A 111,847-nucleotide genomic window follows, 5' to 3' on the forward strand; every position below is an offset into this window, starting at 1 on the left:
CCCTTCTCAGGGTGTTGTCGGGACTGAGTGACTGAGCATCAGCACAGTGCCCACCGCCTGGTAAACACTTCATATTATTAGACGCTTTTAGCATCGTTACTCCAAGGTGAAGACATGTGGTGGGCGCCAGTGGAAATAATCAAAAGACTACTCCAAACCCCGCTTTCAAAGGGAACTGTGATTTTTGAAGGCAGATCTGAAAGGTAAGATGAAATACTAAAGGCAGACTCCCTCTCTCAGGACAGAAGTTTCACATAAGAAAATAGAGAGTGAGGCTATAAATTTAATGAAATTTAATGAATGTGCAGAGAAGCTCAGGTATGAGGTCTGAGCTCACATCTTGTTATACACCACAAATTCCCACAGGAGAAAGGACCCAGTTAAGATTATACATATGGAAAAGGTTTCTATTAGAATTCAGAGACTCTCTACATGGAATAAAATCTCTAGGTATAATGAATGTGAAAAACACTTCACTCCCTGCTTCCCTTATCCCTCATCACAGAACCCACGCTGGAGAGGGTAGATGCACGGTGACCCTGGGAGCATCTTCAGCCACTTGCTGCGCAGAAACCTCACAAACGTAATGAGCGTATAACCCTTCAGACCCTACTGAACATCAGAGCTTACACGGGAAATATTGAGAGTCTAACTTCATCTCTCTCCTCCCCAACTACTCAGATACTCATTAGCTATGTGCCCATATATTTTTGGCTCTTGATTATATCCAAGTTAGGTCAAAGGGTCTGCCAACACTGATCAAATTCTCTTAGTATTATTAACTTCTAATAGTTCATCTGGGCATTTAGAATAAGTCGGAACTCTTCAAAATGTCTCTCTGTGCATTTTGAAGTTGTGGGCAGGAAGCTGAAGGACTTCGGGGCACAGGGTGTGTTTTTGTCTTTTCTTCCAGGAAAAGGCTGTGGCTTTGCAAGATAAAGAAGGATGTGAGAAGTGACCAGCCACCTCTCTTTATGGGTAGAGATGCTACCCATATAGCATAAAGCTACCCATAAATTTAAATTTCTGGGACAGTGGACTCCTGCAGAGGCTGGAGTGTTTTTGCATGGGCTAGAAGGAATACATTTGGCAGAAAAGCGCCAACCTGAAATTTTCAGGGAAGGAAAAATGCCCAGATAAAACTGTACACACATAAAGAACACCAGATATGACATTTGTCATGAACAATAACATCAGAGCAGACTGTGGAGTCTTGGCAGAAAACAAGGAGTTGGATTGGGAACAGTACCTCAAACTCACATGTCTATATATACATTAACAAAGCATAGGTTTTACATCAAGTTAACTTGAAATTTTAGCAAAAGGAGATGAATGCTGCGTCAGACAAAAGAAGACCTTGTGAAATGGGACAAACAGCTAGACTGCAGTGATGGAAAAGTGGACTTTGTCTAATAGAAACACTAGCTGACATTTATCGAGCACTTACTGTATGACACATATGGTCACATATGTTCAAGGTATTTTACAAAGATCATTATCTGTATCTTTCAGACGGTAGACTGAGGCACAGAGCAGTGATGGAACTAGGATTTAAATGCAACAGTCTGGCTCTGGTGTCTAAGTTCTTAAGCACAGCCTCTAACAGATTTGTGCTAGCCAACAGAGGCTGAGAGAAATCGATAAACTACAGAGTGGAATCATTGTGAGATCATTTCAGCTGGAAGTAAAATGAGAGAGAAAGAAAAGTGAAATTTTTATAAGATAGGCATCCTGGCCAGGCATCACATATAATAATGCAGTTTAATTCAGAGGAAAAACTGGCACAGACACAAATGTCATAGAGATTGGTGATTTCGGCTGTTGGGAAAGCTGTTGTCCAAATACCCTCTCTTCCCTTGCTTGAGTTCTGAGAAGCCAAGGCTGGCAGAGGTGGCTTCACACCAAGGCTACAAGGGACACAGAGGAATCATGGGGAATATAGTGGAAATCTTGAATTTGGAGGCAGGCAAATGGTCCTGTTTTCAAAAAGCAGGCAGAGCGGGAAGGGGTGAGGAGAGGAGTCTGGAAATTATGAAGAAAGGCTTAATGTCAATCCACATCAAAATTCTATATTTAAAAATATAGTTTGTGAGCATTTAGAAATGAAGCCATCTGAAAACTGCTGAATCATACTTCCTATTTTGCAGGAGTGGAGATAATATTCTAGATGTAGATCAATGGTTTCCAGTTCCTTCAACTCCAGCCTTTCCTGGCTAGAATCTACTATGCCCACCAGGTTAGAAAGTATACCACCACCTCAGCATGCTGGGTTGTGTTGGCAATGGGGGATCTGGAATCAGTCCTTCTTTCACCAACCAGACATCCAGTGAGCCTGAAGTAAAATTCTGATCCACAGCCTATTTCTACTGAGCACTGTGTTGGCCTAGACCTATGACTAGGCTTCTAACTCAGTTTCCTTGCTTTGCTCTCTAATTGTAGTGTGTCTTGGAGGTTTATCCTTTGCTCTAGTCCACTGGGCCCAGCTTCCTTTAGTTCCAGCTGCTGATCCATTGTAAATGAACTGATTGCCAGATGCACAATGACCTGTTGCATGTCTGTGTGTTTCTCTATAAGAAATAGGAAAGGTGGAGTTACTGTTTATTTGCAGCTTAAATGTGACTAGATACTGCCAAATGCTCTCAATGTACCTGTTCAGATTCACACTCCTCCTACCAGAGTGTATGAGAGGACTTGCTTACCCACCCTTACGCCAACAGCACTTTTTAAGTGCAATATTATCAAACTGGAAGGCTTCCAGAAGAGAACAAACAGAATGGTAGAGTATGGCATCCTCTGAAAGAAACTTCATATGTTTATCCTAGAAAAGAGAAATTTTAAAGAGCTCTCATGTGAAAGAAGAATTCAAATTATTCTTCATCTTCTCTAGTGTGGGTACAGCTCTGCTTTCTCACACATATTCTCAGGGCAAGTCAGTCTACTCACACCTGGTTCTAAATTCCGTGATATTACTTCTTCCTAAAGGTGCTAATGACTTAAATTATTTGTGTAATGACCATGGGGGAAAATATCAACTGAATAACCTCTCTTTTGGCATCATGTTTGCTAAGGAGCTGACTCCATCTCATAAAGTAATTGTAACAATGCAACAACTTCTTACTTATTTTTTGTTTGGACCCCAATATTAAGAAGACACGTATTAGGTAAAAATTGCTTGATAGCCAGTTAACTTGTGAAAAGATGTTCAATCTCATCAATAAGTTTAAACTACACATAAAGAGAGATTTGTTAATCTCTCAGATTGGAAAAGATATGAAAGGCTAACAAAAGCTTTTTGCGAAGATGTAAGGAAATTAACACTTTCAGGTACTGTTCGGTAGAGTATAAATAGGTATAACCTTTCTGGAAATAAATCTAATAATGACAGAGATACAAAATGTCACATGCTTTAACTCGACAATTCTATTTCTAGGAATTTATCCTAAGGAAATAATTATGGATATACACAATGACTTAGCTAATAAGGACTTCCAAAGTTATTTATTTATCCTAAAGAAAACTTGGAAACATTCTAAACATCCATCTATGCAGGGTTTGTTATGTAAATTGTTGTACTAGGTCTAATGGGAACACATGCAGCCACTAAAGTCTTGAAGTAGATCTGTGTGCTGGGTTATTTCCCATTGGACCCTCCAGATCTATTTTTCACCCTTGTCCACCCTGCCTTGTGCCCCAGGAGGGGCATCAACAGGCTCCCTTGTCTCTGGCTTCTGGCGGGGTGTGGCCACTCGGAGGAACTGGTGAAAAATGAATAGCTGGGAAGATTGTACAAACTGAGTATTTCTTCCCTCTGTTGCCTCCCTGCTGAGTCACCACAAGTTGGCAGTGTCCCTCTTCCAAAGACCTTGGCTTCTCCTAGTACCGCTCTCCTGGGCACCAGCAGCCACCCTTCCCTTCACCCTTTAGACCTGGAGTGGTAACAGCTCCAGCTCCCCACCGGTGCTATGCCTGGGGGGGCTTCACCAGCCTTTGTTAGTTCCCCCTTAATCTCACAGTGCTATAGTACAGGTCCTGTAGTACAGGTTTCCCTTCTGCCATCCATTATTGAAAGTTCAAAGACAAAGGAGTAAAGAAATGCAGAGGGTTCTACATTTTCATCCTAACCAGTCCGATGTCGTATATCAAAACATAGGCTGTTGTGTATGGGACATAACAAAATTTAGTTGCATGCAGAATTTAAAATGCACAAAAATTTGAACCGTTCTGTATTTGCTATTGTATCTTGTTTCAGAATGCCGTTTAAAAAGAAAAGTGTCAAGCTGAGACTTGAAGAAGAAAAAGTAATCTGTTACAAAACACTATTATAATCGAATGGGAACATGTCCTGAAGTCACAGGGTGATAGTAAGGACCCACAGACAACCATGGATTTAAATAAAGCAGTGAGAATCCCATTGAGAGGAGAAATGCCAACTACTTAAGGAATCGCATGATTACCCTCTCCGATATATGTTTCAAATAAAAATATATATGGTGACCAGCCCTAATTTTAAAACTTCAGGAGAACTTTTAAATAATAGCTTTTTTCTCAATGTCAGGACATATTTAGTATACATTATCTTACATTTCAAAAAACTTTTCTAAATATATAAGATCTTATCAAGGTTAGCTTTTCAACATTAACAATTTAGATTGTAGCTGCGATAGGAACTATCTCTAAGCAGCATTGGATTTTATTTTCATAGGTAATGGGGATTTCCTCAAGCTACAAGGCAGAAGTTACCTTCTAAGTCTATTTTATAAAATGCATATCAAGGCCCATGAGTGAGTCCTGAAATCAATTTAGTGGCTGGAGTAGGAGAGGCAAGTAGTATTTTTTAATGACATCAAACAGACTAGAATAGAAACAGAATGAAACAGGAAATAATACCAGAGTGCATTTCACATAAGTGAACCGTAAAATGAAACCTGTGTTTAATTCACAGACAGTCCCTGACTTAACAATGGTTTGAGTTAATGATTTTTTGACTTTACAATGGTGCGAAAGCAATCCAAATTCAAGAGAAACCGTACCTCAAATTTTGAATTTTGACCTTTTCCCGGGCTAGCGATATGCAGTAAGATGCTCCCTTGTGATGCTGGCCGCGGCAGCCACAGCTCCCAGTCAGGCCCCGAGATCAGGAGGATAAACAACCAATACACTTATAACCATCCGTACCCAGACAACCATTCTGTTTGTCACTTTCAGTACAGTATTCAATAAATTACATGAGACATGCAACACTTTATTATAAAATAGGCTTTGTGTTGGATGAGTTTGCTCAACTGTAGGCTAATGTAAGTTGTCTGAGCACATTTAAGGTAGGCTAGGCTAAGCTGTGATGTTCCATAGGTTATGTGTATTAAATACATTTTCAACTTAAATATTTTCAACTAACCATGAGTTTATTAGGAAATAACTCCATCATAAATCGAGGAAGATCTGCATTTTCATGTCTATGTCTGTGTCTTGGGTCACAAGGCAAAATACATTTCTTACTATGAGTCTTGGTCAAAACCGTTTGAAAGTCTCTCTTCTGGTCTATGGTAACCTCTGGTAATAATTTTACTGCCTTCAGTCAAAGCTATATAGTACGGCTAATAAAAGGAGCAGACAGAAGCAAAGGTGAAGATCAAAGCAGAACAAATTTATATCAAGTGTGTTAGAGTAGAAAACATTTTAGTGTTATTATCCTAAAAGGAATCTTCAGACGAATAAAAGCTGTGCTGTTTGACTGTTGTGGCTGTAATGGCATTAGCTATAACTTTTGAAGCAGAGTGAGAATAGGTAGAGAAATAGCTGTATTGGACAATTAGTAACTTACCCTTTCTGATACTTCTCCAAGATATGCTGTTCATTAAATTATTTTCAAGAAATGTCTGCTGTGATTACAAACAACATGGTTCCAATTAAAAAGTAATGTGGATAAAAACTGTCAAAAACATGTTGTTATATGAGAAAAGCAAGTAAGAAAAACAACATACAGAGTAGTTTCCAATTTATGATTCGGAAAATAACATACAAATGGCCAACAGATATATGAAAAGGTGCCAACATCACTGATCACCAGGGAAATACAAATCAAAAGCGTAATATCACCTCACAGGATGGCTATTATTAAAAAACGAAAGATAAATGTTGGTGAGGATGTGGAGAAAAGGGAACCTTATACACTGTTGGTAGGAATGTATATTGGTGTAGCCATAATGGAAAACAGTATCGAGGTTCCTTAAAACATTAAAAATAGAACTACCATATGATCCAGCAGTTCTACTTCCGGGTATTTATCCAAAGAAAATGAAAACAGGTTCTCAAAGAGACACCTGCATTCCCATGTTCATTGCAGCATTATTTACAATAGCAGAGATGTGGAAACAACCTAAATGTGTTTTGATGGATGAATAGATAAAGTGTGGTATATACATACAACAGAATATTATTCAGCCATTAAAAAAAAAGGGAAACCCTGCCTTTTGTGACAACATAGATGAACCTGGAGGGCATTACGTTAAGTGAAATAAGGCAGACACAGGAAGACAAATACTGTATGATCTCACTTAAATGAGAACAATCAAACTCACAGAAGCAGAGAGTAGAATGGTGGTCACCAGGAGCTGGGAGGAGGGGGAACTGAGGACGTCATGGTCAAAGGGAACAAAGTTTCAGTTACTCAAGATAGACAAGTTCTGGAGATCTATACAGCATAGGGCCTACAGCTAAGGACACTGTATTGCATATTTAAAATTTTCTAAGAGAGTAGATCTTGTATTTTAAAAAAATATGTGCTATTATGTGCATGAAAAAATATGAGGCAAATACAGTAATCTATTAAGGAGTATAGGATTATGGAGTATTTTTATGTAATGTTTGAACGTTTGTGCTGAGTATACATTATTTTATATTCAAAAAAAGAAATAAATATACGTTTCAAATATTTTTTGAAAAAGGAAGTGAAAAGTCATGAGGAAGACCCTCTATCTCAGGAGTTTCAGAGACCCAGGTTTTCCAGGAGAATGGGTCAGGCCAGTTCTGCCTTTGAGCATTACAGGTGGGCCAGGCTGGGAAGGCCTCATCCCACGAAGGCATGTCAGAGATCTGGATATTAAGCCCAAGTGTAACTTCATAATGTGATTTTCCTAAATTTTAATAAGTTTATTTTTAAATTATAAAGCAGTAAAGCAACTTTTCAAAGTAGAGAAAATAGATGTGGGAATCTCATATCCCACTATTACAATTATTTCTCATTTTTATATATTCTCCTATAGCATTTTTGTATGTATGTTTTATATGGTTACCATCATGGTAAATACAAAATTTTATGGTCAGACTTTTTTTGCATAATATTAGAACATTTTTCTTGTTTCTACATAGATTTCATATGTCTCATTTTTAAATGACTGTATATTATTGCATTTAGTAAATTTCACGATTTATGTAATCATTCCTCAATTACTGGAATGAATTTGTTATTACACATTATTGAATATTTGTATAATGCCTATAATCTGGATACAAGTACAGGGAGTACACAAAGACTTTATGAAGACCCTCTCCTTTTATTTTTTAACAAAACTGTATTAACACATGTTTCAAGCACTGGCTAGATATTTTCACATATTTTCTTTCATATTTTCCTCGCACTAACCCTGCATGGTCAGGCTAATCATCCTCATTTAAAAAAAACACTAGACTGATGATGTGCATAAAGTAACATGTAGCAAAATCTCAATCCAAATCTGACTCCAAAAGGGCAAGCCAACTTTCTAAGATGTACTTTTTAAATTCCTTTTATTACAAATAAAGGATAACTTAAACAACCTTGTGCTCCTCCGTCACTTTAGAGTCTGAGCATAAAGACTGTTTCCCGTGGCATTTTGTTTGGCCAGCATGGTAGTCTATAAATTTGTGAACAAGAACACCTAAAGGTAGAGCGGGGACCATCCAGCTAGCCATGGTCCTCACCTCTCACCTCATGTGCTTGAGCATGCACATGCGTGTGTGTGCACACACACACAACTACAAATACACACACACAACTACAAACACAACTGTACATACCATCCACAAATGCACACACACACAAACACACAACACACATACACACACAAACACACAACACACATACACACACACATATATATACACATAACCACAAACAAACACACACAGCTTTGTGCGTTTGAGCTACCCACCTGACCTTTGAAGGCATCTGAGTTTGTGTCCCCTTTGTTAGAATTCCAGCCAAACAGAGGGAACATCAAACAACTGTTAAGAAACTGAGAGACAGCTGAGGTAAATCTATGATCCACACAAAACTAATAAGATTAGGAGCTAATGCTGTCCACAGCAGTAAAGAGGCAATTACTGGAATTATTAAATTAACCCAAACAGATACGTATTTGGGATATGTAAAATCCCTATTTTTATTTGTTCTGCTTCAAAATTATGCCCTTTACGATGTTACCTCATTCAAAAAACTGACAAGATAATAATAGGGTCATGACATCAATAACTTACATATGTGAGGGCAATTTTAGCTTTTTAAGTGCTTTCACATGTGTGGTACAAGGCTCTAGGACAGACATAAGAGCAATTAAAATAATGTGTGAGGCTAACAAAAACTGAAATGGCCACATAATCAAACAATATCTTTTAAAGCTTGTATTGAAGTATCAAAAGAAAAACACTTTTAAAAGAAAATCTCATTATATTGCCCACATTGCATTCTCAGAAATTATACCTCTCCAATTATTGTCTAATCCCAAAGAAATTCTTAGGAAATCAGTGAAATTTCCTAATCTTTGTTCTCCTGGGATGACGTCCAGAGTTTTTACCCTTGAGGAACTGACACACTTCCCAGAAATTCAGCGACGTCGAGAATCCCTCAAGATGCCCCGCATCTTAATCATGTTTACTATGCAGCATTTGGAACTCAGTAAATATTATGACTAAGAAAACCATTTTAGGCTATTGTAATGTGATTTTAGACAATTCTTGTCAAATTTTATCACAGTTTTATGGATAATTATGAGTGGTTCATTAAAAAGCCCTATATGTACTTCACACCCTACATAAAAATTAGCACTGTGATAATCTAATATTAGCATAAATTCATATCCAATTACCATCCATGTTGATTGGAAATTCATCTTTTCCAAATCTTGATTAGAAGCATTCACAAACACCAATACAATAATAGTATGTTGGAGGAATAAATATATTGAGTCATTTAGGCATTTGTTACCTGAGAAACTTGAGGTGAACAGACTTTGTCCACATTAAATTATACATACAGAGATGGACATGAGAAGCACTCTTCGTACGTACATTTTATATGCACTCTATACATACCTGCCATTCTCAGCAAAGTCTTCCATCACAGTGATGGGCCAATGTCCCAAGGGCACTGCTGGAGCTGAGGCCATCACCACCACACCTCAGGCCATAGGAAGGAAGAGGTAGAAAGGCAATAGGGCATGCCCTAGCACTTTCTCCTTGTAAGGAGTCTTCCTGTCCAGCAACCTTAGTTTTCAATTCATTGGTAAGGGAGTCTCAGATGTACCACTCTGAATAAAATAAGGTTTCTTCCATAAAGGCCGAGGATACATGTATGTTGTAAGAGCCTGCCAGGTGATCCTAATACATCCTAACCCCTCAAAAATCACTGTCGAAGAAATAGCTTCTTGGAGAATTTCCTTAGTCAGTCATCCCAAAGACGTTAATTTGTCATTTGTCTCCCATCCTCCCTTCTGTCTTTTCTCAACAGCTGCCCTGATTTTCCTTTGGGTTTCTCGCCCTGTCCCACTCTTAGTCCACGTAGTTGAAGCGCAAGCCCATCCCTACTCCTAGGGATGGGACATAGGAGCTAGGCTTGTGCCAGATCAGCTCACTGTTTCCTGTTGGCCAAGTGATTGGTTCATGGGGTGAGCACGTGACCTAAACTGGTTCAGTCAGAGTGAATCTCAAGGCTTCTACTGGAATGTAAATTCAATAAAAGTAGCAACCTTACCTGTCTTATTTCCACTGTTTCCAGAGCATTTAAAACAGTGTCTGGAACAAAGTAGATACTTAATAAATATGATTGAATGTTAAATATCAAAAATGGAGCTAAGGTATGAAAGAAAAACTGGATTTTGATGACATTGTTTGACTCTCTGTACATCAACTGAATCTATCCCTCGGCCCTTTAGTTACTAAGTCAATAAATTTTCTTTGTTTGCTTATACCAACGCAAGTTTGGATTTCTCTCACTTGTAATCAAAAGATACTGGCAGGACCAGTAGTCTATGCCAGTAAGTGCTTCATAATTCATTAGGTTCAGAATATGTCAATCATTTCTATTAGGCAAAAGAGCTAAAAACAGACAGGACAATTTAATGAGCAGGACTTTGGAGTGTGAAGAGATGTGGATTCATCTTCTGATGACATATTTTATTTTGTTTTTAAAAATCAGTGAGTCTTTTCAACAAATGGTGCTGGAGTAACTAGACATCCATATGCAAAAAATAAATCTAACCACAGACCTTACACCTTTCATAAAATCAACTCAAAATGGATCATAGACCTAAATGTAAAATGCAAAACTATAAAACTCCTAGATGGTAACATAGGAGAAAATCTAGGTGTCCTGAGGTTTGGCAATGATTTGGAGATACAACACTAAAATCATGTTCCATGGAAGAAAATATCAATAAGTTGGACTTCATTAAAAGGAAAAACTTTCGCTCTGCAAAAGACATTGTCAAGAGAATAAAAAATCAAGCCATAGACTAGGAGAAAATATTTGCAAAAGACATATCTGATAAAGGACTGATACCCAAAGTATATAAAGAACTCTTAAAACTCAACAATAAGAAAACATATAACCTAATTTAAAAATGGGCAAAAGATCTGAACAGATACCTCATCAAAGATATTTCATCTTATCTGTAAATCCTCTTTGGCAATTTCTTACAAAACTAAACATACTCTTACCATATGATCCAGCAATTGCACTCCTTGGTATTTACCCAAATGGATTGAAAACTTATGTCCACACTAAAACCTGCATAGGAAAGTCTATAGCAGCTTTATTCATAATTACCAAAACTTGGAAGCAACCAAGATATCCTTAAAGAGGTAAATGGATAAACAAATTGTGGCACACTCATACAATGGAATATTATTCAGAACAAATAAAACTAAATATAATTTTAAAATAATCATGAGAATAAATTTTGAAGCAATATTCCCTCCACTTTTATATATGTTTCAAATTTCTATAATGAAAAATTTTACACAATGCACATACCCAGGAATTCCACATCTAGAATTTTATCCAATAGATATATGGACATATTGATCAAAAATTTATGTCAAAGGATTATGTTAGTTATAGCAGTATCGTATAGTATAGTATAGTATAGTATAGTATAGTATAGTATAGTATAGTATGCTTAGTGTTGTTAGTAATAGCAAAAACCTGGGAATAACTAACTATTCATTAAGAAAGAATTGGCTGATTCTAAATTAAGCTTCCTTTACATGTGGAATACTACAGGCCAGTTAACAAGAGGTAGCTCTATGTGTAGAATTAAGTAAGCTCCATGAGGAAAGGAATCATCTTTTTTTGTTCACTAACATATCTCAAATAACTAGGATTGTGCCTGGCATATGGAGGGTGCTCAATAAGTATTTGTTAAATAAATGAATAGGGAATATTATTACTTTTTTTAAAGAAATATGTATATAGTGTGACTTAATTTATGTAAATTAAAAAGATATAAATATATATGCATGAATATATATTTTGTATGTCTAGAAGGATACATAACAATCTGGTAACCATGAGGAAAAAATGGAGACTGGTGGTTAGGGAAGGGAGGTATATTATAAATAAAATAAAATTCTTCAAGGGAAGAAAAGTAAATATGAACAAAAATTCAATAAGAACTAAAGAATGCCCCAATAGAAAAGTGGGCAACATATGAATAGGCAACTCACAAAAGAAGAAAGAGAAATGATCAGTGCTCAAACTAATACTAAAATGAATGCCAATAAAAGCAACAAATGATCACTTTTTTACCTATCAAATTTGTGGATTAGAAAGATGCTCAAAACGCAGAATTGGCAAGGGTAGAGGGAAATGGGCACACTTATAACTGCTGAGGACAGTGTAAACTGGTATCTTTTCAGGAGGGCAATTCAGCCCTTAATTTGTAACAAAATGTGCAATAAAGTTAGATACCTCCCTTACCTTTAACACAAGCTATCCAACTGCCAAGAATCAAACAAATGTGAAAGTTATTTGCACAAAAAGATTCAAAGCAGTGTAGATTGGTCACCATGCGTAACCCTGCTGGTATTTGAAACACCAGTAGCATAGCTTTCAGCATCACAGCAACACGCAGTCGCACAGTATGACAACCGACAGACAGGTGTTGTGGATCCCCAACTGGAAACGAACCCGGGCTGTGGCAGTGAGAGTGCCGAATCTTAACCACTAGAGAATATGTATATATTTGTTTACCAATAGAAGACTGGGCAAGTAAATTTTAGTATGTATATTCAATGAAATATTATACAGACATTTAAAATTATTTATCTATGTACTTCTGGACTTGGAAAGCTGCTCACAACATATTGTTAAGTGAAAAAATAAAACAAGTCACAAAAGAAAAATACAAGCATTCTCATTAAACAATGAAGAGAAAATATACGAAACCTGCAGCAAATATCATACTTAAAGGTTAAACACTAGAAGTATAATCATTAAAATTAGGAATTAGATAAAAGACAAGAATGTCCGCTATCACCAGTAATACTTAACATTGTACTAACTGTCCCGTTCATTGTAATAAGAAAAGAAATGAAATAAAAATGCAGCTTGCAAAGAAACAGAACTCAGTATTTGCACAATATGATTGACCACTCAGAAAACCCAAGAAAATCACTGAAAAAATATTATTACAATAAATAGAAGAGTTTAATAAGGGGCCAAATATAAGATCAATGTACAAAAACCAATTGCTTTCTTTATAACTACTAAATATCAACATAAACTGTAAAATACTTAAGCATAATCTTAAACAGTAATATCCAAGATTGCCCATATAAGGTAAACAATTTAAGCCATCACTAAAGGATACAAAAGAAGATGTTAATTTTTCCCTAAAATTATGTATAAATTCAATGCAATCCCAACCAAAACCCAAAAGAGTTTTATTTAACAGAAATTGACAAATTGATTCTTAACTTTTTATGTAAAACACACCCCCCCCACAAGAATAGCCAAGAAAATTTTGAAAAATGAAGATAAAATGAGGGGGACAACTGTCCTACCACAGTATATAGTTATGGTGATTAAACAGTGTGTATACATAATTTTAAACTTCAGTATGATAAACACAAACTTAAAACACAGAAAACTGACCAGGAGAAAATGGTCAACTTTCAACTGACAAATTATTGATTGCATGTATATATGCATACACAGTTAGTGATTTTATATATATAGTCATTACATATGTATTCATTACATATATAGCCATTATTTATCTCTACTATATATAAATTACTTATAAAAAGATAAATAACCTATTAGAAAAATAGGTAAAGGGTATGAATAGTCACTTAGAGAAGAGGAAATTAAGAAGGAACTCCCTCATAAATTTTTCAAATCGAACCAATAAGGTTTTGTTGTGTTTTTGGTTCGGTATAATGGCAAAATTTTTAAAGACCTACAATGTCAAATATTGTGGGGATGTGGACGGATGTATACCAGCACAGTCATTTAGGACAGAGATTGTCAGTGTCTACCAACTCTTGAGATTTCTAAACCAGTTGACCCAGCAATCATACTTCTATGAGTACAGTCTGTAGAAAAATTGGCAACAAACTCTATGTCCTTCAATAGTATACACTCGTTAAATTGCTGAGGATTCCATACAACAATTTAAAATAATAAAGATGATTCTATTTTCATTAAAACTTTTTAAGACATATGCTCTGGTTACTATTGCTATAACTCTCCAAACTTAGTGACTTAAAACAACAACCAGGATTCAGACAGGGCACAGTGAGACTGGCTGGTCTCCTCTCCATGAAGTCAGGAGCCTCAGCTGGGAGGACTCGAAAGCTGGGAGTTATTCCTCAGCTGAGGCGCTAGACTACACCTACATGAGGCCTTTGCCTTGACTTCTTCAGAGAAAGATAATGGCCTTGGGATATTCCAATCTTACATGGTGACTCAGGGCTCCAAAAGTAGGTGTTCCGTCAAACAGTGGAGAAACTGCATTGCCTTTCTTGATCTAGCTTTGTAAGTCAGACGGTGTCACTTCTGCCCCTTTCTGTTGTCAGATCCTGCCCAGATTCAAGGGGAGGGGACATAGACCCCCTCTCTCAATGTCAAAGTCACATTGTAAGATCACGTGAGATGGGAGACACTGCTGTGGCCATCTTTTGGAAAATACAACCTGCTACAACACAATAGAGAAGAAAGCAAATTGGTAAATATTTATAGTCTGATGCCATCTATATTTAAAAAAAAAATCTTTTGTGTATGTGCATGCAAATGTGATTAAATGTGACTGGATAACTATGCATGGCAAATACACAGAAAACCATTTAAAAGATATATACCAAACTGTTAACAACAGCTAGCTCTGAGGAAGCGAGTGAGATTATAGCAGTGGGAGATGGAAAGGACCATTCACTTTTCCTCTAAGAGGTTGAGACTTTGCAATGAGTCCCAAGTTGAGATGTATAAAGGACAAGTAGTGTGTCTGGAAAACTGCATGTAAACTGCAAGTAAAAATGGGGCACGAGGGGCCGGCTCTGTGACGTAGCAGTTAAGTGTGCGTGCTCTGCTGCTGGCGGCCCGGGTTCGGATCCCGGGCGCGCACTGACCCACCGCTTGTCAGGCCATGCTGTGGCGGCGTCCCATATAAAGGGGAGGAAGGTGGGCACAGATGTTAGCCCAGGGCCAGTCTTCCTCAGCAAAAAGAGGAGGATTGGCATGGATGTTAGCTCAGGGCTGATCTTCCTCACCAAAAAAAAAAAAAAAAAATGGGGCATGAGACATGATCTGGTGGCGATCAAACCGCTCCAGATCAATTTCTAAAAAGCATGATCAGGTATCCAACTACTCAAATGTCAGACACCACTGAGATGAGGAGAAAACATCCAAATGGATGTCCTGACACTTGAGGCAGGCAGTCCAATCTGTGGCTAGACTTGTGTCGGTATGTTAGGGCCTCTAAGAACTCATGAGCTTCGGTGCTTCTGTTTTGTATCACTTTAACTTTCTAGTAAAAAGTCTCTTTTAAAAAACATAGTTTGCTCTCAACAGTAATCACAGAAAAAAGATATTTCCTACTTATCGGGATAGGTAGAAACATGAGGGCATCCTTTTCACCAAGGGCTACCCTGGATCTAGACTCAGATTGTGGGTGGAGCTAGGAGCAAGAATAAAGGAAGCATGGCATCAGGGAGGGGTTTTCTTATTGAATTTAATCATTTTCAACTGAAATTACTCAAGCCTCTTTTTGTGTCTAGACTCAGTCTCTGGTAGGAGTTTATTATAAAAGTTCAGATTCATAACATTTTGGAGTGAATACCATGACTTACTATAAAGCTACAGTAATCAAGTACAGTAATGGCATAAGGATGACCCTATGGAACGGAATGGAGAGCCCAGAAATAGTTCTATACGTCTATGGTCATTTGACTTTTGACAAAGATGCCTAAGCAATCCAATGGGGAAAGGAAAGTCTTCTGAACAAATGGAGGAAGAAAATGGTCATATATATGGGAGAAAAAAAAAAAGAACCTCAATCCTTACCTCATACCATTCACAAAAATTAAGAGATGGATAATAGATGTAGTGAAAGTTAAAACTACAAAGCTTCTAGGGGCCGGCCCGGTGGCGCAAGCGGTTAAGTGCGCGCGCTCCGCTGCGGCGGCCCGGGGTTCGCTGGTTCGGATCCCGGGCGCGCACCGACGCACTGCTTGGTAAGCCATGCTGTGGCGGCGTCCCATATAAAGTGGAGGAAGATGGGCACGGATGTTAGCCCAGGGCCGTCTTCCTCAGCAAAAAAAAAGAGGAGGATTGGTGGATGTTAGCTCAGGGCTGATCTCCTCACCAAAAAAAAAAAAAAAAAAAAAAAAAAACTATAAAGCTTCTAGTCTAGAAGGAAGCACAGGAGAATATTTTTGTGACCTAGAAGACAGGCAAAAGCCTCTTAGAGAGGACACAGAAAGCAATAAACATCAAAGAAAAACATGGATAAATTTAACTTCAAAATTACAAATACCTCTTTTAAAGATGTTGTTAAGAAAATCAATAGGCTAGCCACAAACTAGGAGAAAATTGTTGCAAAGCATATATCTGATATATCTAGGATATATCAAGAAGTCCTACAACTCAATAATAAAGTACAAGCAACCTCCAACAAGGCACTAAAACCAGATTCAAATGATGCTCAGTGTAGAAAAACAAGACACTTGAGAAAAGAATTAACCCAATACCATCATTACCCTCAGATTGTACCCAAACTCTGAATACGATGACAGAATCATTTAAAATTTTAAAAAGATAACATTAATTGGCATATAGACATGCCTATCAAAAAGGAAATCTGACATAAAAATAAATATTTCCTTCCATCCATTAATCTCATCCTAAGTAACTCTTCAAAAAGCATGGGTAATAATAATTCACGCACAAATTATATCACACATAAGTATTTTTTTATTTCACAGCCTTTTAAAAAATATAAACCACTAAGTATTTTGAAAAACATACATGGAATAATCATTTTAGCAGCCACAATGTTATAAAAATAAAGTAACACAGAATGAATTGCACAACAGAATAAAATAATCTCTGCTGACTCACCCTGACTAGGAACACATAATATTCACTAGGAATGTGAAGTGGACCAACACCACCATTTTGCCATTACCAACCATCACTAAATCAATCACAGGACCTATTCCCAGGAGACCATTCTGTTTATACAGGAACACGTGCAATGTGTAGATGTCAAGTTAATATCTTGAATTTAGTTCCAAAATACCATTTTTCTTTTTCCTCTGGGAGACAAGTTCAATGGCAAGGTGGAATAGTGAAGATCATGGAACACCAAGCACATGACTGGTTCAAACCTTCCCCAGCTTGTTCTAAAACACAAGAAAGAGAAAAATGTGTACTGTGCTCTACAGTACAATAGCCACTAGCCACATATGGCTACTTACATTTAAATCACTTAAAACTCAAAAAAAGTAAAATTTACTTCCTTGGTCACACTACCCACATCTCAAGCATTCACTAGCTGCATGTTGCTAGCGGCTACTGTCTTAGACAGTGCAGATATAGAACATTTCTGTCATCACAGAGAGTTCTTTTGGACAGCCGTGGATGTGGGAAGCATTTCTTCTCCCTTTGCTGAGCCGGGATGTAGGCTGCTGATGGAAGCAGCTTTGAGAAGCAATTCTTCTCCCAGGATATTCCTAGATTGGTGGTAGAGTCAGAGAAGGGAGTCAAGTAGCTTTTCTTTTCATAGATTACCCTCTGCTATGCATGAAAAGGATGATCCTTTTATAGGGATCAAATACACACACTAGATTCCACCAAAAATCTGTCAGGAAAATTAGAGAAGAGATAAATGAAACAAATGGAGAAGCAGCAAGGTAGAACATTCTTTATCCCATTCCAAACCTCCATAAAGAGATTATGTCCACTGAGAAAGCATGCAGGTTTTCAGGGTCCTCCTCTAGAAAATCCTGATGTGGGGCAAATATTTTGGCTGAGGGAGGAGGTCAGTCCTGGCAAGAGTTTCATGAGAAAACCCAGCATGTCTTCACTCTGCTCACTTTCTCAGAGCAGAGTAGGGATGTTTGGAGTTTTGCCAGATGTGAAGGAGCTACAGTTTTGATCTGTTTCAAACATTATGCTTTTCTACAACTGTATTTTGTAGCCAGGGCTAGTCATCTTCTTCCTTATCAAGAGAACTCAGATTTTTGTTGAAGGCAGTTATACGTCCAGCTACAAAAACTACATTTCTCTTGGATAGCAGTAGCCAATGACACAGTCTGGCCAATGAGATTTAAGTAGAAGTTGTTGGGCTGCTGAGAAAGCTCTTTAAAGGAAGCAGATTCACACTGGCACACCCTGTTTTCCCTCTGGGTTTCCTCCATCCTCTCTCGGGGAGCTGCAGCAACCATCTTGGAACCTGAAGGAAAAGCCAATGGAACCTCAGGGGCCACCTTGACCCTGACATCCGTGAGCTGCTGAACCAACACCAGCAATAGCCCACCTCTGACCTCCTCATTACGTGAGAACCAAACAAAACCCCTACTTTGTTTAAGCCACTGTTCAGTCCAGTAACTTCGAGATAGCAGTCCGTCTTGATTCCCAAAAGGAAAGCAAGATTTCCATCTGAAAGTAAAAAATATCTGGCCTGAAGAATCTGTATATTCAATAAGTTCAAGTAACTTCATAGAGGCATACTAAGAAAATGGTGGAGTATAATAAAAAGTTACATATAAAATTTTTGACTTGAACCCACCCACGTCTACACAGACCAAGAGAGGAGGAAATGATTAGGCTTATTATGTAAAAAATAGCTGCTAGTAAGGAAAATAAGAGGATTTTTAGCTCAATCCATCAGGAATTTTTTTTCAGAGTGCCTATTATGTTCTGATTACTGTTCTAAACACAGGTCTGATCTTCTGATGACCCAAATTCCTATATAGTCAGATGCTAACTATTCAGAAAATTAAGGAGATCATTATTTAATCTATAACTTTATTTCGTGTAGACAAAGTAAGAAATGGAGAATTGAAAATTTATTTCACTGATTCAGACCAAAAAAGAATCAACATCAAAGATCTACAAGTCAATTTTTAACTTTCCCTTGTATGTGACACAAGACACCTGACAGTGATTTCCTAATCCCTGAGTTTTAATTGTGGATTTACCTTAAATAAGCACAAGTACCTCAGAGTAGCTATAAAAATTAAAAACAAAATACAATACTCTGCAAATATTCTCTAGGTACTACATTAGTACCATTAGTATTCTAAAAGTCCCTAGATTAGTGGTATGAGTTAGAAAAAAGAAGCATTTCCCCCTATCCTACCTAAATGGTTTAACCATTTACAATGTTTAAAATTTTGGCCATTTAAAAAATATAACTCTATTGCACTTATTTTGAAACTATAGACAAAATTGGAAACGTAAAATGTCAAGCCAAAAATGGGATATTGCATATTTTTTTACTCACCTAGTTCCAAGTTTCCACCCCTGCAAGTGAACCAAAAACAAATCCTGGCACCATGTCATTCCCAGAAAAGCCAGTACATGGCACACTCTGGGTAAATTTTCTCTCTTATTCTGTGGAATTTCACCAGATGGCATCAATCCTGCATCTACAGCTGTGCCCTAAAATTGAAGTTCAGACATAGGAATCTACTTTATTAGACATTTTAGATTTTGCAGGTGTGAGTGTGATGTCATTCTCAATCAACTTAAAATGGTTATCTTTCCAAGTAGAACTGTAGATTCATTGCACTTACAAGTTTGGAAATCAGTAAAACTATTAAGATTATCTTAATAAAATTTGAAGTCACTTTAAACAGCTGAAATTTAGAAACAACAATGAAATAAGAACACTTGAAATAAAATACTAATATTACATAATAATCGAATTATGGCCCATTTCCTTATAATGTAAGAAATTCAACTCAGCTTTTAGCATTGCTGAAGAGTCACTAAAAACCTTTTATTGAAAATAAAACATAGGCATCTTCTATAATCAAGTTACACTCATATACTGAGCCGTTATTTTAAGTGTTCTTGACTTTTCAAATGTTTTCGTGTCTAGCTCATATGTACATTGTCTTCAAAAATAGACTCAGTGTAGTGATTGTCAGGACCAGGGTGTGGTCAGCGGATGGAGCAGCCAACACGTACAAGCCTGGAACCTAGTGCACTGCAGGTGTCAGAGTATCAGATCAGATTGTATACAGGTAGCAAAAAATGTCAGTTCAAAAGTGGTTCAAATTTGGGAGATCAGTCTATATTGGGTTTTGGAAACATGATTTTGAATAAATGAATAGAAAAAGGCAGCTCATATACAAAAGTCAAAGTTTCAAAAGCAGAGTCTCTGATAAAGCAAGGGCAAGGGGAGAGACCAACAGCAGCAAGTTCTGGGAGCAAATGTGAGGAACCTTAATTTCCAGAGTTTAGGGCCAAGTTCCAGGCAGAGACTGGGTAATAGGAATAAATATTTATTTTTTGCTTGAATAAATGGAACTTAGTAACTAAGGAATTTGATTATAAGGAGGTTATAAAATGGCACTGGACACAAGATAGAAAGGCAACCACTCCTTTCATAGGAAACAGAGTTAGTAGAACCTCAAAGAGATTGGCTTAGTACTGGGATAGTGGCAAACTACTCACCCTGAATTCTCTATAGTCTCCACTCTAGAAGAGTCAGGGCTGGTTTAAACCTCTGGACACCAGTGGCACTGCTAGGAAGATTAAAGGATTACAAAATCAAGAAGTCAGGTAGGTGGTTAAAATAATTTGCATTCCGGTTATTCATTTATATGAAGTGATTGTTCTCCATCCTTGTAAACAACTATAATTGCAAATTAATTACTCCCACACTCATCTTCAATGTCCACATTAACCATACAACTCTATAACTAAATGCCACTGCAGAGGTGTCAACCAATTAGAGAACTATTGTTCAAAGTACAATATAGAATCACTGCAGTTGATTCTGGGATTCAAACTGGGAATTCAAATCAAGTCTTACCATAGCTCTGATAAAGAGAGGTGTACATATATAAGTCAGAATTTGCTAATGACTTTATAGTTAAAATAAACCACTTACTTCATTAACAACAGGTCCATTCTAGCAAAGTGAAATAGAAAAATGTGGGAAATTATCTGAATGTCTCAGGCCAGAAACTTTGCCCATAATTATTCACCTGAGACTATTTTTTCCTTCCCTTGAATTATCAAAATAACTGTCTTCCACTTGACTTTCATATTATCAACTTATGCACTACTTAGTATTTTGCTGTTTTTAGTCTCTCTCCATGTGCCTAAATTAATAAATATTTTTAATATTACAGTCATGACACGGACAGCTTATCATACCCCAAAGTGACTGAACCCAAATCTTCCCTTATTGAAGACAAATTATATCTGCTTTACATATTTCCCCCCAAGAACCCCCGCACTGTTTTCCAAAAGAGGCGAATGATTATTAAAATTGCAAACACTCCTCGCATCCCATTCTACTTTCTATGATCCTCTTCCCAGGCACCCGATTCTCGCACTGAGTTAGGCCTCAGTTTTGCTCCTTGGTTCCAGTAGAAGCTCACCGGTTCTGAGTGGGAGAGAGCCCTTTATTTCCTTGCACCCATTTCCTCCATCCTAATCTCTCACTTTTTTAGGCCTCGGGTCTTCAGAAGTTTAGCCATAACCAGAGACAAAGTGAAATCAAGTGTGGTCCCCGCTTACCAGTTGCAGAAAACTTGCGTCTCCGGTCCTCTCCGGGGAGGATTTCCCCATCGCCCGGCGGAACGGCAGCTGCGGACCTCGGCGCACCAGTCCAGGGCAGCAGCTCGGCTCCAGAACTCGAGATGACATAACTCGAGGAAACAGCGTCTGGAACATGAAGTAGTTATTTCCCAAACTAACATTGCCCCGAGAGCGCTTAGGGCACACTGGCGAGTTTACTCCTGCCCATCGATCTCCCCGCAGATGCTCTCATCACGTAACTTGAAAGGACAGCCTCGTTCCTCAGGTCCTCCTTTTCCCATTGTCCCACAACGTGTAAACGGTACCTCTTTTCGCCAGCCCTCCAGGGCAACCCCGAGGCATCTCCCAAACGACTCTCACTCTAACGCTCACCTTCCCGCTGTTCCAGACTCGAAACCCACCCGGCGCGGCAACCTGGCCGCACCAACGGGGTCGGTGGCTAGAATAGGAGTAGGGACCAAAGGGAGGGAGGGATTCCCCATAAAAAATGGGCCGCTGAATCGTCTCTCCCCGTGACCGCCAGTCGAACCTCATTCGGCGTCCCCCGAAGCGCAGAGATATTTAAAGCAGTATTTAAAACATTTCAAGTGCGCCCCGTTTCCTCCCTCCTCCCGTCCCAAAGCCCACAATTTATCAGTAATTTGGATATCTAGGTTGACATCCGACTTTGGAAGTGGCTGGACTGGATTATCTGAATAATTTAGTTTCCCACCCCTTGGGTACAAGGTAAAATGGGGTTAGACCGGGAAGAAGAGGTTGCAGGTGCCTAAAGCCACTCCGGCTCCAAAGGCCGAACTTTTCTCTTTTCTCTCTCTCCCCCCGGCCCGGCAAAGCTCGGGGTCAGTCCCCAAGAGCACAGCGCCAGCCAGAGCCCATGCACCCGCGGTTCCTGGGTGCCGCGAGCCCCGAGCCCCCGAGCGCGCCGCGAGCCCCGAGCCTCCCGGAGGAAAGGAGAAACGCGCTCCTCTGCCGACCCCTTCCACGCCCGAACGGACCTGCCGGCGCTGCAGCCGAGCCTGGCCCTGGAGCCTGGGCGGCCGCGTGGACGGAGAGTCGAGGCCGAGACCCGGCCCGGCGCCCGCGCAGCTCCGTGCCCTCCCGCCAGTTCCCGCGCTCCTTGCTGCTCACACCGCCTGCTCGCAGGAGAAGCCCCAAGGCTCCCGGTGCAGCGAGAGGCGACCGGGCTGGAGTGCCCCGGCCGTGCTGGCCACCGAGTTCTTCAGCTGCTTGATGACCACGAAGAGCAGCAGGAAAAGTAAGAAGAGCAGGAAGAAGAAAAGCGCCAGGTAGAGCAGAAAGTTAAGCTCCCACTCCATGCTGGAGGCGCCGCGCTCGCTGGCCGTGCGCGCTCGGTGCGGGTTGCAGCTGGTCGGCGAGGCGCGCCGCCCGTGCTCCCACCTCCGAGGCTCCTCCGGCCAGCGCGAGGGCGCCCCACGTTGGGCGCCTACTCCGGGGTCCTTGCTCGGCCCCTCACGGTTCGGAGGAAACGCGCCAAGAAGCTGGTGTAAGCCCGGCTCCGACTCTCCCGGCAGGCACGAGAGCCTCCTGCTTCGCTGAGATCCTCGCCTGCGCTCTTGGGGACGTGAGCGGATTTTTTTAGGAGCGAACTTAAGCGGGCGGGGACACCAGGAGAAGAGGTCACGGGCCAGCCTCCCAGGAGGTGTTGGGGCTGGTGTTTTGCAAATGATCTTAAGATTTCCACCCCCAACATCCACTGAGGTCCCTAACCCCCTCCCTTCCTAATTAATTTCTTGCATTATTTTCCCCTGTCCCGGCTTTCCCAAAGGGCAGGCGATGCCATGGCCCGGAGACCCAAAAGAATTAAAGGTGACAGTGCAGGTGGGGTCTAAAAGGCTGTGAGATGACTTCGTGCTGTGAGATGACTTAAAGGTGCTGAGTGAATCCAGTTCAAGCTGCCTTGCTCTTCAGAGTTGCAAATGCGCTAAGCATAGAGTGCACTTTTCTATAAACAACAGGTCGTTTAGAAAAGCGTTAAGAATAAAATGGCTTTCAAAAGCTATATTGTACAAAGCTTTAGAATATTGACTGGAATTTCAGTTTCTTTGGTGAAAAGCAAAAACAAAACAACAACAAAATCAATTTACTCAAAGTTCTCCTTTAAGTCTCTACACCTCTCTATATTTGATTAGGATCACCCATAGCCCATGTGGTGCAGCTTTTACAGTCAGATGTCAGCCAGGGCCACAGTCATCTGAAGGCTTCTCTGGAGGTGGAGGATCCACTTCCAAGGTGGCTCACTTACATGGCTGGCAAGTAGTGCTGGCTGTTGGTGGGAGGCCTCAGTTCCTTCCCATGTGGGCTTCTCCACAGGGCTGCTTGGGTGTCCTCACAACACTCTGCTGGCTTCCCCCAGAGCAAGTGATCCAAGCGAAGAAGGCAGAAGCTGCCGCGCCCTGTGTGGCTAGCTTCAGAAGTCATATACCATCACTTCTGCAATAGCCTATTAGGCACACAGGTCAGCCCTATTCACCATAGGAGTCCAAGGACATGAACACTGGAGGGTAAGGACCATTGGGGGCCATCTTGGAGTCTGGCTATCAAACCTGTATTAGCATACAACAGGTTATCATTGCCCACTCTGTCGGTCTCCAACTGTATTTCATTCTTTACCTGTGAAGATATAAGTAAGCCCCCTGAACTGAATTCAGGGCATAAGGCCTGACATATACTTCCCGGATTACTTACTGGGCTGCCTGTAATAAATGGCTGTTCCAGTGATGTCGGGGGGGCTCAAAGAAACAGGATGGTTTGGGAAAATGCTGTGAACTGGAAGTCTCAAGAACCCAGTTCTAGTCTCGGCTCCACCTGTCACTTCAGGTCTGTGACTCTCTGTCCCCTCACCTGTAACACACCTTGCTTACCTTTTCCTTGGGTTTGTTGTAAGGATCAAAAAAGAGTAGGATGTTGAGTGAGAGAGTGTTTTGCTAGGTAAATCTCAGATACCATTATTACTCTGTTACTGAGGGTCCCAGATGTTATAGACTAATTTCCAGGTCCTAGGCCTCTCACCAAGCATCTTACTGTGTAAGGACTCTCTCTCTCTCTCAATAACATTACTGATCCACTTCATAGACAGCGGTGTGCTAGAGCAGGCTCATAAATGTTTTTTCAAAAGTTTTGCAAGCCATTTGTTAAAATACAGCTATTATTAAAAATTAAATCATAGAAACTTACAGTTAAATAAATTACATTAACAACAAAGGTAATAAATACTCAAAACTCATCATTTCCTAATTATTTTGCTACTTTTTATTTCACTATTTATTTCACAATTACCTATGCACTTGAGGTTATTTACATCTGTTGTAGCTGTCTGGCTGAAATATTATATAATGGTATGTTACTGTACATCTCTTCCGAACTGTGTTCAGATACTATGTGGGTAGCTTGAAATTGGCCACGGTGAGACTGTTTGCCCTGTGGAAATGTACAGATGCTACAAATCAGGGCCAGGGAGCCAGTTGTTAAAGATTTACCAGCACACCACTGCTAACAGGGCTATTGAGGAAAATTTGAAGTCTTATACAAGTAAAGCAGAGATTTGTGATTTTTTTGACTACCAAGAATCCACACACGTCCACTCTAAGCACTACATGTTCCTGCCGGTAGAATTGTACATTTTATGGAATCTTGGCAAGAGGACAGATCCCAGTGACTGCTTTCCATCGCCGCCCCCCGCTATGGAAAACAAGGAGGTCAGGTACATCTTTTACTCCCTCCAGAAACAGCGCAGGGACAAGGGCAGGAAGAGCCATGCGAGAAACTCAGCCAAATAGCCTTGATTCCAGGACTCCGAAGCTGGGGAACGGAGGGAACGGGAGGAAATGTTTGGAGGTCAGATGTTCCCAGTGGCAGAGGAGTTCCGAGGGCGGGAGCAGTCCCTGGAGTGACCTGGGTGTGGCTCTTGCTGCCTGCCTCCACAGCATCCTTGACTCTTGCCCTTTTCTCAAACTCCGCCCTCCTGCCTCTCTTCCATTCTCGGAGCTTCTGGTTTTCCAGGAAATCTCCCTGTCGCAGCAAGGCATAATGGTTAATGCCAGCTTGCAGATGAGAATACTGACTGATGAAAAAAGCATTACTCATATATTTTGCATATGTTAAGCACTCATAATCAGTAAAGTGTTTGGTAGAAAAGGCATGTGCCATTTGGCACATTGGCCTCCAGATATCCAAGCCATCGAAGGATGGAAATTGAAGCATAGAGAAGTTAAGTGACCTGTTCAAGGCCACATAGCTAGCAAGCGGCAGAACTGGGATGGGAACCCAGGGAGTTCGACTCCAGAGCCTGCACTCTCAACCCCTGTGATATACTGCCTCACAGAGAAAAGTACCCTTTTCTTGGGCATGACGATCAAATTACTAACCATATTTTTTTCTTTTGAGTGTCAAACTTAAAAGAGACAAATTTCAAGAGACACATACCTTCTGTGTACACACATCTCAGCTCCTGCCTTTGAAATCTTGAAGGTCAAAGCTTCAAATGTTCACCTGCAGAATGCTGGGGAAAGAAGCCAAGGGATGAAGTTTTTATGTCACCAAGCTCAAACCCATTTCAGCCTTCCTAACCATAACTATTTAGATTATCCATTTATCTGAGCAGCTTAAATGGAGTTATAAATATTAGCTAATAAATCCTCATATTCACTCTCAATAGAATTTGTATTTAAAATATTGTTGTTGCTACAAAAATAACTTATTACATTTGTTAGATGCTCCCAGTGCGTTTTAGCCTCTGGTCGTATTTATACACCTCATAAGATGGTCTGAATTTCAGTTCATATTATTGTAAATGACTCCATAGAAATAAGACACAATCTTTCTCTGCCTAAATATGCATATTAACAGAAATCCATTGAAAGAAAATCCAAGCATTTTAAAAGGCAGAAAGGACACTCACTATAGATAAGAGTTTCGCTGGTTCCAGCATCTAAAAAGAAAGTCCTTGTGGGGTAAAGTGAAGGGAGGTTGTGTCATTACAGTCCCATACCACTGCCCACAGAGCAGACCCCACATATGCTCCCACTTAACACAGCAAGCCTTGTCCACCACTCATAGGCAGACCTTATGCGTCTTTCAACTCCTCAGTCCCCTCCGCAGGAACCTCAAAAATACTGGATGTTGCTAAGGGTTGCTGCAGATCCTGGCCTCGGGACATAGATAGACAGTAGCAGGATACAGATCTCCATCCTTTCGCCTGCTCTGCTCCTCCCCACTCTCACTGCTGATAGGGAGGGGGCTTTTATCATAACCAGCATCAAAGGTATTTATGAGAAGTATTAATAGGAGCACTAGAAGAGTTTGTCTTGTAAATGTGCTTCTCTAAAGAGTCTAAAGACCTAAGAAGACACCCATGAAGGCCTATAAATATATACTGTCACCATTCCAGGATGGAACCTACCTGGACTTACCTGTTGGGGGCATCTGGAGGATGGACACACCTTCCCCAAGACAGGAACAGGATAAGAGTGAGAGAATGGAGGAAAAGAGATTTCTAGGTACCTTTCTAAGGCTGACTCAGTTTGGCCTGAAATGAACCCAAAAGAAATGGAAGAGATATTTTGCACCAGGCTCTGGCACCAAAATGTGTTGTTGACAATGATTAGTAACACTGTGTTCTTAAGTAACTGTACACCTTTCCAGGTGCTGTGGACCATAAAATTGGATCACAAGTACATGGTTTCTGCTTAGATGAGATGTCCTTTAAATCACCCATGGATGTGCTGGGGATGAGGTTCATACTCTATGGAAGTTTCTAGGCCCTAAGAAGCTCTGTCCTAGCTAGTCAATTTCCCACTGCATCCTCAAAAGAATTACTTCAGCAGTTATGCAATGCTTACAAAATGAAATACTTTTCAGGAAATAAGTAAAACATATGTGATAAGCTGCTTAAATCTCATGTAACCATTTAGGAATTACAGGGACTTGGAAGGAAGGAAAGGAAGAAAGGAAAGGAGGAGGGAAGGAAGGTTAATCTAAGGAATAAATTTATTTGAGGGGTATGTGGGAGATCATCCTACGTCGGAAGACTTTGAAATCCAGAATTCACCACTAAGAATAATTCTATGGAAAAAAACCCCCAAAACTCTGGACCCTGTCTTTGGTTTAGAATGTCTTAAACAAAACAGAAGATGCCCAAGTCTATCCCTGACCAATATCAAAAAATAAAAATATTAAATGACAGATTGTGGTAATGGCCAACACTGTATCTTTAATTTAGACTCCTTCCAATAAGTTAGCAGGAACATTGGAAAAAGTCGATGTGACTGTGGCTGACTCTATACTTGATCAATACCGTGTCATGTAGCAAAATAAAAAATCTGAGCATTATAGAGCAATACATCCTGTGTTCAGCACAACTCTAATAATGGCAGTGGTAAAACTGTCACCACTAATGGAAGGTCTGCAAGCTTTTATATGAGCTGACAATGAGCAGAGCTGTGGGCTTGCAGATACAGGTGCACACACACGAGGCTGAAATTGGACTGCCTCAAGGAAAAAAGGAATTGAAAAAAAGTAGAATTTCTCTGTAACCCATACAGCCTTAATGAAATGCCAGCTCATAAGATCTGGTGACTCCAACAACTAGGGCCTGCATTCCCAGATCCGGGGAACCGAGCTGCCCTCCAGACAGACACAGGCAGACACTGAGGTACAGACTGGCAATGAATAACCTCGGGTCCCAGTCTGAACCCTAGACACTCTACCCTGCGCTATACTGCACAGTGCTGTATTTCCAGTCCTATGCACTTGGACATGTATGCTGGTTTCATCTCTTGCTACCTGGGTGGCCTTGAACAAGGCTGCCTACCAAGCACCTCGTCCTTCTTTCTGCCTTATTAGTAGAATCCTGACTTTAGTCAGGGTTTTAGTCAGACTTTAGTCTATGTCTTTGCCCGTGCACCCCACGGGCAATTGTTCTTGGGAAGTGGCTCTCAGTTGGTATAAAAGTCGTTCAAGGAATATGATGGTTTTTTTTCTTTTGTCCAGGAGGGAGTATATGACCTAAATTGATCTAATATAATTGAAGAAAAGTGATATTTTGCACCAGGTCAGTGTCCCATAAAAAGGAAAAAAAATCACTGTAGGTATCTAAAGTGGGAAATTTAATACCAGGAATTGGTTACAAGGCTGTTGAATGGGTAGAAGAAGCAAAAAGGAGAGGGTAAGGTACCACAAAATTACAGCCCCCTGGGCTAGAGGAGCAAAAGGGAAAATGGAATTACCGAGTCCACAGTTCCTGCTACCCAGAGCCCAAGATCACTGTTACCTAGAGCCTGTGATCTCATGCAAGACTTCTGGAATCTGTGAGCCTTCAATAGACTTCAGAGTTCCAAATAATTCTATCAGACAGATTCAGCCAGTGCAATTGTTGTCTACGTGGGGAGACAGATTCCTACTGCTTGTTAATCCACCGTCTTCCCAGAATCCTCCTTCTCTTTTTATTTTTAATTGGGGTAAAATACACTTAAGATAAAATTTACCAACTTAACCATTTTTAAGTATACAGTTCAGTGGTATTAAACACAGTCATGGTGGGGCCAGCTGGTGGTGCAAGCAGTTAAGTGCGCACGCTCCGCTGCAGCGGCCCGGGGTTTGCCAGTTCGGATCCTGGGCGCGCACCGATGCACCTCTTGTCAAGCCAGGCTGTGGCGGCGTCCCATATAAAGTGGAGGAAGATGGGCATGGATGTTAGCCCAGGGCCAGTCTTGCTCAGCAAAAAGAGGAGGATTGGCAGATTTTAGCTCAGGGCCAGTCTTCCTCACAAACAAAACAAAACAAAACAAGACAAAACAAAAAAACAAAACACAGTCATCAGGCTAGCCCAGTTGCGTAGTGGTTGAGTTCGTGTGCTCTGTTTCAGCAGCCCAGGATTCTTGGGTTCGGATCTCGGGCATGGACCTGCACACCTCTTATCAAGCCATGCTGTGGGAGGCATCCCACATGTAAGGTGGAGGAAGATGGGCACGAATGTTGGCCTGGAGCCAGTCTTCCCCAGCAAAAGGAGGGGGATTGGCAACAGATGTTAGCTCAAGGCTAATCTTCCTCAGCAAAAAAAAAAGAAAAAACCCACAGTCATAATTTTGTACACTCATCACCACCATCCAACTCCAGAACTTTTTCATCTTGCAAAATGGAAACTCTGTACCCATGCAACAATAACTCCCATTTCCTCCTCCCCCACAGCCGTTGGCAGCCACCATTCTACTTTCTGTCTCTATGAATTGGACTACTCTAGGTACCTCAGATAACTGGACTCATAGAGTAATTGTCCTTTTGTGACTGGCTTATTTCACTTACCATCCCTAGTGTAGCAAGTGTCATAATTTCCTTGCTTTGTAAGCTGAATAGTATTCTGTAATGGTTAATTTTATTTGCCAACTTGACTGGGCCACAGGGTCAGACATTTCGTCAAATATTATTCTGGGTGTGTCATGCGGGTGTTTCTGGATGTGATTAACATTTGACTCAGTAGACTGATTGCCCTCCCTAATGTGGGTGGGAGCTATCCAATCAGTTGAAAGACTGAAAAAAGGCTGACTCTCCCACGAGTAAGAGGGAATTCCTCATGCCTGACTGCCTTCCAGCTGAGACATGGATTTTTTTCCAGCCTTGGGACTTGAACTGAAACATTGGCTCTTCTTGGTTCTTGAGCCACCAGTTTTTGGACTGGAACTACACCATCAGCTTTTCTGGGTCTCCAGCTTGCCAACTGCAGATCTTGGAACTTTTCAGCCTCCATCATTGTATGAGCCAATTCATTATAATAAATCTCTTTATATATACATATACCTATATGTGTATGTGTGCGTGTGTGTGTGTATTTCCCATTGGTTCCGTTTCTTTGAAGATCCTTAACTAATACATATTCCATTGTATGTATATACCACTCTTGTAGGTATATTTTATTTTGAATAAAATAGGAGCTTTACCACATGATCTAAAACATTAAAATAATCTACTTTGGTTATAGGTTATAGGAAGACATACATATATGTCTCCCGAAGAACTATTTCCTGTAGAGTTTAAATATGTTTAATGCAGAAATCCACAATGCTATTTAGCATATGTGAAAATATTTCTCCTCGGGGATTTCTGTATTTAGAGAGGCCAATTCCACAGTGGATAAGGTATAGGTTTGGTATCATTGCCTCTGTAATATGTCATATTAGAAGGCCCATTGTCATAAACACTGGTTGGAATCTACAACAGAAATTCTTGGTGAGATACTCTAAGGCCTCCACTTGGAAATATATCTCAATATTCCTTTTGTAATCCCCACCATAAACCAGGCAACAAATGACCGTTTACCCAAGCCTCCCTCTGGCTTTTGTATCAGCTGTCTGGAAGCCACTGTGAATCCACCCGAGGAACCTTCTCACCCTGCCCACTGAAATCATTGTTTCAGACTAGAGGCTGCTGGCTTGGGAGAGGCGAAGTCTCTTTTTATTGATTCACTCATATGTGCTTTCTCTTAGCTTAAGAGATCTGAGCATCTAAACACCAAGATGATCAGTACCATAAAGATAGCAACCATTAAAGCATTTTTCAAGAATTCAAAAGCTATGGATTATAAATTCAGCAATAAAGAGACTGTCTTATTTTCTATGACCTGTGAAACGTAAAAAGAGAATGTTCAGGATGCTTGTGAAACTATTGGCATTAGAACACTAATACTGTCTTGAGGTTTTCTTTTGCTCCGTTGTGGATACTGTTGGTTGAACTAAGCGATGTTATTACGATTAGTCAATGATGCAAACGAAGCTTTGTGACACCTGAAGAAAATGCATACTCCTTGTTGGCTGTTGCACACCTGGCTCTTCTGTGTGGCTCTTCATAATCATGATCTCTTCATGTGTTGTATGGCTGAGCTGGTGGGTTCTGATTGTCACTATACACCACCAAGAATTTTGTTTCTCCACCCACCCCAGCTGGTGGTTGTTGAACTGTTTCTCACCTATGAGAAGAGATGAACACACAACTCATTATACAAACTCAGCACCTGCTACCTACATATTTTTTGGTTCTTCATGTTTTCTTCTATCTTGTGTATTTTGTCAGATGAAAAATTAAAAAATGTCTGTTGCAAGAGGAAAACAACCATCCATCAGTTTCATCATTTTGCTGATGCCTTAGCTGTATTTATCAGTATGATTTTTCCTCCTTCTTCTCCAAATTTCTTCAGATTTTCTGGTGTTGTGAAAAGAACAGTAGTTGGAAACTTAAGAGGCCTGGGTTCTAACCATCCCTGCTAGCCTGAGGCATATAACATTGGGCATGTCTTTAACTTCTCTACACTCCTGTTCCCTAAATTAGGGGACTGAACATAATTACCTCCATGTCCCTTCTAGTTCCAAAATTCAAATGACCTATCATTTTTACTGCCAAAACCAGGGGTGATGGAAGAGTGAGATTACCTGGGTGAACTGCTCCCAGCTGCCATGATGACAGGGTAGGCTTGGAGCCCAGAGCGCCTTCTCTCAGGAAGGCAATTTGCTCCAGGAAGAGCCTCTGACACATGAACAGAAGAGGTTAGTTAACTACTGCTCACTGTTCACCCTCAGCCATCACATTTTTCCTTTTACTTTAAGAAAGCAGAGTTATTCATGTGTAACCTACATATCAGCTACTCCCCAAAGCAACCACTTTTTCACTATGTACAAACCATAAAGCAACATGGAATTTCCTGAAGGGAGACGGAAGGGAGAGTTTAGACCACAAAGCAAACAAATGTCCATTAGACATTTCTGTCGCTCCCAAAGGCCCTGGTTGGCTGTTTGGACAACTTCAGGCACTTTCTCCTTTTAACCCGTTCTTCCTCAACAAAATTATTTTCTCTCCTTTGCTTTCTTTGTTATGCAGGAAACCTGAGCAGCAACCTGAGTTAGCTTCTACCTGTAGGTTTATCAAATTCTCTTTTAAATAAAATGGACCCCACCCACAAAAACTTCTACCAGCAGCCAAGAAGATATTTTCCCTTGAACATTACACATACTCTTCAACTTCTCTGATCAAGCCCAAATCATTTCCAAGAAAGAAAGAGTATGAGAGAAAGACTGTTGTGTTACTAAGACCTCCCAGGTAGACTGGTGAGGACAGGACTTCAGGCACAGTGTAATTGCATGCACTGTTTTTATTCTCTTTCAGATTAGGGTAAATAAAACTCCATTGTACAGGCTTAAAAATGAAGCTTTCTACATCCCCACCACCCAAAGAAAAAGGCTTCATCAGTTTTCATCTAATTTTGAACAAAAATTGATCTCATCTTAAAGATTATTTAATACTAAAGAGTATTGAGGGGCCGGCCCCGTGGTTTATTAAGTGCGCGCACTCCGCTACTGGCGGCCCTGGTTCGGATCTCGGGCGCGCACCGATGCACCGATTCTCTGGCCATGCTGAGGCTGCGTCCCACATACAGCAACTAGAAGGATGTGCAACTATGACATACAACTATCTACTGGGGCTTTGGGGGGAAAAAAAGGAGGAAGATTGGCAATAGATGTTAGCTCAGAGCCGGTCTTCCTCAGCAAAAAGAGGAGGATTAGCATGGATATTAGCTGAGGGCTGAACTTCCTCACACAAAAAAAAGAGTATTGAGTACTTTTGTTATCAAGCAGTTGACAATCCATTATTTTATATCTTCAAATTCACAATAATCATTTCATGTCATTATTATAAAACTGGTATATTTGGTGTGCTATTTGGTATTTATGCTTTTTAATGATGTTTGCAGATTTACTCTGCCAAGGAAATAACATGGTATTTGCTCTCAACTTCAACACAAGCAGAATATTAATTTAAAGAACAACTGTTTGCCCATCATTCTGTGATGAACTATTGATAATCATGTTTGTAAAATAACTCATGCATAATGGCTCTGTGTTTCTAAAACTATTCTACACACTGTGATTTTTCTTAAATACCATGAAATTAACTTGTGAAATAAGCCTTGCAAAGATGTCAAAATTATCCTCTCCAGTTAGTGAAATATGTAAGGGATAAAATAATCCTGTTTTTTCAGTGAACTATTAAATGAAAAACAGTTTTTCTCTAAAGCTTTTCTAAAGGAAAGTAAATGCACAAATTGTTTAAACTTACCACTGTAGATACAACTTTGTCAAAATTTAATACTTACTAATTTGTATATCCAGCATTTTTAAAAAGCACATAGAATTAAGCTTTGCTTCATAGCAGAGTATGGTGATTAATTCCCTGGGCTCTGGAGCCAGGCTGCTTGAATTAATAAACCTTGGCATTCTTCCTAACCAAGCATGTGGTCTCAACTCTTTGTGATTCAACTGACTCATCTGTAAAATGGACTTAATAACACCCTCAACACTCAATATTGGGTTGTTGTGAAGATTAAATGGGTTAATACATGTAAGGAGCTTAGAACATTGCCCAGAACATCATAAATGCTCAATTAAAGTTAACTATTATTCTTGTTATTATTTCACAAGTCAGGATATTAACACACCAATGACAGTGCTGACCTGTGAGTCCTCTTGTGATTACACAAACAAGGTGTATGTTTCACTGTCTACCTCACTAATCACATTTATCACTCTCCAGATTGTGTTTCTGCTATTACATTTATAGTTTTTTATGTTTAAATTTTTGATACATCCAGAATTTAATTTTTGATGAGGCATAAGGTAGAGATCCATCCTTATTTTTTTTCCTTATGACTACCCTGTTTTCTCCAAACCATTTATTCAGGAATAACCCATCTTTCCTACTACATTTCTCTTGTCTATTCACTCTCCTATAACCTCAGATTAGGGTTTTCAAACTAGGTTTCAGACACACCTGAGGGTATACGAAGACTTTCTAAAGGGCACATGAGCATGGTTAGGTTTATGGTTATGTCCAGGTCTTCAACTTTTATGTACTTTGTCCTAAAATAACTTGCCTAAGAAGATAAGAGTCATCAAGAGTCTTGCTCTTTCTCTCTCTCTTTTTTTTTAATAGACCTTTATCTTTTAGAGCAGTTTTGGGTACACAGCAAAATTGAGTGGAAAGTACAGAGTTCCTGTACACTCTCTGCCTCTACACATGCACAGCTTCCCCTACTACCAACATCCTCCACTAGAGTGCTATATTTGTTACAATTGATGACTCTACATTGATACATCATTATCACCCAAAGTCCATAGTTTACATTAGGGTTCACTGTTGGTGTGGTACATTCTATGGGTTTGTACAAACGATAATGACATATTATAGCATCATACAGAATATTTTCACTGCCCTAAAAATCCTCTGTGTTCTGCTATTCATCCCTCCCTCCCTCACAACCCCTGGCGACCAATGATCTTTTAACTGTCTCCACAGTTTTGCCTTTTCCAGAATGTCAAATAGTTGGAATTATATAGTATATAGCCTTTTCAGATTGGCTTCTTTCACTTAGTAATATGTCAAGGATCTCTTTTGGTACTCTTCTTTCCAAATTTCCTCCCACTTTAACGAGAAAGACGTGTCTCTTACCTCTTCCTAATCTCAATATTGCACATTGCCAAATCAAGAAATAATCCTTTACACAATTCCTTTAATCAAGGTACCATAACACATCCTCCCTTGTCCATCTCATTAAGAGATAGATTTCCAATAAATTTTACTTTGTAGGTAAACCCTTTATCTGCTGAATGGCTTCAGTGGCCCTCTCTTCCTAGCCCACACGGCAGCCTGACAATGATCCAGCTCAAAAACGTGGTGATGAGGCTTCTAGCTGATATCAGCCTCGCTAAGCTCCAACTACTTCTCTTTTCTAAGAAAGTCATCCCAGCTCTGGGAAGCCCCTATTGTTACAGAGTCAAATAAGTTCTCCCCATCTCCTCTCAATGCCCTAGGTTTACAGAAGTGGGGTCCTAGGCCTACATACCTCTCACTGGGGGATGAGAGCTTGAGAGAGCCTGTCTACTCTTCTCCTGTCTCTTAGATGTAAGACTTCTCAATAAACCTTGCTCTTCTGTCTATCGTTTTGGGTATTTGTGCCAACTAATAGTCTTATAATAGTTGTTTATCAAAATTCATAATTTATGCAGTTCTAATCAAATGTATATTGCTAGTATTTATAATAAGTCAATACAAAAGAAATTGTTTTGCACATATGATCTTAGGATATATATTTGATGTGAAGAAGCATGATAAGATTGACAATAAAAGACTTGCAACATAAAAGCCTATCACATTAGGATAAAAATCTATGGGAGAAGTGGCATAGAAATGGAATTTGAAAGGGAAAAGGGAAAAACGTGAAATTTATGACTCAGAGAGGAGCTTGTTTATTAATGTTTATGGATGGTGATGGGTTCAAATCACTGTGGTACTTATATTTCCACTGAAGAGTGATGAAACAGCTTTATTTTAAAATATAGATATTTGCAATATGCCATAAACAATATCTTTTGCTACTATTTAAATTTATAATGAAAAATTTTATATGTCAATTTAAAATATTTTACAGAGAATACAGTTTTTCAAAAAGCTGTTAGGAGGATTGTGATAAAAAAAAATCCTAAAAAGCATCCTAAACTGCTTATTTTCTTATATCCCCACACTTGGTGGGAATTATTCAGGCACTTCTAAGGGGGTTTGTGTGTGTGTTTAGGGGTGCAAAGCACAAAGGTTATGTAATATGAGCCCAACTGTCCTAACAGGCGCTCAGCAAATGTTTCTTGAAATAAACTGAATTGAATTGAAAAATAAAATGTTTAAAATTTAAAACAAAGGCAAAATTGGGTATAAAGATAAGATCTTTCTCTATCTTTCTCTCTTTTTATAAGTTTGCTGTGACAGTGGATTAAGGGTGGTCTGCGCTCCAAAGAACATAGTCCTTGGCTTTATCCTGTTCTCTTTTTATTTTTTTTTTTCTAATCAGTAACTTTTATGAAAGTTTAGAACCTTGCTGCTCAAAGTGTTCTCTGTGGATCAGCAGTGTCGGCATCACCTGGAAGCTTGTTAGAAATTAAGACACTCCAGGCTTTTGAACCAGAAGCAGCAGTTTAACAATATCTCCACGTGATTCCTACGCACATTAAAGTTTGAGAAGCACTAGACTTGCGGCACCTAGTTGTCTAGTTATCTCGCGGGCGACAGCCACAGCCAGTGAGGTTCCAGTTCCTCACTACCTAAATATAGTCTTGGCTGTTCCACGACTACCATCGTTGTTAACAATACTAATGAAATACATTTATAGACCAATTAACAGGGCACTTTCACATACATTGTCTAATTTGATCCCCACTACAGTCTTCAATTTATAACAAAGCGCTTTCTGCAAAGTAGGCAAATTCAATTTCAACGATGTGAGGAGACACGAGTAGAGCTTCCTGAATTGTTTTCCAAGATGAGCGCACTCTAAGCGCAAAGAAACATTTGGAATTATTTTCATATTTAATAACGTCAATACTCTTCATTCAAATATATTTTGTTGTTATATTCCAGAAGACTTTAGAGAAAACATCATAAAGTAGTGATTTTGGGGTGGATTGGTTTTATTGTTATATCATAAAAATCTAGATCTGGAAAACATGTTAACAAAACTATGCTGAGAAAAGTCAAATACCTTGTCCAAGATAGATTCACAATCAGAGTCACAAACAGAGTCATCTAATAAATAAAAAGGTTTTTAAAAGTCTAATTGCCCATGTACCATCTCAGGAACCAAGCAAAGAAATAAAAACACTTGGAATTAACTCTATATCTGAATTGTCCACAGTTCACTCCTCATGCATTAGATAGAATACCGAATAATAAAAGATGCATCCCCATTTTTAAGGAATTTTTATTTCCTGCTTAAGAAGAGACTAAATTCAGAGACAAAGAAATAGGTAACAATTACAGGGCAGAATATGGAAAATAACTATATAATTTAATATTGTATGTATCAAAGTGATATAAACAAGCAGAATGAGGTGGGATTAGTAAGATAAAACTGAGATAAACATTTATTTCAAGGCTTTTGAGTTGGTTTCTTTTGGACCCACTGCTTGCTACTGGGCTGCCAACAAAGAAGGACTGTGGGTGAGTGGGTAGAACAAAAAGGCAAAAGGATCACACAATGCCCATTACTGAGGAGGCTTGGGAAATAAGCAATGGAGAAGATGCCCACAGAGGTGACACTTAGTGATAGTTCTACGTGGAGGGCCACAAGCTGTGTGAAGTGAACTACAGAAAAGGAGTCACTATACTAAATAGTAATATCTCATTCCTCCTATCAGGAGGTAGCTCATTCATATTTAGACATGTTATTTTCAAGGGATCACACCTGGTAAATTGCACTACTTAATCTGCTTTGGCAAGCCTGGTGAATCCCTGGGGTTCCCCCAACATGTCTCCCTGAAACTCAAGAAGCCCTCTTCTGGACCAGAAGTCACACAAGAGCCTTGCAGTTCTAATGGGTCGCTTCTTTGTGCCAAAACTGTCCTGTTGTAGAGATGGCAGGAGCCCTGTCTTGGTCTATAACCCTCCTGTGTGGAGTCAGAGTGAGCCCACCCACAAAGCCCACCTTGGCTTCATTGGAAGTTTATCACTGAGGGTCAAGTACGCAGCTCCTCACATGCCAACCTAACCTTATCTGTAATTCATTTGACATAGATTGTGACCCCTGCAAACACACACACGTAGAATAGCCACTAACGTGTCCCATCTCTGAGGGCATCTTCTCCATTGCTTGTTTCCCACTTCTCCCTGGAAATGGGCTTGAGTTGTCCGTTTGCTTCTTCCTTCTACTCACCCACCCACAGTTGTTCTCTCGCGGCAGCTCGAAAGGACCTGGCACTCCTGATGTAACTACCAACGGCGCTCTGCTTCGCCAAATTGAGTTCCGACACCATGCTCTGCTGCCAAGGGCCCTGCCTCGCTCCAGCTGTTCCCCTATTTCTTCCCCAACAGTGTGACGCCCACAGTGAGGGGTGGGGGAGAACTCAGCCCCAGGATCGCTGTTTCTATCCCCGGGCTCCGCTGGAAGCTCTTAAATATCCGACATGACTACGTGCTACCGAGCACAAGCTTTTACCGAGTTTGGGCTAATCGAATGAGCACAGTTTGCTTTGCGCTTTGGGACAGAATGAACCTTGTTAACTCGTGTCACAAGCCTGGGGCCAAAATAGACGTTATAGCTTGGGGGAGTGGCCACAGGGTGAAGCCACCACTCCCAGTCCACAGAGCAGCTTTCTCAGAGTTCAGGTGGACATAAGCCAGATGCTTGAGCATGCCCCCCGCACAAGTTGCCAGGCAGACCTTGTATTTCCCCCTGATTTTTATCTATGGCATATCCAGCATCTCCACAAAATTAAGGAGGAAAAAAATCTTACCACTCTAACACATTCACTGGTTTAAATTTTATATAATTCTTTCCAGTGCTTATTGCTGTGGATTTATTTTTAAACAAAGTTAATCAACTGGCTTGTAGTTCCTCCAGGATAAAGCTGCAAGTGTTGCCATTTAAAACCACTCCATCAACACTGATCACCTTCTTGATGAAAAGCAGAGTTTCAAACTGCCTTCTCAAAACCTGATCACCAAATATTGAGTAATCTCTTGTAGAAAAATAGAATGCACTGAGCAGCTCACGAAATAAATTTTGGATGGCTAAATATGTCGTGAGGTTTTTGAGATTCCATCAAGTTTCCCAATTCTGAACAAATTTCTTCATGCATCTTAAATCAATAGCCTGGCTCTATGCTACTGGGTGTTTTGCCTCACCTCAGCTGACTTTGGTATCCTTTCTATTATTGTAGGTGATGAAAACACCATCTGTCTTTGAGAAGGATTTGAAACTATTTTAAATAAAGGAGGGTAGTTTCATTGGAATTTTACATAATTTGTATAATGTCAAAGCTTCTGGAAAATAATTAATCTTGCTTGACAGTTTTCTCATAACAAGGATGTATGGTTATTTAAAATAAAATGACATTTTCTAATTTAAAGATTTAATATATTTGTTTGTTTCAGAGGACCTGAAGCCTCAAACTGGCAGTCTGTCTTAATCATGTTAGTGGTACTTTTATGTAAAATACAATTAGTAATCTATCTTGTTAGACATAGTGAACACTCACAGGTCCCCTACCAAAGAGGAGGAAGCATCAGATTAATAAATATCTGACCTTTGGCAGGTTACCTTGTTTATCTAAGCATCAAAGTCCCCATCTACTCAGGGTTGTTGGGAAAATTAAATGTATGGACTTTGCTTTGAACAGTGCCTGGAACACAGGAGGAATGCAAAAGTGACCGTGAAGACTACTTTCCTAGGCAGCACACAATATGGGCTTGTGGCTCCAGGTAAACATGCTCCCATCTTCATCCCATTCTTGCTCTTCTCTATTCAATATTTACTAAGTACCAGTGACCTCACAGCACAACGGTAGCGCATCTGACTCCAATATTTACTGAATACCTGCCGTGTTTCAGGGCTGGGAGCTGTGAATAGAAAAGTGAATAAAACAGATTCTCCTCACGGAACTTAGTGCGAGACACAGCCAGCAAACAGATCCCTTTAAATGTATTCCCTAAATGCTCCAGGAGCACAGAGCAGGGACTTGCCAGAGTCTGGGGTTTCAGGAAAGACTTCTTGCTTTCTCTGAGCTGAAATATGAAGAATGGTTAGGACCTGGCCAGACAGAAACTGTAGGGGAAAGTATTTCAGGCAGAGAGAACCCAATGCAAATGCCTAGAAGTGAGAAAGAATTTGGTGCCTTTGCGTAATTGAAAATAATCCAATAAAGCTGAAGATTAGATAAAGAGAGAAGTGTTCACGGATGGGACTGGGGAAATAAACAAGGACTAGATTATAAAAGGCATTGTAAACCATGGTGTAGGGATTAGAATTTATCTTAAAAGCAATGGGAAGTCACGGAAGGGTTGTATGTAAAACAGCATGGTTAGATTTGTGTTTTAGAAGCATCATACATAATGTGGAAAATGGGACTGGGAGGCTAAGTTGGTGGCCAACACAATAATTTAGGCAAAAGATGGCAGTGACCTGCATTATGGTCATGATGATAGGACTGGATAAAACAAATGGGTTAGGTGTTTAGTAGGTGGCCACAACTGGTGGTCAATTGGTGATTTATGAGAAGGGGTGGGTGTGGAGAGAAAGAATTTCAAGAATGTCCAGAATGATACCCTGGATCACTGGCTACTGGGGTGTTGCCATTCACCAGGGGGAATATAAGGAAGAACAAGTTTGTGAAGAAAGATAATGAGTTCAGCCGTAGACACAATGGATTTGAAATGTCCATAGAACATCTGGAGACATCCAGAGCCCAGAAGAGGTCTGGGCTGGTACAATACCTTTGGGTGTAACAAGCAGATAGCTGGTAACTGAAACCATGGAAGTGGAAACACAGGAAGAGTGTATAAAGGGAAAAACTTTCTGGGACAGAATCTCATGAAACGCTGACACTTAAGAGATAAACTGAGGAAGAGGAATCCCCAAAAGGGACTTAAAAGGAATGGCTAAACAGGTAGAAAAATCAGGTGAATTAGAAGTCACTAAAGTCAAGAGAAAAAAGTATTTCAAGAAGGTCACTAAAGTCATGGGAAAAAAGTATCTCAAGAAGGCAAATGATATCAAATGATACAGAAAAATCAAGTAAGAGACTCAATTTTCATTGGTTTTAACAACAAGGAGGTGTAAGTCAATCTAAATTCCACAAACAGGCACAGAGACACTTACATGCATACATACATACTCAAACAGACTTTAAATCCTCAAATAATAGCTTAGTGTTCCTCTAAGATCCACCGAGGTCTGCTCTGTTTTGTTTTTCTTCTCTAACCACCCATATCCTTTGTGGTTGCACTGTAACTCATCTGCAGCCCTCATCAGACCGAACGTTCAAGAGGAAAGACAACAGGGAGTGGGGTGCAAGGCTCCCCCAAGGCTAAATTCTGTGACCAAGGCTAAATGCATTTCAATGGTACCCTGATTCTAGCTGTTTTACTGAAAATTCCCAATGGAAGCATCTTATCATTTTTAGCATAAATTGCAAAGATGAATGCCAACTTGACCAAGTGAAGTTACGAAGTTTAATTCTCATCTCCTAACACAATTGACCTTTGTAAAATTTAAGAAGGGAGATCATGGACTACACATTTTAATATTTCAAAACTTTTACTACTAGCTTTTGCTTTAGACAATACCACCTATACAGAAAACAACAAAAAAAGTATGCTTAGCTTAATTTCTTTGCTATATTTAAATGATCAGAAGTTATTAAGGAAAAATGCAGTTGGAAATAAATTGACCTATTTTCAAAGTCCAACTAGAACTCAGAAATTCAAAGGTACAAAAGATCTAATTGCTCAAAGGTTTCAATGTATAAAAATTTTACATTTTCTTTTTTTTTTTTTTACTCCTTTAAAACATATGGTTTAGTTAAAAGAAATACGATTTATTTAGATAGCAGAAAAATGTCAGATTATATGACTCATATCCTACCTAAATTTTCCTGGTGGAAAATTTCCTCTAACAGATGAGTAATCTTATTTTATGCTGGATCAGCTCCACAATTTGATACACTTATAGGTTTGAAATAGGAGTGAGTTGCTAGTTGTATGATTCAAATGCTCTTCGAGTATAATGTAGTCATCCCATTACTTTAATAAAAAAGTGAAATTATGTAGAAAATTTCCAATGGTCTTCATCACTAATGAAGTATAACAGTAATGTAAACCAGATTTTCATCCTGAAGAGAACTAGAAGTTCCCCAAGTTCCAAAAATGCAAAGAAGGCAAATATATAATATGATGAGCTTGACACTGATTGCACGCAAAATTCTAAAATAGATTCTCAAACAGATGGTCTGTGAGCATTTAGAAATGTAAGAGGTGACCATCAAGGGCCAGCATGGGCTCAGTACAAACAAATTTTGCCAGATAATCCAATGTCCTATCAAAATAGGGTATGAGACTAATGGATTTGCAAAGCTGATGTAATATACACAAGGGAACCTAAAAAGGTGAAAAATAATTGAATTATCAGTCATAACGGATTATACAGGTATTCTACTTACTATGATCTAATTTATTATGACTTTGCATAGTCAATCATCCAACAAATATTTATTTATTTATTTATTTATTTATTTATTTATTTATTTATTTATTTATTTTTGTGAGGAAGATCACCCCTGGGCTAACATCCATGCTAATCCTCCTCTTTGCTGAGGAAGACTGGCTCTGAGCTAACATCCATTGCCAATCTTCCTCCCTTTTTTTTTTCCCCCCAAAGCCCCAGCAGATAGTTGTATGTCATAGCTGCACACCCTTCTAGTTGCTGTATGTGGGACACGGCCTCAGCATGGCGGGAGAAGCGGTGTGTCGGTGCACGCCCGGGATCCGAACCTGGGCCACCAGTAGCGGAGCGCACGCACTTAACCACTAAGCCACGGTACCGGCCCTCAACAGATATTTATTGAGCACTTCATTCGTGTCTTGCTTGCACTGTGCTGAGCACTCACACACCTCTTTCAACACAGTTCTACCTATGAGGTAGAAACTGGTACCATCAAGAGGTAGCAGAGCGTATGGCTTAAACACACAGACAGCATCCATTTGAATCTTGACTCTGTCACTTCAATGGCTGTGTGACCTTGAGAAAGTCACTTGATCTCTGCCTCACGTTGCTCATCTGTAAAGTGGGGATGATAATAATGGTAACTTCCTTGTAAAGGAGTTGTGAAGATTAGATGAGCTAATGTAAGTGAACATCTTAGAAAAGTATCTGGCACATAATATGAGTGTCAGCTAGAACAACTCCATTTCAGAGAGGTTCCAACACCATTGCTTCCCAAGCCAGGATCTAAACTCAAGGCTGTCTGATGCCAAAGCCCACATCCTGAACCACTGCAAAAATTACATTTTTTAAAATGTGTGACATTCTTAGATAATTTCAAAGAAGCTTGACACCCACTTCTTTATACCTTTGTTTTAACAATGTATGTTATACCTAATGTGTCTGGGAAGCTATTTCTGGGCTCCTGTGCTAAAACTTTCCTAGAAGCCAGGAAAGCTACTTAGGAAATTGGGTTTGCAAATTTGAAGGCTACGGCATTAAATGAATGTTGACTTCATTTAATAAAAAATAAATATTGTAATAGAGGAAACTTAGTAAGAACAGTAGCTAATGTTTATTATTGCTAAATATGGGCCAAGGTCTGTTCTAAATGCTTTCAGATATTATTTAATCCTCACAACCAGGTTATGAGGGTATTATTATTAGCCCTATTTTTTTTTCAGAGAAGTTGACAACTTGCCCCAAGTCACCCAGCTAGTAAGTTGCAGAGCTGGAATTTAAGCCAGGCCGTTGGCTCTGGAGCCCGGGCTCTTTATCCATTAAACTTTCTCTCATGGAACCATACCCAGATGTGCTAAGCACTTGCCCAAGAACCTCAAAATCATTTCCCCCTGCATTTTATATTGCCAGAGGTAGAAATTACAAGTCTAGTCCAGTAGTACTTAACTATAGCAAGATTCTTGAGATACAATCTATGCTTCCCATTCAGGCAACCTCTTAGAGATCGTTAAAAAACTTCCTGGTCACTAAAGAAAGCGCACTTAAGTGATACAGAGCTAGCATTTTATGGCTAGAAATTCCTTCACAAAATATTTTAGCATCATTTTGACGAACTCAGAGGTTGCAAAAAATGTCAAACGGGATTTTCTTTGCACTGTCAACAAGATGAGAATGGGCCAGTGATATAAGAAATCCAGAAGTAATGCTTACGTGAGAAGAGTTTGTAATAGAAATTGCATTAGCTCCCTATTGCTTCTTAGCAGCTTAAACAATACACATTTATTATCTCACAGTTTCTGTGAGTCAAGAATCCAGGCACAGCTCCGTTGGGTCTGCTCATGGGTCTCTCTGAAGGCTGCAATCAAGATGTCAGCCAGGGCTGGGGTCTCATCTGAAAGCTCAACTTGGGAAGGATCTGTTTCCAAGCTCACTTACATGATTGTTGGCAGTACTCAATTCCATTTGGGCTGCGGATTGTGGGCCTCAATATCTACATGGCTGTTGGCTGGAGGACACCCTTAGTTCCTTGCCACGTGGGACCTCCTAACATAGAAACTTGCTTCATCAAAGCCAACAAAAAGGAGAATCTGCAAGCAAGATGGAAGTTGTATTCTCTTGTAATCTAATCACAGAAGTGTCATCTAAATGTTGAGGTATTCTATTGGTTAGAGGCAAGTCACTCAAAGGAGGAGGATTAGGCCCTGAATATCAGCAGGTGGGGATCATTGGGGGCCGTCTTAGAGGCTGCCTACCACTGAAGTACTATTTCAGAATAATACTGTGTTGTATGATACTAACTTCTGGCTGTGGCTGTCTACTGTTACCTCACTGGACAGTCAGCATCATCTGGTATTCTCCTACTTCTGCTGAAGTGCTGCTTCTGAAACAACCTAAGCCTTCCTTCCTAGGCAACTTTAGGAAGAGGAAAACAGAGTGAAAGCAGGAAATAAAGTAGAACTTTTCCTCTTAAATCATTAATTTGAATAAAGTGTCAATCAGTGATATACGTGCAGCATCCCTCGGCTTTGGGGCTAAAGGAGAGTGGCTAAGGTTGTACAACTGACACATTCTGTAAGAATCTCTCAATCGAGACCAACAGCACTTCTGCACATACGACTTCTCCTTTTGCTTGTTAATAAAAGCTCAATGCCAATCTCACTCTTGCCTGTGTGCAAGCTTTGGGGTTATAGTCGGATCTCACCATGTCTCTTTGCATTAATGAGCCCTACCTCGTGGCTATACTTATAATTGTGTGTCAAGTCTAAGCATGAGAAATTGCTTAGAAACAGCAGCTTTCGTCTCTGTATAGATGTCAATGGCAAAGTAATCAAATGAGGAAAGTTAAGATCCTCGCAGAGAAAGGAAATAAACTGGTTCAGTGTTAAGAAGAAGATCATATAATTGGCATAGAAATGATTCCCATTTACAGGAAGCAGCACAGTGTGGTAGTTATGTATACAATGTCTTGAGACAGACTGCCTGGGTGTGAATCCTGGTTCTGTGATTTACTGTGTGACCCTGGACAAATTACTTAATCTCTCTGTGCCTTGGGTTTCTCCATCTGTAAAGCTAAGATAATAATTTTACCTACCTCGCAGGGTAATTATTAGGATTAATATTTATAAGTGCTTAAACCAGGGTCTGGCACATAGTAGTGTTATATGCATGTTTGTTAAAGAAAGAATCTGTTTAAGTTTTTACTTCATGCAACTTCTGGTTTCTGGTCCAGCACATGGTCAGCTTGGAAATGGTCACTCCTGTCCACACAACAAGAAAAAAGCTGAACAAACTAAAAATCAACCACTTTTCTTAGATTCATCACAGAAGTGAGGTCATAGGACAAACCACTGCCACAAAATTTGGAGAGGCAGACAGGCAGATACAGGAAACCACAACTTACCAGAACAGAAACTCACACACGGAAACCTCTACAGGAACCAGTCCGTGGTAGGAAACCTAAGTTGCAATGGACTCATTGCTGGAGGCTCAGTTTAGAAAGTCTGAGAGTTAAAAACTCCAGTTGGCGACCCACTCATAGGGTGGCTCCCATACCTTTGTGAGTTTTACCTCCAGAAGCCCTACGAGGCTCTCACAGTGAAGACTGGGGGGAAAAAAACCTTGTCCTGCTTCTGGCAAGGGGTGGGGAAAAGAAGCCATTTTGATATAGAGCCACAACCTTCTGTTCTTCTTAACAAGACCTGCCCTCAAGAGAAACTGTTTCACTAGAACCCAACAGACTGCAGTTTTACCAGAGCCTAAGTGACCTGGGGGAAGAGAAAGACCCAATTCCATCCCCTCCTACCCTTCCTGTCTCACCTAAGGAGGGTGGAGTGGGATACTGAGAACTATGTGAAGGTCACAGTGCAGGGGTCCAGGCTCACTAAGAGACTGAGACCAAGTCATAGGACTATAGAATGCTTCCCCTCCCCCACACCTTACCAACACATCGCTAGAGGCCTACGTCTGGCAGTTCCTATTATCCTGTACATAATGTCTGGTTTTCAAAAAAAAATTACAAGGTATACTATAAGACAAAAAATACAGTTTGAAGAGACAGAGCAAACACTAGAAGCAGTCTCAGATATGGTAAGGATGTTGGGATGATCAAACCAGGAACATAAAATAACTATAATTAATATGCTAAGGGCTCTAATGGAAAAAGTAGTCAACGTGCAAGAACATAGGAGACAATCTAGATGGCCTTGGGTTTGGAGATGACTTTAGATACAACACCAAAGACAGAATCCATGAAAGAAAAATTGATAAGTTGGACTTCATTAGAATTAAAAACTTCTGCTCTGTGAAAGACATTGTCAATAGGAGGAGAAGACAAACCACAGACTGGGAGAAAATATTGCAAAAGACATAGCTGATAAAGGACTATTATTCAAAATATACAAAGAACTCTAAAAATTCAACAATAGGAAAATGTAAAACTCAATTTAAAAATGGGCAAAAGGTCTAAACAGAAACCTCACCAAAGATTTACAGATGGCAAATAAGCATATGTATTTGTTCAACATATGTTCAACATCATATGTCATTAAGGAATTGCAAATTAAAATAACAAGGAGATGCCACTATACACCTTTTAGAATGGTCAAAATAGAAAACACTGACACCAAATGGTGGTGTAGATGCAGGGCAACAAGAACTCTCACTCATTGTTGGTGGGAGTGCAAAATGATGCAGCCACTTTGGAAAACAGTCTGGCAGGATTTTTACAAAGCTGAACACGCTCTTACCATATGATCCAGCAATTGTGCTCCTTGGTATTTACCCAAATGAAATGAAAACTTATGTCCATCCAAAGACCTGCATATGGATGTTTCTAGCAGCTTTATTCATAATTTCAAAACTTGGAAGCAACCAAGATGTCCTTCAATTTGTCCTTCTACACAAATTGTGGAACATCCATACAATGGGTTATTTAGTGATAAAAAGAAATGAGCTATCAAGCCACAGAAAGACAGGGAAGAAACTTAAATGCATATTAAGTGAAAGAAGCCAGTGTGAAAAGGCTACATAGTGTATAAATCCAACTATATGACATTCTAGAAAACGCAAAACTGTAGAGGCAGTAAAAAGATCAGTGGTTGCCAGGGGTGAGGAGAGGGAGGGATGACTAGATGGAGCACAGGTGATTTTCTAGGGCAGTGAAACTATTTTGTATGATACAGTAACAGTGGATACATGTCATTACACATTTGTCAAAACCCATATAACGTGCACCAAGAGTGAACCCTAATGTAAACTATGGACTCTGGGTGATAATGATGTGTCAGTGTTGGTTCATCAATTGCAACAAATGTAGCACACTGATGGAGGATGTTGATGGTGGAGGTGGCTGCACACACAGGGGCGGAGGGGTATATGGGAACTCTGTATTACCCACTCAATTTCACAATGCTCTTAAAAATGTCTATTAATTTAAAAAAAACACGCTGTTAAAATATAGCTCAGGTTTAGATTGTAACTGAAAGCCTTCCTTCTGCAAAATGAGTGAAGAGCAAATCGGAAATAACTGTATGGAAGCACGACTTCGCTGGCACCAACCACATTGCCTAGCATGTAGTAGGAGCTCCATAATTCCTATTCTGCCTCTGCCTCACGCTGGAAATTGCTGCTCCCAAACTCCTCCTCCCCTAATGTCTCCTGGGGAAGAGGAAGTGGGTGACCCCTGAAAGCACATTTTGCACAAAACAGACTGGGAATCCCAGAGCTATGAACAAGACCAGGGGTATCTCATTCTCCAAGAAATTCAGATTAGGGCTTCTCTAACTTTAGTGAGTATAAGAATCACCTGGATGGGTTGTTAAAACACAGATTGCAGGGCCCTTCCTGCAGCGTTTCTGATTCAGTAAGTCTGGGGTAGGACCTGAGAATTTGCATCAACTGACACCCTGCTGCTGCTGATGCTGCTGGTTAGTGGATCACATTCAAAAATTGCAAGAATTTTGATGGTTTTTAGAGATGAAGTCTGCTCAGTAGACATTTTGGAATTTATAAAGGAGGAGTTTGGGACCAGCAATCTGGATGAAAAGGGCTAAGGAACTTCTCGGAAGACCGTGTTTGCTTGGCAAGTATACTGTGAGCTTAGAAAGAGAGTTCATTTAGATGTTTTGGGGTGATGGAGACTATGAGAAGGGCCTAAGCAAACTAGCAGACTATATTTTGTCTTGTTTTCAGAGAGTTTTAACAATGTTTGGATCCCTTTAGACAGGGCATGTGCTGTGTGGGTCACCACAGTCCCCCTTATTTCCTATAGTCCTATAACTGACCAATTTCACTCATTTATAATCTGCCTAGACCCTGAAGTCATTTGACTTTGCAAGCACTGTACCAGTTGATCTTTCAGATCCCATATAGCTTTAAAATTATGAGATGTTATCTGTAGACTTCCCCTCTTGTGCCAGAGAGGAAGTTCCTACTAACACAGAAAAGAGCCATTGCCACCCAGTATATTCATCTTCATATCCTCATACTTTAATGAGGAATTTTCAGGTAAAGATCACTTCATCACTACTATAAGTTTCCACAAGAATATAATTTATGATGAACACAGACATCTTCCTTTAAGAAAACTTGATATATAAAACTAGAGATAGAAATTATACATAAGTGAATATATAGGCACATTATAATAGTTTAGGATTGCCAGATTTAGTAAAAACAAAAAAAATACAGGATGCCCAGTTACATTTAAATTTCAGATAAACAAATCATTTTTTTGTATAAGTATGTCCCATTCAACATTTGGGACAAATTGGACATAATTACACTAAAAAAATTATTTGTTGTTTATCTGAAATTCAGTTGTAACTTAGCATCCTGTATTTTATCTGGCAATCTGTATTAGTTTCCCATTGCTGCTGTAACAAATTACCACAAACTTAAATGGCTCAAAGCAACACAAATTTATTATCTTACAGTTCTGGAGGGCAGAAGTCTAAAACGTGTCCTCAACGCTACCTTCATTTTGGAAGCGCTAGGAGAGAATCCATTTCCTTGCCTTTTCCAGCTTGCAGAGGCTGCCTACATTCCTTAGCTCATGGCCCCTTCCTCTGTTTTCAAAGCCAGCAGTATAGCATCTTCTCTCCTCTCTGACTTCTGCTTCTGCTGTCTCATTCGTTCACCCCTCTCTCCCTTCTTCCCTGCCTCCCTCCCCCTCTCTCCTTCCTTCCTTCCCCACTTCCATCCCTCTGAACCTAACTCTACTGCCTTTGTATTATAAGCACCCTTGTGATTACACTGGGCCCACCTGGATAGTCTCGCCATCTCAAAATCCTTAATCATATCTGCAAAATAACTTTTGCTATACAAGGTAACATATCTACAGGCTCCTAGGACTGGGATGAGGACATCTCAGGGGAGGAGGCATTATTCTGCCTACACACACCCCATAATAGTTGAGTTACAAGTTTAACCCAGTTAACAAACTCTACTTTTATTATTTTATTGTTTCTAATTCTATTTATTTGTAGAAATCTCATTGGCATGGAAATTTTCTGGATCATATTTATTGTTTAGACATTAAACTATATAATTTCCTACAGATTTTTATCAATGAGCAGGAAACTTCTTTTTACAGATGAGAATAGATCAAAGGACTTCAGTCATGTGCCTGAGATAGAGCCATGTGCCTAATTTTCTGTGTCCAGGATTATTACCCACATGTAACAACAGTCCGAATGCAGTGGAAATCAAAATGTCACCTGACTCTCTTCCCCCCTCACTTTGTTGTACTTATGATAAGCTAAAGACTGATAATTTTTATTCCTCTAAATATATAGGAAAAGCTTAATAATGACATGAGAGATCATTATATAGATTTCTGAGCATAGGAAACGATAAGAATGAAAAGGGAAGCTCTTTTAACTATTCAGGAGAAACTAGAGATGAACTTGATAATCTAGGGTTTCTTATTTATAATACGAAGAAAACAATATGGAAGGGAAATATATACTACATCTAACTTGTTAGTGTTCCGTTGTTGTCTTAGTCCATTTGCGCTGCCAAAACCAAAAGAACACAGAATGGGTAGCTTATAAACAATATCAATTTATTTCTCAGTTCTGGAGGCTGAAAGCCCGAGATCGGGGTGTCGGCATGGTTGGGTGAGGGCTCTCCTCCAAGTCGCAGACTTCTTGTGGTATCTTCTTATAGTGGAAGGGGCCAGGGAGCTCTGTGGGGTCTCTTTTATAAGAGCACCAATCCCATTCATGAGGGCTCCACTCTCATGACCTAATCACCTCCCAAAGGCCCCACCTTCTAACACCATCACCTTTGGGGGTTTAGGATGTCAACATATGAATTTGGGGGGGACACAAACATTCAGACTATAGCAGTTGTCAACGCTTAAAATCTTTTCACTTATTAACTATGTGGTTTCCAGTTTGAGTCTTGAAAAACAACAAAACAAATGTCTTTGTTAAAAGGTAGCTGAGGGCCGGCCCCGTGGCTTAGTTGTTAAGTACGCGTGCCCCACTACTGGTGGCCTGGGTTCGGATCCCGGGCGTGCACCCACACACCGCTTCTCCGGCCATGCTGAGGCCGTGTCCCACATACAGCAACTAGAAGGATGTGCAACTATGACATACAACTATCTACTAGGGCTTTGGGGAAAAAAAAGGAGGAGGATTGGCAATAGATGTTAGCTCAGAGCCAGTCTTCCTCAGCAAAAAGAGGAGGATTAGCACGGATGTTAGCTCAGGGCTGATCTTCCTCACAAAAAAAAAAAGGTAGTTGAAAGCCAAAATTCCTTTAAATAAAAAAACAGTTAAATGTGTCAGAACAAGAAAAGGAAACTGTAACTATTTATTTATTTGAGATAACATTGGTTTATCACATATAAATTTCAGGTGTACATCATTATATTTCAATTTCTGTGTAGACTACATTGTGTTCACCACGCAAAGACTAATTATCATCCATCACCATCCACATGTACCCTTTTACTCCTTTTGCCCTCCCCCCTTCCCCTCTGGTAACCACCAATCTAATCTCTATATCTGTGTGTTTTTGTTGTTGTTGTTTTTATTTTCTCATTATGAGTGAAATCATACGGTATTTGATTTTCTCCATCTGACTTATTTCACTTAGCATATTAACCTCGAGGTCCATCCACATTGTCACAAATGGCAAGATTTCATCTATTTTTATGGCTGAGTAGTATTCCATTGTGTACACCTATGTATATACCTATATATACACACACATATATATACGCATACATATATATACACCTGTATATATGTATATACCACATCTTTATCCATTCATCCATTGATGGGCACTTATGTTGTTTCCAAGTGTTGGTTATTGCGAATAATGCTGCAATGACATAAGGGTGCAAATATCTTTTCAAATTAGTTTTTTTTTTCACTTTTCTGATGATAAAAGCTATTCATGTGCCTTACAGAAGATTTAAGAAATTCATAGAGAAAAAAAATTCAAAAAGAAAAAAAATTTTCCCACAATCCCATCACCCAGATATAACTATCTTAACATTTTGCACTATTTCTTTGCAGGATAATTTCTGGAAAATCAATTTCTATATAGACAAATTGTACAGCAGACATAGTACATGGTAACTAAAACGTAAGCTTCCATTTATTCATCCATCCATTAATTTCTTTCACCAGACATGTTGTAATAGTCCATTCATGCATTTATTCACAAGGTACACTACCAGTCTCAGTGGGTGCTATAAAGGTTAATAAGACATGGATCTTTATACTCTAGTAGAAGTGTATTTAGTCAGGATTCTTTTGGACACACTTAACAAAAGACCAACCCAAATGTATTGGCTCACCAACTGGGAAGTCCATGAGCTGTTGCAAACTATTTCTACTAAGGGGTCCACTTCTCTCTCTGATTTCTCAGTTCTGCTGGCCTCTGACTTCATCTTCAAACAGGTTCTCTCCATGTGGTGGCAAGATGGCCCCTGACAGTTCCAGACTTGCATGGTCCTTAGAGTTTATAATCCTAGAGAAGTAAAGACCTACTCTCTCCCAGAATTTACATGTCAAGACTGATGGAGAAACTCTGTTTGGCCCTGCCTGGATGAACAGTCAATGAGGAGAGAGGGATAGAGTTCCATGATCAGCAGGGCCTCGTCACACCTGTGCCTGCTATTAACATTAACACCAGAATCACGTGGGGTCAGGAAATGGCATTTCTCCAAGAAACAGAAGGGTGCTGGTCAGACAAAGTAATAGATGTCCAATAAAGAGGAGAGAAGACATATACTCAAATATTTTTTTAAAAACCAGGTTATATTTAGACAGATCATCCAGGGTAATAGGCTGACTCAAACTGATTCTTTTCTAAGAACAGAATGTACATTATCTGAATCTCTTCTCAAACTTCAAAACTTTTTTTTACCCTTGAAAGCATAAAACAAAGGTCCCTTGGGTGTTTCAAAAGTTTCTTAGTAAAAACAAGGTTGTGAAGTAAATTCATCTTATGTTGATACATAGATGTGAGTGGAGATGGGTTGTACACCTTTGGATGAACGCCAATGAAAGGCAAATGCAGCCGTGTTAAAATTACAATAGTATAACACATAAAGTAGCAAAGAACGGTGGAAATTCTACAAAAGCGGAAGGAAAGCAAAGGCAAGGGAATCAAGCAGCAATCTCAGAACAGCAATCTGACATGGCGAATTTGGGCAGTTTCACCGGAAGCCTTTGCCAAGCCAAAATAGGAAGGAAACTAACATTTGAACAGCTATCCTGTCCAAAATATGGTGTTAGATGCTTTCATTCAGACCACTTAACACTTATTATTCCCAACCTAAAGATACAGAAGCCGAAATTCAAAAGAATTATTTAACTCACCCAAAGTCCATTTAAGCTGAAATTTATCTGAAGCCAAAGTCCATTCTTTTTCCACTCCCAAGCTGCCGCCCAGGAAAGGACAGACTATTTCAATAAAGGCCTATTTAATTTCTGAAGGAAATGCCCACTAAGAGAACCCAAGGATTGAAACGACAAACTTAGCCAGGAGTTCTGTTGTGAAACTGTACTATAAACACGAACCCATGTTGTTAAAGGACTTACATGGCCTGGACCACGTAATCCCCTGGCCTATTTTGAAAATCAATCAACTGCAAAAGCACAGACATAATTTCTGTACACTCTCCTCCTTCACAACCCCTGTCTCCAGACCATGTCGAGCTCATCCTATCTCAGTCTTGGCTCATGTGGCTCCTTCTGCCTGAAAGTTTTCCTTTCTTCCAGATGGTATCACGGCACTCCTTCTCATCAGTAAGGATTTACTTAACTCAAATTTCACCTCTACCAAGCGACCTCTTCCTGCAACCACCCCTATTAAAATCGCATTCCCGTTCCCAGATAGGACTCAGTGTGTGAAACTTTTATTTATTTGTTTAGGTTTTTATTGTTTGTCTTCTCCAAAAAGAATATAAATTCCTTGAGGGACAGGATGTTGTTCACTCTCTGTTTCTCCAGCATTTGAATTATTCTTGGGACACAGGAGGCCCTCACAAATAATCTAAGTAATTTATTGAACGCATGGATTGCGAGCGGTACAAACTGAAACTACAATGTATCACTGGTAGGAAAAAAACCTGCGAGAAGAGACAAAAGAAGCGGAATGGAGCCTGTGCAGGAGTTACAGTGCCTATCACCTCTAAATCAAATGGAAACAAAATAATAATATGCAAACACTTTAAATAGCGCTTACTCCATGCCAGGCACCGTTTTAAGCATCTTACATGTATTAACTCGTTTTTATCCTCATAATAATAGGTTTATCACTCCTGTTTTGCAGATGAATAAAGTGAAGCACATAGGCTAACTTGGCCAAGGTCACAGAACTGGGAAGGGCAGTCAGAATTTGAACCCGGGTATTCGGAGTTCCTGCTTGTAACTACTCGATACCGCCTCTCCAAAAAAGCCCAGCGGTTGACAGCACTGACACACTAAGGTTCCTCTATGCCCATAAAAATAAGTCTATCGGCTTAAAACAACTGGAGAGACCGTAAGAAATAAAGAGCGAATTTTGTTTCAGCCAATGCCAGTTATATCATTAGTTACAAAGCGGGACTATTCTCAGTTCTTGGCAACTTCTCAGGTCTACCAGATTTCACCGTCAGCCCGCAACAACACCCCAGCTGACTCTCAACTGGCTTCTCCCCTCTCCTGTCCGCTCAAGCCGCTTCATTCCACCGTTTCCGCACTGAATCTGCTCCCAACTCCGCCTCCGCAGCTTTCTCGTGGCCTAACCTCAACTCCCGCACCTGGAAAAGAGCAGTAATGCCCGTCTAGCCTACCCCGCTAGGACTGCGGAGAGGGTGAAGTGTGAGCGCGCTACAGTGACATTAATTTCTATCACTGATGGTTATTTTGGGGTCTTTTTCTCCCCTACACTTTACGACAAGACATACAGATTTCCGTTCAGAAACTCGCCTCCCCACGCCGCTTTTTCCTCCCAGCCAGCTCACCCTCCTCCATCCTCTCTTTGAGCCTGCGCACTAGCGACGGCCCCCCACCTGTGCTTTCCCAGCTCAGCCGCCGCGCTTTGATGATGTAAATCTCCTGCGCCGCCAAGCGACTCGGGCGCGCGTGTACAGCCTCAGGTTCAGTTTTCCCACCGATTCCGGTGCCCGTGGGCCCCGTGACCCGACGGCATGAAGGAGACGCCACTTTCAAACTGCGAGCGCCGCTTCCTACTCCGCGCCATCGAAGAGAAGAAGGTAAACGGCCGCGGGGAACTTGGCGCTGCGTGGGCGCTCGGGTCGCGCGGCCGCCCGCAGCCTTCCGGCTGGGACGCACAGGCCGGGCCCGCGCAGGCCCGGGAGCCCCGGGGGAACCGGCAGTGCGTTTCCCCGATCCCCAAGGCTGTGTTTGGCTCCGGTGGGTTCTTTCAAGGCTCAGGTCACCCCAGCGACTGTCAGCGCCCGGGCACCTAGTTCCCACTTTCCTGTGGGGGGTGGTTGGGATCCCACTTTCCTCCAAGTGTGTAGCCCAGGGCACGAAGTGGCTGCTCAGTAAATATTTGCTAAAGGAGTAAATGAATGAACGTTGTGCTTGCAGCGGCTGGATGGCAGACAAACCTATGATTATAGGAACATCAAGATCTCGTTTGGAACAGATTATGGGTGCTGTATTGTGGAACTTGGGAAAACAAGGTAACAAAGGATTCAAATTAGATATAAGCTCAGTAGGGAGACGTTTAAAAGAACCTTATAGGCTCAGTTGTTTACCCAGCAGCTAAGAAGTCTGGGCAGTACTTTGTTTACCTGCCAAAAATAAGCATATTTTCTTTAATGCAAGATTTTTTTTTGTTTTATAGTCACTTTAAATTTCTAATCATAAATATGTTTTCTGTCACATGAGTAGGGCATAGTTCTTTCTGATCTCTATAAATCATATATACACCCAGCAGTGATTGCACTGAATTTGTTTCCTACACTTCTTGTCATTAGATAGCTCCTGCTTTCCTCTTTTTCCTGAGTGACATGAGATTTAGGTTTTTAATATTCATTTGGAATTTGTGAGGATATTGCTTAGATAATGTTCGAGAACCATGCCATATGAAAACTCTTCAGAAGTCTGAAGTTTTCATGCCATCTATTATCAGTAAATATTTGTTTTAAAAAAGAGAAGTAAATGCTATTGGTTTTTTTAGAACAATCTGTGGAATAGTCAATACTGTAATAAGAGATGTTTTTTCCCGTCATCCCTTTGGGTATGCCAGTGTGAGTTTTATTTCTGTATATATTCTATGACGATACTTTATATGTAATTTCAATCTCTAATGATATATCATGCTGAGTATGTTATTACTCAGAGTAAGATTGAATCTTAATTGGTATCTGATTTAGATTTTTTTTTTTTTAATTGGAAAGGAAATATATGTAGTTAACAGATTTGTACTTTATCTTTGCAGAGTCCTTGGACAGGTTTCCTGTGAACTTGTTTCTCCAAAACTCAATAGGGCGACCGAAGGTATTCTTTTTTTTAACCTTGAACTCTCTCAGATGGCTGCCCCAGCTTTTGAACCTGGCAGGTATTTAAGTCTTTTTCTTAAGCTGCTTTAGCCAGAAGAGAACCTAACAGCAGTGAGCTAGTGTTTTAATGCCAGGTGTTATATTTCATGACATTAGCCCATTCCTATTTTCATAGGCAGTCAGATCTCTTGGTGAAGTTGAATCGACTCTTGGAAAGATGTCTACGAAATTCGAAGTGTATAGACACTGAATCACTCTGTGTTGTTGCTGGTGAAAAGGTGAGGAACATGCCCAGAATGCTTTTTTTTGTGTGTGTGAGGAAGATCAGCCCTGAGCTAACATCCATGCTAATCCTCCTCTTTTTGCTGAGGAAGACTGGCCCTGAGCTAACATCTATTGCCAATCTTCCTCCTTTTTTTCCCCCCTTTTCTCCCCAAAGCCCCAGTAGATAGTTGTATGTCATAGTTGCACATCCTTCTAGCTGCTGTATGTGGGACGCCGCCTCAGCATGGCTGGACAAGCGGTGCGTCGGTGCGCGCCCGGGATCCGAACCCGGGCCACCAGTGGCGGAGCGCACGCACTTAACCGCTAAGCCACGGGGCCAGACCCCAGAATTCTTAATCTTAGGATGAGCATTGTTGATTCATGGATCCCTCTATGTATGCCTTCATTCTCAGAGCTTCAGTTAATTCTGTTTTATACTGGTCCATTTCACTTCAGATGTTCCTCACTGCTGCCCGTAGAACTTTGTATTGTCTCTCTCTGAAGGGACAAAAAACATTGGTGAAAATAGTAACTTGGATTTGTGTAAAAATGTCTTATTCCAAGCACTTGTGGTTTTTCATATATTCTCATTTATTTTCTTATATTATTTAAGTGAGTTGTTAGAAGTGAGTAATGTTTTCCTTCTTTATGGACAACAAACTGAAGAACAGATTAAATCCTTCATTTGGATATTGACTTATATAGGTCCACACAGTGAGTCAATGGTCGTCGGAATAGGAAATATTACTCTCCATAAATTGTGCTGCATGATGATATTAGAACTTTATTCTGGAATAGGGTATTTGACCGTCTTTTTGACTCCAGAAAAGCTACTTACTTAACCTTTCCACATTCTGTACTTGAATATGTTACTTCCTATTTGCATTACTTGTAAGGTTAGCATAAATACTGTCAAGTAAAACCTAAGAGTTTGAGTTTTTTAAGTTAGGAAACAATAAAAATATAATTAGGCTTGGAATTAGGGAAATCTTAGTATTAAATGTAGAGTGGTTCTGTTTATTTAGAGTATATATTTTACTGTTGTCAAATGACTCATAGAAAGGTGAACTATTGGTAATTCAGATGTTGGTCTTGCTTAACATTTTTCTAAATACATTTTTAATTTTACGATAGAAGGAGTAACTGCATATTTTAACAGCAAGAGAAAAATTTGCACACAGTGTTACTTTTCCTTGTAAATAGCCACTGGTTATGATAAGTAAGGATTTATTTTTGTTTTAAATTCACAATCAGGTTTGGCAAATACGTGTGGACCTACATTTATTAAATCATGACGGAAATATTATTGATGCTGCCAGCATTGCTGCGATTGTAGCCTTGTGTCACTTCCGAAGACCTGATGTCTCCGTCCAAGGAGATGAAGTCACACTGGTAAGCTCCCATGTTGTGAGCCGGGCTCATTCCTGTGATGAAGCCTGGCAAGCAACGTGTTATTAGTGAGGTCTTGTAGATGGCAATTAGGTATGTTCTAAGATTTGTTCATAAGGCAGAAACTGCATGTGGTCGAAATTGCCCTTGGAATCTCTTAAATCTCCTGAATGGAAGTGTCTGTCAATGAAAGCACTCCTTAGCCTGGTTTTCTAGAATAGAACTAGATGACTTCTTCTTTGGATTGAGCACTTAGATGAAGTACTTGTCTTATATTTAGGGGCCACTTTGTGAAAAATACATTGATTCTAAGCACAGTGAGATGCTTATTCTTACTCTGTGGCAAAAGTCCATCAGAAACACCTGGAAGGCTTGTTGAACCATATGGCTAGGCTCCACCCTCAGAGTATAGGGATAGGACCTACGAATTTGTACTTCTAACAGAGTTCCCTGGTGATACTGATGATGCTGGTGCAAGGAGCGCATTTTGAAAACTATTGACCTATACTGTTTACATCGTCTTTCTCTTTTGTGCTGAGTATGTCAGTTTATATAAATTACACGCTAGAATAATGAAAGTGCACCGTGGTGATAGTTTGAGACCTGAAGTTGCAAAAGGAAACATCAGATGCCCAAATTCTCTAAGCAGTCATTCATGATGCTGCTTTTAGGCATTAGACTGGAACAGACTCTTTAAAGACTTTCAGACAGAGACAGAGGTTTATTAACAATAGAGACATCTTCCTTTAGAGAAGGGAGTTGGTATAAGGAAGTAAAAAAGTAGAGAGCAATTAATAGACAAAAAAAGATATCAATTAAAAAATACTGTTGAGTTATTACTGGCAGTAATGTAAAATGGTACAGCCACATTGGAAAATTTTGGCAGTTTCTTAAAAAGTTAAGTCTTAACTTATACAGCCCAGCATTCCGTGCCTGGGAATCTGCTCAGGAAGAATGAAAGTGTATGTTCACTCAAAGACTTATGTGAATGTTCATAGCAGAATTATTTGTAATAGCCCAAAACCAGAAACAGTTCAAAGGTGCATCAACTGGGGAATGGAAAAACAAAATGTGGTATATCCTTACCATGGAAGACTATTCAACAGTAAAAAGAACCAAACTACTGATATATACTGCAAGATGGATGACACCTGTGAAGTTGAAAGGAGACAGACGCAAAAGACTACAAATTGTTAGATTCTACTTATGTGCGATGCCCAGAAAAGGCAGGTTTATAGAAGCAGAAGTAAGATCAGTGATTGCTTGGGGCTGGGAGCGCAAGTGAGAATTGACTACGAACAGGCTCAAGGGCATTTTGGGGGGGAATGGAAATGTTAAAAAACTGGATTGTGGTGATAGTTACATGACTATAAATTTATTAAAAAGTGAATCATATACTTACAATGAGTGGGTTTTATGGTATATAAATTATACCTCAATAAAGCTTTTTGACCAATGCTAAAGTTTTAAGGAACCTGAGTGGCAAAGTGAAACAGATGATTATAAAAGAAGTTATTTAGGTGCTTACTGAGGAGTAAAGGAATTTCATGTTTTTAATATTTGATGTGCAAGATGACTTTTTGTACGTTCATAACATAGTGACTGATTATTGAAACATTTATTTTCAAACAGTATACACCTGAAGAGCGTGATGCTGTACCATTGAGCGTCCACCACATGCCCATTTGTGTCAGTTTTGCCTTCTTCCAGCAAGGGTAAGTCTCTTCCTGGTCATGGGCTGGAATTGTAAATGCAACTAGGAACTTGTTTATTCTACTCAAATGTGCCATGGACAAATGAACAAACCCCTCCTTTAATATTAAAGCACCTTATAGTTCTTTTCTTGCTTTGTAAGGGCATTAGTTGACAAAGAGTTGTTTCGATAGAAGTGACCAACTTTTCTGTAATGAAGAGACTTCACGGTGTTTTTCTTTTCATGGCATACTTACAAATTTATGAATTCACTGCAGCATCGTAGTGTCTTATCTTTCCTAGAGATGTACAGGTGTTAAGAGAATTGTATGCTAGGCTCTTATTTGGGAATATGGGGTGAGAATTACTGTGGATTAATGGAAGACAGAGTACTTGGGAGCATATTAGGGGAGCATATTAGATGGTGTTGAAATAGGAGCAGGTTGAAAGGGAATGGTTCACACGTGGGAAAAAATCTAGTTTCCATCAGCTCTCCAGCAGTTTCTTCACAGCTCACTGTTAATTCCTGCTACAACAAAAACCTGGAGTCTTAGGTCCCTGTAATGGTGTCTTTAAATGAAAATTTGAGCCTTAAATCTCTTTAGAAATAAAGGGAGGGCTGGCCCCGTGGCTTAGCAGTTAAGTGTGCGCGCTCTGCTACTGGCGGCCTGGGTTTGGATCCCGGGTGCGCACTGACACACCGCTTCTTTGGCCATGCTGAGGCCACGTCCCACATAACAGCAACTAGAAGGATGTGCAACTATGACGTACAACTATCTACTGGGGCTTTGAGGAAAAAAAAAAGGAGGAGGATTGGCAATAGATGTTAGCTCAGAGCCAGTCTTCCTCAGCAAAAAGAGGAGGATTAGCATGGATGTTAGCTCAGGGCTGATCTTCCTCACAAAAAAAAAAAGGGGGGAGGTATAAATAAGATATTTTAACAATTTTATAAATAAGAATTAGAGAAAATCTTTCAACTTTTAGTCATTGTGGTATAGAATTTCATTAGAGTTATATAGACCAGCACTGTCCAGTAAAAATGCAATGTGAGCCATATATGTAATTTTAAATTTTCTATTAGCCACATTAAAAAGGTAAAAAGAGGGCCTGGCCCTGTGGCGTAGTGGTTAAGTGCGCGCACTCCGCTGCTGGCGGCCCGGGTTCAGATCCCGTGCGCGCACCGATGCACCACTTGTCAAGCCATGCTGTGGTGGTGTCCCATATAAAGTGGAAGAGGATAGGGACGGATGTTAGCCCAGGGCCAGTCTTCCTCAGCAAAAAGAGGATTCGCATGGATGTTAGCTCAGGGCTGAACTTTCTCACAAAAAAAAGAAAAAAGTAAAAAGAAACAGGTAAAATTAATTTTGATATATTTTTACATAATATATCTAAAGTAATTATTTTAATATGTAATCAATATCTTAAAAATTATTCATGAGATATTTTACATTCTTTTATTTCTACTAAGTCTTTTAAATCCAGTCTTTTACACTCATAGTACATCTCAGTTTGGATTAGCCACATTTCAAAGGCTCAGTAACCCCATGTGACTAGAGGGTAACATTGGACAGTGTAGAAATAGACAGTATTTTTTTAATGAGCCATTAGCAGAATCTAGAAGAACTTCAGAGTACAGGACATCAGGAAAACTGTAAGATTAACCAAATTAATGTTATGTAAGTTTTTATTAATGAGTCATAAGTCTTTTAATCAGAGTGATAACATTAGGTTTAGATGATTATTTAAATAAAACCAATATGAACTTAGTGTGATTTTACTGTAATAGTTAGCGATATCTACTTACATTCATTTGTGTCCATAAAAAGAATAATTCTCTTGTCTCTTCCCATTAAAGTGACTCAAATTCACAGGCTCAGAGCTTTACTGGTTGACTTTATTAATGCCATCTTTTAAAAAATACCCATTGTCTTAAAATTGACAAGCATTCAGCCTCAGATTTCTTCAGCTTCATGTAACTTTCATTTCAGAACATACTTATTGGTGGATCCCAATGAACGGGAAGAACGTGTAATGGATGGCTTGCTGGTGATTGCCATGAACAAGCATCGAGAGATTTGTACCATCCAATCCAGTGGTGGGATAATGCTGCTGAAAGATCAAGTCAGTGCTTTGATTAATGTTCCATTAAGAGAGGGCTCTTCTTTTTAGAGAGTTTTTCTTGTTTTGTAACTAAAATCCAACACGGATATTTTCAGTGATTGATGCTAGGATGTGTTAGAATCTGGTTTCAATGCTATCATTATGTTCCGTTAACTGGTGGCTACAAAGTATCCTTCATCCTCCGTTGTGCCTCCCGTGTATGGCCCTCCAGAGTCTAACCCCTCTAGATAGAGGAACACTTTTTTCCTTTGTGAGGAAAGAGATTTCATAACTCTATCAAAAAAAGAAGTGTCAAAAAGTAGAAGTTAGGTAAAAAGATAGTTTTACTCTTAGAATTAGAATACTACAATAAGCAGTAGTTCTCAAATCCAGCTACATATCAGATTCACATGGGGGCTTTTAGAAAATAGATTGCTGTATAATATACAGTGTAGGTGCTTAAGAGAACAGAAGCTGCTTTAGTTGGAATTCCAGCTCCTTATACTAACTGACCAGTTTATCTGTAAAATAAAGAATAATGGTACTATCGACACCTTGTTAGAAGGATATAAGGATAAATAGACATGGATATATTGCGTTGTATAGCATATATTAAGTGTGCATTAAATGTTAGTTTCTATTATTGTCATCATTGTCATTATCATCAGCATTACAACCAGTACCAGATCTCCATTTCTAGAGGTTCTGATCCATTAGGTCCCTGAGGCCTGGGAATCTTTGCTTTATAAAAGCTTCCCAGGGGACACTGCAGCATGTCTTGAACTAGTGCTGTGGATCCCTCACACAGAAAGGAAGTTAGTGCACCCCTGAGCATATAACGTATGTCTGTGGCCTCTTCAATAGTATCTTTTACACTGTCACAGAAAAGTTTTTACGTGTGTTCCCTTAACGTGATAGTCCTTCAGATATTTTAAAACTACCCTCAAATCCTATTTGTGTTTACTTTGCATTATTTTCATATTTGAAAAAAAGTCAGGCTTAAATTATACAGATAGAAAAACTAATCTTGTGTTTTTAGTTTTGTTGAGAAAGCTATTTGGTTTCTTGTCTTTAAATAACAGAATTCACTTTTATAAATAGGTTTTGAGATGTAGTAAAATAGCTGGTGTGAAAGTAGCGGAAATTACAGAGCTAATACAGAAGGCTTTAGAGAATGACCAGAAAGTTAGGTAAGTTTAATTTTTCTAGAACTAAATGGCTTTTTTATAGATTTTTCTGTTAAGGACCTTTCTTGCACAAGAGTAACCATATAATTTTCACACTCAATCTTTCCTTATCTATTAATTTCAGTTGAATATATTACTTAAGGTTTTTTGAAAGTTGATTGAACTCTGTTATATTGTATTCCAATTTAAACATAATCTGTATTGAAAAACCACATAATATTTTTCTTTAAAAAAATTAACACTTAGGAAAAAAGAATCTAACAACTTAAATTAACGGAAAGAACACAAACTGGAGTTGATTCCCATCTCTGCTGCTTGCTGTGTGACATTAAGCGAGATCTAATCCAGCACTTCAGTGTCTTCTGTAATGTGGGAAGTTAGTGCCTACCTGGTAGGGCTGGTTGGAGGATTAGAGAATAATATACTTTAAGCACTTAGCATACGCCTGGCACATGGTTTAATAAATGGTAATTATAGTAACTTTCTATTATTTCTCTTGATAGATGTAATAAATTGGTGAGGTTAAGTTAGTCAAATAACTCTATTCCATATTTCTCATCCATCAAAATGATAAAATAGTTAACTATTTTTTTCCTTCCTGTCTTCTCTCCTATATAATTATCATCCCCTTCCCTCCCCCAAAAAAAACCCACACAGGAAAGAAGGTGGAAAGTTTGGCTTTGCAGAGTCTATAGCAAATCAAAGGATCACAGCATTTAAAATGGAAAAGGCCCCTGTTGATACCTCTGATGTAGAGGAGAAGGTAGAAGAAATCATTGCTGAAGCTGAACCTCCTTCAGAAGTGTATCTTTATTGGGTGCTTTTTTCAGAAACAAGAAGATTCATAACACTTTTGGATTGTTAGGGCTTTGTGAAGGGTGTGCATCCTGAAATTTGTTTTCTGAAACACTGTACTCTATTAGAGAAAACATTTAAGATACAAGACAAGGTAGTCATGAGTCATATTAAGTCGATGGTATAACATCTACCCTTCTATTCAGCTATCCTACAAAACCCAGAAAATTCTCTATTTTAACAACGAATTTACAGCATTTCATTTTTCTTTGGAATATTGTTCTGTAATTTCAGTGGCATGGTCAAGCACACTTTATACGCTATTACATTGTCCTTGAAATTATTCATCCATTCACCAAATTTATTACTACAACTAAAATGTTAAGAGCCAGTGTGTCTCTTGATATTTCTCACCATTGTGTCCATAAAATCTTACCTGAGTTATAAATTTTATTTTTCTTCCTCTTTGTTCAGCCATCCATAGTATGTATAGCTATTAGTAAGTTTTTTTTTCCCCAAGAAGTTGTGGCACACTTCAGTCGGTCTTAAAACTCTCATTCTCATCTTTTTCAACACTGCATCAAATAGCAGTGTTTTTGTTATTTAGTTTTCTTAACGTGTTAAGTGTTTCTCAACCTGTGCTATGGACTCCTGGAACTGCTCAAATTGGACAGGGAGTAGAAAACTCCTGGGGTGACCTTGAAGACTCTGAGAAGGAAGATGAGGATGAAGGTGGCAGTGATGAAGCTGTCATTCTCGATAGTATAAAAATGGACACTGGAGTAGAAGGCTCTAATGTTGGAAGCCAAGGTAGGTGATACTTTATGGCGTGTGTGTGTGTGTGTGTGTGTGTAGGTATCTATAAAATATATACCCGTATTTTAGGGATCTTATATTTAGCAGTTCCTTTTTTAGAGGGGCTAAATATTTTGTGATTTAAATTTCAACTAAACTGTTGATGCTAACTGCAATATTAACTCTAATTCTTTTCTAACGGAATATGCTTATCTCTATGTAGTGGTTCTCTTTGGTATGTAAATGTAATGTCAATTTTTGATTAAAAAATATTTTGTGGGGCTGGCCTGGTGACATAGTCATTAGGTTTGCACATTCCACTTTGGTGGCCCAGGGTCTGTGAGTTCGTATCCCAGGCGCAGACGTACACTGCTCATCAGGCCATGCTGTGGTGGTGTCCCACATACAAAATAGAGGAGGATTGGCACAGATGTTAGCTCAGGGCCAATCTTCCTCACCAAAAAAAAAATGTTTTGTTCTTTTTTTCGTTTTGTATATATAGCTGGGCCAGTTTTAAGGATGAGTTTCTTTTCTTTCTTTTTTTCTTTGGGAAAATTCGCCCTGAGCTAACATCTGTTGCCAATCTTCCTCTTTTTGTGTGTGAGCTGCTGCCACAGCATGGCCATTGACAGATGAGTGGTGTAGGTCCACGCCCGGGAACTGAACCCCAGGCCACCACAGCAGAGCATGCCAAACTTAACCACTAGGACACTGGGGCTGGCCTGGGATGTGTTTCTTAAAGATCTTATTCCTGCATGCTATTTTTTTTCTTTGTATAGTTTCTAGACTTAAACTTAAAAAGCCCATATCATAACATGTACTGGAGTAGTGTTTTCCAAATAGAACTTTCTGCAGTGTTAGAAATGTTCCATATCTACTCTGTCCAATATAGTAGCCACTAGCCATGTGTAGCTATTGAGCACTTGAAATGTAGCTTGTATGACTGAAGAATTAAATTCTAAGTTTTATTTAATTTTAGTTAATATAACATGAAATAGCTACATGTGGCTACCATATTAGACAGAGCAGTATTAGAACATACAAAACTCTAGAAGTACCTGAAATACTGGGAGTCTTAAGATGTTCCTTGCATCCTGAAACCTGCAGAACTGGAGAAATTGTTTTTACCTGTGAGTATTTTTATTTTTAAGAAAACCAAATTCTTGCGTGGCGCATACTAGAAAATAATCATGAAATTTTTTTTATTTTAATGTAGTAAAAACAGAAATCATGCAAGGGTGGATTTAGGAACTAGGCTGGAAGAGAACTAAAGGAAGCACTTACTAAATCTGGCTGAGAAAATAGTGAAGGTGATGCTGTTTAGGTGTGTAATGCACATACTTGCCTGCCTTCAAGGAAGGAAATTCTTGCCTGTAAACATTACTGAAAGCCTGCTGGGGTTTTTTGTAAGGAAAAAAATCCCCACTGATTAGGACCTCTGAGATTAATAAGGTTAATAGTTAGACATTCAGTTGCTGGCTTGAAGAGTAATATTTTCAACTGAGTAATGAAGGTGGACCTAAGATAATTGACAAGCCTTTCTAAAGCATATAAACAAAGGGAGAAACTAATTGAAAACTCAAAATATAAAGAATTGATACACCACCAACCAAAGAAAAGGGTTAATTCACTTTTTATACATATATCATTAACTAAGACTCAGGAGAAAAATGGGCAAAAGATACAAAGTAATCCTCAAATACAGATGGCCAGTAACATATTTTATGGCCAACCCTGATAGTAATAAAGGAAATAAATTCAAAGCAAAAAATGAGATTGCATTTTTTGACTGCTATATTGGGCAATATTAAAAATACCAGCATTGGCAAGGGTGTAGAGGAAAATGGGTTCCTTCACATACTGTTTCTTGGAATGTAAATTGGAACAATATTGCTGGAGGGATTTGGCAAAATTATCTTTTAGAATGTATATGTGTTTTGCTGCAATAATTCTGCTTGTAGATATTTTCCTTCCAGTTTTGTTTATAATGGAAATTAAAAATTTAGATCTCTAAAACTAGCAAATTCTAAGGTAAATTGTGGTACCTTAAAAGATTTTTTTCCTGTAACTTTTTAATTATGTATCAGATGGTTATGTAATTAAAGAATATTTAGTAAATAAAGTACACATTGCTTTTCAGAGCTCTAAGGAAAGAACCAAGTAGATCTGTAAGCCTCCATCCAAAGAGTAACTTGGGCTCTCTGTATAGAAATGGCGTTTTAGAACTGCTGATATAAATCCACGTGGAAATTTTCCAAGATATTACTTATATTGCTTTCTTAACATTTTCTTAAAGATGCCCCTATAATACTCTCAGACAGTGAAGAAGAAGAAATGATCATTTTAGAACCAGACAAGAATCCGAAGAAAATAAGGTAACAAATTTCTGGTTTATTTCAAATGTATATACATACTCAAGACTTAGAGGCTTGTTCTCTGGTTTATTCTCACCTTACCCTCCTATAAACAAAGACATCCCTTTTTCATTAGAAATCCAGCTGTTCTTTGTGTGGTTTCTTCAACCTGAGATTATAAACATTAGGACCTAATTCTGTAAATAAAGTTGGATGCCTTTCAAAGTTACTGTATTTTACTCTCATAGTTGGCAAATGTTATAAAAAAGTCAGTCAGTCCTCCTATTTTGGTGATTCAAAATTTAACAAGCAAAATGGTGTGAGGCTGGTAAATCATCTGTGGAATCAGCTTCTGTACTAACACTGTTAGTAAATTGTTAATTTACTTTATTCACAGAACACAGACCATCAGTGCAAAACAAGAAACAGCACCAAGTAAAAAGCCAGTGAAAAAGAGAAGAAAGAAGAGAGCTGCTAATTAAAGCTCACATAGTTGTATATTTGTGCATATAACTATTAAAAGGATATTTATTCAGTGCTAACAACCTTGGGTATTTTTTTATTCACAAATCCATTATAACATCTAGTCATTTTTTTATAAAGTCATGCATTGCTTAAAGATGGGGCTGTCTTCTGAGAAATGCATCCTTAGACAATTTCGTCATTGTGTGAAAACCAGAGAGTATACTTACACAAACCTAGGTGGTATAGCCTATTACACATCTAGGTTATGTGATACTAAACTGATGGGGCCACCGTCATATATGCGGTCCGTCGTTGACTGAAACATTGTTATGCAGCGCATGACTGTATAGTTTTTTACATTATGCTTTAAAATAAACCTCTGGAGAATTTTACATTATGCTTTAAAATAAACCTTCTGGAGAACTTCTTAACATATTTTAGATAATTGTCACTTTGGTTAAGTATAAAAGTTGATGAGGAATGAAAAAGCATTTTCATAGTGTATACAAAGGGCTGAAAGAGTCTTACGATCATCACCACTGATAAGTAAGCGCAGATTTATTATGTCCACGTCAGCACATTGGTTCAGTTGCTTAGGAAAATGAATGTCAGAACTGTTGTCTGTTTTCCTAAAACTACTTGTTAATTTTAAGAGAAGCCTTCCCAGTCCCCATTCTGTAGCAAATCAAATTAATTTTTCTGAGTGACATCTCCAAGTCAAATTTTTACCTCAAATTAAATTTGACTTACAAACCAAGTTTTCCAAATCAATTTATTAATTCTTATTATGCTGACAGGTGGCATCATTAATACTTTTAACAAAATGACTTAAAATTAGCCAAATATCTAAGAGAGTTACATGTACAAAAGATATACAAATTAAAACCTTTAAAAAGTAATTGATACCATAATTTGTACTTGACCATAACTTCTGCATTGAGAAATGATTGATTGTAAAATTAAAACCTAAGATAAAAACTGTACATCATATACTTTGAGTGATTTACATCTTAAGGCAGTTTTTCACTGTTACACATTTAGTGTCTCTGGTGGGTTGAGGAGAGAAACACCATGATACCTGTAAGTAGGAAAAAATCCATTTTTAGTAAACATTCATTGGGTGAAGATCATGGAATGATATCAAGACTAGGAACTCAAAAATGCTATTTCTATCTGATTGAGTTAATGGTTATAAAATCATTATCTGGTCCCCAAAACATGCACGCATGCCCCATTCCTCTTCTCCCCCAAATGCAAGACAGAAAGCTACAACCTATTCAAAACACATGGCCTGCTAAGAGAATAGCTTCGTAAGGAGGCTGTGCCTGCTTTGTGAATCCTGTGATAAAGTTAAAATGTCAAGGATCTCTGAACCATATAATAGCCTGGAAAAGCAAGCTTCTTTAATATCCATGTTAATTCTTACTTTGAATTTTTGTACTTTTCTCTTATTGACTGTTGTGCATGCTGTGGTGCTCTGAGGTAGGTCTGGTGAAGGTCCATGAGACAAGGCTTAAGACTTTCCAGGGTATATCCAGTCTTTTGTACTAATGATTCAGGCTACAGAGGAGGGAGTAGAGAACCATTGAGTCTTGTTTTAGTAACGCATTAAACACGATTTAGTAGTTGGCATTAAGCTTGAGTTTTGTTAAATTTCATTACTAACACCTCCACCTAACATAGCTTCCAGTTTTCTCAAGCCGTTATTCCATCTCTTTTATGCTGACATTGATCAATTTTTACTACTTTCCCTGCCAGCAGCAGGTCTTAGGGCCTGAATTCTTTAAGCACACCTTTCAAATCCAAGTAATAACTAAGCTTTCTACCTAACAAACATGCTATTCAACAAGTCAGGTGCTTTAAACAGTGCAGATGGTTGAATGGTTTTTCCAGGTCAGTACATCTAGACAACCATCGGTTGTATAGGACAGTTATTTAACATATCTGGCACAAGCATTTAAGTCATAAGGTAGATGTGTGAAGACATGGTAATACATACCCAGCTCTGTCCTGTGACTGTGTAGAGTGCTAAATGAAAGGCCGCTCCAGCAATAACTGATGGCAAATACTTTAGGTAGGGGTCAGCATCTATCAAACTTAACTCTCCCAAAAACTGGAATGAAAAAGTAAATAGACTTGATGATCACGAGAGTGCTAGGATTCAAACCTCAAATCTTTGCCTTCTGACCGAATTTTGTCCTGTCTTTCTAACTGGCTCTATAACAACCGTAGAGAAAAATTTCCATAGCCTCATCTCTGAATATATCCACTATTTTAGTGGTTTGCTCCATTCTCATCCTGTACTGTTTTCCTCTTAATAACTTTTAAAACAATTCTTCTGGCAACCATTTCCCTAGACTTCCTCCTCATACCACTACTCTTAGTGCTTTCCCAATTTATATTATCTTTTGCCAATGGTAGGCTTTCTTCTGAAAGCATTTATCTGTCCTCAAAATACTAAATCCCTTGACCAAAGCTGTATAATGAAACTAGGGCTTGTCCCTAATGAAGACCTAAGAATCTTCATTCAAAAAAATGAAAAGAACTTACCATTGCTAAACTTTCAACTTTGCAGTTTGCAGACTGCTGGTGCAGAAAGTATTGGGTAAGAAACTGATTTACTGTTGGTGCAGCTAAGTCAAAAGCAAGGACTTTCAAAACTAAGTGCTCCATTCTCAGAACTTGTTTCTTGGTATAGGTATCATCTGTAATGTACACAAACTCTGCTACTTCTGGGGGGTATATTTCTTCAAACTTTCTACAATGAGAAAAGTTTTAGGTAATCAGTCCTTCTAAAAGAGAAGCAAGCTTGTTTATCCCAATTCTGAAATCTCTTTAGCAGAATACATAGAATGAATCCAAAACCTACACTTTCCACCAACTGCCTGTTTCCACTGATACTTGATCATTTCTAGCAGAGACTGGGTAAATGTAAATTAAAAGACCCAAATCAATAACAGACTTTTGAGATATTTCTCCCAGTGCAGTCAAAGGAAATAAACGAGAGGCTAGAGACTTCCCAAAGTGAGAACAATGCCAGAGTTCACCAAGTAACTGAAAATTTAGGAAATTATCTTAGAAAAATAAACGTTTTGTGTTTTAGTTTTTAAATTTAGTTTTCATGTCTTAATGATGAAAAGGTAAGATTTTGATTATATGCCAAAAAGCACTTTTTAGTGGAAGGAACCACATTTTTAAACTTTGTAATCTAGGACTAGTGTATTAAAATGTACCCTGTCTCCATGTTCATTCAAGAAGGTACCCTGAAATCCAGATCTGGGAAAACTAATGTTCTAAATTAGAAAACACTTTCACCCACACTGCTGCCCATAAAGTAGCCACTGACTCTCTCTGCCTTGTGTAGTACATTAAAATGTCACACTGGTAAAAATCAGTTTCTTCCCTACACAGAAAGGTAGTGATCACTTTTAATCCAACAAACCAAGCTGGACTTACGAGGCTAACAGCATAGCAGCAGTGCCCACAAGCTGAAGTTTTCCTCTCAACACAGACATCGATGAAAGGAACCTGTCAATGTAGTTCACAGCTAAATGCAGGGTCTCATTCTGTAGTTTATATTCTTCTCCTACTTCAACTAACCAGTCCACGAGGATAGCCCTCATACTATTAGTGATGTCTGGCTGTTTCTTCATGTAACCCACTTTAGGCTTACATTTAACCTGTTGAGAAAGTTACTTAGTATAGTGTTAAAATTGCAATAGATTCTTCCATTAACAAAGATGCTATGGGCTAGAAACACAAGTATGGCATTAGAGTAATTTACTAACCGTAAAAAACTTAAAAACATTATCCTCTCAATTTCATTTCTCCAAATTGAATAAATAACATTATAAAAAGTGGATTCAGAGAGCCTTTACCTCCATTTCCCTAAGGTATGTGTGAATATCCTCATGGTAGTCTGGTACTTCATTAACACTTACTGGCTTTTCATCTTCCAATACAATTGACATGTCCATAGCATGTGGGGACTCTAGGAGAATCCAAAAGTGTGATTAAGTTCACTGTTTAATTTTCTATTTAATTTAATGCTAAAAGTGATTGCCCTTGTAAGGATTCCCATACTATGAAGCATTTACTTCATCCAACTAAAAAGGGCTCCTCAGGACAAAGTACATAGAATATTTCCCTCTGGTTTTAGTACATCTGTCCACTTAGCTTTGGAATGATTTTAGTTAACAAGAAAAAATACCGTTAGGCCACTAACAGGAAAATGAGTTTGAGGATCAGGCATTATGTTCAAGTAGCATTCATCTTCCAGGAGAGAGAGGAGTAGAGGGCACGGTAGTTCTGTTAGGACAAACTTAAAATCGAAGTTTTGAGATAATATCCAGGATTTGCCCCATGAGTTTGCAGACCCCAAATATTCAAAGCACAATCTAGGCAATAACTAGAAGCAAGGCTAACAAGTGTGTTGATGAGAAAATTAGGTTTGTTACTGACAGTTCAAATTAATACTACAATCAACAAGTGATTTATTTTTTGTAATTTTAAATTATCTCTGGAAGCAAAGAATATCATCCATTATTCTTTTTACTTCAAGGTTCACTGACTTAAAATTTGTCGCAAGTTTTAAATAAAAATACACACATTATTTCCAAAGGGACTTGCCTGCTATTCCCAGACCACCTCTCATCAATAGAAGTAAAACTAAAACAAGATTGGATTTAGTGAGCTGACCAGGCACTCCACAGCCCTATGGTGAAGAGGCAGCACAAACTGGGGACACAGCTGTCTACAGCAGCTGCTTTGCTTAATATGTGGTTCAGCGCCAACAGCCACGGTTCAACTGCTGACTCACAGGAGGACAGTGTCCCTCTCTGATATCAGACAATCACGCAGACCAGTTTTACAGAAACAAAATTTTAAAGCTGAAATAGATGTTAGACATCACAATATTTAAAGCTGCATCCTCAAAGAGCATTCTCTGCAGTGGTATGTACAAAGTAAGTCTTATGACTACAACTGAAATCTATTCTCCCAATCAAGCAAACATTTCCAGGGTCAGATTAAAATAAGTGAGATTCAATTAAATTGATGTGATTGGCAGTGTACCAAAAGGAGCACCTGATCAGGCTCTGGGTCCTTTCGTAGGTCATTAGGTCATGTATTAGAAATGAGGCCTAAGTCACACCCTTTCTAAACTTGTTACATTAAACTTAACTCATTATCTAGTAAGGATCAGGTAAGATAATGTCTTAAAATGCAAATTATTGTTAATCCAATCTATTTAATAATTATAATTACATTGATCTGACACAGATGTTCTTTAAAACTTACCAAAACTACCATCCATTGGATAATCAAGAGGTGCCAGTGGTTTTCTTGGTCCAGGCAAAGCAATAGCTGAATTAAAAGCCAGGGCATCTTCACATTCTGTTTTTTTAGATTCACTTGACCTCTTGTGAGTCTCTTCTTCTGCTTCATCCACATGAATGGTAAATGCAGGCTGTTTACTGTTTGCTTTCCAGGGAGGAACAGTGACATGCTCATCATTTATAGGAAGATCTTTAAGAGGTGCAACCTAAAAAGAAATGAATAACTGGCTTTGAGGCTATTTAAATGGAGTTTTGCTTTCTTTTATGGGTCTCAGCCTCCGGTTTTACTCCCAAATACTCTATCAGGAAAATTAAACTTTTTGGGGCAAAGGCAAGGATTTGAGGGATTGAAAAAAGAAGGGATGTTCCAATTTGTCACACGCATTCCCAGGAAGGTTATAGAAAGAGTCATACTAAGTGGAATTATGCAAAACTAATCAAGGCCACAAGATGGGTGGAGCGGCAGGCCGAAAGATGACAAGTTTAGGAGAGAGATGGCAAAAGTGTCGGTTCACCACTTTCGCCCCAGGGTGGAGCAACAGAGCAAATCCGGTAAAATGGCGGAATTTACCAAAAGCAAAGTATTATTATACCCTTTCGTAAAGCAGAGTAATCTCTTAACCATATGGGGAGGAGAAAGGGGGTCTGGGTCCTAGAGCAGCGCCTGGGGTTTAAAAGCAGAGAGGAAGCCGCAGAGTCGTGCAAAGACCACACTCATGTTGTAGGGCTTGGTGTGACCCCATTATCTATAGAAACATACCTCAATAGAGATCAGACAGGCAACATAACGCACAGTGCTAGCAAGGAGAGGAATGGGAGAAACTACCATAGTGGCATCCCACATGCCAGGAAACCAGGGATCAAGGGGACTCCAGACCGAGGCCTCCCTAAAAAAGCCCAGAGGATGCTTTCTCGCCACTCCTCCGCCTGCTAAACCCACGCAGAACTCCTGCTCGGCCCACCCTCCCGCAGATAGATCTCTTTACCCGTCGCGTCTTGGGCCTCTGCTGCGGCGCTGGACCCCGCGCGTTCCCGGCCTTCAGCACCGCCAGCCGGGCCCGGGTCCGGGGCTGCTGGGCGGGCGCCGCCTTCTCGGGGTTGATGTTCTCCTGGTCCTCCAGCAGCGCCGTCTGCTGCAATGTTAGCAGCGCAGAACCCGCCTCGCGGGCCGCAGGCCCGGGCGCGGAGCTGCCCAGCATCACTGCTCCCGGGGGCGCGGCGGGATCAGCCTGCGGCGCCAAGCAGCGTGCACTCCGTCCCGCCGACCGGCCGCGCAGAGGAAGGCTTCAGCCGTGGCCGCCCGCCGCAGCCCGGGCCCGCCTGCGCGCGCGCCCGCTCGGGATCGCGCAGGACCGGAGAAGTTGCGAAAGGCGCAGACAGGCACTGCCGGGCGTGGAAGGCGACAGACGCCCCCGAAAAGAAGCGAGCAGCCCGCCGGAGCGGCGGCTGTTCATGCAGTTCAAGTATCCCGCGACTATTGAAATGGACCAATGAACAGGGCCGCGGCCGGTGACGTCACTAGAGGCGACGCGGTCGCAGGCGAGTGAAGGCGGCCGCGAAGGCTACCGCGTAGGGGCGGGGCGGAGAAACGTCGAACGGCGGCGGGAGGAAGGACGCCTGCGCCGGCCGGGGAGGCGGGGCCTGAGTTTAGGGTGACTTTAAACGGAGCCACTAGGCAGGCTCAGGGCAAGGGCTGGCTCAAGGATAAACTGAATTAACCTGGAGCGATTACTAGTGGGCCGCCCAGCCTTTAGCCCCGGGACCTCCAGTTAGCTTGACGGACTTGCTTCCCATGGTCTAAAATCGGGCCCGGCCACTCGCGGGCCTCGTAGTCTTCAGTGTCTGCGTTCGCAGTCCTCTTATGTCATTGGGAGGAATGCTATCCACACGTCATACGGTTGTCGTTAGGATTAAATAATGTGCAGAAATCACTTAACACGCGGCTCACGTGGTAACAGGTACTCAAGTGGCAGACTATAAGGTCATCTTAGTATTTAGGGGTTTCTTTAGTCTTATGCTTGTTATTTTTCCTAATGAAGATGCAATTAATTTAAGGTGCCACCTTGAACTACTTTTGATATATATCACAAATAGGAATGTACTACAAGAAATTCAACTAGACAGCCATTAATTTTTATCTATTTTTCCCCAAGCTGTGGCAGCCAACACAAAGCACCCAGTGAAATTCTGGTGACCTAGATATAATTATGTGTTCCATTTAGAAATGAAGGTTGTTTAAATACAGTAAAAACAATAAGACCTTATTAAAATAAAACTCTTAGCAATATGTGCCTTCAACAAATTTTCACATTTAATATACAACAAAGCTTGCAGATAACTAATAAATATAATGGTATATAATTAATAAGCATTATTGTTTTCTGACAAATTCATGCGTGTGCCCTTCTTGAAAACAGAAAGAATAGCTTATTTTCCATTATAATCTTTATGGCATTTTAAAACAACCTTTAAATACAATATTCCCCTGAATGTGAATAAAGATGAAGATTAATGAACAAAAGTCCCATACTCTTAAAGTCATATTTCCCTCCATATATGATAAAAAGGAAATTAGTGGATACCAGTGCAGGAAAATCTAAGAAGCCATCACTATTATTCACATGTAGTAGACTTATATAGCTCTACTGGGTACACGACATCAAGTTAAGATCCCCCCAATCTGTGCAAACTCTGCTTATTTCCCTGGGCACAATTTATAGCACTGAGCCAACTCAAGCATTTCATACACTGAGTATGAGTCAAAAAATATTACCAAGCAAGATCGAAATCAGTTCTAAATCAATCTCAACTCCTAGAAAAAATAATTGGTAGGTTACTTCTACTGGATGACAACATACATAGTAAGCAGGCACAAACCAGGCACCAGAACTTAGGTTCTGGTCCCAGCTTTACAAAATAATAGCATGTCCTCTTAATCACTTAAACTCACTGAGAATCAGTTTTCCTATATGATTTGACAAAATAATAATAATAAATATACGTTGTGAAGATCAAATGAGGTAACATATGCAAATACATTTTGAAACCTTTACAGTTTATATATGTGTGTAGCCTGTTAAATATTTGAATATATTTTTATTTTCCAAATATTATTTCTCAATTTAAAAGTTAAAACATCCACTTGCAAAATATCCACTAAAATCTCTTATAATCATTCCGGTTTTTTTTTTAAATTCTCTTTATTTTTAAAAAGCTCCATTTGTCAAAAGAAATAGATGCATTACTAAATATCTCAAATATTTTTAGATGATATTACACAGCATCTGAAATAAAAGTGGGTACAGTTAGCTTGTAATTCTGTTTTAACATTTTTCATTTAAACAGACTTCTTTGAAACTTTACCTTGTTTACATTTCATGCAGCATCAAAGATACATTTCATGCAGCATCAAAGAAAGCAATTAAGGCATTTTGGTCATAACTGTCCAGAATCTCCAGTAAAAGAGGTACTTTGGTTTTTACATTGGTGCCTTTGAATTTGAACTTATCTATGAAAAGATCAGTGATCATGCCTACAAAGAAAAACATTAGTTCTAATTAAGACACAGTGTTTAATGAAAGTAATTGCTTGAGAATCGATTTCTAAGCACCTGTAATTCCATTATTTAATATACACAAACCCCAAAAGACTGATGCTTAAAAAATATTTATTTTGGGGCGATTTTAAGACAAGTTTCAAAATATAAATCATTTGGCTAATAATCCTCTTAACAACTGGTTACAAGCTATTAATTTAGACAATCAACTGCTGACCAGTTTTGAACTGCTACTGGTATATATAACATCACAACAAGCAGTTTATTTTTCCTACCAAGCTGACCATTTTGACATAGTGTAGACAGATTCTATCCCTAACAGCTTTATTTGAATTAAAGTATTACATTACATAGTGACCATTCTTGGGATTTGACTTGAAGGCAAATATTCCTAGGTTCCTCTTGCTCTCACTCTTTTTTCAATACAATTTGTGAAACACCTAACTTCTCACCACCAAAGCAAAATGAGTTTTGAACTGTAAACTGACACAGCCCATACACATATCCCTTATTAAATTTTGCCTAAAAAATATTAAATGCTGCAATTTGATATTTCACAATAGCAACAAAACCTGAAAATTATTTGTGTGAAATATAGCCTAAATTTTAATGCTTCATAGGTAATATTCATTTCACACCCGGTTTCTTCATATATATAGATTAATTATTGCATTACACTTATTTCACTTCTTAATTTTTACTTGCATTTTATCAAGAATATTAAATATTAAAACTAACTTGACAAAATAAATATTTGGTGCAATAAATTGGTTGTCACTGGTTCATGACTGCTATAATCTCTGCCTGTCTCCTTCTGCCCAGCTTCTCTCACATGATCCTTCGCAAATAGCCAGTAGAAAAGAAATATGGCAAGGTATTCTAGAATGTCCACTAACCATAGAGTCTTTCAAGATGTGCAGGTTGCTTTTTGTATTCTTCCTGGAGATGATCTGCCTCTTCTAGAATACAGCGATATTCTGGTATCAGAAAGTTTGTATTTCCCTCATGAACCTGCAATTCCTTATTTAAATTTAAAACAGAAGCACCTTAATGTTCAAAATTCAATCCAGTGTAGCTTTAAAGTCTTTACAATTTTAGAAATCTCATTACAATAAAATAATGATCATGAGTCCATGACACATTTACTTACTTTTAAAGCATCAATTAACTGCACTTTCTTAGCCAAAAGCAGCTGGTACTCCAGCTTTGGGTGGATTAGCTTTAAAGTGTGCTTGACTGAGACTTCATTTATTTCTAGAAGGAGTTGAGCCAAGCACAATTAGGTAAGTCACTTTGATCAGAAACACTCTTATTGTAACGACAACAACCAAAAAAACCCCAGAAAGAATGATTCATTTTTCTTTCTTTCTTTTTTTTTTTTACCGTATGATATGTTGAGGTTAATTTTCCTTTTTGTAGCTTCTTTAGACAGCACATCTTTTAGGATGGATATAGCAGAAATGTTGTCAGATTTAAAAACTCCTTCTCCTTTTCTATAAAATTAATATATTTTTTAAAAGAAAAGCTTTAGAAGAAAATACATCAGTAAATATGTCCAGTAAATACATATTTTGTGACTAGAACCTAGTGTTTAGATTTCATTTGATTTTAGATTTCTTTATATACATATCTTATTAATATAAAGAATATTTAAATACTGTTATATTACCGTTATATTAATTCGAGTTCTGAACATACTTGTAAAACTAAACAAAACTTGTCAGATATACGTCTCCTAAAGATATGACAATTTATAAGTCTTTCATTTAAAACAACTTTTTTTCATTTTCTCTAATAAAACTTCCAATAGCTAACCCCTTATGTATATAAAATGCATTCAGAATTGCTTACTTACATATATGTTTTTCTTTGATATAATCACATAAATTACAGCGTGACTATGTGTTTCATCCTTAAAAGAAAGCTGATATCAAACCTAAGAGTAACATCATCTGTTCTTCCATTGCCACTTCTTCTGGTCACAGGACCCTTCCTTCTCTTCAGGGAACCACTCCTCTCTCTCACCCTTCTCAATCCATATGGTTTTACTGGCATTGGCCTCAGTCCCGTCTCTGGGACCTCAGGAGGAACCATTTAGCAGTGTATTCCATACCCCTGACCACAGCAGTCCATGGCTTGACAATGATACTCAATCCTGGACTTTTACTGGAACTAGTGAGAGAGAGGCTCTATGGTAGCTGAAGAATAAGTAGAGTTTCGACTGTTAAGAAAAGAATATTTAAGGACACAGAAGGGGAAAGTGTAAAAGTGTGCTATTATAAAAATATATAATATGTCAGAGGCATATCAAAATTGTCTGCTATAATTAAAGTGTGAGGTTCACTGTGGTACTTCAAAACAGGGGTCATTACTACAGGTTTAGACACAGATAAGATCCCCTGAAGGGTACAGGGAAGCACCACCACAGAACTGAAGCTAAAACCATTTAGCTTGGTCCCAAAGGCTGCATTCTGAGGTAAAATTATGTGTTCACTGCTGTTTTCAGAACTTAGCATGGTGAAGTCTCAGCTAGGAAGCAGGAAGTTAAATACCTCAATACTCTGCTTAGGGAAAGAATCCTTAAGAGACAGAGACAGAGAGAGGATAATAAGCCCCTTCCTCTCCAAACATAACGAAACTGAAAAACAAAAGATCAAACAAAAACAACCTACAGATGTGAGAGAGAATAAAGACCCTTAAGAAGTGTGAGGGTACAGGCTCAAAGAGGAGATGTAGAGAAATGAGTCTACCCATGAAGTAGGCCATTTCACATTCAGAAAGAGGAACAAAGGAGAAAAAAAAAATCAGCCTCTACTGTATTCAGAAGTAGAAATTATGGGAGCCTATGAGAGGTGAGTGTGAAGTGACAGTGAAGGGGGCAGGAATGCAACCAGGAGCTTGAGAAGAGTGTAAACGAACAGAACGACCTCACCTCATAACATGACAGCCTCAGAAGCCTGCATGTTCTAAGCTCTGAAGTTCTAAGCCATTTCCTATTTTTGCAAAAAGAAATTCAATTGGAATTTTTATTGGAATTAGGATAAATGTTCCAATCAATTTGGGAAGGACTGCCATGTTTACAACTGCCATGTCTTCATACTGATGACTACAGAATATATTACTCCATTTAATCACATCTTTTATGTCAATAAAATTCTCAAGTTTTCTTCTTGTAAGTTACGCATATTTCTAATAAAGAACATTCCTGTAGACTTCACATGGATATTCTGTTATTGTTATTGCTACTCTGGAAGGGTCTTTCTAAACAATTTCTTTTCTAACTGGTTATTGTTGGGAATGGGGAAGGCATTGATCTTGCATATTCGCCCGTATTCAATCATTTTTTAAAACTCATTAATTCCACTTGTTTTTCCATAGATTCTCTTGAAAGTATAGGTTTTCAATCATATTATTTGCAAATTATTCCTGCGTTAAATGAAAATTTAGAAGCTCCATTTATATAAAAACACATTTGAACCAGTAGTAAGTTTTATTTACCTGTAGGTGCTTTCAAGTTGTGTATCCAGGAAGGTGTTCTGAAAGTAGAATGTCACACATTCTCCTGCTGGAGGTTTTTCGGGAACCTCAGGCAGGCAAAAAACCACCCAGGAGTGAACTTCAGCAAAACTGAAATGGCCTGTTAAAGTCAGTGTATTCATGGGTCTGTAATTTAATAGCAGAGGTACACATTTGTGCGTGGGAATACATGGAGGCAGAACAGGTACACAACACATTAACAAACAGAATTTTGCAATAGTAGCTAAACAAATATAAAAAGTCTCCATTTAATTTTTCTCAGACTAATCTTACCCATTAGATAAATGAACATTCTGATTTCATGAAAAAAAAAATGAATGCTTATCTATACCTGTGCTTTTAATATTCAGTTAAGTGACATAAATAGCTTGTTTTCATTATAACATGCTTTACAAATAAAATTCAGTTTACTCAGGTAGATTTCACTTTTTAAAAGTTCATCTAGTGTTTCTACTATATAAACTACAAAACATACTTACACAAGAATCTCCTTAGGGAAAGAATCAGTATAATGTGAAGGCAAAGAATTGGGCCTTTAGGTAAGATAGACATGCATTTGAAACCTTGCTCCATTATTTACTAGCTGTGTGCCATTGGGCAAGTTAGGAAATAAAACCTTCTATCTTGCAGGGATATAAAATAATACTTTCTATCTTGCAAAATCACACACACACACATGCACAAACAAAAGGTTGTAAAATAAATCAAACGGATAATTATAAAGAGTTAAGAAAATGCGAAGTTTATGGAATCAAAGACTCAGAAGAAATTTTAAGAGGATCCAGAATTAAGAAACCTAAGAACTAGAAGGGACTTTTGACCCTTTTGACCCATTCAGACCAACTCTCTCATTTGCAGATGAGAAAACTAAAGCCCTGAGAGATTAAATTACTTTCCTAAAGTCACATAGGAACAGACATAAGATTACAATCTGAGTCTCTTGATTCCCAGTTTGCTGTTCTTTCCAGCACACCATGATACCTCCATTAACAACAACTTGGACTTTTAAGCAGGAAGACACCGCAAAAAGAATCTGTTCTCTTTAATGTTTTCCAAAAATCTTCCTTAGGAATATTTCTCCTTACATCTTACTTAAATTACATATCTGTAAAATTACAAGCTGCAATAGAAAAAACATGGGCTTTGGCTTCAAATCACAGCTCTGTTTCTTATAGCATCAAGTTACTTTTCCAAGCCTCCATTTCTCATTAGTAAATTACCACCTGTCTTGCTATAAGACTTAAATTATAATCTCTAAGCACCTAGCACAATGCATGAAAAAGGAAAAGTATTCAATAATTGTTCATTTCTTTCCCTTCTCCTTCATTTAAACCCAGGTCTCTCATCTTCAGAGAAGAAAGCAAAACTACAAACAGGAGGATGCTTAAGTTAGAATGTAAGTCAGAAACAACAGGGACTATCACAACCAATTGCTCTAGCAGTATTCCCTGAGGTGAAACAGAAAGGAAATACAATGTTTGAGACTAATATAGTGAGATCCTGTTCACAGAGAACTCAAATGCTAAACAGTATTTGCTCACGATAGGAGTTTGAGAGAGAGAACTGTTACTCTACTGATCTCAGAATGGTAATATATGAGAAAGATAGGAAAGTCCAACTCAAACCAGCCTCCCTAAGCAGACAAAGAATCTTATATCTATTAGAAATACTAATCCATAGCATTTAAATATTTATTGAATTTTTAAAATATACAAATGGCTACCAGAATTTACACTACAAAAATAAAAAGTAAGTTTATCTGCATCATGTAATATCCTAAAAATAAACTGCTCTCTCCTTTGTCCTACCTGTCATGATCAATAAAGTGAGTTCTTTGATGGAGTGAAAGGGGTTTGATAAGGTACTGGCGGACCTGACAGGTTTTGGGTTGAATTCTTGGAGTCACATATGCTTGAAGTGTGCCATACTGGCCTTCGATTGAGCGAATCTGATTCAACACAAAAGAGGACGGAAAATAAGAATAATCTAGCAATATAAACATTATCTTTAAAATGTCGAACACAAATAATCAAGTACTTATGCTTTAATCTCCTCTGTAGTATTTTAAAGGAAATAATGACATTCTATTAAACAACTACTTTTTTACCACTAGAATAAAGGAAAATTTAAAAAATTTTGGCAGTCAAAAGTAAAATTAATCCACCTATAAAAGTTATCCCCACCACATATTTTTAGGTGATTTGTCTATACTTAGCAATGTTATGCCATTCCAAAAGACACACATTCTCACATACTACCCTATCACATCTAAAAATACAGGTGTATAATATATTTTATAAGATTCACATCAAAAATGGTTAAAATTTAGACACTTTTGTTGAAGGGATAAGTAAGTTTTCCAAATAACTAAAACTTATACGGATTACTTCATTTTCTCAGAAATGGGGGTATTATAGACTATAGCTGTTATTATAAAAATCTATTTACAGAAAAAAATGTTTCCAAGAACTTAATTCTTGACTTTCTATGAAAATAAATGTATCAAAAGTAAAATTAAAAAAAAACTCTCACTTCAAATTAAATAACTAAAATAGATTTGTGTGCTACAATCAGTATTTAATTATAAAAGTTATTATGTTACTAAGTTGCTAGAGAAAATTATAAAAGATTTTCTCTAGAACAGGTAGTAATAACTGACAGCACTGGAATGCAATCAGAAAAATCCAGATAGTAGGAAACTATAGGGCAAATGCTCAGATACTTCAATAACCAATTTACCTTATTTGGACCATGACTAGATCGAACAAACTGTAAAAACAAAAATCAGTGAAATCTGAACACTAAATACTTGATGATATTAAGGAATTACTGTTAGCTTTTCTTAGGTGTAATAATAGTATTGTGATTATGTTTAAAAAAAAGAGTTCTTATCTTTTAGACATATGTATTGAAATATTTACAAATGAAATTATAAAATATCTTGTATTTGCTTTGAAATAATTTGGAATGCAGAGTGACAGTATAAACAAGACTGCCATGAGTTGATCATTGCTGAAGCTGCAGTCATTACTTTTACATATGTTTGAAACTTTCCATAATAGAAAATTAGAAAAAAATTTCCAGTTAGAGAAAATTTAGGATCGGTAATTTTAGAGAAGGTGACTGGTTGGGTGCTAAAAGCAGAGAAAGTCGTTTGGGCTGAATTAAAACCTAACAGGTCATTCAGAAGTCATTACTCCAAAAGGACTCATTTCAGGGAGAAATTTAATGCAAAGAAATGATATGATATGTTGCATGATATACCAAGGAAAAAAAGAAAGTTCAAACTTTCAAGTAAAGGTAATTTCAAACATTTTTACCTTGAGTTCCAGCCTTGTGGTATTTGCCTGGCACCGATAAGTGGCGAGAAGAAAGTTGTCATTTGACTGGGAAGAATTCAAAGTTGAGGAAAAGGATGAATCCATGTTTTTAACAATAAAAACAGCATCGATAATAATAATGGTTACTATTCACCGAGCACACATCACTTGGGTCGCACTGTGCTAAACGCTCTTTGCTTATTCCTACAAACAACCCTATGGTAAGTTTTACTAAGTAAGTTTTAACAGATGAAGAAACTGAGGCATGAGGGGTTAGGTAAATTTCCCAAAAGCTTGTTAGTGATGAAACTGGAATTCAAATTCATATCTTTAAGACTCTAAAGCTCATGCTCTTTCCATCTTCAGTCTCTACAATAACATTTTAAAATATTAACTGTTATTCTAAAAATTTAACTGATGGTGCAAACTCCTAATGCTTATATGATAAAGACAAAAACACCAATGTTTGGCGTTGAATGTCTTTGATCGTCACACATACTTATACAGGACCGATAAATATCTATCTCCGTATTCCCAGCAAATAGCACAGTGCCCGGCATTCTGCAGGCATTCAATACATGTCTGTTGAATTAAATTGGAGAGGTTACTTCAAGTATTATAACTTCTTGAAACTGAATATTAAATTACTAAAAATAGAAAAATATATCTGGGTGCACGAATTACAAAAATAGACAAAGCAACATGAAATATTTGATATGAAATTTTCACGTACTGCTATTTCCCTATTTTTAACAAATAACCTAATAAATGAAAAGGATGCTAATATCAAAAAGAAGATTTTAACCTTTTGATTTAAAATAATATAAACTTAATAAACACAGAGGATCAATCAACCTAAAAATAAACATACTTTTGCGTGATTAAAAACAAATGTTATGTACTTAAGTATTTATCGATAAAATGACATAGATTAAAAGAAATAAAGTGTCTGGGATTAGGTTTGTGATGGGGGAGGAAGAGAGCGAAGAGCATAAAACAAGACTGGCCATATGGTGAAGTCAGTAATGAGTACACAGAGGTTATCATACTATTCTTTCTACTTTAGTATATACTTGAAATCTCCACAAGATTTTTTAAAAGCCATCATTCTAGAAAATAGGTTTTAAATTAGTATAAAATACTAATTTCAAAGAATCCTGTAGTGATGCAAATAAAACAGGTTAATCTTTCATAGTAACTTAGGAATTAAAGATTTTAAGTTTATATTAACTTGATTTTTTAAATGATCATAAAAATGTAGGTCCTAATCTTTTATGTTTTATTCTCAAACAGGGATGACAAACCCTATATGATAACGTAAAACAACTGTTATAGAATTTCTTACTAAAAAAGAGCTTTACTATGAAATTACATTGAAAATTATTCCCTAATATAGCTATCAACTTTGTTCTTTATCTAATCCTTTTATTCCTCCCTTTTTTATATGGATAACTACTTGCCAACTCCAGTCATCTCCTGCTCTGGCTTGCCTTCTCCAGTGCAACTACTCCACACCTTATCTTGCCCCTGACTTCCCTTCAGGAGCCACACCTAGCTCTGAGACAGCTAGTTTGTAGTTCGTACTAAGCAGAAAGATGAGACACAGTGAGCATGCCCCAAAGCTCTGACTCAATCTCTTCCCAGGGTCTTTGCACATTGTCAGTGCTCAATAAATGTCTGCTGTATGACGGGTAAGCAAGATTCAACAAGCCCAGAGAAAGTGAGGAAGGGCAGGCAGAAGGAACAGATCATGTTCAAGTGTAGAAATGTGTGAAACTGTACAGTATTTTCAAGAAATTTTAAGAACCTCAGTTTGGCAGAAATAACGTGCATGGGAGGGAAGGTGGCAGCTGGTGAGAGAGGTTGGAGATGTAATCAAGAGCTGAATCACGGAAAGTTTTTTATGCCACAATGAGGAATCTAGACTTACATGCAGCAGGAAAAAAGGAATCTTTAAAGGGTTTGAGAAAGAAATGACACAGTGATGTTTGTGTTTTAGGACGACCTCTCTGGTGGCAGTGTACAGCACAGCCTGGAGGTGAGAGGCAATACTGGAGGCAGAGAAACTGGTAAACGAGCAGTCCAAGCAAGACATGATGAGGGCCTGGAAAGTTAACAGAAGTGGAAATGAAGCAGACTAGAGGTACAACAGCCAGGGAGGCAGAACTGCCAGAAACTCATGACTAACTGGATTTAACAGATCAGAGGAAGGAATCAGGAACAATAGCCCAGTTTCTGGATTATCTGAGGATAGGGAGAGAGAGCAGAAGCAGATTTTGAGGGAAAGGCTATGAAAGGAAAGACTGAAGAAGAAACATCAAACCTTAGGAGCATTTATAGGCGTTATTCAAAATGGCATAATAGAAATGAAAGGGTCTTAAGAATTCTTTATATTTTTTACTTACCTCAGAATCACAGCTGCTAAAGCTGACAACAGCAGAATTTTTATCCACATCAAGTAAATCTATTGGAACATCACTCTGCAGTCAATATTTAAAAAAAAAAAGGTTCAGATGGAAAACTAAAAATTTTCACAAAACATATTTTCTCTAAGAAAGGGTTCTCCTTAGTTTTAGTTTATGTTCATCTTTAAATTTAACAGTATAAGTTCTCTTAATTTATATTTGATAATACGTATTCCTAGAAAATAAATATAATAAAGAATAAATTTTATATTACAATGACCTACTTTTTTCTAATTTAGATTATCAGAGATCATAGAATACCATCTCTCACTACCCCCCTTAAAAGCATAATCTTCCTATTTTTGTCAGTGCTAAAAATGTTACCCATGGGCTGCAAATAATCATATGGCCATTCTGATTATATCAGTTCATTTTGATCAATTTTAATTTCACCTACGACACAGAAAGGAGAGAATTTTTGGTATCCTCTGGAAAGAGAGAGTTTCTAGGACAATGCTGTTGCACTGCGTTCTATGTGAACGGTGCTCCTACAGTTGTTCAGTGCAGCAGCCTTCGGGCTAGTATTACTTAAGAGAGACTTCTGCCTTTAAGTTTTAATTAATAATCTCATCTTTCCCCTACATCTTTTTAAACCTTCTCTTCTTCCTCCTGTTTCTTTCTTTCTCATTTTCTGATGGGTTTTCCATCTTTTGCTTGTTTTCCATTCATCCTACTATCACCCTTTTCCATTCCCTGAATATCGTCCAATTTGAAGAAAAAATAATTAAATATATTGATGGATTTGCGTATTATTATCCTAAATCCTAAATTTCACCCTTTGGGATTATCTACTTGGCCTATTGATCTACCTAGAAACTGGTTGTTAACGAGCTAGCTGTGCTGTAAGCTATCATGTTATTATTTGGAGCTTTAAAAAAGGTTCTAATACAGGCATTAAATACTGGAGTTTTTTAATTTGCATCTCTGTTAAGATTCTTCTAAAGGTTAGCCAAAGAACAAAATCCTTAGTGTTCTTTCTGACTTCCTGAAACTTACGTCCATCAGTCTTTTGTTTAATATGTATAGGATAAATAAACAGTAAAGATATAATTTAGATATGAGCGAACTGATTATTTAATGGAAGATTAAGATAAACCTTTAAAATTACTATCTAAACTAAATATAACACTTAACAGATAAACATTTTAAATTACTGTCTAAAACTAAAAGTGTTCAATAATTAGTGCATATGACTGGTTTGCAAAATAGATCCAGTCGTAAAACGAAGAAATGAAACACTTTGCTTACCTGTATTAAGACATTATCTATTGCTGTCTGCACCTCTAAGATAAGGCTGTAGCTGGCATCATCTTTATTTAAGGTAAATTTGTCATTTACACTAAATGAAGGTACTGCTGATTTCGCTTTGCTCGACTGAGAAGACTGCTGATATTTCTCTCTTTCCTGTAGTACCTTAAACTGCAGATGTTCCAACTCACTCCTAGAGGAAAATATACACAACCTTGTCACCTATAAGTATAAACATTTGAGGTCCTTAGACTATTTACAAATTTGAGACATTTACTTCTGCAAAATGGATTTTTATTGGTTGAGCTGGAACTATAACACTAATAGGAACAAAATTTTTGCTTCTATGATGGACCAAATGATTCCACATTATTTATCTCTGATCTAAAAATTAACACATCTACTCAGTCCCATATCATCAATATTAATAAAGAGTTGTAAGTACCAGGGCAGCTAAATAATCAATTCTATACACAACAATGAATTCTAACAAATCTGGTTACAGTCACATACAGTACGAATCAGAAGAGAAACTGATTATACTGGGGCAGAGGAACATATTAGATTTAATGAGAAGAAACAAAACGTGTGAAACCAGTAAACATGTGCCTTTCAGTAAGACGTTAGGGGAGACAGACAACACAAGGAGGCGGCTGCAGAGTGCTAACATTCTGGGGGACCACAAGGACGATCAGGAGCCAGTGGCACAGCTGAAGTTCTACCAAGGGCTGGAGAGGATTCTGCTGAGACTGAAATTAAGAGTCTCTCCAGTTAAGGGGAAAGGCCATATGCAAACGAAGCAAATAGTAATTGGGATAGGACAACATGAAGCTCAGCTAGCTCCAACTTAGGAGGAAAAGCCTGGGGAGGAGCTTGGAAGGGATATGTGCAATGAACAAAGAAAAAGACTCATTCATCCAAGAAACATTTACTGAGTGCCTCCTACGTACCCATGTTCCAGGTGCCGAATGAACAGAACAGACATAAGCTTCTCATGAGCTTACATTCCAGTGGTATCAGGAGGGGGTAGACTTGGTTACAAACGTAAGGTACTGGGCTGAGGATGTGCCAGAGTAGTCATTAATTTTACTTGGTAGCCCTGTTGCATGAACATTAAAGCTTGCTTTCCTGGTGGCTTTGGTGAACTGACTTGTGGTGAACTTGCGGTATGGCTTTAGTGAACTAGTACTTGTGGCGTTTTGCTGCCTTAACTTCTGCAGCCCTCAACTACCACCAAAAAAAAACCACAGCCCTCCCTCCTCCAAGAGGCTGGCAAGGGTGGAAGCAGAGACAGCAGTCATTAAAAGTTTCAGCAAATCTCACTTCATTGTATGAGGCAATTTTACTTGAGGCTAGGGTCCTTGTCAAGGACTTGTCAAACTGAAAAGGCCACGAAAGCAATCCTTGAGTCTAGGGGAGTCAGCATTATTCACTTCCAGTATGAAAACTTATAAGCCAAAGTTACAGACTCAGAAGGGTCCACAGGAGCAGTGAATGTTAGAATTAGTGAAGAATAGAGCTATCTGTGTTGGTTTCTTTCTAATGTCTGAAAACTAAACATTACAACTATCTATAATCAAACAAATGAAAAAATACAATTCTTGACCTAAGAAAAAGTCAATATAGAATAAAGCATACAAAAAGTATATTTCTAACTCTACAATATTAATCAGCACTTACTAATGGTCTCACACTAATAAACTTTCATTAAAATAGGTGATAAACTAATTAATTGCATAATTCCTTCCAATAAAATGACTGCATCTATAACTAACAAAAGACAACAACCACATACTTCACGAAATGAAAAAAAAAGGCAAACAAAAATTACCGTAAAGAAGAAATTTTATTCTGCATCTCCTGATTAATTTTCAGTTCTTCTCCTGGTCCACTTTCCTTATGAACAGGCTCTGTTGTCAGACCTGTGACCCAGCCTGGAGAGATGAATTACAATCGTGCACCACTAAGTGCTGCTGGTGTCAAAAGAAACCCCAATATACACTCCCCTTTGTCCAGCAACATCAACCTCACTTAGTGTTAGGACTTATCCCTCTTTAAAACACGAAACAAAACACAGAAGAAATCAAGCTGGAAAATAGTCAAACCAAAAAGAAATTACTTCAGCATTTTTTGATACTATTTTTGTTCTGCCTGAAATAGTATACTACTATGATTAAGGAAACCTTTAACTCCTTAATTTACAGTTTTAGTTTTCAAGTATGGAATAAGTCAACATATTCTAGCAAATACAAAAATAGCTGACAAATAAGAATTGTCTTTCAAAAATTATTTTCATGGAAAGTTAAATTCTCATATGACCATTATGAGAATGTAAAAATGACCCACTCAAAAAGCAAGTTTTAATAAGAAATGTACACAGTAACAAAACAGAAAGTTCAGCAAATACTTCTTTTAAACGAAAGAATATCATTTAATTTTCAAAGATACTCGAGACATGCTAATGAGTACCCTTAAAAAGTATTCAAATGTTAACGATTTTATAAATTAACACACCCACTCCTTCTCTCATTTTTTTTTTTTTTTGTGGGGAAGATCAGCCCTGAGCTAACATCCATGCTAATCCTCCTCTTTTTTGCCGAGGAAGACCAGCTCTGAGCTAACATCTATTGCCAATCCTCCTCCTTTTTTTCCCCAAAGCCCCAGTAGATAGTTGTATGTCATAGTTGCACATCCTTCTAGTTGCTGTATGTGGGATGCGGCCTCAGCATAGCCAGAGAAGCGGTGCATCGGTGCATGCCTAGGATCCGAACCCCGGGCCGCCAGTAGCGGAGCATGCGCACTTAACCGCTAAGCCACGGGGCCTCTCCTTATTTTTTAACCAATAAAGCTTTTAATGCTGTAGGTAAGAGTGACTTACTAATAACACTTTTTAAGAAAGTAGTCATCAAAAGCAATTTATTAAATTTATATTTTTATTATTGATTCTTTCTTCAGCTACCGATCACCATTTACCTTACCTGAATATGTGGATACCACGATTTCATCATAGCCATCTTTCCCTACACAACCACCCTGGATAGATGTGACACTTTCAGACAAAGCCTAAAATAAATTTAAGATCAAGTACTTTGTTAATAACTACGAATTTCACAGATATGTTAAAATAAGCCATAAAACTTACCTTCCTGTCCCCAGACACTTGACATATATACTGAATACTTATGATGTGCAGACACTGATTGGAAAGGCAAAAATCCCGCACAAATGGCAGAAAATTCCAGAGGTTTTGAATTTTGGGAAACAAGACTGAAAATGAGTCATCTATTTGTGTGCACCACTCAGCTACAGTAGTCATCTAACGAGCAAAAACTGATTATTCAAGAAAGAAAAAATTACATAAGCAAAACTCTCAGTACGTTTAGTATATTATCTGTATTCCACAGACCACCTCTTGAGTGTTTTCTCCAAATAGTTTTTTAGATGGATAAAGAAGATGACAGCCTATATGGAACCTTTAGGAAATTTGTTACTATTGACAGAAACCAAGTTTCTCAGATAGTTCAGGATTTATCTGTCTTTTAAGCAATACTTCAACTGGTCAACTAGGAATCTGTATTTTAACAAGTACTCTAGGTCAGTGGCTTTCAAGCTATTTGGAAAGCAAGCAATAAATTTTATATTGCAATCTGGTATACATTCACACATGAACATATACTCATAACCTAAACACTTTGCGTTGTACTCTGATATATTCTAATCTAATCTATCTCATTAAAAAAAAAAATGTGTTGTCAACCCACTAATGGGTTTTGACCAGTAGTCTGAAAAACTCTGCTAGGTAATTCTTATCAGGCAATGACAAGAACCACTGTTTTAAAGGAGAAGGTGAAGAGAATGGACACTAGCAGTAAAAATGCTAGTTCTCTTAACCTTCCCTGTAGGAGACAAACCTCTGAGCTCTTCTGCAAATCAGGCTATCTTAGCTGTTCCTGAGGTTAATTACCCGAGAAACTCAAGTACCAAAGGTCTGATTATAAGTTTGCATAAAGTTAGGTTCACAGGTACATTTTTAATAAATGTCCCAGTGGATCGCACATATACGAGAAGTCTTGAAACTTTTTTGTACATGTTCCCGCTAACGTAATCCTGAAAAAAACCTATGCATCCCCCTCTATACTTTTAACCTGACCTTTAGATTTTTCATCACAACTGTAAATAGTTACAAAGAATGTAACTTCTGGAAGTTTTAGATATTATCATTTTAAAACAAAACTGTCACATCCTTTAATCATACCCAATAAGTCTAAATACCAGGACAAATTTATACACACAATCATTTGACTTAAAAAATGGAGAAACAAATCCTTATTTAACGGTTGGAAATTTTACCTTGTTCTTTTTTCTCCTTGAACTTTTACTTTCATTCTACTCGCCCCACATACATTCTTCTTAACATAATATACTCATATGCTTGAAATTTTTATACTTCTCTGCAACCCCCCAAAAAAATAAATTGAAATTTTTATCTTCTGTGATCATAAAGCTCTCAACATTAGAAATTTCTATCTTTATAATTATTAGTATACACAATTGATAAGACAAATATACAAGTTTGACAAAAGCAAAATTCTATACGAAATGTATCTTGTGAGATGAATGGGACTTTTTTCTTCCAAATTATTCATGTATCACAAATAAATATTATTTGGATATTGCTAGAGTGAGACTGGGTTCAACATCAGTTCTATTCCTATTTTTCATTTTCACAGATAAAAGTACTGATCAACCTTAGTCACATAAAGATGTTGACGAGAATTAAAGAAATTTTGTTGTAGCAAGTTCATTCAATTGTTTAAACATCTTTCAAGCTATATATCTAAAATCACCAACCAATCTACCACCAAAATGTTTTGTAATGACACATCATCTCACAACTCGATTAGGTCCTCCTTCAATTTATCGAAAGCAAAACATCAGAAACCATTTGATTTACAGAAGGACGTTTTACCTAGTCAACAGAGTCATACATGTGCTCACTTTCGAAGTGGTGTATCGAGTAACTATTAATCATAACTTTTACACTTTCATTCACTTAGAATTATCTTATTTAACCCAATTTATTCAGAAAAAGTTAAAATATCAAAAAACTGTTAATTTCTACATGTTTTTTGCCAGTGCATTTTAATGAAATTCATTTATCTTACGTACTTCAAACACAATTTTGTAAAAGTCTTAGAATGGCAGATTTAGCTAATTCAACTTATATTTAAAAAAACAGTCATATAACCATAAAACAAGAGATACTAGACAATATAGTATAGACACGGTTTATGTGAGTAACAACATGGAATGCCAATCAGGGGACCTAAACTCACAAAAGACGACCTTGGGTCATTCTTCAAAACATTGGCAAATGAATATATATTTATAAGTTTAAGTTAAAATATGATGTCTACAGTGTGTGTATATATATACATATATTCTCTTTTTATGATTTGCTCCTTAACTTTTTTGAGTAACCGACCACCCACCTGACTGTGTCAGACAAGAGGTCTTCTCCTGATTAGGAAAACAATAAAGAGTGACGGCATGAACCCAAGATGAGGCAGTACATATTTGCAGCCTTAGCATAATCTGAGAGCGGTACCTCTGTCATTAGAAGAAAGAGTTGGAAGGCAGAATCTCTTAGTGCCATATCTGGCAGAAGAGGGAAATGCTACATTATCACTGGGGTTTGGAATAGAAATCAAAGAGGAGACTTGGGGTCTGAGGAAAGTTTCTCAGGGGCTGATGAGAAAAAAACAGGAAATCATCAACAAAGAATTATTATACACTTTTAAGCCTAAACTATTATTTGCATCATTAGCAAGATGACTTTTTACACCAAAATAAGATGAACAAATATGAAATAAATCCAGAAACTAAGTTGCATGGTGTTTTTATCCTCATATTATCTGTATAATATACTTTATCTATGCACCGAAACATCTGCATTTGATGATCTTCAGTTAAAGTTGGGCCTGGGAGGGACTACTATTAAAGAAAATAGACAAAGAAAGAAAAGTTGATAATGAGTTGTGGTTTTTTTAAAAAAAAAACCAGCCTTAAAGCATCCTGCATGAGGCAGGATAGGGAAACTCTGGACTGGAGAACACCACTTCATGAAAATGAAAGATTCAATTTATACGAGAACGCTTCTCCATGTGACTGCCTATCTTGGGATAAACAAGCTTAATTACATTTAAAATATGTGAACTAAAAATTACTCTTATCTAGTATTTCTTCTTACACGGTTGATTTCTGGGTGGCTAGAACTGAAGTTGCTATTTTTCCCTCTCTGCTTGAAGATATTTTTGATATTGTCCTAACAATATGAAGTTTACTCCTAAAATCTTACTACTTTAAAACAACACGGTCTCATTTATGTTACCCAAACACACACATGTAACTCCTGTAATCTATTATACATTATAGAAACTAAGGCAAAATATTTAATACTTTAGATATACAATATTTAGAAACCAAATGAAGAAGTAATTTATTATTCAGCTTGAAGGCAATAGTCTATTATTTAAACACAAGAGTAGCCTAGAGAAGATTTTGATAACATCAAAGCAGCAATATTTTAAGCCAAATGTAAGATTTTAATATATTTCATTTACTAAAACTCAAACCATCATAGTCATCTCTATAATTATTTGATGACTAATCAGCACATATAGTCTTTTTAAAAATAAACTTACCTGGTCAAATCGTAGAACAGGTTCATTTGCATTATCAAAACTATACACTTCCACCATTCCATCATCTCTCCCAACAAGTAAATCTTTAACCCCATCACCCACAATGTCAAAGCTGTCAACACACAAAATACCTTTAAAAAAGATGATACATGTGATAAGTTATTAATAAAACTAATATAGTCAAATATATACCAAGTAAAGATGAAGAAAACATATATACCAAATCAGAATGGAAAAAAACCCAAAAAACTTGGAGCATCATCAGGTGTCCTTCTCTTTCCCATCCACATTCATCCATTTCCAAGGCTTTAAATATAATCTATATGGCAATGGCTCCTGAGTTTACATCTCTAGTTCTGGCCTCTCCCCAGAGCTCAAGATTCATATATCCAAGTTCCTATTCAGCATCTTCTCTTAGACATCCATTTGCATCTCAAACTTTCCACGCCCCAAACAAAATTCTTTATTCTCCTCTTTATCACATCCCATCAATAGTGCTCCTTCCCCAGTCTCCCCTCATCTCAGGTATGATACCACCCAGTTGCTCAGGCCAAAAATCTAGACTGCATCTCTGATTTTTCTTTTCTTCTCACTTCCTATATCAAACCCATTAGCAAATTCTATCAGCTTTATCTCCAAAATATATACTGAAATTTTCTCCTTCTTTCCATTTCCAACTACCATTAGCCTAATCCAGGCTTCTGGTATCTCTAGCCTAGACCAGGATAAATTATAACAACTGTAACTTCCTAACTGATCTCCATGTTTCCAATTTTGACCTGCTTCTGTCAAAATCCATTCTCCATGGAGTGTTTTTGTTTGTTTTGTTTTGGTAAATTAGATCATCTCATAACCCTATTTATAGTTCTCCAACGACTTCCCACTGCACTTAGATTAAAATTCAAACCCTTTTCCAAGCCTCACAAAGACCTACATAATTTGGCCCTACCCTACCTCTCTAACTTCATCTCATGCCATGCTAATACATCTAGCCACATTGGTCTTCCTACTGCTCCTCAAATGCATCAAGCTTACCTCTGCCTCAAGTCCTTTGCCCCTATTTTTCCCTCTTCCTGGAACATTCTTTTCCCCCAAATCTTTACATTATTAACTCCTTTTCTTATCAATCAGATCTCAGCTCAAATATCACCTCTTATAAGAGGCCTTCCATGACCACCCAGTCTAAAAGTCGTCCTTTACTCTGCCATCTATCACTCTATTACCCTGTTATGTTTTCTGCAGGTGACTAGCTGAGGCTATCTTATTCATTTGTTTATCCTCTGTCTCTCCTTGCAAGTATTTGTTGAAGGAATAAATGAATATATGAATAAATATGCTGTACCTATAAATAGCCATTTCACTACCTACCAAGTCAGATATAAATCCCCCTTAGAATGTATATAAGTTTCTTAGAAAACAAGAATATTCCCTGACCTATTGCACTTCTTCCTTGCCTAATACCAAGTACTCCCAAATTCCAATTAATTCCCTACACCAAACAAAGAAAAATGGATTTGAGCATAGAACGACGTTATAGATGGACATTAGCCCACAAAAGCGTATCTAACTCAAACTACTATTAGCATTTCTTACTTAAAAAAATTACACCAAAAGTATGATACACCTGCTAAATAAACAAATAGTAAATAAATCTGAGGTGGCCCTATGAATTGCTAAGCTAAGTCTGCCGTGTATTATGAATAAATAAAACAGAATGAACTATATAATCTAGGATATTTTATTTAATAATCATTGAAATTTCAGAATCTGAACTACAGCAAAAACATACCTCCCCTCGTCTTCTCATTTCGAATTTCCCATTTATGTATTGGTTTGGATGTAGTGATCTGAATAAGCCCAAGTCTTCCATCTGATGTTCCAAACAAAAGGTCTTCTCCAGAATCACCTAGTTGTAATTAAAGTCAACATATTATATTGATGCCACAACTCATAATATCTCTTTAAAATTAAAATATTTCCATATATATTGACTTTCATGTAAAAATCTCATTTAAAAATATTAAAAAAGACAGAAACTTAATTTGGGAGGATGCTTATATATTTACAGAATTTTATAACCATAAGAGATAAGACTTCTTCTCATCATCTGATTTTAAGATGAGAAAACTGAAAATTAAATCCAATAACTCATTAGTGTTAGTTACTGGCAAGTTATGAGAAGACAACTGTCTCAATTCCAGTTCATGTTGTTTCTACAATTTCCCATTTTATTCCTATTTTAACTTAATACACAGTTAAATTATTAAAAACCTGAAATATCTAGACTTAACTAAAATAATGCACTCCCTTATTTGACTGTGAAAAATGAAATCCTGATTACCGCCATTTCCATTGTGCAGTGCTAAAACAGTAGGAGGGCCAGGCACTTCAACTTCATACATCACATCAGACCCCTGAAGGAGAATAAGCATTTTAAAACTGAAACAAAACACACATTTAAAATAATATAGGCACTCATAGATAACATCAGTATTCATATGAAGTACTCTAGAATAAAACTGTTGAAAAAAATTAGGTCGTGAATATTAACTTGCATTTGTTACCAATTTTGCATGTTAACCCATTTTAAAATAAAATATATATAAAATGTAAAGATCAAGGAAAGAAATATTTAAAATATTCTCCACTTTCAATACTTTTCATTTTAAATACTTTGTTGGCTTGAAAACTTGACACTGGTAAATTTTCCTATCAAAACTTGCGAGAAACACGTCGCTTCTTCTGTCCTAACTTGAGAGCTTTAACTTACAGTACATTCAAACATTTAAACAGACCCAAAGGTACTTCCTAAGGAAAATTTTGGCTTTGCCTTTGGGTTTTTCCAAAACCCACTCCAGTGAGAGGCAGAATGACCTGCTATTTAGGTAAGAAAACAAGCTGGATCCTTTTATTCGTCGTCGTTTCAATTTTGCCACTTACAACGCTTTCATTTAGTGTATAGTATTTGCGAAGCTGTTCAAGAATGAGGCAGAAGTACTTATACTCACACGGAAAAAAAACAATGATAAATTATTCAATGAAAAAAAAATTTGCAGAATTATAGTAAATATGGTATCATACCATTTTTGTCTAAAAAATTTAAATATATATAGAACATATAAGAGAGCCATATGCTTTATCTTTTATTTAAAATAACACTTTAAAATTCACAGATACCTACATATAACTATATGAACACAAAAGAATACATACAAAACTGTTTAAAAAAGGCTACCTCTGGGGCAATGAATTGCCTAAAAAGGCAGACAGGAAGAAGTATAGAAGTGTGCAGGACAGAAGAAAGGTGTCAACTTTTTACTTTCCATAAATCCTTAGTGATTTTTTTTTTTTTTTAAAATAAGCATATGGTTCTCTTGTTAAACAAAGTAGAATCCTAGAACTCAGCCAGATCAATTTCTAATTGAATGCTAGCCAGCTCCTGTTAAAAACCTTATTCAAACAACTCATATTTGGGTATAGAGACTAGGGGAGAAATTAATCGTTTACGCCTCTAGAATGAACCTTGAACAATACTTTACTTCCCCATAGGCAAAAAAAAAAAAGCTCAAAGAACCACTGGATTTTTCCTTCTGTAAAAGGGATGATGCTAAGAAATGGCCCTCTGGCTATGAAATTCCAAGGAGCCTGTGGTGGCACAGAATAAACAGCTAGACTTTTTGTTCACTACACTGTCATCATCAGCCTAAGTTTCTGATACAATTACTCGTTATATGTTATTTAAATTTAAACGTTTTTTATGGGTCCTGATGTGTGTATGTGTATTTTATTGAAAGTCACTTTGAAGAAGACATAGCTGTAACTATTATTACTAACAACAATGGCCTTAAGCAGTTGTTTTAGCCAATCACAGTTTTTAATAGACATAAGGACAATAAAATGACTTTTTCCTCTATCACTCATTTACTTATCCAATAAAAACTTACTGAGTGCTTATTCTGTTCCACATACTGTCATAAACACTGGAAAAACTCAAATGATACATCCCTGATCTCAACTATCCCTTGTTAAAGCCTAACACCTGCTCCCCAACCCAATTTCCTCCTTCAATTTGATTTTTTGGCAGAGGGTAGAGTGATGGAGAAAGAAAACAATGGAAAAAGAAACACCGGCACAGGTTCTCTGTAGCAAAGGTACTCTATTCTGATTGTGTCAGCTCAGAAATTATGCATGGGGGTGGGGGGAAGTATCTTTTCTCCATATATGCCTCTCTAAAAACTTGCCAAAGATCTCAACACATTTGCCTCAAGTAAAAAAAAAATTAGTTGATCAATTAAAATATTAAAAACTTTTTTCCAGATATAATTTTAAGTAGTACATTCAAAGTGGTAGTAATAAAGTAATTTATCTCAAGTACACATTGTTCATCAATATTCATTTACCTAAATGATGAAAAATTATAAAAATGCAAAAAACAGCAACCTGTAAAACTCTGAGAACTCTGTCCTGGCAGGCCAAGACCGGTGTCATGCGAGGCAATCTTTCCACTGGCAGGCAGATGACATCATTGATTTTGTCCCCAGAAAGGTAATAATGTTGGTCTTTGCAGTCACAATAATGGTTATAGATGTAACTCGCACTGAGAAAGAGGTCTGAGCCAGATATGTGCCTGAGAACATTAAAAGTAATTTAAGATATACATATTTTAAAAATAAGCATAGGAAACTCCTGAATTTTTTCAGAGATAAAATAAAAGTTTATTTATACAGTTTGCTATCATTTGATCACAGACTTAGAGAATATAGCTTCCCTTCACCCTCAACTTAATTTTTAACCCTTTGGTATAACACTTGATTTTGAAAGCTGAAAATGAGGATCTTAAGGTGTCAGACTTCTCAAAAACTGAGCTCAAAAAAACTGAAAACAGACAAGACAATGATAATTGTCTATATCTGAAGACAATTAATATGTCAAAAAGTAATTTTTTTTGAATGTGTACTATGCGCCAAGCACTGTCCTAAGTGCTTTACATGTATTAGCTCAATCCTCATAACTCTATATAAACTAGAAAACATTATTATTCCTTTTTACAGGTGAATAATAAAATGTAATAACTCACCCAATGGCACACAACTAGTAGATAATGGAGTGGACTGCTGCTCAGGTAGTTTTTAACTCTAGAGTTTAGCTTTCTTACTACCACACTAAGGTGCCTGGAAAAGGCTATTTGAAGCGAATCTACTTTAAACTAAATGATAAACAGTGGAAAAATGATTTCATTAGAATTTTATCTTGAAAAAAGAAAAGTTAATTTCAAATTATATCTAACGAAATTTAGGCAATAACCACAACTATGTTCTAATTCTTAGACTGAATCAAGTTTTCACTTCGGGAGAAGAAATTTTTTGACAAAACTCATATACTAGTGTATTATCTTTCACTTCTGGATTGCTATCGCCATGTGATCATAAAGAGGGTAATTTTATTTGAAGCTTTCACCTATTTCTCCACCTCTAAGGTCTACTTAAAAATTTTTTGCTACTAAAATTATTCCTTATCCTACAATGATCCTCACTGATTTTATCTTCTTCAATTATTGCTTAGGCGGCCTCACTCTGTGGCTCTGCATACGATTTCAGTAGTCTTCTTAATATCATTTTTATCAACCTAATGAAATTCTATAGCTTTTCCAAGATTTGAAATTTCATTTTGAAATCCATCTGCATTATATTTGCATTATACTGTCCAAAGCACTACTTGCCAATCACTATTCTTGACAAGAGTGGGGAGAGATGGAAGTATTAAGCAGGGAAGGATGTGTGAATGGTAACCAGTTTTGTAAGTGGTTAGTTTCCTTATTGAATATATTCAGGTTACAACCTCGTTTTCCTATGGAACCTTATAAATGTGGAGATTCAGATAATAAATTTTCAAAAATTGAGTAAAGAACCTTTCCATCCCACCTCTGCCACTCCAGTAAAAACATTTAAGAAACTAAGCTAAAGAGGCTATGGGCTAGGAAACTCCTTACCTTCCCACCTCTGTCCACATACTTTTCTGAATGTGGAAGTATGCTAATAATTAATTACTTTGATTTTAGTATTTCACAATTATCATTGGCCACGTCTATCTACAAAAGCATTTCAAAAGTATTACATTCTTGTTAAACCACTGAAATTACTGCCACTTACCATTGTGTAATTCTTATCTAATCTCACCAAGCCAAAGCTTTACAGCCTAGACATCAGGACACATGCTGTGCATTATACAGAATTATCCAAGACAGCTGTGCATTATACAGCACTCTGGACTGAATCAGTAGTTTCCCAACCAAGGTCTGGCTGCTTATACAATCTGGCTGCATCAGATTCAAATGAAGAACTTTTTTCTTTTAACCCCTGCCTAATAATTCTGATCCTGCAGACATGAGGTAGGACAAGGAATCTATTGTTTTAAGCTTCCAAGGGATTCTCCTCAGTAGCAGGTTTGAGGAACAGTGGATTAAATGAACTTTTAAAACACTTTCTAGCCCCCCATGATTCAAAAACTAAAATTTTAATTGCAAAATTTCACATAACAGGAAGCCATTAAGGAGCTATTTTTCACTTAAAGTCTTACCTGACTCATCTGAAATTATACTCTATTGGTAGTCACCAATTTGGACGGCTAGCCTTTTAGCAAAATGATGCTACTTTCAAAACCAGAACTACCAGAGACAGCAAAGAAACAGGAAGATAAATACCTGGAAATTTCTTTCACTTTTTTCTTTTATACCTTGATTGTGAATCATAACTGAACCAACAAGTCAAAAATAAATGTATCAATACTATACAAGTCTTAAAAAGAAAACATTTCAACAACCAATTGATTTTGTATTGATTCTAGTTCAAATTTAATTTCTGACTGAAGTACCTTTAATCAACTTTATTTCCCAGAAAACCTATTGACGTATGCTACTTAATCAAATGTTTGTCACTATCCAAAATACTGTAAATGCATACATAAAAATTAAAAAGAATAAACATACATAGCTTTAATGCTTTCAGTGAGGTTTGTTTCAAAAGAGAGGAACTGTTTTCCTCTCTTTGTGAAACCTCTAATCTCAGATCCTGCAGCAATAAAAATTTTCTCCTGGGGTGTGTTAAGAACCCCTCCTAGTTCCAGTCTTGCAATCTTCTGCCCCGGTAAAGTCTTGAACACTGTCTGCAAAGATCATTGGGGAAAAAATTAAGTACACAAGTTTACTGTAAGCGTTGTCCTTTACCATAAAAAATGCTGTGATTTTAAACTTATAAAATATTATAGTTCTACTATATAGACACACCTTTAGATACAAATGTACTTACTTTGGTGGGTCTTCTGGTTTTTTTTACTAAATATCTTCAAACTTTGGAATATTTATTCCCACACATATTTCAATGACATCATTAAAATCTAAACTCTTACAACTCAAAGTAGGGCTCACTAAGCAGCGGTATTAGCATCACTAACATTAACAATGCAGAATCTCAGCCCCATCCCCACATCTACTGAACGAGAATCTGCACTTTAACAAGATTATCAGCTGGTTCCAATGGACATGTTTTTACAGTTTAATCATCTTTTTAAAACTAATCTCTCCTGGTTTCTTTATAATTTTTATAAATTTTAGTGTATAAATAAAGGACTATAGAATTTACTGAGAATCTGAATATATAAGTTAATATTTCCCTATTTAATTAGAAACAACATTTGTATCATTAATTTATTCCTGGTTATTTTCCATTTTATTATTGACATTAGTCTCTTAACTTCCTCCTCAATGACTTTATACACAGAGGATAAAATATCTGGGAGGATATATGAATAATGGAATAACGTTACATTATGTTATATAAGACTCCATCTTAGCAGACTGGACAGATTTTCCTGCTGGCCTGAAGAAGTAGGTCACCATCTTATGAGAGGGCCTGTCAGAGGATCACACAGCAAGGAATTATGGAGGTCTCAAGACCCTGAGAGCAGGCCCCAGCTTACAGACAGCAATAAGGTGGGGACTTCAGGCCTACAACAGCGAGGAACTGAATTCTGCCAACAACCATGCGAGTGTGGAATAGGACCTCGAGCTCCAGAAAGGAAGAGCCTGCCTGACATCTACACCACAGCCAGGTGAGACCTTGAGCCTGGACTCTTGACCCACAGACACTGTGAGATAATAAGTGTGCGTTGTTTTAAGCCCCTAAATTTGAGGTTATTTGTTACACAGCAAAGAAAACTCCCTAGGCTGTCAAAGGTGTTTTACAATCAGCTAGCAAATGACTCTTGTGCTGCCTGCAGCCTCATACTTCACACAACTACTTCCCTCACAACCCATTTTTCATTGTATTTTAGAAAATTTTTAATCTAGGTTTATTCATTAAGTAGGGTGTTTCTCTTTTAGAAAATCCTTTCCCCCCGAATAAAAAAGCGATACATACCACTGCTTCTCCTTTCTTCATGCCAAAGCACAGAACTACCCCATCGTGATCTCCAATAACCACCTGGAACAGATTGAAGAGAATCTCAAATTACCAGTTTTACGCCCTATTAACTGTATATGCGGAAAACAAGATTTTCAATATATAAATTATGATTTTAAAAGTAGAGATCATAAAATCTAGGAAAGAGAACCCCACAAAAAATAATCCTCCAAAGAATTATAGGAAAGGGCCAAAGAGAAGGCTATAGAGAATCGTTATGGAAGTAGTTGGCCATATATTCTGTTCCCACAATGTAAAGAGAACAAGACAATAGGGACAGAAATGGCATGGAGATAATTTTATTTTCTTAACTGGAGCATAAGAACATTTTTTTGTGTGTGTGAGGAAGATTGGCCCTGAGCTAACATCTGCCAATCCTCCTCTTTTTGCTGAGGAAGATGGCCCTGGGCTAACATCCATGCCCATCTTCCTCCACTTTATATGGGACGCCACCACAGCACGGCTTAACAAGCAGTGCGTCACTACGCGCCTGGGATCCGAACCGGCAAAGCCCAGGCCACCACAGCAGAGCGTGAGCACTTAACTGCTTGTGCCACCGGGCCGGCCCCATAAGAACATTTTAAGATTAACTTTCAAAACAGATTATCAAATAAGATTGTGACTGACCTATCTGATATTTTAAACCTTTTTAATGGAAAAATTTTAATATATGCAAAAGTAGACAGAATATTATAATGAATTTCCATGTATCCACCACCCAGCTTCAACAATTACGAGCATGTGGCCAATGGATTATTTTGAAATAAATACAGAAGGAGATCTTAACACTTCTCTCTCAGAAATTGATAATCAAGAAGACAAAAGATAAAAATACAGATTAGAAAAACAATTACTTTTGGTATAATACACAGTCATACGTCACTTAACGATGGGAATACGTTCTGAGAAATGCGTCATTAGGTGATTCTGTCATTGTGCAAACAGCATAGAGTGTATTTACACAAACCTAGATGGTATAGACTACTATACACCTAGGTTATATGGTACTCAGGAACCTAGATGGTATAGCCTACTACACACCTAGGCTATACGGTGCTAATCTTATGGGATCACCTTTGTACGTATATGTGGTCCATCATTAATGGAAACGTCGTTATTCAGTGCATGACTGTATCTGCACATATGCATATACGCGTACATGTACACATATGTAGGGGTGAGTGTGTATAAATAAATAAATAAGTCACTCATCCCAAGAATTAAAGTATAAATGTTCTTTTCAAGCACACAAGAACATTAGATAACTGGCCAAGTATTAGGATATAAAACAAGTCTCAAATATCAAAAAGTTGATATCGTGCAGACCATGTTCTTAGGCCACTGATTCTTAACTTTTCTGGAGGGATTACAAACCCCTTTGTGCAGCTGATTAAAGCTGTGAACTTTCTCCCCAGACCAATGAACATTCACGAATAATTATGCACACATTTTCAGGAGATTTATGGATCTTTGGTATTGACAGAGACTTTTCTGATGAAAAAAATACATGATGAAGAGTTAAGGTTTTTATTTTTTGACAATACACGACTCCAATAATTTGTAAAACAATAATCTATTACAAGAATACCCAAAGTGTGGTTCCTGGACTCTTCAGGGGTCAACGAGAACCTTTTGGGAAATCTCCCAGGTCAAAATTATTTTTCTAAGTAAGTCTTTATTTTCTTTTTTCACTAGGTTGATATTTGCAATGATGGTACAGAAGTAATGCTGGGTAAAATTACCAGTGTCTGACAAGAATCAAAACAATGACACCAAACTAAACTATACCAGTAATCAGTAATCTTCATCCCCATTTGAGAGTAAAAAAAAAATCCAGTTTCATGTAAGAATGTCCTTGATGAAGCAATATAAATTATTAATCTTATTAAACCTCGACACTTGAGTACATGTCTTTTTAATATTTGGTGTGAGAAAACAGGAAGAATGCATAAAGCACTTTCGCTGCGCAGTGAAATAGTATTGAGGAAAAGCGCTTGTATAAATTGTTTGAGTTATGAGCTGAACTATCCACTCTTTTCAAGAAATGCCATTTTTAAGAATGAAAGAACAACCAACAACTATTGTTATTAACACTTGAGTATTTCGTGGATGTTTGTTAAAAACTGAAGGAAGTGAGCTTGTCATTTCAAAAGAAAACAACTGACAGTATCTGCTACCAATGACAAAGTTTGAGCTTTCAAGTGAAAATCAGTAGTTTGAAAGACCTGTATCTGCCACTGTGAGCTTGACAGCTTCGAAATACTTAACGTTTCTGATGGGTCAGCAGTGATATTAACAAATGTGATCTGTTAGATATTCTATTATAAAATGTATCAACGTTTGGAACATCTCTATAACTCAAATGAACCAATAATCTCAAACGACCATCACAGGATGCTATAAACTCATGCGTGGGTAAAAGATGCATTCAAAGTATAAGAGATCAATGGATTTTAATGTACCAAAGTATGAAAAGCTAATCAGTACAGTTTCAGATTGCAGACTGCACCTAATGTTTTAGGAACTACCACTTGTCAAGTATAGGTATAGCATCAAATATGAAAAGCAATAATTATCCGGAAAAGCTATCTAAATACTCCTCGCTGTTTTCAACTACGGATCATGCAAGCTAGGTTTTCCTCATATACTTCAACCCAAACAACATATCTCAGCAGACTGCATGCAGAAAACAGACATGAGAATCCAGGTACCCTTGCTTATGCCAGACTAAAGAATTTGCAAAAATGTAACACAATGCCACTACTCTCAAAAATTGTTTTGTTTTTGAAAATACTTATTTTTCATAAAAATGTTATTTATGTAAACACGTAATTTTTTTATTTTAAAAAGTAGAATAATAAATATTTTAAACATTTCTTAGTTTGAATTTTAATACAGTACGTATTGATAGATATAACTTACATAAGCAAAAGTTCTTTGGGATCTTCAATAATTTAAGAGTGTAAAAGGGTCCTGAGACTGAAAAGTTTCAGAAGTGCTGATCTAATGGACTGAATACTACACAGGACAATTAGAAATCTGTTTATTTATCCTGACAAAATGTTAATATATCAGGATACTGTATCTATTCTGCAGCTACTAAAATATCCTACTAGTCTTCTAAGAAATTATAATTGTCTTATGCAAATTATAATTGTCCTATCTCACAGGATCAATATTTCTATAAAATTAACCAATATTGTTAATATAAAGTTCAACATCAAAATAGTTACTCTTAAAAATATGATAAAGTTTTCAAAAAAGCATTTTCTCTTTATCCTATTGTGTTTTATATATTTTTTCTTATTCATAATCTAGAATACACAAGTACACACAAAGTAAAATTATCACCAATAAAATGGAATATGTTTTTTAACAAGTTTGCTTATACTCTTTACTAACTGTACCAATAATTATAATGTCCAAAAAAATTACTGTTTGTAAATGTCCCTTAGTGTCCCAACCTCTGTTCATATTAAAAGAAATTCATTTCCATTTTAACACTAGCATTTTAAAAAGAACAACTTACCCACAAAGAAGGAAATATAAACCCCTCCTCTCACAGAGCTAAGGAGATGTGGAGAAATCAGCACCTCTACAGTACCTTTTGTGTAGCTCTATGTCTTGAGGCAGGAAGTAGCTTCATAGTCTTCTGAGAGGTCACTCCCACCTAAGGAAACACACCAGCCACCAGTGAATGTACTCTAATATACCGTAATTTGAATTATTACATCAGAGATTAAAAGGACCAGCAATTTCAGATCACAGTGAGTCTTACCTTTTTATTGCAAAAATTAGTGATATGAAATAACTATCAGTGATGAACTTTTATCTAATGAAATATGCCACAAAAGTCAAGAGTATAGGAAACAACAAAAACAGTAAAAATTTGTCTGTCAAAATTTATGTTGTCAAGTCAGACGTAATTGTGACATTTGTAACATACTTCACAAAAAAAAATTTCTAGAAGCCTTCTTTTACAACTTCATACAATTGTTAAAGAGTTTCTGTAAAGTGATTAAAAATCTTTGGAAACAGATTGCAGTTATCATTAAAAATGCAATATAGAAAACTTTTGCTAAAATACCAAACATGCTGATGGCAATGACATCTAATCCAACTGACAGGAAGATTATTTTACAAAAGGTACAGACGATGAAAAGAGCATGGCTTGTTCAGCAGGGAACTGTCATTAGTGGTGCACAGTTATGGGAGGAGAATAGGAGAGAAGTTGGAGAAAACAGATCATTAAAGAATTTACATATAGTATAAATCTATAATTTTATTCTATATTCCAGGGACTAGTACTAAATTTAAAATAATCTATTTAGATTTGCATTTTGTTTTTTTATAGTAATATTTACTCATTTTTTTAAAATATAATTTTATTTATTTATTTATTTTTTCCCCCAAAGCCCCAGTAGATAGTTGTATGTCATAGCTGCACATCCTTCTAGTTGCTGTATGTGGGACTCAGCCTCAGCATGGCGGGAGAAGTGGTGCGTCGGTGCCCCACCGAACCCTGGGCCTCCAGCAGCCGAGCGCGCGCACTTAACTGCTAAAAGCCTCGGGCGGGCCCTAGATTTGTATTTTGAAACATCAATCTAGCAAGTGATGTGAAGGATGGCTTGGAGAGAGGTGAAGCTGGAGGCTAGGAGCCCAAGTAGGAGGCCATTTCAATCATCCAAGCCAGAGAAGACGAGAATCTGAGTTGGGGGTTACGGAGATAAAGAAAATGGGACAGGGGCCTCTCTGTGGCCTAGTGTTTAAGTTTGGTGTGCTCTGCTTCCAAGGCCAGGTTTGGTTCCCAGGCATGGACCTACACCACTCGACAGGGGCCACGCTGCAGCAGAGACCCACATACAAAATAGAGGAAGACAGGCACAGATGTTAGCTCAGGGCGAATCTTCCTCATTAAAAAAAAAAGAAGAAAATGAACAGATTCAAGAGATATTTAGGAGATAAGACCAGCAAGATGTGGTGACCAGTTGGCCATGGAAAATATTAAGGTGGGAAGTACCTACCATAACTCCCAGGGAAACTGACTGCGCAAACGGTTCGTGCCATCAGCAAAAATAGGCTTAGCAAAAAAGGAGATGGAGAGGAGAGAGAGAAAGACGACGGCTGAACTACGGAGGGGCAGGGTGCTGTAACAGAGAGAACATCAGCCCTGCAGTCAGAGCCTTTGCTTTAAACAGGAACTCCGTCCTTTTTCGCTTCAAAGCAAATGACCTTCTCGGAGCCCCTGGATCCTCATCTACATTACCTACTTTGAGAATTTTTAAGAAGATTAAATATTTCTGGATGTTAAGCTCTTAGAATAAACTAGATGCTCAGTAAACGGTTTTCGTTGCTTTTATTATGATCTGGCTGCTGGCGTTGGGAGCTCCGGAGAAGGGACTGGATAGGGAAGATTCAGGAGGTGGAGACCCCCAGGCAGCTGCAGCGGGGAAAGCAGGGCCCTGGGGAGGAATGTGGGATCGCGTGGACGTGCGGAGCATCTTCAACCCCCCGGCGCCAGCACCGCGGGGGCGTGGACTCGCGTCGCGGTTCAGCGGGGGCTGCGCGTGAGGAGGGCGACGGGAGGGCAGCACCCCGCCCCCTCATCGCCGCCGCCGCCGCCCCCGCTCCCGGCGCCCTCCACAGGCGTCAGTGGGAGGCTGGAATCCCCTCGGGGAGCCGGGCTCCGCCCCGCGGCGCCCGCCCCGTGCCCTCGGGTTTACCTGTAAATAATCCGTTCGGTTTAAATTCAGATCCATGACGGCACACGGTTGCGCTGGGCAGCGCCAGGCCGGGACAGGAGGGGCAGAGGCTACCAGACGTCAAGGCTCCCAGTGAACACTGCTCGCGTCACCCTTGAGGGGCAAAGCCCAGCTGCTGCGGACCTCGGCCGGGGGATGCAAAGGCGGGGCGTTAGGGCAGCGGCGCCCTGCGTGACGTCAGTACGTTCACGTGAGTGGGCCCTGGACGAAAGTAAAGCCCCGCCTCTATCCCGGCGGACCGCCCACTGACTTAACCTGCTCCAATCAGAGGCGAGAGGCAGGGAGGACGCGGTCCAGGAGACACCCCCCCCAGGTGGTTTCCAGGGAGACCGGAGACGCAGACTTGGCTCCACCCCCACCGCCGCCCCGAATGGCACCACGAAGTTTTAGGTGTAGAGCATTGACGTGAAGCATGATTAGATTCTGATCTGTTTTACTGACACTGGGAAGGGTCCCTCAAAGATTAGGTTCCACCGTTATAGGCGTTAGCTTCAGAACAGCAGCAGTTCTCAAACTTTTGGCCTTAGAACCCCTTTACAAAACACTTACAAACTACTGAGGACTCCAAAGACCTTTTGTTTATATGAGTTATCTATTGATATTTACCACATTAGAAATTGGAACTGAAATTTTAAAAAATATATTAAAAAAATAAACTCATTACATAAATACTTTAATGAAAAGTAGCTGTATTTTCCAAAAAAAAAAAAAAAGTGAAAAGACAGGCCTTGTTTGCAAATCTATTTACTGTCCACCTGAATAGTAGACAGGGGAGTCCCAGATCTACTTCTGCATTCAATCTGTTGGTATATATTTTGAAATATATGAAGAATTTGGTCCAAAACAATAAGTGGTAGTTTCTGAAAAGTTAGTTGCAATGTGGAATGTGGCTTCATTATGAAACATCCAAAAAAATCCCATTTGTTAATATCACCATGGATTTCATCAGAAAAGTTTTGAAGCATTGGAAAGCTGTCAACCTCAGAGGTGGATATAAATTTTGCAAAATTCTAATTTGTGCTTAAAAGCTCAAATTTTAAGCATTGGCAACAAGTGTCAGTTGTTTTCCTTGAAATGATAGTTTCCCTTCTTGAATTCACAAGAAAGTGTATACCAAATATCCAAGTCTGAATAATCAAAAAGGCAAATAACATTTTAGTGTTTTGAAGCAAGTTTCAAAATCACAGACCCCCTGTAAAGGCCTCAGGGAGCTTCAGTGTGGCCTATAGTGACCCAGGATCTGAGCGAGAGCTGACGTTCCCTGACTCACTTTCATCAGTCCTTCCTTAGTGCACACAGTGCTCTGCCTACAGAAATACTAGAGACAAATGACATACAGCCCCTTCCCTTATTTCTGTGGATTACTAGGGGCGAGTTCACAAATGCTTGTGAAATAATAATTAAACCCCTGAGAAGAGGTGCTTCTTAGGAAGAGATATTTTTTCCTACAGAGGGATCTGAGAAGGTTTTGACTAGGTACCAGGATGTTCCAGGAAATTCTTTTTCTAAGGCTAAAATAACTCCATATTAAAATAGACAAAAGTGCCTGAAGATGGGCTAGCTGTGTAGCAATTTGGGGAATATATCAATTTAGACTCAACAAAAATACAGATAAATTTTAGAATTGCAATATAAAGCCATAGAGGGGATAGGAGAAAATAGAATTGTATAGAATTTAGGGAGTTGGAAGGTGTATTAGTTTGCTAGGGTTGTCATAACAAAGTACCACAAACCGGGTGACTTATACAACAGAAATTTATTTTCTCACAGGCCTCACAGGTAGGATACAAGATCAAGGTGTCAGCAGGCAACCAAATCAATCTTCTGAGGCATCACTCCTTGGCTTGTAGATGGCTGTCTTTTCCCTGTGTCTTCACATTGTCTTCCCTGTGTCTTGTCTGTGTCCTAATCTCTCTCTTCTGATTAGGACACCAGGCATATCAAATTAAGGCCCACTTTAATGACTTAATTTTACCTTAATTACCTAGCTCCAAATACAGTCACAATCTGAGGTACTAGGGGTTAGGACTTCAACATATGAATTTAGGGGGGATATAACTGAACCCATAACAGAAGAGAATTTGTCTGATCTTAAGAGGAAGAGAAGAAACCACAAAGAAAAAAACAGATATGAAAAATAAAGATTAAAAATGTCAATGTCACAAAAATTTTAAATATAAACAAAAATTTGGGAAAATAGAATTAATATCTTTATAAACCGTTCATGCAAATTAAGAGAAAAAGATATACTATGATTCCAATAAACAAACAGGTAAAAACATGAACAGAATTCACAAAGAAAGTGGCAACTGAGCAAACTTACAGAAACCTGTTACTTGTAATCAACAATATTAAAGCAAAGACCTTTTTATTTTGCCTTTCAAAATACAAAAAAGAAAAAAAAAAAAAATGGGTCGGCCCCGTGGCTTAGAGGTTAAGTGTGTGCGCTCTGGTGCTGGCGGCGGGGGTTCGGATCCCGGGCGCGCACCGACGCACCGCTTCTCCGGCCATGCTGAGGCCGCGTCCCACATGCAGCAACTAGAAGGAAGTGCAGCTATGACATACAACTATCTACTGGGCTTTGGGGGAAAAAATAAATAAATAAAATTATAAAAAAAAAAAATACAAAAAAGATTTAAGTGATACCACTATATGTTGTAGAGAGAGCATGTACTCATCAGCTATGATACTTTAAACTGGTAATAAAACTTTTTTCAAAAGCAACTTAGCAATATGTACCCAAACCTATAAATATATGATTATATTTTTAACCCACAACCCCAATTCTAGATATTTAGTCTATGAAAATATCACAAAGTAAGTAAGAAGTCATAATTGAGGCACTAGTTAAGATAAGGACCTAATTGTCCAATAATAGGGGGATGGTGCATCCACTTTGTGAACTGTTATGTAGCCACTGGAAGTGAAAATAATGAAGACTGTGTAACAATGTGGAAAGTATTCAGGATAATAATAAAAACAGAATATAAAATTGTGTGTATACTATGATTACAATTGTAGGAAAGGGCTGTTAAGAAATACATCAAAAAAATTTTAGTTGGTTACAAATTGAAGAATTATAAGCTTCTCCCTCCTGTTTTTTGTGTTTTCCATAAGATGTTTGCATTATTTTTAATAAAACTTTGCAGTTTAAAAATAAAATTAAAAATTAACCAAGAGATTATAAGAATCTTTAACTCTGCATAGTTTCCAGACTAGGCAAGGTTCTGATAAACAGTTATCTAAGGATTTGGATACCAAATCCTCCCACTGTCTATTTTCTTGTTTCCCTTCTCAAGTCCTGGCAATATATGTTAACAACTTAAGGAAAATGGTATTGATACCATTATTGCTATGTTTTTGCATTATAACAAACAAATCAAAATATTGAAAACTTGGTGAAGTGGGCAGAAATTGTCTTTTCAAAAATAAGCATGGGGGCCGGCCCGGTGGTGCAAGCGGTTAAGTGCGCGCGCTCTGCTGCAGGCACCCAGGGTTCACTGGTTCGGATCCAGGGTGCGAAACAACGCACCACTTGGCAAGCCATGCTGTGGTGGCGTCCCATATAAAGTGGAGGAAGATGGGCATGGATGTTAGCCCAGAGCCAATCTTCCTCAGCAACAAAAAAAAAAAGAGGAGAATTGGCAAATGTTAGCACAGGGCTGATCTTCCTCACACAAAAAACTAAATAAATAAGTATGAAAAGTATTTGGGGCTGGGTGAAACCTTAGACACCATTAATACAACGTTTTCCCTTTTGGATTCAAAACCACTTTCATAGTAGTATATAATCTTTCAAAGGTCTAGGGAATTTTAATAATTATTTCATTTTTTCATTGTGTAATTTTGTAATTAATTTTGTGCAGAAA

General features: G+C 38.2%; 4 protein-coding genes across 9 annotated transcripts; 1 reads left to right on the forward strand and 3 right to left on the reverse strand.

The window, feature by feature from the left end:
* Positions 1-17,970: 17,970 nt before the first annotated feature.
* SMIM43 (small integral membrane protein 43) lies at positions 17,971-23,206 on the reverse strand. Of its 5 annotated transcripts, none has more exons than XR_009221536.1 (5): positions 22,934-22,993; positions 21,515-21,661; positions 20,441-20,511; positions 19,263-19,420; positions 17,971-18,415 (listed from the first exon to the last, which is right to left on the reverse strand). XR_009221536.1 is itself a non-coding variant. In XM_058549997.1 (5 exons), the coding sequence occupies exon 1, from the start codon at positions 22,849-22,851 to the stop codon at positions 22,660-22,662; it is 192 nt and encodes a 63-aa protein (XP_058405980.1). In that variant the 5' UTR covers positions 22,852-23,206; the 3' UTR covers positions 17,971-18,415; positions 19,263-19,420; positions 20,441-20,511; positions 21,515-21,661; positions 22,531-22,659. The 5 variants fall into 5 exon arrangements, 1 of the variants encoding a protein (XP_058405980.1); XR_009221538.1 differs by lacking the exon at positions 22,934-22,993 and having other exon boundaries at positions 17,971-18,209; positions 18,336-18,415; positions 21,515-22,422; XR_009221537.1 differs by lacking the exon at positions 22,934-22,993 and adding an exon at positions 19,874-19,970 and having other exon boundaries at positions 21,515-22,422.
* A 31,938-nt stretch (positions 23,207-55,144) lies between these two features.
* Positions 55,145-67,674, forward strand: EXOSC9 (exosome component 9). Its single transcript, XM_058549994.1, has 12 exons — positions 55,145-55,296; positions 55,637-55,731; positions 56,493-56,612; positions 56,729-56,831; positions 58,072-58,209; positions 59,839-59,921; positions 61,887-62,019; positions 63,100-63,188; positions 63,843-63,989; positions 64,606-64,790; positions 67,072-67,150; positions 67,527-67,674. The coding sequence occupies exons 1-12, from the start codon at positions 55,231-55,233 to the stop codon at positions 67,609-67,611; spliced, it is 1,323 nt and encodes a 440-aa protein (XP_058405977.1). The 5' UTR covers positions 55,145-55,230; the 3' UTR covers positions 67,612-67,674.
* A 675-nt stretch (positions 67,675-68,349) lies between these two features.
* On the reverse strand, positions 68,350-74,391 carry CCNA2 (cyclin A2). Its single transcript, XM_058549995.1, has 8 exons — positions 73,917-74,391; positions 72,893-73,136; positions 71,473-71,585; positions 71,051-71,274; positions 70,145-70,352; positions 69,594-69,707; positions 69,021-69,154; positions 68,350-68,672 (listed from the first exon to the last, which is right to left on the reverse strand). Exons 1-8 carry the CDS (start codon positions 74,127-74,129, stop codon positions 68,624-68,626), a joined length of 1,299 nt encoding a protein of 432 aa, XP_058405978.1. The 5' UTR covers positions 74,130-74,391; the 3' UTR covers positions 68,350-68,623.
* A 1,931-nt stretch (positions 74,392-76,322) lies between these two features.
* BBS7 (Bardet-Biedl syndrome 7) lies at positions 76,323-108,122 on the reverse strand. Of its 2 annotated transcripts, none has more exons than XM_058549993.1 (19): positions 107,940-108,122; positions 105,821-105,886; positions 102,175-102,237; positions 100,746-100,921; positions 98,201-98,387; positions 96,102-96,174; positions 95,550-95,666; positions 93,761-93,891; positions 90,035-90,119; positions 88,888-88,990; positions 87,057-87,249; positions 85,749-85,823; positions 83,344-83,409; positions 81,832-81,971; positions 79,985-80,149; positions 77,870-77,979; positions 77,637-77,740; positions 77,383-77,445; positions 76,323-76,462 (listed from the first exon to the last, which is right to left on the reverse strand). In XM_058549993.1, exons 1-19 carry the CDS (start codon positions 107,973-107,975, stop codon positions 76,457-76,459), a joined length of 1,959 nt encoding a protein of 652 aa, XP_058405976.1. In that variant the 5' UTR covers positions 107,976-108,122; the 3' UTR covers positions 76,323-76,456. The 2 variants fall into 2 exon arrangements, with proteins under 2 accessions (XP_058405976.1, XP_058405975.1); XM_058549992.1 differs by having other exon boundaries at positions 77,383-77,506; positions 107,940-108,121.
* Between the last annotated feature and the right edge of the window lie 3,725 nt (positions 108,123-111,847).

This window comes from Diceros bicornis, chromosome 11 (genome assembly GCF_020826845.1).
Source record: "Diceros bicornis minor isolate mBicDic1 chromosome 11, mDicBic1.mat.cur, whole genome shotgun sequence".
Classification (NCBI taxonomy): Eukaryota; Metazoa; Chordata; class Mammalia; order Perissodactyla; family Rhinocerotidae; genus Diceros; species Diceros bicornis.

Coding starts and splice junctions, on each gene's coding strand:
- SMIM43 (XM_058549997.1), bottom strand. CDS start 22,851: ATGGAGTGGGAGCTTAACTTTCTGCTCTACCTGGCGCTTTTCTTCTTC.
- EXOSC9 (XM_058549994.1), top strand. CDS start 55,231: ATGAAGGAGACGCCACTTTCAAACTGCGAGCGCCGCTTCCTACTCCGC. Junction 55,732..56,492: donor GTGGAACTTGGGAAAACAAG/GTAACAAAGGAT, acceptor TTATCTTTGCAG/AGTCCTTGGACAGGTTTCCT. Junction 63,189..63,842: donor GAGAATGACCAGAAAGTTAG/GTAAGTTTAATT, acceptor AAACCCACACAG/GAAAGAAGGTGGAAAGTTTG.
- CCNA2 (XM_058549995.1), bottom strand. CDS start 74,129: ATGCTGGGCAGCTCCGCGCCCGGGCCTGCGGCCCGCGAGGCGGGTTCT. Junction 71,586..72,892: donor TCCAATGGATGGTAGTTTTG/GTAAGTTTTAAA, acceptor GGATTCTCCTAG/AGTCCCCACATGCTATGGAC. Junction 69,155..69,593: donor CAGTCACAGGACAGAGCTGG/GTATGTATTACC, acceptor CCTCCTCTGTAG/CCTGAATCATTAGTACAAAA.
- BBS7 (XM_058549992.1), bottom strand. CDS start 107,975: ATGGATCTGAATTTAAACCGAACGGATTATTTACAG. Junction 98,388..100,745: donor ACTGAAAGCATTAAAGCTAT/GTATGTTTATTC, acceptor TAATGTTCTCAG/GCACATATCTGGCTCAGACC. Junction 81,972..83,343: donor CCACAAGGCTGGAACTCAAG/GTAAAAATGTTT, acceptor GTGTTGAATCAG/ATTCGCTCAATCGAAGGCCA.